This window comes from Ursus americanus, chromosome 17 (assembly GCF_024610735.1).
Source record: "Ursus americanus isolate L20-20 chromosome 17, mUrsAme1.1.p, whole genome shotgun sequence".
NCBI classification, from domain to species: Eukaryota; Metazoa; Chordata; class Mammalia; order Carnivora; family Ursidae; genus Ursus; species Ursus americanus.
This window is the reverse complement of record NC_142143.1, coordinates 5,137,343-5,259,238: the sequence shown is the minus strand read 5'-3', so window position 1 is coordinate 5,259,238 and position 121,896 is coordinate 5,137,343. Positions and strand designations below refer to the sequence as shown.

At 57.3% G+C, this 121,896-nt stretch overlaps 2 protein-coding genes and 1 long non-coding RNA gene across 8 annotated transcripts in view; all 3 read left to right on the top strand.

Moving 5' to 3' along the window:
- Nucleotides 1-289: 289 nt before the first annotated feature.
- Nucleotides 290-98,378, top strand: PARVB (parvin beta). 3 transcript variants are annotated; one of them, XM_045779623.2, is made up of 13 exons: nt 296-497; nt 46,764-46,853; nt 49,510-49,580; nt 65,057-65,159; nt 69,184-69,324; nt 70,637-70,752; nt 73,438-73,496; nt 76,341-76,360; nt 82,463-82,524; nt 85,031-85,099; nt 89,855-89,956; nt 93,965-94,037; nt 95,495-98,378. In XM_045779623.2, the coding sequence occupies exons 1-13, from the start codon at nt 383-385 to the stop codon at nt 95,569-95,571; spliced, it is 1,098 nt and encodes a 365-aa protein (XP_045635579.2). In that variant the 5' UTR covers nt 296-382; the 3' UTR covers nt 95,572-98,378. The 3 variants fall into 3 exon arrangements, with proteins under 3 accessions (XP_045635581.2, XP_045635579.2, XP_045635580.2); XM_045779624.2 differs by lacking the exon at nt 296-497 and adding an exon at nt 25,402-25,530; XM_045779625.2 differs by lacking the exons at nt 82,463-82,524; nt 85,031-85,099; nt 89,855-89,956; nt 93,965-94,037; nt 95,495-98,378 and adding an exon at nt 78,273-82,448 and having other exon boundaries at nt 290-497.
- Nucleotides 15,851-20,204, top strand: LOC123780638 (uncharacterized). 3 transcript variants are annotated; one of them, XR_015727075.1, is made up of 4 exons: nt 15,851-16,391; nt 16,682-16,795; nt 17,310-17,389; nt 18,090-20,204. It is a non-coding gene; the product is annotated as an uncharacterized LOC123780638 (long non-coding RNA). The 3 variants fall into 3 exon arrangements; XR_006776465.2 differs by having other exon boundaries at nt 16,682-17,389; nt 18,090-18,245; nt 18,884-20,204; XR_015727074.1 differs by having other exon boundaries at nt 16,682-17,389.
- Nucleotides 98,379-101,200: 2,822 nt separating the features above from the next.
- Nucleotides 101,201-121,896, top strand: part of PARVG (parvin gamma) — a 23,089-nt gene continuing 2,393 nt past the window's right edge. The window contains exons 1-11 of one of the 2 annotated variants that reach the window (XM_045779989.2): nt 101,201-101,399; nt 102,841-102,935; nt 105,194-105,258; nt 107,088-107,190; nt 108,216-108,356; nt 109,310-109,425; nt 111,174-111,229; nt 113,547-113,569; nt 116,145-116,203; nt 116,407-116,475; nt 118,474-118,575. In XM_045779989.2, coding sequence (XP_045635945.1) covers nt 102,857-102,935; nt 105,194-105,258; nt 107,088-107,190; nt 108,216-108,356; nt 109,310-109,425; nt 111,174-111,229; nt 113,547-113,569; nt 116,145-116,203; nt 116,407-116,475; nt 118,474-118,575 — 813 coding nt within the window. In that variant the 5' untranslated portion in view covers nt 101,201-101,399; nt 102,841-102,856. The remainder of the gene's footprint in view (nt 101,400-102,840; nt 102,936-105,193; nt 105,259-107,087; nt 107,191-108,215; nt 108,357-109,309; nt 109,426-111,173; nt 111,230-113,546; nt 113,570-116,144; nt 116,204-116,406; nt 116,476-118,473; nt 118,576-121,896) is intronic. The other variant, XM_045779988.2, reaches the window with a different exon arrangement.

Sequence of the window (121,896 nt, the reverse complement as noted above, 5' to 3'; positions counted from 1 at the left end):
CTATCTCTGTGGTTACTTGAAGCACCTCAGTCGCGCTCCCCACAGGAGCTTGGCACTATCACCGGAGCCCGCGGGCGCAGGGCTCAAACGTGTAGAAGGAAAGGTCGCCGTGAGCCCCGGGGGACGGACCCACGCGGTACTCGGGAGCCGAGCCCCTTCACTTCTCGGAGGGGAGCGGACGCGCGGCCCGGGGGTTGGAAGTGCCGAGGCAGAGCCGGGGACAGCGCGGACCTTGGCGGCGGGCGCTCCAGGGCCGGGGGCGGGCGCGGGGCGGGGGCGGGCGCTGGGGCCGCGCCCTGCGGGCCCCTCCCCGGGCGGGCGGCGGCGGCGACCCGGGCGGCTCCCACACGCGCTGCGCCCGCCGGTGTCCCCCGCGCGGCCCATGTCCTCCGCGCCGCTGCGCTCGCCCACCCTGCGGCCCCACAGGATGAAGAAGGACGAGTCGTTCCTGGGCAAGCTCGGCGGCACGCTGGCGAGGAAGAAGAAGGCCAAGGAGGGTGAGTGCGCCGGCCCCGGCCTGCAGCCGCGCAGGCGTCCCCGAGCCCCCGCCCGGCCACGCGTCCCCGCGCGCAGGCGTCCCCGCGCCCCGTTGGGATGGCTCCCCGCCCCGCGCCAGCTGCCCCCGCCGGGCCCGCGCGTGGCCGCCCCCTCCGGGCCCCGCGCGCGCGCGCGCCTCCGGGCTCTGCCGGGACCACGCGTCCCCCGCCGGGCCTCGCCAGGGTGGCTGCCCGGCCCGCGCGCTCCGGTCCCCCCCACCGACCCCGCCGGCCCGCGCGGGGCGCCGCCGTGACCTTCGGGAGCGCGCTTGACCCTCGCTCCTTCCTCCTCCGGAGACTTTTAAACACTGGCGGGGAGCCTGCGCGGGCCCGGCCGCCCCCCCCGCCCCCCGGGCGGGTTGCAGATGGCCGCTGGCGCGGGAGGCGGGCTTGGAGCGAGAGCCCGGGGCCCCGGCACGCGGAGAACGGCCCCGCGCCCACCTTGCTGGAGTCGCCGCTGCCTTAGCACCACTCCAGAGCAGCACCGCCTGCAGGCCGACTGCGTTTAGCCGGGTGCGGGCCCCTCCTTGCGCTGAGCGCTGGTCGCTTATGGCTGGGTCGGCACCGGCCAGGGGCCCAGTTGGTTTTCGGTGCGGGAACCCCTGCAGCGGACGTGGCCTTCACCCTGGAGCGGGGAGGAAGGCAAGGGGCGCAGCGTGTGCAGACCCCAGGCCGGGGAGGGGTGTGGGGGTGCGGCGGCCCAGGGCTACAGAGCTCCCCTCCCCCTTTTGTGCTTATGAAAATTATTCTTAAAAACTACCTGCCTCCTCTTACAGTTGAAAGTTTTATCAGAGTTGCAAGGCCGGAACTTCTGCCGGCCTGTGTGTGGTTTAAATACAAGGCCGCTGCCGCCCTCGGAGGACCGCATTCCTGAATTTTCCCTTTGTTAAGGCCGGGAGATCCTCCCCTGGGGCAGATTCCGGATGGGTCTGGGTGAGTTGTGCTGTGGAGGAGCGGAAGAGGCAGCCAAGATAAGAGGCAGGTGGGGGAGAAGGCCCTGCGGCCGGCCTCAGGCTGGTGTCTGGGAAAGCAAAGACGGAAACCCCAGGAGGCTGACGTATGCCGCAGAGTCTCCCTGTGTCTCCAGGTTGAGTGTACCCCAAGGATGCATACTGTCTGGGACGCTGGACTTCCACTAATCTCCCCCTGGGACCTGTGTACTCCTAGGGACGTGTGTGACACTTCGACCTCTCGGGGACGTCTGTACCCCCATGCATTCCCCTCAGGGACTTCTATGTAGCATCTCCCATCGGGGATGCTTTTACCGAATTACCTGATACAGTTCCATGTGGGTAGGGCCTTGTCACCCTTTAGTGGCTTCCAAATAGCCCCGAACAAATTGGCCCTTCCTCTCTCTCAAGCCTTACAATTTAAGGGCCCACGGGGGCTTGCATTTGCCTCTTACCAAGTCGTATCTCCTGAACGAGATGATAAAAGACAGTCACTCTTCTCTGTCATTCCTGCTGCCTCGGTGATGTGTGTCCTCACCTGTCATGACCTCGCCCTCGCCAAAAGTCATTTCAGGTCCTCTCTATGACTTGGAACAATCACAGGCATAAATGCCACTCCCCTCTCCCAGTTTGTTCGGCCTGGGGAGAAGGGCTAGCGCAGGCTCTTGCTTTCATGGAACGGGGCGTCGGTTGTGATGAGTAAACAGACCAGTAGTGCGAGAATACGGAGTGCTCCGAAGAAGGTGCGAGAGGGCAGGCGGGTAGAGGAGCGCTCAGAGCAGGTCCTGTTTGGGTTGAGATCAGAAGGAACCGGTGAAAGAAATGTGCCATGGAATAGCAAGGAAACGGAATGTTCTGGACTGTTTTGGCTTTGTATGGATGCCGTTTACGCCCTTGGAGTACAGAGAACACGTGCCTGTAGTCATGGGCTAATGGGCTGGTCCCAAAGTGAGATGCTTCTTGTCTTTGCTTCTAGGAACTCGGGTGTGTCTAGTTCATTGCGGGCCAGTCTGGTCCGATGTCAGTGCGCCAAGAATCCCAGTAGTCCAGAGCTTCCTGTGATGAACAGCGGGGACATGAAAACAGCAGAAGGAGCAAGATGCTTGCAGTAGTGCTGTTGTTGCTTTTGTGTGTGTGTTAGCTGACTGCCCTGCCTAGGTTCTCAAAGTTCAGGTGCCTGGCCTGTTTGGGGTTCCCCATATAAACAAAAGGCTGAAAACTGTTACTGGGCTCAGACACAGGAATGGGGGGGGGGCTGGGCTTAGTGGCATCCCAGTGGCTTCCCACTGGTCTTCTGGAAAGTGGGCAGCAGGGAGGCAGAGGCTGGATGATGAGGTCCTGGATAATTGAGAGTTGTCAGTCCTCCAGCAGACCTGTTGCCTTGGCAGCCTGCCTGCCTGATGTCTGTGCTGTTCGTGCAGTCTGTGAGCCAGGGCGGGTCCTGGGCCCCTGTGGGATGACACTCATTTGCCTGCCACGGAACCAGCAGGAAGAGGGAGGGGTGCTCAGAGATTGCTGGGCCTGTCAGCTGCAGTGGGGTTTCATTTTCCTTTTTATTAGAAAGTTGAGGGTGAGTTCAGGAGCCTGGGTGGTGGTGAGGCCCCTGTAAGGGAGGGTGTGAAGATTCGGGGAGCCTGCAGGTGCTGGACTCCGCCCCCCCACCCCCCAGATTGGCAGAACTCGTGGTTGTGACAAGGCACGGAGGAGGGACATGTTGGGGTGATTGTCATCTTCAGGCGAGATCGTTTTAGGAAATGTGTTGCCCTGGGGTTTGAAGGAACCGATGCAGGAAGTGCCCGTGGCTGAATTCGTGGCATGATTCAGGCTGATGGGCTCCTGGAGGGAACCACTTCGGGTCACATGGTGGCCCCCTTTAGAAAACAGAACTGTGACTAACTGTGGATATCGGAAAGGGTGGGAAGAAGGCTTGACAAGCCCCACGGTCCCGTAGAAGGCCCGGAGACTTTCAGGAGCAGCTTATTAAAAGCTGTTTGGATAGACTCCCCTTGCCAGGTCCCCCTCATGACCATGGATGGAAGTCCCCAGACGTCCAGTGGGCCCGGAGTTGGGGCTAGGGGGTACCCCAGGGGCTGCAGCTGCCCTGTGAAGTCCCTAGAGGGGTGAAGCCAGCACCAGGGCCAGGATGGCCCTGGATGGAAGAGGCCCCATGGAGGGGCCTCCTGGCTCCCTGTGCTGAGGACCTGCCCTCATCCCAGACACGGGTGACCAGAGCCCAGCCTGGAGGCTCTGTCCCTCCTTCTCTCTAAGGAAGGAAACATTTAGGAAGTTCCTCTTCTCTGACTGTTTTTTTTGTTTGTTTCTGTAAATGTCCTTTTTTTTGTTTTTTTTAAAGATTTATTTATTTGAGAGAGGGGGAGGTCACAAGCAGGGGGGAGCGCTAGAGGGAGAAACGGACTCCCCACTGAGCAAGGAGCCCCAACGTGGGACTTGATCCCAGGACCCCGGGATCATGACCTGAGCCTAAGGCAGATGCTTAACCAGCTGAGCCTCCCTGGCGCCCCTGTAACTGTCCTGTTTTCCAGCAGTCTTAGGTTCCCGTTCCCTGATGACTGACGGACCCGCAGCATCTTTTCTTGTGCGCATGTGCCATCTGTACATCCCCTTTGGGGAGGTGTCTGTTCAGATCTTGGGCTCGTTTTTAGTCCAAGTTGTTTGATTTCTTCGTGTTGGATTTTAAGAGCTCAGATGCAGATCCTTTCTCAGATGAGTCTTCTCTAGGTCCTTGCTCCCGGTCTGTGGCTCGTCCTCTGCTTCTCTCCCTGGTCCCTTCCAAGCATTGGGTGCAGAAGCATCGATCAATGAGCATGATATCGATGGAGCCTGCCCTCGGAATCTCAGTCTCACCGGATCACAAGGCGGCTGTGACCTTGAACCGAGGTTGGAAGTATTACGTTTCTTTTCTTCAATAACGCGCAGGAGAGAATATTCTCTACACCACTCCCGTTAACGCCGGTGATCACCTTGACTTTTACAGAGCGATGGGCTGTGTCAACGCTGCATAGACCCCCGCGCGGCCCACTTAAACACTGATCTATAATAACAGGACCGAATACAATAACACCGGGACGGAGATGCTCTGTCATTTAGTCCTGCGACGTAGAAACTCCTACCTAACTGCAAGGTCTATGCAGGGTAGAATTTCCCCTCATTTGGGGCGCCTGGGTGGCGCAGTCGTTGGGCGTCTGCCTTTGGCTCAGGGCGTGATCCCGGCGTTCCGGGATCGAGTCCCGCATCGGGCTCCTCCGCTGGGAGCCTGCTTCTTCCTCTCCCACTCCCCTGCTGTGTTCCCCCTCTCGCTGGCTGTCTCTCTGTCACATAAATAAATAAAATCTTTAAAAAAAAAAAAAAAAAGAATTTCCCCCTCATTTTACAGTTGAGAAAATACAACCTTCCCCAGTAGCCGCTTCACAGGTTTAAACCAGTGGTTCTCAGCTGGGGGTGATTCTGCCCCCAGGGGACATGGGTGGTGTCTGGGGTGGGGGGTGCTCCTGGCATCTAGTGGATGGGGGCCAGGGCTGTTGTAAACATCCCCTAACGCACACCCCGGTAAGAGTGCCGAGGTGGACAGCCGGGCTGTTTCCTTCCTGGGCTGTCTCGAGAACTCCAAGAGAAGGCCGAGGAGCCCCAAGGGGGGCGGAAGCTCCTCTGGGCCATCGGCCCCGTTGTGAAGCTCCCTGGCCTGGGGCTCAGCATCTGGGGCTCTCTGTTCAGTTCCTTGAGGGGGAGAATCCACATGGCCTACCTGGGCCCGGGCACCAGTCACAGCCTCCCGGTGAGCGGGGTCCTGAGGCGGGCAGAGTCCCAGAGTGGGCAGTCTAGGCGAGAGCTGCTGCCTAGAAGAAACGAATTTTTGGCTTTTCGTGAAAGCTCAGAGGAAATGCAGCCAGAACCCCCAAAAGGGGGAGGTGAAGGCTGCTCTTCCCTTCCTGGACAGCAGAGGGAGGGGGTGTCCCTGATACTGCGCTCAGCTGGCAGGCTGGGATCTGGTGGTCGGCAGGGAGGACCCCAGGCCCATCCTCAGAACTGGTGACCGTAACCTGTGGGGAACACACATCCTGGCCATGGTTCTGGGTTCCAGCTGGAGGAAGGGGTCCCCTGGTTGCGTGTAAAGGATGGCGGGGAATCAGCCAGAGGAGGGGGCGGAGTATGGGGCTTCCTACCAGGGGTGCTGGAGGAGACCCCCCGCTACCCCTTTTGGAGAAGTGCAGGCAGTTCATGGTGGCTGGGCTGTGGTGTGGCACGTGGCTTGTGGTCAGCCGCGATCGGTGTTACTTTAGGTCTGGAGGCCACGGTGGGTGGGAACGGGCAGCCATGAGGTGGTGGGTGGGTGGGCAGGCACGCAGGCACGGCCCAGGCGGGCTTCCCCCAGGCAGTGCAGTGGCTCGGGAAGCAGCTGGATTCCCAGGACATGCAGAGGATTCGTGCCCCTCCCTCTAAGGATGAAGACATTTTGCAGGAACGCGAATTAGCTGAGGCCTGCCTTCTCTGCCCTGGCCCCAGCTCCGGTTCCTTGCAGGGTGTAGACGGTGCAGGGCTGACCCACCTGGGTCAGTGGTAGTTTGCAGCTGGTTTGGGACATTTTGCAAACTGTGAAGTGACTTCTACGTGCTGTTTTATAGCAGATCTCAACAGCCGTCTGGTTTACCTTTAAAAAGAAAAACGGAATAGTGTCTTTCTTTGTAGCATACAGGAAAAGGATTTGTAATGAGTTTGGTCTCTGCCCAGGGACGTAGGGCTCTTGGAATTCTTTGCATTTCCGGCACTCCTGTGATCACTTTGGCGCTCTATAGGACCCTTAGAACATGGAACGCAGGTCATGTTTAAGGTCAGTTGGCCCCTTCATCTGTGAGAAGGGAAAAAGAGTGGCTGGCAAGCCCGTGGAGGGATGTAAGTAGGTGGGAACCAGGGCCACGTCCATGGTGGGTTCTAGAATGGTCTGTTGTAAGAGAAGCCCGTGTAGGTCCTGTTTGGATCCATTGGGCCTGTGAGGTTCTCTGCAGAACCTGCCGCAGAGGAGAAAATTAGGGAAGCAGTCCCTTTCCCGAGACCCAAATGCCTCTTCTTGGACCCACTTTTGTTTGTGGGGGGCAGGGCTTCTGTCCGTGGGGGTCAGCTCGTGGTGGGAGAGGAAATGTACTGTCTCTGTTCAGCTCCTGGATTGCAACTTATCCCTTGGGGGTGGGGGTGGAAGTCACTGGAATCCACTGTTCTGTTTTTCCTCTCTCTGGCTGAGAGGAAGTGGCCTAGAGGGGAGCTTGTGGTGTGGCTTTGTCAAGTTTCCTTTGACTATTATCCTGATGGCAATCTTCAAGTCCAGCCTTTCTCCTTGTTTGTTCCACTGACGTTGGGAGGGGGGAGGAGAGACGGGGGACATTTATAAGAGAAACGCACGTAGGCACATCAGCTGGTACCAAACTGGGCTTTTGTTCTTGGTGGCCCACTAAAATCCCTTGGAAATCTGAAATCTTTGCTTCCGTAAGAAAGGGAAACTGATTCCGGGCCCAGAGCAATGGCTTTTATGTTCCTTCCCTTTCTGTTCTGAGACGGCCTCTTTAGGATAGCTAACTGTGGTTCTCCTAGCCTCTTGGCTGTCCCTGCGCAGTCCCGGAAGAGTCAGGTCGCCCTGGCAACCCCACGCTCATTAGCCGAGCTCTGCTTTGAATTCCGGTCTCCACTCCCTGGGATGAATATTTATCGCACACCCCGAAGTTAGCTTACCGTCACGCTCCCTGTCCGGTCGTCAGAATAATTAAGGGATGTTTATAAGATGTAAGTGGGTAAGTGCTTGCCGTGAGCGGTTTTTAAGGGCTCCGCGTGATTGATTTCCCCCTGCCGCGCTTGGCAAAGGGCAGGTAACTTTACCTAGCGATTTTCTTGTTTTCACATAGGCGGTTCCATCACATAAAAGATGTATCCCAGGGAAGGATGTTTTCTCTTTGCATCAGCTGTACACGTTTCAGGTTTCAGATGCAAAGTCGCTTTACTTCCTAGTGAGTGTATTTGCTATTTATTACGGTACAGAGAGGCTGAAGGACAGATCAGTGAGCTTAGGAGTACGTTACAAACATACGTCGGCCCAGTGGTGTTAATTTGCTTCTCTGCACTAATTGCTGTGGGGATAAAGATAGCGTAACATGGAATGCACTCCATTCTAGAAGTTTCTGGCAGCTTTGGCATCCTGGAGATACTTCTTAGTGACACGTACTCAGATGAGAGGCTGCTTTCTGGTTCTAGTTAAGCATGGAACGAGCAGGAGATTCTGGCATCGTCTGTGGGGCTCACAGCACCTGGGAGTCACCGGATGGGCTCTGGGAAGCCGGGGGAATCCTTTATTTTTCTACCAGCTCCGAGAGTCAGGGCCGCGGGAACCCCTTTGAGGCTCCGTGCATCAAGCCCCGGGGCCTGTCTTCCTCATTCGTGAGGTGGGGAAGTGGAGAGGAGATAGAGCTCTGTGTTTCTTTTCTTTTTTTTTTTTTTTAAGATTTTATTTATTTATTCGACAGAGATAGAGACAGCCAGCGAGAGAGGGAACACAAGCAGGGGGAGTGGGAGAGGAAGGAGCAGGCTCATAGCAGAGGAGCCCGATGTGGGGCTCGATCCCATAACTCCGGGATCACGCCCTGAGCCGAAGGCAGACGCCTAACCGCTGTGCCACCCAGGCGCCCCGGAGCTCCGTGTTTCTGAGCTGGTTTGTCCTTGCTGTTCCCTACAAAGGCAGCGTGTTCCAAGGGGAGGCTGTGGGCGGGTGGCAGGGCCAGCTCGCGGCTCGTCGTCTCGCTGGTTGGGTCCTGCGGCTTCGTCCCCGAGCCTCTTTCCCGATGGGGCTCATGTGGAGCCCCGTGGCACTCGTGCTTAGGCGGTGTGAGGGTACTTGCACTGAAGGAGGTGAAGCCTTACCAGCAGTCGGGGGAGTGCTCAGTAAGTGTGTGTTGGTGATGATGGTGTTGGCAAGCAGGGCACTGACACGGACGCCAGAGCTGGTCGGTTAGTGGCAGAGCAGGGGTGGCAAGGCGGCTTCCCCTTGAGAGCAAACTCAGCTGGATTTGTAATGACTGCCTGCCCCTGTGTTAAGAAGGATTCTGAGGCTGTGTCTGGGCTCAGGGGGGAAGAATGCTGATTCCGACTGACGCCGTTCCAGCTGCTCTGCCGTTTCAATTGCTCTGGCTTCTTTCTTACTGTGTTCCAGGAAGCAGCTAGGTGGCTCTTGGTAACCGAGTCACATAAATCCTTTGAAAGTATGCATCTGAGGGATGCTGGGGGTCTCTTCTTCTGGCCCAGCGTGACCAGGAGGCACGGTGCCTGTGCAGGTGTGGTGTTGTGTTTGCTGAGCAGCGGTGGGTCTCAGATGCTGCGTCCCTGGGGAGGGAGGCCAGCTCAGCATCAGGAGGGAGTCTCGTCCGCCTCGGCCTCTGATGGTGCTTCCTCGGCAGCTTAGAGCCTTAGAACGGTTGGCAAACGCTAAGCAGTTTTATGCTTTCATGTGAGTAGTGGAACGTGAACTCATTTGAGCTTAGGCATTTTGAAAAACGACCGTTCTTAGTTTGGGTCTTTGAACCTTTACTGCTTAGGCAGCCAGAATCGGTCACGGATGTTGCCCCCCCCCCCCCCAAGGAAGGCCATCTTAATAGTTTAGGCCTGTTGTTTAAAAAAGTTCTGCATGTTCATACTTTCACGTGAAGACTTGTCATTCTTCCAGATCCAGGCTTTGCTCTGATAGTTATTAAGAAGTTACGGAGGGAGCAGACGGTCCCTAATCTTGGGGTGTGCTCAGAGCGTTCTTGAATCCAGGCCTCCGGAAGCAGCTTGCGGTTCAGTGGAACTGTGGTCGTCCTCTGCGTCCGCCGCTTCCCGGGTCACCGTTTTGTCTGCTTTGTATGGGGACAGAGCATCCTCGCAGCAGGCTGGGGAGAGAGGAGCGCCGTGCTGGTGCTGTTCGTAACTTGTGGGTGGTGCGGGTGAAATTGAAGGGGACTCTTTCCCACAGCTTCATGGACGTGTCCCCCCCTCTGTTTCTCTCGTTTTGAAAATTAATATTGTGTTTCGAGTGAGAACGAATCCATATGTGATAATGGATTGATGGAAGATCATCAGAGAAGAAGTGAGGGAAAAAACGGAAAGGAAAGAAAAGCCAGAAGGGAGTCTGCAGCAGCCACGCTCATGGCTCAGCCGAGCTGGCCCTCGTGACGTTTCAGGCACGGCGCCGCACGCCGCGGGCAGCACCTCCTCTCAGGCTCACACAAAGCAGGGAAGCGAGTGCTTTGTGCTTATTCCCGTTTTGCGGGTGAGCAGACGGGCACAAAAGTGAGGTCCCTTGCAGAGGTCACGCCGCCAGCTACGGAGATTAAAACCCCCGGCAGCCTGGCATGTGAGCGCGCAGCCTGGCGAACCGGAGAGGTGATTCACCTGTGAGTAACCGTCCCAGCTGGCTCGTGGTAAAGCCGCTGTCCTCGCTGGCACTGGAGATGCGCTCAGGCAGGGGGGCAGACAGGTGCTCCAGAGGAGACAAATGAGATGCTTTCTGTGCTGAATGGACTCGCTGGCATTTACAGAGAGAAGACAGACCCCCGGCGGCTGCAGTGCTGGTCCTCGCTGACTCTGTGTCACCTGCCCGGCCATTGGCCAGCCCCCCCCACCCCCAATCTTCCTTGGCTGGGGCCCTCACAAACGCTGTCCCTCTACCCCAGAGCCCTTCTGCCCTCGGCTTCAATGTTGATCCCAGCAGGTGGGGGGGGACCATCACATCCTGCACCTACCTGCTGGGGTTGTTGGCTCAGTGCCCAATGATAAGAAATGATCTTCGGCCACGAAAGGTGGTCTTTGTGTGTTTGCTGAGTAAGCAGGAAGCAGTCCATGTGGCCGTTAGGGTCGTGGATCTCGGGGCTCAACATTCAGGGTTTGAACCGATCCTGCTGCGCTCTGCGGCTCTGACCTTGGGGAAGTACTTCCCTGCCCTGTGCCTCGGTTTCCTCTTCCGTAAAGAGTACTTAACCCTAGGGTTATTGGGGAATTACGTGGGTTATTAAACGCAATGATGTAATTTAAACTGGGCCCAGTCAAGCCATGGAGTGAGAAAAAATATTCCGAGGATTCTGGTACCAGTTCTCCTCCGATCACCAGCTGTGGCTCTGACATCAGTCCCAATGGGGGGTTCTTCCGCCGGCTGGGTGGCCTATAATTCAGCTTCATTCTGACAGTGTCCACCGGGAGACAGTATCATTGGGCCCCACAGGTTAAGGGCCCAGCCCTGCAAGACTGCCCACCGCTCTTCAGATGCCCCTTGCAAGTCCGGGTCCTCACCTGTGCTGCCGACCGACGGTTACAGAGGTCAGAGGTTCCCACCACCTTGTGTCCATGAATTAATTTGCTAGCGCGCTCACAGAGCTCGGAGAAGCATTTCACTCGTCACCTCACCAGCTTGCGTGCAAGGATGCGCTCGGGAGCAGCCTCATAGCCTCACAGCGGAGATGCAGAGGGGGCGGTGTGGGCAGGGGGTAAGGGTCGGGGTAGGGGTGGGAGGGGTTGCAGAGTTCCAACTCTCTAATCCCAGGGTTGGTTCCCCATGGCAACCGGCCCTTTCCTAAGATGACTGTCTTTCTCATCGCTTAGGAAGTTGCCAGGGTTTTAGGAGCTCTGGGCCAGGAACTGGGATGAAAACCAAATATATACGTTTCTTAACTGTAACTCAAAATTCCCACCATTCCCAAAACACATATCTGATAAAGGACTGGCATCCACGAGACGCGAAGAGCTCCCACAGCTTGATGATAAGAAAAAAAAGACAAAACGCAATAAAAGAATAAGATAAAAGATCTGGACAGACGCTCCACCGAAGACGTGCGAGTGGCCAGTATGCATCTAGAAAAGCATCATTAGTCATCCGGGAAGTGAACCACAGATGAGAACCAGATCACTCCACAGCCACTGGAACAGCGGACAAGGTCACCCATGGCTGAGTGGGGATGGGGGCCGCGGGGGCGCTCACTCGTGCCGGGGCTCGTACGGTGGTGCAAACTTGGAAGTTGGTTTGGTCGTTTCTTGAGGAACTCCACATATGACGCCCTGTGACTCAGCGATTCCAGTCTGAGATACGGACTCAAGAAATGGAAGTCTGTGTCCGTGAGGCTCGTGCAAGATTGTTCACAGCAGCTTTGCTCAGAGCAGCTGAAACCTGGAAGCGCCTCGGGTGTCCGTCAGTAGGAGCGGGAGGAATGGCCGGGGGCTGGACAATAAGAAGGGACGAGGTACAGCGCGCGCGATCCCAGCCACACAGCCTCCCTCAAAACCGCTGTGCCTGGGGAAAGAAGCCAGACCCCGAAGGGTACACCCCGTGCGGTGCCATTTCTGTGACGTCCACCAGGGGATAAAACTAGGGGATGCTTGTCTCTGAGACGGCGATGGGGCCTGACCGGGGAGGGCCAGGAGGGAATTTTCTCCTTTATTACGAAAATGTCCTCCGTCTAGATGGGGGTTTGAGATACACGGGTGCGTGGATTTGTCAACCCTCACCGGATGTGCATTTAAGAGTGTGTGTTTCATTGTATGCGAATTTTAACTCAAAAGAACTATAAATAAAGACTAAACTCCAGTTAGTGATACATATGCTTAGGGGAAAGGTATCCCCGTCTGCAACTTACTTTGAAATGCATAAAAAATAAGATGGAGCGCTAGATCGATTAATGGCCCCCAAAGATGTCCACATCCGGCTTCCTGGAACCTGTGACTCCGTCATGTTCCACGGTCAAAGGGACTTTGTGTATGTGATTAAGGAATTTGAGATGCGGACATTATCCTAGAGTGTCCGGGGAGACACAGGTCCTTACAAGAGTGAGGTAGGGGAGTGAGTGGGAGGGAAAGGGATGTGTGGGTGGAGTGATGTGGGGCCAGAAGCCAAGGAGTGTGGGCACTTCTAGAAGCTGGAAGGCAAAGAAACAGATTCTCCTTATACCTTCCAGAAGGAACACAGGCCTGCCGACACCTCGATTCTAGCCAGTGAAACCCATTTTGGACTTCTGAGCCCCCTTCCTTATACTACATTTGTGTTGTTCTAAGGCACTAAGTTTGTAGTGACTTGAGGGCAGCAGTAGGAAGGGAATAGAGACAGATTGCGGTGCTGGATAGAGGGATGGATGGATACGTGATCAAACAGTTACAGGAAAGTGTCAGTGTAGACTCCGGGCCGTGGGTAGACAGATGCTCAGTGTCCAGTTCTTTACGTGTTTCTACGTGTTTGGAAATCTTTCTTCTTTTTTAAAGATTTTATGTATTTGAGAGAGAGCAAGCAAGAGCGAGAATGAGAGAGCATGAACAGGGGGGAGAGGAAGAAGCAGACTCCCCGCTGAGCACAGAGCCTGATGCAGGACTCAATCCCAGGACCCTGGGATCATGACCTGAGCCGAAGGCAGAAGCTTAACCAGCTGAGCCACCCAGGTGCCCCATTCGTTTGAAAGTCTTTTTTTTTTTTTTTTTTAAGATTTTATTTATTTACTTGACAGAGAGAGAGGCAGTGAGAGAGGGAGCACAAGCAGGGGGAGTGGGAGAGGGAGAAGCAGGCTTCCCGCTGAGCAGAGAGCCCGATGTGGGGCTCGATCCCAGGACCCTGAGATCATGACCTGAGCTGAAGGCAGACGCTTAACCAGCTGAGCCACCCTGGTGCCCCTGAAAATCTTAATAATACGATATTGGGGGAGTTGCCTGGGCCAGGCATGTGGGAAGCCCTCCGTGGGTGTTAGCTATGCGTATGACCCCTGCCGCCACTCCCAGCTCCCCACTTTGCCCATCACATACAGAAGACGTGCAGAAAAGACCAGGGGACCAGCTCGTGGTAAATGGGCAGAAATAACAAAATAGAAGAGACCATCATGATGTATTTGGATAGGTGCTTCCAATTCGAGAACATTTAAAGTGGACAAGACCTTCGGTGAAGGGCTGGGAGCCCAGGACCTGGAAGCTCGTCCCTTAAGTCACTTGTAATTTCTGCTGTCGTCTGATCACGTGCAGCCGTGGGACGGAAGACACGGTGCCCCAGGAGCTGTCATCTTCAGACATCGTGCTCTGCTGCTGCTTCTGAGAATGTCTGCACTTTGTTAGGGGAAGAGAGTGTTTTAGTTAAGTCTAACTAGAAAACATATTATTAGTATAATGAGATTTTAATGATTCGAGATTTCGTTGGAGCAGCACGCAGAATTTCAATCTTATTGTGTGCAGCTGGGCTTTGCTTTTATTTTATTTTTTGCTGGGGCCTCATTGCACGTTTCTACAATTATTATTTAGTTTTTCTTTCTTTCTTTTTTTTTTAAAGATTTTATTTATTTATGTGACAGAGAGACAGCCAGCGAGAGAGGGAACACAAGCAGGGGGAGTGGGAGAGGAAGAAGCAGGCTCCCAGCGGAGGACCCCGATGTGGGACTCGATCCCGAAACGCCGGGATCACGCCCTGAGCCGAAGGCAGACGCTCAACGACTGCGCTACCCAGGCGCCCCTAGTTTTTCTTTCTTAGAGTCTGGCTTTTAGGCTGCTCCTAATTTTCTTGCTTAGCAGATCCTTTGGAAAAAAAAAAAAAAAAGAATATGTCCTTTCGGTACACAATTAGTGGCTTATATCCAGGCCAAGGTACGAGTGTTGTCCCTGAAGGAGATGAATGTTTGTTTAAGGTTTCTGTTGACGCTGTGCTCACCATTCAGAATTGCCAGGAAGCAAGAACAACCCAGATGCCCTTCAGCAGATGAATGGATCCACACGATGTGGTGTACCCATACGATGGAATACTACATGGCAGCAGAAGGGAATGCTGTATCGATACAGACCACAACATGATCAGCCTTGAAAATAGGACGCTCAGTGAAGGGGGGAAGTCAGACACGAAGGCCACGTGTGGTGTGAATCCAGTTAGGAAATGTACAGAATGGGCAAATCCACAGAGAGAAAGTGGTAGATTAGTGCTTTGCAACGGCTTGGGGGGACGGGGAATGTCTGCTAATGGGGTACGGGGTTTGTCTCTGGGGTGATGAGGGTGTTTCTACATCGATTGTGGTGAAGGCAGCACAGCTGGTGGATGTCCTAAAACTCATTGAATCACACACTTGACAAGGGAGGGTTGCATGGCATGCGAATTCTTTGTCCGTGGAGCAGTTAGGAAAAATAGTGCTCGGCTGGGAGCGGAGTCTGAGCTCGTCAGTTTCTCTCGGACCTTATGTCAGTGTCTGTGCATATTTCCAAGGTGGTGTCCTTAACCTGGAGGAGGATGGGTGATTTGGGACAGATGTGGGCTGGTGGAGTCTTCCTCCTCATCGTCCTGTCCCCGGTCCCTGCCCTGGTGGCACCTGTCCCCAATCAGGGGCTGGGGTTTGCTCAGATGGTCTCATCCTGTCACCAGTACGACACTTTGGGGCAGGTATGATGCTGTCCTCATCGGGAAAGGGAGAATGGGGACCCCCCAGCAGTGGCGTGCACAGTCTTGCCTGACCTTGTGTGCTTAGAAGGGAGACTTGGACGAGGTTCTTACGGGACCAAACACATGGTCAGGAAGCTCTGAGCTGAGACAGTGTCCGTTAAACTTTTAATTTGACTTTGACCCGTGGCAAGAAATGCATTTTACCCAGAAACACCGATTCAGACCTACATTTATTCATATCCATGAAATCATAGCTTATGGTAAGTGAAACACATTGACCTTTTCTGTTCGATTCCGTTTCATTTCATTAGAGAAATGTGCTGGTCACACTCAGCTGATTTTACGACCCTCTGGGTCCGGATGATGGTTTCAGTATGTGGCCTGAGAGGTACAAGGAGGGAATGAGTCAGTGAGTGTTAAGGGGCCCAAGCAGTCTGGGGACTCTCACTGTTGGGCCGGTGTTGGATGCTCCAGCCTGACGTCTCAAACTCTCATTTGTTCCTTGTCGTTCATTATCCTTCAGCTTCTCAGGCAGTCGCTCATCCTTGCGTTTGAGGCTTTTTGCCTCCTTGCTTGGATTTAGCCCTGGGTAGTTTATCCCTTTGGATGCTGTTGTACGTGGAAGTTGTCCGTGCGCCTGGAATTCACCGAGCGCACAGCCCGGCTGCCCTGGTCCTGGCTGGCAGAGCCCCTGTCGGTTCTTGTGAAGGTGCCCTGCTGGCCGCTCACTTTCAACCAGACGGGAGGTCGCACCCCTGCCGATGGGGGCGGGGAGGGGGCTGGTGGCAGCGAGGGATGAGCTCCTGGCCCCGCAGGTGGACGAAGCCAGCCGGCTCTCAAGTGTCTCGATTGTCACCTGGCGAGCCCGATAGAGGCCAGGGCCGGGCGCCCAGCGTGGTGCAGTTGGCAATCATTACGCCGCAGAGCAGGCTGTCCTGGTGACAGGTTATCTCCTTACGCAGCACCCCCAGATCCACCTGATTAAGAGAGCTGCAGAGGGGTGCTCCCTGCTCTTGTGGTGTCCGCCCGAGTGGTGAGTTAGCTCCAGAAGGCGCTGCAGAATCCTGGGTGAGATCACGGCGCGGGGGAGGGGGGGGGTTCTCACCAGTTCCTGGTGAGCGGCGCCGAGGCTGAGGTGGGAGTCTGTTGACCGGAGCCTTAGGGCCCTTATCAGTGAGGTGGGATCTCGGATGGTTCTGAGGATTAGGCTGGTTCTGAGGATTAGGCCGGGCCTTGCACGGACAGGCTGAGCACAGAGCCCAGCGGGAGGGAGGCCCAGGGCCCGGTGGCTTATCTTCCTCCTCAGCTGCGAGCGCTTCCTGGCAGCCACACTGCCCTCCCTCCGTGCTGCATGCTGTGGGCGCCGTTGTGACCCATTTCACAGATGAGGAACCTCAAGGACGGAGAGGAGAGTGCTCTGCCCCGGGGCCCAATGGCGTGGATGCAGACAGCTGGGAGCCACGTGGAGCCTTGTACTCTGCCTTGTCACCCTGGGTGGGTCACTGTCACCCTCAGTCTCGGTTTCCTTTTCTGTCAAATGGGCATGAGGACGCCCGCCCTGCCTTCTTGAAAGACTCGTTGGGAGGTTTCACTCCAGGCAACACCTTGGCCTAGCCTCCTGTGTCAAGGTGTGTTCATTTTGAAAGAGGGGGTCTGGCAGAGTAGATGCAGCTGTCCAGCTGATGGGGGGAAGCAGAGCTGTTAATTTGGGGGAGGGGCATTCAGTGTTGGGGGCCGCAGTTGGGGGCAGGGTGTGGCCCTGCTCATGGACACCTGTCTCCCAGCGGGCACTCGGGTCCCTTTCGACCCCAGAGGTGCAGGTGAGCGGCCATGGCCAAAACCCCACAAACAACGACAACCGAGAAGAAGGCCACGGCCGGGCCTTGCATGTGAGTGAGGTGAGATTCAACAGCTTCCTCTTGACTTCTGTGTGGAGGGAGGGTCTCGGCTCCGAGCCAGCGAGGTCAGGCTTGTGTGGGTGGCCAGTGACACATCCAGCTTGTAGGATCTCACGCAGCAAGGTTCGGCTTAGGCAAATAAGCCTAGAAGAGACGGAGGAGTGGCCTCAGAGCACCGGACCCAGGGATTGGGCCCCGCTGTGACCCTGCCCTGCAGGTGTGGCTCACTGGCTTCCGGCATGACGGGTGGGGGGTGGAGAGCCTCGCCACCCCCCCACCCCCAGGTCTCTTGTCGCATGGCCGCCTCCCAGAAAACCCGGGAGACTTTGGTGAGCGCGGTGGGCGTTGCCGTCACATGGATGACCCCGTCCGCGAGCGGGAGAGGCAGTCAGCCACGGGGGGAGCTATTCCTCTTCCCTCCCTGCTCACTCCAGGCTCCAGGAGAGAAGCATAGGTCCGTCCCTCGGGGTTAGCTCCGGTCTGATTAAATTTGGTGTTGTCCCACACCTTGTAGCCGCGCATATACAAGTACCCGCCAAGCGAGATGCGAGCAAGGGACACACGCGGCGCAGATGGCATCTGAGCTCCGTTAGAGTAAGTAGTAAAGGGCCAGCAGTAAAGGGCCCTCGGAGGCAGTGTCCCCACTGCTGCGGAGGCCCCACGGATGGGTTTTATTTTCGTCTGTGTTGGAGTGATCCGATTCTAAGCACGACTTGGGAGCCCATTGTGGTGAGGAGCTTTCGAGGCTGCAGGAGCCCTGGAGACTCGGGCCGTAAATCCAGCTCGAATTCGTACCTCATTCCTGAAAGGCGGGGCCCTCGCTCTGCCCCGGCCGTGGGCTCAGCTACCCGCAGCGTGGAGCGAGTGGACTTTGGTGTGTGGGCCGCGCGGGCCTCTGCCTCTGGCCTCTGCTGGTCTCCAGCGGGGATGGGCTCCCACGCCCACTGTGAACGAGCCTGCAGCCTGCCTCGGGACTGTGGGCGGGCAGGGCCTGGGGTGCCTGTGCTGGGCTCACCCACACCCCTGCCTCCACGGCTCAGTCACCACCAGCAGGGTCTGCACACTGCTACTGCCAAGGGCCGGCTGGGAGGTCTTCTAGCCCCAGTGGCAACTACTGAATTCTGCTCGCAGAGCCATGGAAGAGTACGTGGCTGGGCGGGGCTGTGTTCCAATAAAGCTTTATTTACAAAAGCAGACCAGAGGCCAGATTGGGCCCCCAGGGGTTTTACGGTCCCGCGATCTGTGGTATAGATTAGACAGTCCTTTCTGTCTTCTGAAACTGTTCCTGGGACAGGATTCCCAACAGCCCCATCCCCTGCCGGCTCCCGAGCCCCATCTGTGCTGACGAACAGCCAGGAAAGGAGAAGCACAGATCTTCCATGACGCTTCAGCCAGGAGCCGTGAATGTCTTCCTGCCAGTTAGCGGAAAGGGTCTCATTTGAGGTGCCAGGTAATCTAAGACGTGTGCTTTGTGGCTACGCGTTCCCTGCTGCAAAATACATATAATTCTTACGAAGTGAGAGGGAGGGCCCGGAAGAGCTCTTACATCAGGCGGGCTTGCTTATAGGCACTGGGGGGATTAATAACAAATAATCTTCAGCGGAGAATGTTCCGCTGGCTAGGCTGCCGCCATATATATAGCCTGTGACTCTATCCCTGGGCGTTGGGCCATTAAGGAAGCTCTGGAGGCCCAGCCTTGACGGGAGCCAGGTGAGTGGTTCCGTGTCTCAAGGAGCGAGTCTCAGACTCAGCCGCAGTGGGAAAAGGGAGAGAAGCAACTGCCCACATTCCCTCTTGGTGGAGGGAGCACTTTTTGTAGTTGGCGTGCCAGGGGGCACTTTGCTTGTGCCCCGAATGAAGGAGCCGTGAGAGGAGATTGAGCGGAGGTCTCTGTGATGGGTTGAGCTGTATCCCCCCTCCAAACCCCTAGATGTATTCAAGTCCTAACACCCAGCACCTGGGAATGTGACCTCATTTGGAAATAGGGTCTTTACAGATGTGATTTAGATGTCGGTTAGGATGAGGTCCCGGAGTGGGGTGGGCCCCTAATCCAATGTGATTGGAGAAGGGAGACGTGGTCACACGCAGGGAGAAGGCAACGTGACCGCGGCAGCCACAGCCAAGAGCCGCCAGGGACTGATGGCCACCACCAGAGTCCAGGGACAGAAGAAGCACGACCGTCCCCTGGAGGCGTCAGAGGGAGCACGGCCTTGCCACCTTGCTCTCAGACTTGTGGCCTCCAGCCTGCGAGGGGACGAATGTCTGTGTGCAGCCCCTCAGTTTGTGGTCATTTGTTATAGCGGCTGGTACCACGGGCACCATCAGAGTCTTCCTCTGGCCTTGGACCTGCTGGCAGGCTCGGTGGTTCTCCAGCCACTGAGGCCGTGAATGACGTTGGAAGGTCGCCCGTGGACGCGGAATTAGAGGCGTTCACCGGAAGCGCTCCGTGACGGGTCCGCCCTCCGCGAGGCGTGCGGGGCAGAGCCAGGACCCAGGAGAGGCCGAAGGACTTCAGATGCGCTTCCCTTCACCTGGTACTGAGAGTGCTGTAAACATTCGTGTCCGGCCCTCAGCCCTGTCCTCAATCCCCCGCCCCTTGGAAATGTGAAAAACGTGTTTTATGAATTCTGTTAACCATTGAGAAGTTGGGAATCGGTTCTTGCGAGGGTCCAAAGAGTAGATACCTCAGACTTGGCGAGCCAGCCGTCTCTGTAGAAACCATCAACGCCGCCGTAGCCTGAAAGCAGCTGTAGACAGTAGACACAGAAACACACAGGTGTGGCCATGTGCCAGTAAAACCTTTTACAAGAGTAGGTGTTGGGCCAGATTTGGCCCATGACTGTACTTCGCCAGTCCTGGTGTAAACCAGCAGTTACCAGACCCCACATCTGTCTGACATGTTCTGCTTTCTAGAATGTTCTCTGAGCGATGGCCATTTAGAGTGTTCTGTTATTCCTACCTTCCACGATGCTCACCTGAAGGGAGGATTAGAGCCTATTACCGGCAGTGCGGATAAGCAAGCCGAGATTTCTGTCCACGAGAGACGGCGGTGTTGGCTTGGTGCCCAGGAAGTATGCAGCACGTCTGTCTTTTTACCTAGCTCCCTCCTTCTCAGGAACACGGTCCTTAAAATATATATGGTGACATGGCAGCGTGATTCACAATAGCCCAGAGGTGGAAGTAATCTCTGTGTTAGTCAACGGATGAGGGGATAAACGAAATGTGGGCCATCTGTACGTGGCACAAGATTCAGCCTGAACAAGGAGGGGGATGCTGACACCGGCTACGACACGGCCGAACCTCGAGGGCATTGTGCCAAGTGAACCAAGTCCCAGAATGACAAATACTGTAGGATTCCGCTTATATGGGGTCCCTAAAGCAATCAGATTCATGGAGACAGAAAGCAGAGTGCTGGGCGCCAGGGGCTGGGGGAGGGGGAAGGGGAAGTTGTGTCATGGGGACGGGGTCTCAGTTTGGGAAGACGAAGTTGTGGAGGTGCGTGGTGGTGGTGATGGTTGTAGAGAGTGTGAAGGTACTTGAAATGGTTTTTTGTTATGTATATTTTACCAGAGTTTAAAAAATAAAGGAAAAAACCCTGGGAAACACACTACACATACAAAAGAGCGTACGTATGTACAGTTTAAAGAATAATTTAGAAAGTACCCATAGCCCTAGCGCCCTGCTTAGGTAACGTTGCCTGTACCACCCCCGCCCGACTCCGCCCCCAGCAGAGGTGACCCACCCCCACGCTGAGCACGTGCTTCTCACTTGTTTGCCTTCCCGGTCCTGTAACCACACACGCGCACACTCCTGGGTGTTTGGTTGTGCCTGACTTTGAACGCTACGTGCCTGGAGCCCCACTGTGCGCATCCCTGTGACTCGGGGTCGCCCAGCCGCACACACAGCTCAGCTCTGTGGTGTAACCGCGCTGCCCCCCTCTGCACCACCACGTTGGACCCCGTATCAGCGGCCCTGTGACTTCGGAACTGAGGCGCACCTGGGCTGAGTTTTGACTTAGACGCAGGAGAGCAGGTGGCGAAGGGTATGGATGGCCGGGCTCCCACTTGTGCCCGTGGCGCCCCCTCCCCTACCTTTGGAATCCCGTTGGGTGACTTACCCTACCTCTCTGCGCCCTGGTTTTCCCATCCGGTGATGGACGGTACTATCTATTTAAGACGCCCAGAAACAGCGGCTGGGACGTGCTCAGAAAGGCAGCTGGCTGGGAAGCCGCAGTGGGGTCCTTGTTGGGTAGGCCCTGCTGATGATCGTTTCTCTGGCAAAAATGCTCGGTATGTAAGTTTATCGTTCCATTTGTGGGAAAATTAAACACATTTAAGAGTAAATTAAATTAGGGGATTAGTGATCATTAGCTGCGTGAATGCTTTTTTGAGAAATGCAATGTACCAGGCAGGATCTGGTACACGGTGGCATGCTCGCTAAGTATGTGTGTGAACGAAGGATAATTTGATGAGCCAATCAAGTCATATATAATGGGATTATTTGGTTCTAAAACTAATGAGGTGACTGAGAGCAGGAACAGCTGCTAAAAATAATCCCGTGCTTCTAGAAAACCGAAAGACGAGAGAAGAGGCTTGTGCTGGATTGCAGCCAGGAGCCAGGCCCGGAGAGCTGGCACGCTGTGTCCCGGGAGCCGTCCAAGCGCCCATTTGGGACCATGGTTTCAAAGCTGGCATTTATCAGCACTCTGAGCAGACCTGTCTCGGGTGCGGCTGCCTCAGACAAGCTCGGGAAACCAGCGGATAGAAACTGGAATGCTCACTTTGTAGCTTACAGCGTGAAGTGCGCTGGGATCCCAAGTCTCCGGCCTCGGCACCTGGTCCCCAGGGCGTGGCGGATGGGGGAATGAGTCGTTCATTACCTTTTCCTAGTTTCTGGTGGTCCTCAGCTTATCGACACATCACTCCAGCCTCTGCCTCTGTCACCGTATGGTCACCTTCCCTCCTCTGTGTCTCATTTCCAAATTTCCCTCTCCCTGGAAGCACACCAGTTGAGCCCACCCTGACCCTGTATGACTTCCTCTTAACTTGGTAACACCTGCAAAGGCCCTCTCTCCAAGTAAGATCCCATGCACAAGTTCCGGGTGGATGTGAATTCTGGGGTTCGCAGGATCCGGCACTTAGTAAGTGCCTAAAACTCGTCAGTAATTATTACTTTTATGATTATTCTCATAGATGAGGGAGTGATGGGGATAAATTGTAAACACGTAGTTAATCGTACTTGGTCTTGGGGCTGTATACTCTGGTTCATCGTGAAGTCTGCTCTTGGTTTTGAAGGGAGAAGGCTTGGTCTTTCTCTTTTCACTTGAAAAAGACTGTGGAGCGTGTGTCTGCCCAGCGCCCACAGCTTCCAAATGGATAAGCTCTTTAGATTAACTTCTGCTTTATAATCGCATTCTGTTTTTTGACGCATAAGATAAACAGCAAATTTTCCAGTTATTCGCTCCTTTTTTTTTTTTTAAAGATTTTATTTATTAATTTGACAGAGAGAAACAGCCAGTGAGAGAGGGAACACAAGCAGGGGGAGTGGGAGAGGAAGAAGCAGGCTCATAGCGGAGGAGCCTGATGCGGGGCTCGATCCCGAAACGCGGGGATCACGCCCTGAGCCGAAAGCAGACGCTTAACGACTGCGCCACCCAGGCGCCCCATCCAGATATTCGCTCCTTTAAAATGAACACTGCTCCCTGTCAGCCTTGGGGAGTTGAATGGGCTGGTACAGTGTCCCTTTCTTGTTCTTTTTTTTTTTTTTTTTAAAGATTTTGTTCCTTTCTTGTTCTTAAGGGAGAAGGGCGGCCACGAAATGTGGGCGTTGAGTGTAAATTCGGAATGTCGTGTGCTGGGTGTCGAGGATATTGGCTGAAAAAACGGTGTCCTACAGCTCCGCCTTTCCCAGTCTCCCCTGCCTTGTTTGACAGGTACAGAGGTGTGTCATTAAACAGGTACAAAGACTGCTGTCATTGGATTTTAAATAGCTCTTGTCATTCGCATCGTGGTGTATTTGCCTAACATAGCGGAGGGATGGATGCGACTGTCCCAGGCGGCATTCTCCCCCGCCCTCCTCTGCAGTGCTTTCTCTCCTTGTCATCGGAGGAAACCTTTTTGCTTATGTTCTGAGAAGGTGGGAAGGATTCAGAAACAAAGGGTGGCTTCTTGCATGAGAATTTCATGACTGATCGTCATGGGGCATCTTCTGCTCCAGTATCTGAGGGGTGAGGAATCACTTCCAAGAGGAAACTTCCAGAAGTTGAGCAGGAGAATCTGAGGCTGAGCTGGAAGCGAGAGAAATCGACGGTGAGAAAGGTGGTCAAAGCCGGGTGCTTCGGGGCCCGTGTCCCCATGTTCCGGGTGTGCGGGCGTGAGGACACCGGACTTCGTGCGTCCTGCTGGGATGGAACGGGGACGGTGTCATCTGTGATGTGGCCGCATTAGGCATTGGGGGCCATACAGAAGTCGGGATGCCGCTGGCTCCCTGGACCATGGGCCCCGAAGATCAAGTCTGGTGTCACTCAGGAAGAGAAGTGGTGGAGGAGAGGGAGGTGCTGGGCTCTGTTCCTTCCTTCTGGAATACTGTGGGTTCCCGTTAGACACGGTTCTCATGTTCTCCCCAGCAGCCACCAGTCTGTTCTCTGCATCTATGAGCTGGTTTTTGTTTTTTGTTTCTTTAAAAATCTACCTATATCGATATATATCCGTATATATGATTCTTTCAGAGGAGACCATGGGGTTCCTGATTCTCTTACAGTTTTTCAAGTGGACAATTGGTTTCCTTTTAAAAGCTAGGTGGCATCTTCCATGACTGACCCTCTGGTTTCTGTCCCCCGGGGAGCTGAGCACCAGCTTTGGGCATCTGCTTGGCTGACTTGGTGACGCCGAGGTGCTGAGAAGACCCCCTACTCCCCGCGCAGGCTCTGTGTGCCGGCCGAAGGCCCCTCTCCCTGGAGCACCGGCGGGCCCCCACGGGCTGGTAGCCGCTCCGTTCGCGGGCTGGCGAGGGCCTCCCTGCCTCCGCTCTGCTCTAGCCGGAGGGGCACCCCAGTGCCCTCTGGGGCCCTGGCGGCGGGCTCCGTGTTACTTTAGGTTTGCCAGGCTTGTCATAACAAAGTACCGTAGACTGTGGCTGAAGCAATAGTCACTTACGTGCTCACAGTCCTGGAAGTCCAAGGTCAAGGTGCCAGCGGGCTTGGTTTCTCTCCCTGGCTTGCCAGTGGTGTCTTCCCTCTGCACGTCCCCGGCTTCTGTCTCTGTGTGTCCACACTTGCTCTTCTTATAAGGCCACCAGTCAGGTTGGATCAGGGTCCACCCCTATGACCCCATTTTTCCTTAATCTTCTTTTTAAAGGCTCTGTCTCCAAATCCGGTTACATTCTGAGGTCCTGTGGCTGAAGACTCTGACATTTGAGTTCTGGGGGTGGGGGGGGGGTGCAGTGTAGCCCATAGTCACCCAAACACGAGAACCAGCAGAGCAAGATCAGCCTGGGGCCTTCATTGGCCTTGGGTGTCTCCGACTTGCGTCACCAGCTCCTTGGCCTCACCTCTGCATGACCCCTGGTTTGTCGAGTGGGTGTGGAGTGTGGGGTGAGGCAGGGGTGCCTGGGGAGACTGGGATCCCGATGCCCGTGACTGCTCGAGGCCCCAGAGCACCCCTCTGGAACCCCGCCCGCGGGAGAGCCAGCTCCGGGCCCCGTGTCTGTTGGGCTCACACGCTCCCGCCTAAGCAAACCTGGGCACTGGCGGAACCATCAGGCGACACCTGCGAGAAGAATGTGTCTCCCTGGGAGTTGGGGCTTGCTAGTAATTACCACAAATAAGAGCTCCCGTGTGTCCCGGGGCCGGGTGCCGCAGGACCCCGTTTATCTCCGTGGCTGCCCCAGGAGCTCGGTACGGTTGGCAACCCCATCTTAGAGATGTGGAAATGCAGACATGTGGCCTGTCCAGGTCACCCAGCTGGTGGGTGCCTGGGCCCGGCTTTTGAAACCGGCTGGTGCGTCCAGTGGCCAAAGCGGGGAGCAGGTCTAGTTCCCCTTTCCAGGATCTTCCTGGGCACTTCCGCCCTGGGAAGTGAGCACCGCCGACAGCAAATCTGTCAGCCTCCGCTCTTCGTGGCCTCGGCTCTGGCTTAGGCTTTCTGTTTCTGGTGTCTGATTTCTGTTGTCGTGGAAACGGGGTGACAAGTGTTCCTTGTTAGCGCGGGGGTGCTCCTGACGGAGTTGGCAACCGGAAGGCAGCCTGGGGCGCCGCGGGACTGCCCTGGCACCCTGCCCCAGAGCCCGGCCTCCAGCCCCAGGCCCAGATCGAAGGCTTATCGGAGGCCAGCGTCTGCTGGGCCGTATCCCCCACCCCTCCGCCCTGAGCCACATAACGGTGACTCGGGTCCCGCCTCAGGAATGGATACTCCCTTCCTTCCTTCTCTGCGCTGTGGGTCGGTTTTCCTGGAGCAGTTTGCTGGCCCACGAGGCGGTTGGCAGTGAGGATAGAAATAGTGTTTCGTGGTTAGCAGAGTTCTATCATTTGAAAGCAGCCCTGTCCTCTGGGCGGCCCGATCCCTCGTGGCCTTCCTCAGAGTGCCCAAAAGAGGCCTTTCCCACAAATTGCAAGTCATGGGGTCCCCGCATCCATATATGAACGCGATGTGTGTGCTCTGGGTGCCCGCTGCGTGCCCGCCGGCCGGGCACTCGTCTGCGTTTCTCACGTGTCCTCCAGCCGCACCACCTCCCGGCCAGTGAGTGCCCCCCGTTTTCTGACCATTTTCAGCAGGAGTCAAACCCGGGGCCGGCCCTAATTCCTCGTCTGCTTTATGAGGGAGGGTTGTTTAGACCAGAATGGGCCCTGGGCTGGCCGTTTGATTTACCGGGAAGGGGACAAGGACGTTGGCGTGAGGACGGTGGGGTAAGAGGGTCCTTGGGAATCCCCCCTCGGCCCTGATGGACGGGCACCTGCTATGTGCACCGCAGCGTGTCGAGATGCTCCCGTCGCCCGCGGGGTCGTGTGGGTCTTTGGGCCTAGAAGAAGAATGGCGTTTGGAACATTTTCAGGGACAAGTTACAATGATGCTGCTTTTAGGGGCTACCTGATAGGATGGATTTCTTTTTAATGACCTTTGGTTCTGTCTTTCCCCTTTAACTGGCTGTTCTTGGCCAGGATCTGGCTCGTGTTGTCACCACTGGATAAGCGATTCATTCTGTCTTTCCTGTGGGAGCAGCGGACGGTGGAAGGCGTTTGTGCTGCACAGGCAGGGGTGCCCTGGCATAGTTGCCCTGATGCTCTGTCTTCCTTCCTGGGAAGGAGATTGTGGGACAGGTGATGTGCCCCGTGCGATCCTCATGAAACTTCATAGTTGAGGAAGCTGAAGTCCAGAGAGGCTAAGTAAGCTGCCCAAGGTCGCACAGCAGTCGGGACCTGCAGTCGGGGGTTTAGTTGGAGCTCTTCAGGTCGGCTTGAAGGCCATCTCCCTGGGGCCTGCTGGGGACAGTGAGATGGTGGCTATTTGGAAGCCCCTGTGCCTCTGACACCGAGAAAGCTCCCAAGAACGCTCCTTCCCCACCTGGGGGAGTAAAAAAACACATTTTCCCTGGGCTCTGCCTGGTTTAAAAAAAAAAAAAAAGGTGGGGCACCTGGGTGGCTCAGTCGTTAAGCATCTGCCTTCAGCTCAGGGCGTGATTCTGGCGTCCTGGGATCGAAACCCGCATCGGGCTCCCTGCTCCACTGGGAGCCTGCTTCTTCCTCTCCCACGCCCCCTGCTTGTGTTCCCTCTCTTGCTGGCTGTCTTTTTCTCTGTCAAATAAATTAAAAAGAAAAAAAGGGACACTGGAACTCGGGTCCTCAGGGGACCGAGATAGGAGCCTTCCCTCAAGGAGGTCACAGGCTGATTTTTGTTTGTGTCTTGATCGTTCACATTGTTTTGAGCGGGCTTTTTGTAGGGGTGTGGGGACCTTTCTGGAGGAGAAACCAGCAGTTGAAGGAAGAGCTTAAGGAGACCCAATGCAGGGAGGCTCTCTGCTCGCTCTGGGGCAGCTCTTCAGAGACAGAAGGGTTTACCATAGGCGCAGAAAGCAGCTGAACCAGGCCACTGGCTCTTCCTGTGCAGAGGTGGGGTGAGGAGGGGTGCAGGAATGGATGGCTGTTGGAAGGGCTTGGCGGCTGGTGGAGGGGCAGACCCTGCTGCCCTCCCCTCAGGCTCCTGGGTAGCTACATTCACTGCCCATCCCCCAGGGGAGTCTTGAGGCACAGGAGCACGGTCAAGGCTCTGAGAAGTTCTGCAGAAAAAAATCCTCTGTTCACTTCTGCTTCACCCACTGCTTCCACTGCTCCCTTGACCCGGGCTGAGTTCCTACCAGACCTAGGGACGCCTAGGGTAGGTCAGTGGAGCCCGCTTGGGGACCGGAAATGATGGGGACAGCCAAACACGCATCTTGCTCATCTGTGCCTCGCCGTTCGCGGGTCGTCTCAGGTTCTGCTGGATGTCCGCGAGCTAGTTTCACAGCAGTCCTGATTGGGCTTTCTGCCTGGAAAGTACAGCTGCCGATGGAGGTGGAGGTCTGTGAAACTCTCGGTTAGGAAAGGGTCCCCAGGCACCCGAAGCTTGGAGACCGACCTGAGCGTGCCCTCCACTGTGGCTCCAGGACTACCTGCTCGCACACCGCCCACCCCCAGCCCGCTCTGCTTGGCACCCAGAGGCCTTCTCTGGAATAGCACTGGTCATCAGTGTGTTTATCACCTCCTTGGCTTGAGGTCTGCTGCGCAGGAGGGCGGGGGCAGGGCAGCTGTGATGGGGCTCACCATAGCGGGTACACATTTATTCTGGATGCTCGGCTAGTGGGACGGTAGGATACAAGTCCTAGCTCCATCTCTGACTGGCCATTCCTTTATTTTCCTCATCGGTAAAATGGGGGTAAGGAGCGGCGCCCTCTCCCTGCTCTTAGGACCCTGTATAGCCATTCCCGGGAACCCAGAAGTCGCCGCTCCTTCGGTCCCTGCCTGGTGTCGCCTTGTGTCCTGGCTCCCTCTGCCTCCTCCCTACCCTCTTACCTACCTACGGGGATCCAGGACTGTAAGAACTTTCCAGGATTTCTTAAATGCCCGTGACTCCCCTTGCCTGTTATTTGGCGGAGAGTGCTTTGTCGCTGCGGAGACTTGGTTCCAGGGTGAAGGTCAGCACTAGGCTGCCTCTCCTTGGGGCAGGGCGCCTGCTTGCAGAGCCTCTGTCTGCTGGTCTGCAGGGGCAGCCCCGTCCCGGCAGCGAGGAGCCTGCGTGAGCTCGTGCAGGAGCGTGCGGGGTGGGCAGGCTCTCCAGAGGCAGACTTCCTTCCTCCCATGGCGCCAGGCCCCGTCGTCTCTGCCCCCACCCTGCAGGCCGTAGCAGGGATTTCAAGTTGGGGGTGGAATGGGGCGCGAGAAGGGAACTTGAGAATGAAGAGGTGGCAGTTTGTGGACCGTCTCCTTCCCGGCTTTATTAGCCATCCTCCTGCTACAGGCCGACCCCAAGCAAAAGGACACACTTACCCCAACCTGCTGGGAATGTGACGACAGAGGCTGCCACTGTCTCCTTTCTCCTTGTAGGCCGGGCTCCTTCAAGACTTGGTTCCAAGGTTACCTCCTCCAGGAAGCCTGCCTGGACTGCTACTTGTTCCCTCTCAGGTCCCTAGCGTTTTCACACAGCTCCATTATTTGTCTCCTGGATGCTGAGCCCCTCGGGGCAGGACCTGGCCGCCTGGTGCCAGGCCTGGTGTTGGTGGATGTCCGCTAATGGTTGCGGGGAGGGGGGTGGATGAGCAGAAGTAAACTGAACCAGATCTTCTCACAGCTCTGCTATGAATGTGCATAAAAAACCAGACTTCTATGAAGTGGAGGAAATACAAACTAAAAGTGAATTAGTATAGGCACGCCTACTCGCCCCAGCCCCTGACTATTAACCTCTCAGCCGCCTTCTACAAACAAAGGGACCCCGGGGAGGAACTGTGTGTGTCCCTCAGTGTTCTCTTCAAACACACAAGTTCCCGTGCAGCTGGGGACGCAGGACGCGCCTTTGAATTGGGGTCTGCTGAATGGAAGTGCTCACTGACTGTGGAAGGCCCGGCAAGGCCTGGCAGGGAGCACCCCTCGGGGGGGGGGGGGCGGACAGCAACAGAATGTGAGGACTTCGGGGCAGGAAGGAAGCGGGGTGCTGTGACAGTCACCCAAGGGACCTGGGGGCGGGCATCTGGAAGCACGAGGAGGGGCTGGTCATCTAAAGCTTCTGCAGACAGAACACACCCCACGGTTTTGAAGCCTTCCGGTCCTGTTGCCCACACCGTGGACTGGGTGAGCAAGGTGGACAGAAGACGTCTCGGGACTGTGACCCTGGGCTGGGCTGGTCCAGCTGTCCCTGCCTAGCCCCCCCCCCCCCACCAGAGTGCAGAGTGTGGACCCTGTGGAAGCCCTGGTTTCTTTGGGGAGGGAGGGGCCCCGTTGCCAGGGCAACCAGAGGTGGGGAGGTGGGAGGCCAGGCCTTCCGCAAATGGCTGAGCTTGTTGCCACGCCAGAGGGCAAGCACCACACGAGGACCCCCTCCAGCACCTCACCCCCCCTTGGAAGGAAGGGGCTATGGGATGGGAGGGGAGCAGTAGGCATGACCCCCTGCTGCCTTCCCCATGCCCCTGCTCTGGCTGCCTGGCCGGGGCTGGTGAGGGTGTGTGGACTTCAGCGTCTGGCCAAGAGCGGGGCATGCAGCGTGGTCATGAAGATGGATGGACGGGGCTGCGGGGCTTGCTCCTGGCCTTGGGCCCCCACCTCATGTCCACATGCATTTCTCATGCAGCAAAGAGACAGAAGAGTCTGGGCTGTCTCTTTGTGCCAACGACACCACCCTGTGTGTTCCCTGGAGGCTGGAGGTGGGGCCTGGTTGGGAACAGGCCTGAGCCCTTCTCCCGAAGGTCTAGAGGCAGGGACCCCGGCTCACACTCACGCTTGGTTCCACTCTGTTGTTATTTTAATGCTGGACTGCTCGTGTCCAAGTTGAACAGATGCTCTCTAAGCCCAGAGTCCTGTGTCCCCTCGGTGCCCTGGGTATGGTTTGCAAAGCATAGGACAGCTGGATGGGGTCCATGACAGCCCTGTGAGGGGGGAGTGCACAAGGCCCTGGCCCCCATGGGGTTCTGACCTGAGTGAGGGTACCAGAGTGCCTATGGAAGCTGCCCGACTGTGCAGAAATGTCGGGAACCCTCACTGGCCAGCTTCTGGGCAGCTCAAGCAGGGTTTCTGCCCCGGGCACTGTTCACATTTTGCGCTGGAGGCGTCTCTGGGGCGGGGCCGGCCTGGGCTGTGCGGGCTGATGCCCTTAGCACCTGCGGTGTTCGGGCGTGACGGCCTTAACTCTCCAGACACCTCCACGCCCCTGGAGGACAGAATTGTCCCTGGAGACGGGTGGGGCCTGGTAGGATGCAAAGGACAGGCTCCTGGGGCCCAGGGCCGTGCACAGGTGTGCACGGATGTGTTTTGAAGGACACCAGGCTATCTCCCCATTCGACTAGCTCTATGCAGGAGTGGTGAGCGCGTCCCCTGCCTGCCAGAGGCCTGGTGACACGCGCGTTTGGCCCTGTGTGCGCACGTCTGTAAATCCCTGCGGCCCGCTGTGAGGTCCGCTGAGCGGCCTCCCCCACCTTCAGGTGAGGACACAGGGAGAGAGAGCTGGGTGCGAGTGTGACGATGATGTCACACGCACGGTGCTGAGTGCGACACAGAGGATGATGCTTCTGGCTCTGGCTTGGGGCTGACTTAACGGGGCACCGCGGACGGCGCGGCTGGGCGGACCTTCCTGCTTTCACGGTCTGGAGACCGCAAGGCCCAAGTCAAGGTGTCAGCCGTGTTGCGCTCCGTCTGGGGCTCTAGGGGAGGATCGACCTTGCCTTTTCCAGGTTGTGGTGGCTTCGGGTGCTCCTGGGCTTGGGGCTGCCTCACTCCGGGCTCCGCCTCTGTCTGCATGTGGCCGTATTCCCTCTGTGCCTCCTTGTCTCCGTCTCCTCTTCTTTTAAGGACGCCAGGCAGTAGGGCAGCCTCGTCTCAACTTAAAAACATCTGCACAGGGTGTCTGGGGGGCTCAGTCGGTGAAGCGTCTGCCTTCAGCTCAGGTCATGATCCCAGGGTCCTGGGATCCCCCACTGGGCTCCCTGCTCAGTGGAGAGCCTGTTTCTCCCTCTCCCTCTGCCACTCCCCCTGCTTGTGCTCTCTCTCTCTCTAATAAATAAATAAAATCTTTAAAAAAACAAAAACAAAAAAACATCTGTAGAGGCCCCTTATCCAAATAAGGCCGCATTCCCAGGCATGGGGGGGGGGTTAGGATTACAACATGTCTTTTCAACCCATAACATGATGAGTTCTTCCAAATCTTCCAGATCTGCCTGCCTCCCGAGTTCCAGCCCAGCCCGAGGGGAGGGTGCAGTGGGCTGGCGGGGAGCTCCCCCTGAGGGAGGCGTGTGGGGCTCTGGGAAGGGAGGCATCCGAGGGACACCTGGGAGGCAGGAACCTGCCCGGGTGTTTAGGGAGCTGCATGGCTTCCCTGCTTTTTTGTTCTGATAGGAAGCTGGTCTGCACGTGGCTTTAAACGTTAGAGCTACTGTCTGCATTTGAACTTCACAACTAGGAAAGTTCAAGGAGTCTAGAAAAAACATACGAGCATGGTAGTCGGGCTTGGTGATGTAAGTGCAAACACGCAGCTTCCTGAACGCCAGGGCGTTTTACAGACTGCGTGGTGGGAGCCGTGGAGTGGAGTCCCGGGCCCCCGTCCTGCCCCGTACCCTACAAGCCTTGTGTGCGTCCTTAATTCGGAGAAGCTGTGTTGAATGTGCCTGGCACAGGGCTGGGAGGAGTTACCTTGCCCAAGGGCACAGCCAGGTGGGTAGGCCGACTCCTCCCCACCATCCCCCTGCCTGGGCCCCGCCCGAGTCCTCAGGTTGGGGCCCCTGTGGGCGAAACCGCAGGGGGGTATCGGTTTCTTCATCAGCGCTAACATGATCCTGCTACTGGATGTATCCTGAGCCCGGTGAGCACTCTGACATCTGGGCTGGTGTTTACTGCGTATAGCCACTTGAACTATGACCTCGAGAGAGAATGGGTTCAGAGTGGCTGGGGCTGCTGCCCGGGATCCTGGGGGTCTGAGACCTGGAGCAGCAGGGGTGGGGCTGAGAAGATGCCTACGGCAGGTGCTCCAGGAGGAGAGCAGACGAGCAGGTTCAGGCCTGGAGAGGTGGTGGGGCACAGCTGTGGCCGGAAAGGTCAGGGGCTTAGCACATCCCCGGCTGCACCCCTCGAGCTCGTTCGGTAGCCAGGCGCGGAAGGAAGGGGGAGCGCGGTGGTCCCGTCGGCTGCTGTGCTGGCCCCTGGGGGAGGGGTCACCTCAGCTCTCGTGGACACCAGCCTGTGCTGCTCCTTCCGCATAAAGGTAATAATGCGATACATGTTAGTGGATTTGCCATCAAGGAGCCAACCTTCTCAGGCCTCATCGTCACACGCGCGTGACCTGCAGCGCTCGGGGACAGTTGTGTTTTTATCCACAGCGACGGTGGGACTCATCCTATGTGCTCGTTTGTGTTTGTTCTGCCTGCGTGACCGAGGCCGTGGCTGTTTCCATAATGGCTGCGTCATTGGAGCTCAGCCTGGGGTCCGGCGCAGAGTAGGTGCTCAGTAAAACGGGTGCAGTCAAAGAATGTTCTGGGCCTTTTGAAATGACGTGGAGGAGCTGGGGCTGTCTTGAGGCTGTTTTCTGTGGCTGCTGTAGTGAATGACCAGAAGTCTAGTGGCTTAAAGCAACACAGACTTGCAGTTCTTGGGGTCTGAAGTCCTACGATCCAGGTGTTGGCAAGGTTGTGCTCCTGGAGGCCCCAGGTGAGAATCCGTTTTCTCGACTTCTCAGCTGCTTGAGGTGTCTGCGTTCCTCGGTGTGGGGCCCACCCTGCATCTGCAAAGCCAACAGTGCGGTGTCTTCGCATCTCTTGCTGCTTCCGCTGTCTCATTGCTCACAGCTCCTCCTGTGTCCTTTTTAGAAGGACACTTGCAACTTCTTAGGGCCCACCTGGATAGCCAGGATCACTCCGTGTCTCAAGATCCTTAATGTAATCATATCCGTTAAGTCCCTTTTGCCTTGCAGAGCCACTGGTTGCAGGGATCAGGATGGAGACATCTTTGGGAGAAGGGGGGTGTTACTTAGCAGGGCACAGAGTCCCTAAAAGAAAACAGCTCCTACGAGTTCCGAAGAGGAACACCAGAAGTTCTGGAAGGTTAGGGTCCTGAATTCACCATTAATCTCCCGTGTGTCATTGAGTGCCTCCTCTTGGACTGGCCCCTTATGTCTGCCCTTCCAGGCCACTATGGAGGCCACTATGGACACGCATCCAGCAACAGGTGCATGCATATGCCTTGAACGTGACTGTGCTTGAAAGGAAAGCAATGGGATGGGGCCCAATGGGACTGTGTGGGGTGCAGTGGGGAACCTCGCTTCATCTGGCTGGCTGCGAGGAAATCTCCACTGGCCTCTGGCTCCTAGCTGCTCCTTTGGGACTTTCCCTCCAAAGTCTGGTCTCTGGGAACCCCAGCGGGTTGCCAAGATCCCTCTCCTTTGTTGCCTGGAGCGTGGAATCCAATCAGTGAGGGTGGGGTTGTGCTTGCCCAGGCGGGCCACCCGAAATGCTGCGTTGGCTCCTGGAGTGTCTCAGGTGAGGACACAGCCGCCAGCACCAGGGCTGCCCCCTTTGGAAGGTGCCCATCTGCCCAGCAGGCCAGATTCTCTAGTTTGGATGGAACCTTTGCAGAATGTGTCTGGTCTTGCTTCTGCTGGTGGAGATGGGCCACTAGAGGGCGCCATCCTGCCGGCTGTTTTCTCAGCCTCTTCTCTGGTCCTCCCCCCACCCCATCAGGTCTCTGGTGGCAGGTGCGCATAGAATTGCTTTTTTTTCTTTCTTTCTTTTTTTTTTTTTTTAACGACGTAATGATTTAATCTTCTTATTTTCTCAGCAGAGCACGCTTTGGACTTCCCTGAATATGATGAGACATTACCGATCAGATTAATTAATATGAGTTGGAAGCAGAGGGACCCGTAGAACTTGCTTTCCCAGGCTTACTTCTGAATTGCCATTTCTGTTTTCTCTTTATTAAGCACATTTCTCTCCCGGTGCGTTAGGCTCATTGGGTTCGCCTGCTCCTGGAAATGATCAGCAGATTTCGTAACCTGCCCCGTGCCTTTCGGCTCCAGGGGGCCGTGGCTGAAAAGCACAAAGGGGAGACATCGATGGGCATTTTTGATAATTCTGGGTTTCTTTGGGGGTGATGTCAGCCCTCTGCCCCCCCCTTCTGCTTATTTTAGACTCTCCCTTTTTATTAACTCATGACAGATTTTCATGACCAGTGATTGAAATTGCTTCCACGTCCTCACCAGAACCCAGCACAGTTGATTGGTGGAAATGTGATAAATGCACCTCCCCCAAATCAAGGGAACAGAGCACACACATCATGTCCAGATCAGCACGTGTGCAGCCAGGATGCAGGATTGCCAGGCATTTGTGCTAAGCGGGGGACTGAGAAAGCAGGAGGCAGAACTGGATGGCCCTTTTGGGGGCCTGGGGAGGCTGGCCTCAGGGACGTGGGTCCAGCTGTTCTTCAGATAACATATGCCAAAGAGCGTCCATTAAGTGATGGTGGCCCTCGAGCTCCTCGGGAAGTCGGGGCTCTTGCGTATCCCTAGAGAAGCTCATTTGCCTGGGGGAACCCACTCCACCATCCTTTCTTTGCTCCTGGCACGGGGCTGCATTTTGATTTCACTGTGAGCCACTCCTGCGGGCTCGGTGGCTTCCTTCTCCTGGTTGCTGGTCACCGTGCACGGTGGCTGGCCTCAGCTGCCTGCTGGCACTTTGGACTTTTCAGAATTGGCATGGGGGGGGGGGAGTCACACGTGTTGCTGGCACCGTCCAGCTGCCTTCCTGATGTTTTATGTAGAGTTGAGGTTCTGTCATCATTCAGCCTCATTAGTGTCTGTTTCAAATGCTCAGCCCCCATACAAAGATGTTTGTGGTGATGCCCGAGCAGTACCTGAAGGATCTTTGAGATTAGATCATGCCTGGTTTGCAGTGACATGGATGTTTCAATGTCTGGGTTTTTTGAGAATCGGTGACGAGGGGGTATGTGGCCCCTCGTCATCTGAGCAGTTAGCTAATGGGGCTGTTGCACCCCTCGATACTTACACATACCTGAGGCTTTCGAGGTCTGGTTTGGCTCAGTTCCGCCAGGTGGGCACGTCCTCTCTGTGCTGGGCCCACCTCTGGGGGCACAGGGGTGACGGGTTGGCCTCTGCCTCCGGGAGTCTATAATCTGGCAGTGACACATTCACATGCCCCCTAGGTCGTAACCCGGAGCGCAGGGGCTCGCGGTGAGTTCATGGCCAGACCTTGCAGTCTTTTTTTTTTTTTTTTTTACCCCTCTAGATTTTAGTTATTTACTTGAGAGAGAGCACAGAGGGAGAGGGAGAAGCAGACTCCCCGCTGAACAGGGAGCCCGATGCAGGACTCGATCCCAGCACCCTGGGATCATGACCTGAGCCAAAGGCAAACGCTTTACCGACTGAGCCACCCAGCTGCCCCTGGGCCTCGCAGCCTTGCAAGTGCCTGGTGCACTGGGTGAGCTTGTCAGGCGGGTGACTCCCTGACACCCAGTGCAGGTACTGATGGGGGGATGGGAAGGGGAGACCCAACACTTACTGCTTGACTGCTTCTTGTTAAATTAGTTGTCACGACAACCTTAGGATCGTGCCTCGTTATTATCCCCTGCAGTGGAAAGACAGTAAAAGATAGAAGGAGACGAAGCCCGTGCCCGAGGTCATTGTGTGACGGACCTCCAGAGCCTGTGTGTTCTCTTATTCCGCCTGTACCGGCACCTGCCCTGGGCTTGGGGGGGCTTTGGATGAGGGACCCTTTGTAGGGTCGGTGTGCGATGCCATGGGGAGGGATTTGGGCTTTGTGTGGGGAGGCAGTGGAAGGTGGGCATGGTCTGTGGGCAGAGGAATGACCTGATGGGCTGTGTTCTGGGGACGAAGTCTTGAGACAGTGTGGGAGGTGGACTGGAAGGGAGGGACTGGGAGCCGAGACCCTTAGAGACCAGAGCAGACGCCCGGCCTTGCACGGCTCCAGCCGCCGTCTCCGGCCCCCGAGGATTCTACCTGCTGCATCTGGTAGGTGACTCAAATAAGCTGACCCACTTGCTCTCCGCCTGAGCCGCCGTTGTCCCTTGTCCCTACAGGATCAGTCATTCTTTATGAGCAAGAGGCCCGCGCCCCTCCCGTGTCCTGGTTTCTGCTCGCCAGGTGGTTTATATGGTAAACCTGACATTTCACGTTCACCTGGAAGTCTTTCTTCCTATTCTCCTTCCCGCAGACAATTCATTTTGCTGTGGTCCTCGCCTTTTTTCTGATCACCCGGGGCAAAGGGGAAGAAAAGGCCTGATCTGGGCCGGGGAATTGTCTGTTTGACATCAGCTTCTGAGCTCCAGCCTTTTTTGTATTTATACTTAAGTAACTTTTGGTATCCAGAAGACCTGCTTTCCCGGAGACGGGTGGATGGCTTTGTTCTCGCTGGCCTCTCTCCTGGATGCCTGCGGCAGGTGGCTGGTCGCGGCACACGCCCCAGCCGACGAGCTTTGTTGCTCCAGAGGCAGCTTGTCCCGCTAAGTCCCTAACTGCAGAGCAGAGCCCTTCCTCTGAGCCCTCTCCCTCCGTGCGGCCACATCCCAGTAATTGGGTCCTTGGTGACCCACGACTGCCAGGCTAATGTAAGCCTTAATGGAAACTCTCCTTTTCCACCCAATTAAGTGGCTGGAGGTGGAATGTTTTGCAAGAACATTCTGTTCCCCGTTCTCCTGACTTTGTGTCTCTTATCTAAATTCCCTGTTCAGCTCCTTTTCGTCTACGTAAACACGTACTCTTCGGTCCCACAAATGTTTATTGCGTCCTGATGACACGTCAGGTTTTGTGCAGGCTGTGAGGCTGTGGTCCTGAGCAGCGCCCGGCCCCCATGCACTCCTGGGTGGGGGCGGGGAGGCAGGCCCTCCCCACAGCTACACTGACGGGGTAAAGGATTGTCGTTGTCATGGGCAAGGGGAGCCGTAGGAAGCCGGAGGAGGAGCCCTCACTCTGTCTGGGGCCTGAGTGCAGAGAGACTGCTCTCCTGTCTAATCTGGGGGTGGGGTGGAGTTAGCCCTATAGAAAGGGCATCTCTGGTGGTGGGGACAGTTGGGGCAGCGATGTGGGACATGAGCAGTTTTGGGAAGGCCTCATTACAAAGGGGAGTGCAGAAGGCGGAAGCTGCAGCTTGATGAGGGGTGGGGACTGTTCATCAAGTGTTTGGGGGGGGTCGTGTTTTACTGTGGAGCTGGCGGGAGCCGTCTTGTGGATTACACCAGGGACGTGGTTAGCTTTGCGTGTCGGAAGGACGGCTGCATCAGAGAGAACGCCGTTTGCCAATGACAGAAAACTCAGTGGATTAAGAACAAAATGGAATTCATTGGTGACTTTTGACAGAAGGGGCCACCAGTGGCTGGCCTCAGGTAAGGCTTGATCCAGCACACAAACGGTGTGGCTAAACTGTTCTCTGCGGTCTGTCGATCCAGTGCCTTCATTTCCAGGTTCTGTTCGGTGGTAGGATGATAGTGAGCTTCCACCTGCGTCTTTGCTGGATCAAGGTCACTGGGGAAAAGTGCCTGTCTCATTCTGCGTTCCCAGTGCAATCTTCTTGTAGCTCTGAGCAGGCCAAGCCCATTCCTGGCGTGTTACCTGTGTTTCGGGGAGTATAGCGTGCCCGTTGGCTCCACACTGGGGCTGGGAGCAGGTCCCCACCTGGATTGTAACTCCTGAGAATGGGGGGTACATGCTGGTTCCCTCCAAGGGAAGGCTGGGTTCTGGTTTGACCAGAAGAAGGTGACGGGGTGCTGGGGAGGAGAAACAGCTGAGTTCAGGACGGTCACCTGCAGAAGGGAAGAGGCCACGGCAGGGCCCATGGGAGGCCGAGTGGCCGTCCTGGTGGCAGGTTCCTCCCCTCTGCCCGCGGCTGCCCCAGGGACAGGATACAAGATGCTGCATCTGAGGAGGGTCCTGCCCAGCATCTTGCCTCCTCCCTCTGTGTTCTTTGCATATGGACGTGTTTGCGGGCCTTTCATCTTCAGCCTCTGGCTCCAGAATCAGGCTGTCGTTTGCAGTGGCTTCGCGTGGTCAGGGCTGTGCTGCGAGGTTCCCTCTCTCAATTTCTCTCCCCCTCCAGATTGCTTGCCGTGTCCCCTGAGACTGGCAGTGTTGCCTGGAGAATCCCAAGCCCTCCCCCCCGGCCCCCCGATTTCTGCTACTGAACCCATTTTCCTAGGGTGTGGGAACCAGCCTTTTGGAAAAGAGGGTCTTGGGAGAAGCCAGGGTGGTAAGTGAACTCATTCATTATTGCTGCGGAGACAGGCAGCCCCGCCTTCGGCTCAAGATCGAGAACAGGGAGTCAGAGAAGGAATGAAGTTCTGGGTTCTCCCCATGGGCAGGAAATGGCCTGTGCTTCCCTCTGATCCCACCGGAAGCGGGAAGATGATGTGATTTGGAGAACTGCAGGCCTTGCGTGGGTCAGATCCATCCCTAAGTGGCCAGGCCAGCTTGGACGTGGCACGTTGTGTTAGACCTCGTCTGTGGGGGGAGCTTCGCATGACAGCACTTACGAGGTGTGCCCAGTAAATGTCCTTCCTTCCTGGGGAGGGAAGCACCCGTGCCAGGTGCTGGCCAGGTGGAGAGTTGTTGAAACGTGGCCCCTGTATCCATCTCTGAAAGGAGCACGAAAGTCCCTCGCCGGTGTGGATTTCAGGAGCTGGTGGGGTTTGATAATGTCTTCTAAGTTAGGTCTGGCCCGGCATCAGCAACATCGCCTTGGGGCTGGTTATTGGCACCGAGTCTTGGACGCTGCCTCGACCTGAGGGGTCAGAATCTGCCTGTTAGCGCAGGCGATCCTATGCATTGAAGTTTGGAAGCCTGCCTGAGTGCTCAGGAGGGGCCTGGTTAGCAGAGGGCTCCGGCGGACGGTGGGAGGGGACATGACTGGTGTCCGGGTGGTGACTGGGGTATCCACGGTGTTGTCTCAGGGTCGGTCCTGTCTCATCCTGCAGGGTTCCCAGAGGATGTGACCCCTCAGCTTCCCTCCCACACCTTTCCCAGGCCGACCCAGGCAACCACACCCTTCCCTGGTGTCCCCTAAGCCAGAGGCCATGGAATGACCCATTCAGTAAAATCAGAGGAGTCGCAAATGGGTTTCGGATGGTGCTGAGGACGGGGGATTCCAAGGTTCTGAGCTGTGTGGATGCCTCGCATCCAGCAGAAGGCCTTTCCCGGAGCCTGGAGGGGATGACAGAATTGCCTGGGGGAGAGCCGTTCCTTCACCCCCAAACTCACCGCTTCTCTCTTGCCCGCACATGAAGGCATGGGCGTGTGGCCCTCTGTGACGTCCCCGGGGTCCGCAGCAGACACAGCTCTCTTCATGCAGGCCGTCCTGCGGGGAAGCCCCAGGGCTGCGTCCTACGGCGGATGGAGCCCCCCCACATGTGGGCCTGGACGCTCTGCGGCCTCGAGAGGCCCCGGCAGGCCTCCTTCCCTGTAGGATTGGCTGTCTCGGGCTTCGGGCCGAGCCCGCGGGGTTCGGGGCACAGGCTCCTACCAGAGTGTCTGTTTGTTGTCCTTCTTTTGACTTCATTTCACAATAATGTAGGAACACGGTTGTGGCCCAGCCTTCCCGTCTCCTCGTCCCTCCGCCCTCGTCCCTTCCAGAAGTGACACCGCTCTTGTCATTTTGGAGTGGAGCCTTTCCTTTTCTCCACGAATGTAGACGCGTACACCTAGAAATACATAGTTCGGAGTTTCTGATTGTGCTATTTGCATAAATACCTTGCTTTCTTGTTTTGAAAGCGCCACGATATGTATTGCACTGTGGGGCTCGTACGTTTACTCCTTCAGAGCCTCCTCGGTGCCAGGCGCTGGGCCAGGCTGTGGGGCGGAAGGGCCAGGCACGACCTTCCCCTCCGTCTGCTGCCGGCACCGCCCTCTCGGCGGCCTGAGAGCAGGCCCCGTCGGTCTCGTTCTCCTGTCCCCTTAGTGCCCGGCGGAGGGCCGACACGGAGGTGGCCTTCGACCGGCGTCCGTGGGATCCGCAGCCTGCCGACCCCGAGGCTCGCTGCTGCTTCAGTGGGACAGACCTTCAGCTGCGAGCGCCGCGTGGGGGTCAGAAACACCTGCCGACCTCCTTTGGATTTCGCTTTATTGAAATGCTCACACATTTATTTTAGCCTCGAAACTTACTTCGTCTCGAGAAATGGGATGGAACCTCGAGCCCCAGCAGAGCAAACCCCATAAAGGAGATGTCAGGCTGAGCCGTCCTTACGGCGTGGGCCACAGTCACGGGACTTTCTTATTCCTGTGGTGTTGTCTGTGCGCTTCCGACACTCCTCAGCTGAGAAATTACCGTGAGTTAAACTCACGTAAATACAGCGAGCTCGTTACAATGGGCCGGCATCCTCGTGACGGGGCCAGATTCCGTGCCGCAGTGAAAACAAACCGGATCTGCCACTTTAAAGGTCAAGAGGCTCTCTCTGGCACGTTTTCCCTCGCCGATCGGTCGCTGAGAGTCATTTCCCTCTTGTCCCACATCCCGGTTGGGAAGGGCGGCTGCTCTCCTCGGGGCGGGGGCCGTCAGCTCCCACAGCCTTTGACCCCAGGCCAGATGCTGCCGTCCATCCGCTAGAATCCTGAGACTCGTGGAGATTGAACCTGGACATCATAACCTCCTGGGAAAGACCGGGCCTCACACTTCAAGGCCTTTGCAAGCGTGGTAGCTCCAGAAAGAACTGCCGACCCTGCGTGGTGATCCTAGCTCGCAGTGAACGCCAGTGTCTGCGGAGGTCAGAAAGAGTGGCGCCCCCCCCCCCCCCCCGCCAGCAGTCTGCTCTGCGTGACATCTTCCTTGGGCCTGATTTTAATGGAGCTGTGAGATCTTCACGAGCGGAACAGTGGGACTCACACACGGCTGATGGATTTCATTATTCTGATCAACTCTGACTTCGGCAGAGAAATGACCCCTCTGAGTGCGGACGGAAGCCCTCACTGTGGGGCAGAGGCCGGGAAAGCCTCACGGTTGGATCCTCCTAGGCACCGAGAGGTTTCTGTCCCCCTGCCTGCCCTAGCCCAGCCCGTGGGGGGGACTCGGTGCCTCTACCCTCCCTTTGCTTTCCTGGCAACTCCGAGGACCGCTCCGTTCCCTTGAGGACCTGCCCGACCTGGGAGTGGAAGTGTCTTGACCGGGACCCGTAAGCGTCCAGAGCCGAGGCAGCTTTCCTGGCGTTTTCTGGTTCCCCCTGTAGACGTGGATCAGGGGACGCACTGTTTTGTGGGGGTTTTCTCTTTGGTCTGGTTCCCGTGGCGCTGCTGAAAATTCTCCTCCTGATCTTTTGTTCTGCACAAAAACCAGGAAGCGTAGACATGGCGTCAAAAGTCCCCACAGGTGGCAAAACATCACGGCTGTGTTGAAATGTCAGAAAATGGAATTGTCACCACTTAAGCACCCGAGGCCGCGGCCCACCCCTCGGCAGGCCTTTGTATCCGCCACGAAGCCCTGCGGGTGAGCCCCCCATAGGCTCCCTGCACCCCGTCTTTGCAGGGGGTGCGTCGTGATCCCCCGTCCTGCCCCGGCGCCTCTTGTGGAGCGAGAGGCCGAGAAGCCTTGTGTGTTCAGACCCCCGCGTCCCTGACGGTGACCTTGCTCCGTGAGCCAGACGCTTTCAGGGCGTGCGTGCCCAGGAATGTCAAAGGGAAAAAAAAAGGTGCCTAAAAGCCTGTGTTTTTGGAAAGAGCTTGGGTCTAAATAAATAAATGAAAGCCATACAAAGGAAAAGATTAAAAAAAAATCAAAGATGGAACCTTTGCATTTGGCCTGGAGTGTAAATGGCAGGCTCTTTATGAGATGCTGTCAAGTGTTGAGGTTATAGTTTCCAGTTCTTTCTTCCTTTTTATGTGCTTGTAATTCCAGGCAGGAGAGGTGTTTTTTTGTTTTTTGTTTTTTTTTTTAAGCCTTGCCCAGTCCTTGGGTGGGGTGAGGGAAAAGGAACGGGCTTTGGAAACAGCCTGTATACATCGATCCAACAGATGCTAAAGCTAGCATTTATTGAGTGCTTACTGCATGCCAGCACCTCATTGAGTCTTGTAATCTCTCGCCGAGGGGTGCCCCCATTTCACAGATGATAGCTGAGGCACGGAGCAAATAAGTAGCCTGCCCAGGATCAGCTCGTCGGTGGTCGAGCCGGGATCTGAAACCAGCAGACTGGCTCCAGGGTTCGAAGGCTTCCGTTGCACTGCTCCTCAAATGTGAAGACCTACAGTGTGCAGGAGCTGAGTTAGTGCTGGTGGGGGTGGGCAGACGGTCCAGGAAAGAGGAAGTCGGACAGTTGTGTGACGTGAGCTAGGCAGAGAGGAGCCCAGTGTGGGAAGGGAGCACCCAGGAGGGCTTCCTGGAGGAGGTTGCCAATAAGCTGAGGCTTGAAGGTGCGTAGGACTTAGCTGGGCATAGTGAGGTGCAAGACCATGTAGAACCGGCTTCAGTCCTGACTCTGGGGCTCACTGTGGGGTGTACATCAGGTGCCTTCTCACGTAACAGGTGCCTGCCCAGCCCAGGACCCAGCCGCTCCCTCACTTGTTAGGAGATACGATGAAGGGATGTCATGAAAGGTGCCTGGCACATAGGAGGTACTCCGGAAACATGAGCGGCCCTCTGTCTGCTTCCCACAGATGGCTAGGAATGTGGGTTGTGCATACACTGCAACCTGAGGTTGCAATCCGATGGCCCCTGGTTGGCGCACAGAATTGGAACAATTTGCTTACATTTATAAATTGGGAGATTCCACACTAAACCCTTAATTTGAGCTTTTTTGAAAGCTCATAAGACTGGTGACTGCTGTCTGCATGTCCCGGTCTGCCCCCTGCCCCTGGCCAAGTGAGGGGTAGCCGTCCCCAGAGGGACACTTGTGCTATCGAACCCCCCCCCCCCCCGCCTTGGCACTGTCTTCTGACCTGGGCTCCGTCCTTCCTCTCAACCTCCTGGCTTTTCCCCAGCCCCGTGTCCCCTGTGCAGCCCACGGCCACGCAGCGGCACCCCTGGGAGATGGACTTGGGTGCAGTGGGAACCTTTGCTATCGATTTCCTCATGGCTGGCTGGCTGGTTTTATGTGGACAAGGGCATTCGTCTCAAAACCATGGTGCGCACTCAGGGAATCAGTGAGTCTTCAGCCTCGTGGCATCGAGCCCCTGTCTGTTGGAACGCCCACACCCGTTGTGCACACCAGACGCTGGCTCTCCCAGGCCAGCAGATCTTTCTCCGTGACTCAAGGCAGCCGGCGTTTTGCATTTTTGAAGTGTTCGGCTTTCTGGCAAACGGACCAGTACTTTAAAAACCAGAACATTCCAGGGATTAACAGAAGGCCACTAAACTGGCAGAGTGGGGTCCTTGGGGAGAAGCCATGGTTCAAGAGGAGCCCCTCCTTCCAAGTGTCAGACTGACCCTCGGAAGATATAGACAGAAAGGTCCTCAGCGATGGGGCTGTGTCCCCTGGGGAACCCAGGCTGTGAGAGAGTCCTGAAGAGGCGTCTGTCTCGAACCCTCCCGTGGCTCAGCATTGATGGGGCTGCTTGGTGGACTTCCAGAGTCCAGGCTCTGATTTGTCACCCGTATGCTTTGCACAGATTCCCAAAGTCCCCGCTCCAGATTCTTGCTGTCTTTCAAAGCTGTACTCAATTGCTTCCTCCTCCAGGAAGCCTTCCCTGGTTCTTCCTGGGATGCGGGAGAGCCACGCCTTCCCCTTCGTCACTCTTTCCTCCCTTTGTCCCTCTCTTGGAGCCTGTTTCTCACCTCCGTTCCTCCCCTTCACAGAGCTTGTGCTCTGACCCAGGAGCTGAGCATTCATGGTCTCACTCCTCAGAACTCCCTGTGAGGCAGATACTGCTGTTACCCCACGTTACAGATGGGGGCACTGAGGCGAAGGGACCCCTCCGGGCCACGGGCCTGCGTGTAGTCAAGTGGGATTCACTCCCCCCCAGCTCTGACCCGGGCTCGTAACCATCGCGTCTGTCCTTGTTTCCCTCAGAGCTTTGCACACAACAGGCTGCTTGGAATGTGCTGTTGAACCAGAGCCTGGGCGGTTCTGTGAGAGCAGTTCTCGTTTATAAGGTCGAGAAATCGCGGGTCCTGTTTAGTGTTATCTTTGATGTTCAAGGGCGGAGTGGAAATTTCTCTGTTTCCATGTGACCCAATTTCTGTGCTTTGAAAATGCTGTTTCGTTTCTCCCCGTGTCTTTGAGATCAGGCAGCAGGGCCCCCTGGAAGCATTTCCGCGTGTCCACCCCTCCGCCCTCCTCCCGGTCGCTCTGGCGCACGGCCTGTGTCCTGCTGAGCGGATGACCCGTTACAGGTGCATTTCATGGCTCACCTGCATGGCTCACCTGTGCCCTGAAGCCCCCTGTGCCTCCCTCCGCCTTTTCTTCTTTCCTGGGCTGTGAACATAACCACATCCCCGACCACCTGGACCTGAAGGGGACCCCCCCCCGGCCTCTCTGTCCTTCCGTGATGTCACCTGGGAAATGGAACTTAGGCGTTCAGGGTCTCCGCATACACCCGCTGACCGATTCAGGAGTACGCGCTTCGTGTGTACATGACTTGCGTGCAAGATCCCCTTTTCCACTTCCCTTTCTCTGCCTTTGGAAGCTTTCTGCTGGCTAAGGTGCTCCTCGTAACTCATCACATAGTAAAAGCGATTGCTGAAATGCCGTCGCTGCTTTCGGAGCTGGCCGGGCCCCGGGGGCGTCTGTGGAGTATTGCTGGGGGCAGGGCGGGGGTGTCTCACAGACCCCCCTGTGCGTCATCCCACTCGAAGGTGCTGAGCGTCTGCATGCGTCTCGCATGAAGTTAAGCTAGGGGTTTGCGGATAAAAAGACGGCCGTGTGTGCGGTCTGTTCCTAGGATGCGCCCTGGGGAGGGGGGTGTGGGATTAGGGGGTGTGCGTGCGCGGGGCCGACCATGGGACGGCTTCCAACATCCAGACCGGGATGTTGCTGGCAGAGGGTCTGCTTTTTCTTTCCTTCCCTTCCCCTTTCCCTTTCCCTTCCTCTCCCTCTCCCTCCCTCTCTCCCTCCCTCCCTTCCTTCTTTTTTTTTCCTTTATTGGTAAAACATACATATCATAAAATGTATCATTTTAACCCTTCGTGAGCGTGCGCTTCCGTGGCACGAAGCCCGTTCTCGGTGTGGTGCAGTCACCGCCACCATCTCTTGAAGCTTTTTGTCGTCCTCACTGAAACTCCGTCTGTGTCAAACACAAACTCCCCTTCTCCTGCCATTCGACTTTCTGTCTGAGGATTTGCTGACTCTGGGTCCCTCACTGTGTTCGTCCTGCTGTGACTGTTCCACGCGGCGTGCTACCCTCGAGGTCCATCTGTGTGGTAGCAGGTGTTAGAGTGGCCTTCCCTTCCACGGGTGAGGGGTGTCCTGTTGGAGGAGCAGATCGCATCTCGCTCAGTCACTCTCCCGTCAGTGGGCTCTTGGGGTGCTGCCACCTCTGGTGAATCGTGCTGCTCGGGGACATGGGGATGTGAGAGTTTACTTTGTAAAAAGCCTCGTCTCAGGGCCTCCCCTGTGTGAGACGCGGGCGTCCTCGTGCGGGGCGGAGGGCCGGCCATCCGCAGAGCCCACTGTGTGCCTGGCTCTGGGCTGGAGACCTCACCTTCATCATTTCGTCCTCCCAGGGGCCCCAAGGGGTGAGTGGGACTTGTCTGGGGTCGCACCACTAGCAGAGTTGGGGGCACTGCCCCAGCCTGCCTGCTCTGAAGCCATCAGGCTCTGTCCCCTTGGTTACTCCTCACATGCCCGGGATAGGCGGTGTGACCGGAAGAGAAGGCCCGGGCACGTGGGTGACACCGACGGGGAGGCCAGTCCATGGCATGTAGTTGGGGACTGTGGCCCAGAGCTCTCAACCAGGGCTGTCAAAAGCAGCAGGTGCCCAGGCCCCACCCATTGAGTCAGGTCTTGGGACTGGAGGCTGGAGTCCCTGGAGTAGCTGGGCGCCAGAGGAAACAGTGTGGCAGGGCGAGGGTGTTGGTCCCCGGGGGTCCTGGTGGTGCCCCCGGTAGATGTGATTCGAGGCACATTCCTGGGGGGCGAAGGATCCTTTCTGCCACTGGCATTCATGCTATGCCTCTGATCCTGTAGCTCTCTGAACCCTGTGATTATCGAGTGCTCCCCCAACACACACACACACACACACACACACACACACACACACACACACACGCAGGGGCTGGTGCTGTCCACACCGCAGGTCATGGTGCCTCCAGCTTGAAGCCTCGGGTTGGGTTTGTTAGATCTGTTGCATGCTCTAGTGCCCCAGGGCTGGCCATTACCTGCTATCAGTCTTCCCTTAAACCTGCCCGTCAACAAAAACATCGCTCTAAATTCAGGACTTGCCTGTGTGCGTGTTGGGAGCGGCCTCCACCCCCGGATCCCATGGCTGAGGACACAGCTCTCCAGGGAGCAGGGGAGAGCCCCCCATTTCAGGCCCTGTCGCTGCGACTCCAGCATTGTCCACCTCAGCAGCCTTGGGCGGATCTGGAAGCATCTAGAAGCTTCCGTGTCTTAGTCATGTATTCCAAAGAGCAGCGAAAACAGCCTGGCAGGGCTTGGCGGGTATCGGGAACTACTTGGCACGAGAGGCAAGCACTGCAGAACGTATTCTCGGTTTGGAGCATTTTTGCTCGGACTCTTTCTGGGCGACAGGCCATTTAGGAATGTTTGTTAAATGCTTAAAAAGCAGGAGTTGATTCCTGTGTTTCCGCTGCTGACATGCGAGGCCACGGTACTCCATTGACATTGACCCTTGTTTTCCTTTCTCGACAGTGAGTGACCTGCAGGAAGAAGGCAGACATGCCATCAACTCGCCGATGTCCCCCGCCTCGGCGGATATCCACCCCGAAGACACCCTGCTAGGTACCGTGGGCTCTGCCAACCCCCTGTCGTGACGCCGCTGAGCTCCTGCGGTTGGTGAGGCCGAGAAGGCGCACCAGAGGGATGGCCAGGTGGCATCCGAGAGTCTGGGCTCTTAGCTCAAGGTCACGTTCAGAAAAGTCGGTAGGAAAGAAAGCCCAGTCTTCCTTTGTAAGCTTCTGCCGGTCTGATTTCACACGCCAGGTGTATTAGTAGTTACGTACAATGAGGCCAACGGATCGAGAGTTGAGCACCATTGGAAAGACAGCTTGTTACTAGCACAGTTCCCGAGGTGGGGGCACCCCGGGGTTGGGCAGGAGGCAGGAGTGAGGGGAAGGCGTGGCCTTTCTTTTCTCGTGGGAAGGACTGGGTGGGGCAGGGTAGGCAGGTGTGGACCGGCTGGTTAGGATAATCTCGTGGGGCTCTAGGCGCTCTCCTGAGTGGTCTGTGTCAGGCCCTGGGGGGATGAGGGCAGGGGCTTGTGGGCTGGGAGTGTGAGAGCCCGTAAAACAGGTGGCGGCTGGGGGCGGGCTCTGGGTTGTTTGGTTTGTGCATCAGAGGCCGTCACAGGGGAGTTGTTGGCTGTCTTGGGAACTGGCCAGCCCTGGGAGGGGCAGTGTCTCCAGGTCCCCAGGCTCTGAGGTGTCAAAGCATTCGAAAATACAGAAAGTAAGAAGCATAGTTAATACACCCTAATCTCTGCACAAGCCAGAACTGTCCCGAGGCCGTGGGCTTGCTGGGTAGGACCCACCAAGTGGTGGAGGCCCCTGCACCCACCTCCTTGGGACCACATCACAGCCAGCACTGATGAGGTGACAGTCTGGACACATTTTTCTTAAAGCATGTTTTGGGATCTGAACAGTCTGAAAGGCGGTTGTGGAACATTCCGCTTATTTCCAAACCCTGGTTCAAAGGGAAGTCCTGGTTGGTTCCTCCGTTGTGGTTTCCACGACCAGGCCAGGCCAGCAGGAGCTTGCGGAGAAATGCAAACACAGGTTCAGCTTGCTGGACCTGAAGCCAAGTGCTGGATGAGGGCCCTGGGATCCTGCTGGGGTCCACTGTGACCCCTCTCTCCTCTTGGAAGAGCTCGACTCTTCATTTTTGCTGTTGCTGGTCGCTTTCAGTCCGGCAGAAGTGCCTGCTCCTGGGTGACCCTCTCTAAGGGGAACCTGGGGACTTGTTCATGCGTCTGGAAATTAGCTGGGCACAGAACAGGATACTGTACTTTGGCCTGTGGATATCTGGCACTGAGTCATTCTTCACCGTGGGGGCTGTCCTGTATCTTGTGGGTTTGAGCTTCCTCAGCCTCTACCCACGAGATGCCACCAGCTGGGACAACCAAAAATGTCTCCAGACATTGCTACATGCCCCCTGGGGTGGGGGAGGGACACGGTTGCTCCTGTTGAGAGCCCTGACTTAGACTAACGGAAGGGCTAGAAGTCTTATCCTAAACACATGGCAGGCTGTTGTTTTGTTGATAATGCCTCAAACTTGCCTTTCCCTGGGCCCTAACCCTTCTCGTTTTGCCATCTATATAAATAGCCATTCTTGGGCAAAGGGAGTTGGTGTCCTTGTTTTTTCCATAAGGTTCCGCTTGTCCCTGAAGTTCATGTGACTTTGATAAGGACTGACCTGGTCAGCACCTGGAATTGAGATCTGAAAGGTGAAAGGGATGTGGAGTAGAGGAAGTGCGTATCAGACAGGGAGCAGCATGTGCCAAGGTCCTGTGGCAGGCAGTGGTGAGGCTTGTTGAGGAGCAAGGGAAGGCTAAAAGGGCTGGAGAGTGGAGAGTGCCCGTGGATGGTGCTGGCCTTGGTCCCAGGAGCACTGGGATGCTGCTGGGGGCCTTAGCAGGGACATCCCAAGAGACCCGTGTGTGGTCTCCTGTGTGTTACCTGGAGTGTCCCTTTTGAGCATCAGATCTGCGTGACTCCGAAAATAGTTTTCCACTTTCTCAGGTTTTAAAATTTGCTGTTATGAAGTCAGTCCGCTCAAAGCCATTCTGTTCCCACTGGCATGGACAGGGGCCCAAGCTCCGTGGGAGTCTGCCTGGGCCCCAGGAGCCTGGTCATTGCCACCTGTGTGTCCTGCGGGCCCACCCCCTGCTCAGGTCCCGAGGCCTCCCCCTCCGCATCCCCTTATGCGGTCAGCGGTACCTCCACACTGTCTTCTGTGCGGGTAGTGGTCGGTTTTGTTCTGGATGGTGTCAGGCCGCCAGGGGGGCTTTCCTGCACGTAGCCCCTCTTCCTCCCTATCACGCCAGCCCCTCTGCAGCGGCTCCTGGGCCCCACCGTCCGTAGATTGAGGCCTGAACGTGGAGGAAAAATGGCTAACAAATAGAACGGGGATGAACACATTTTATCGTGAAACATCATCACCCCCTCTTTTTTGCTATTTTTTCCTATTTTTTGGTCCGTACTATCTTACGTAGCAGGGAGCTTTCTCAGTGTATGTATTTATTAACAGTGGCTGCTGGGACCTTTTCCCACGGGTCCGATTCAGCCCATGTGTGTGCGGTCCTCACAGTGTGTGAGCCACTGAGAAAATGACTGGCTTCTCTGCTCTCGGTCCCTCTCCCCTACTGGGGGCAAGGGGAGCCGGCCGTCCCCGCAGCCCTGCCACGCCCACTTGTGCTGACCGCGACTCTCTTCCCCGGCAGAGGAGAACGAGGAGCGCACGATGATTGACCCCACCTCCAAGGATGACCCCAAATTCAAGGAGCTGGTCAAGGTAAGGAACCCCTAGGTCAGCGCCTGCCTTCTGGGCTGCGGTGGGCAGACGGCTGGGCTGGGTGGGGGGGCGGAGGGTGAGGGGCCGAGCCCCAGAGCTGGTCCCTGGGGTCAGGGAAGCTGCGACGGGAGGGCAGCTTCTGTCTCCTTAGCCTGGTTTCTGAGACCCGGCTCAGAGTGACGCTTTATCTGTGGCGTCTGTGCGTGTCTGAGTGCGATCGCCGTGTTGATTGTTCTGATCTAAACCACGGTGGGGCTTCAAAAGTTAATCCCCCTGGTGGACGAGCAAAAGCTCAGGCGCTGGCCACATCCTCGGCCCCTGAGACCCAGCTCCGCACCAGAGCAGGCGGCTGTGGAACACCTTTCCCTTCTGCAGCCTGAGGCGGAACAGGTAGCCCCCGGGCTCTGAGGACGCTGTCTGTGACAGTCCATGCCACAGACATAGGCTATTAGAAGCGCTCTTCCGAACATTTCTCCATCTTAGCCAGCGCCGTCGGACCCGAGGCGTCGCAGAACCGCTTCTCACGGGGGCTGATGCAGGATCAGGAAAGCCTTTGCCAAACTGTATCCTGGTAAAAATTGACCTTGGAAAGGCCCTTGTTAGGGCCCACCCCAAAAATGTTGATTCTTTTTTTTTTTTTTTTTTTTAAGATTTTATTTATTTATTTGAGAGAGAAAGAGACAGCCAGTGAGTGAGGGAACACAAGCAGGGGGAGTGGGAGAGGAAGAAGCAGGCTCCCAGCAGAAGAGCCTGATGTGGGGCTCGATCCCAGGACCCTGGGATCCCGCCCTGAGCTGAAGGCAGATGTTTATAAACGACTGAGCCACCCACGCGCCCCAAAAATGTTGATTCTTAACAACTGAAGTTACATGGTTTATTTTATTAAGAATTTTTTTCCCCTCGAATGTTTACTCTGCTACTCTGAACACAAGATTGTTGGTGAGGAAAGTGACCGTCTTGTTGTTACGGGGGAACGTTTCAGTAATAGGAAGGGTTTGCACTGTGTCTGTCGGGCTTCTCCAGAGAAACAACTAATAGAACGGGTCCATCTATCTGTCTACACCTAGGAGAGTTATCGTGACAGATCGGCTCGCGTGATTGGAGCCCCCCATCTGTCCACAGCCGCACACCCAGCAGAGCGGGAGCTGTGGTTCCGAGGCGGGCGAGCCAGGAGGGCCGGGGCCGGGGGTGGAGGAGGGTGAATCCCGCCTTCCTCCACATGTTTGTGCTGTTCGGGCCCTCAGTCGATGGCGTGAGGCCCGTCCGTGCTGTCCACGTCGGGAGAGGCTCCTCTGCTTTGCTCAGTCTGCCGGTTAAATTCTATTCCCTTCTGGAAACATGCTCGCAGACCCAGCCAGAAGGAATGTGGGATCCGGTGTCCAGGCCTTCTGTGCCCAGTCCAGCTGACACTTAGGATTAACCGCCACAGACACCTTTCGGCTTTGTAACTTCTTCGGCGTTTGAGCAAAGCTGGAGAGCTCACAAGCATTGCCTTCCTGAAACACCCTCAGGGGAGCTGGTGCTGTCCTCACGTTACACGAGGACAGAGGGGAGAGGCACTGCGCCCCCCCACCCCGTCAGATTACACCTGTTAGTGACGTGTGCAGGTCTGAATGGGTCTAGGCATCCAGCACGTTGTTCACGGAGGCCGGGTTGAACATTGGGTGCCATGCCGGGCCCTGGACGTAGTGAGGTACACAGATCGCCTTCCTCCTGTATGGGGGCTGCTTCATGCTCCTCTCGGATTCACCTGCCCCCCCCCCCCCCCCCGCCCGGCCTCTGTTGTGCTGCTGTGACTCCCGAGCCTGCAGGCTGTTTCGGCCCCGCAGGGTGAGGGCTGGTCCACTGCATGTCCTTCATCAGCCCACGTGGAGGGGACCGCAGCGTCTCGCATCTGGGGCCAGCCCCATGGGACCCGTGTGGGCTCGGCCACTCCAGCTCTTCTGGATTCTGGATTCGGCTGAAGGGCCAGACTACAGAGTACGGGGTGTGCTGATTAGAGGGGCTGGCAGCACGGGCAGGTCCGCGCCCCATCAGACAGAGTAGGACGGAGGACCAGAAGGCACAGGAGAATGAAAGCCTCTCCCTTACTTCCTCCCCCAGGTGGTGGGAGGGCCGTGGCTGCACAGGCGGGGGGCTGCATGGCTGAGCATTGTCGGGTTTTCTCCCAAAGCTGTGGTCAGCTCAGGGGTTCACCTGCCTCACCTCCCTTCCCGCTCACTCTGGCTAGCCCGGGGTTGCCCCCCACCCCAGCAAGGGAGCAGCAGTGAGCTTGGCCCTGGGCTCCCTTTCTGGGGAACCCAGGGGTGGTGGGCTGAGACATGACCCCTCAAGGTGTCCATGTGACTATTACCTCCTTAGGTGGCAAAAGGGAGTCTGCGGATGTAACGCAGGGGTCTTGGTTTGGGAGATGATCCTGGGTCACCCCAGGTGGGCCTAGGGCCGGCACAAGGGTCCTTAGAGGAGGGGGGCAGGGGAGATTGGCCCGCACGTGAAGATGCAGCATGATGACAGAAGCGGGTGCTATGTCATGGGCTTGGAAGGTGCAGGAAGGGCCCAGGTGCCAAGGGTGCGGGCGTCGTCTGGAAGCTGGAAGAGGTGAGGAAATGGATTTTCCTCTAGAGCCTCAGAAGGAGCCAGGCCTCCCGACACCGTGACCGTCGGCCGATGCAGTTAGTGTCGGACTTCTGACCTCCAGGGCTGTACGACAATACTCTGGTGCTGTGTGGGCCACCAAATCTGGGGTCGTCTGTTAGAGCAGCCGTAGGAAACGAAGACACCAGGCCAGGTCACCTGCCTTCCCCTGCTGGCTCCGCTGAGCACCTGGGCCGCACCGGGCGGGCCTTGCGACTTTGCCGGGTTCCTGGAAGGGCCAGCTGTGAGACACCGAGCCGTCTGCTCCTCTGGCCGTCCCGCCAGCCTAGAGTACCTGTGCCAGGAGACGGGCAGTTTCTGGAAGGTTCTGCCTGCTCAGGATGCAGGCAGCATCTCGAGGCAGGCTGGCAGCCTATTTTTCACTTTTTCCAGCCTTTTCCAAAGTAAGCGTGAACACAGCAAGTGGGCCGGCCGTGCCGGGTTGGCTGGCTGGGGATTGTTAGTCGCTGTGACGGCTGCGTGGAGGGGTGGGTGGGAAACATTAGTTCTCACCAATCAGCCTATTTCAACAGAGACATGGGCGGGTGGTGGCATGGGGGACGCCAGGGCTGAGCTTCGGCTGCCCTTCGGTTCGCTCATGTTCGCCACGCGTGTGGGGTGCTGGCTGTGGGGCCTGGGCGTACCCCTGAGTCAGGGTCTGCTGCCGTCAGCACCAGCTTCTCCTCGCTGGGGGAATAGTGGTCCCAAGGCCGCAGCGGCGTGTGTGCAGAGTTAGGGGGGAGCTGGGAGGGTCAGCCCACCATCCTCTCCTGGGGCTGGAGGCCAGCACCACGGCCTGTCCCTGGGGGTGGGGTGTGAGGGAGGAAAGCCCAGCCTGTGTCACTTCTTGCCTCCCCTTTTGGCTTGCTGCTGAGTCCACCCAGATGTGAGGTGAGGGAGGCTGGCCCCCTAAGCCCACCCTCACTTCTGACACTAATTACAAGTTTGGGGTCCCCAAGACGACCTGTAGGTGTGACACTAGGAAGACTCCCAGAACTCACCGAATGATACTTGCTGTTAGGGTTCATCACGGTGAAAGGATACAGGTGAAAGTCAGCCAGGGGAGGAGGCACCTAGGGCAGGCCCGGGAGGGCACCGAACGTGGCATTTCCAGGTGTCTCCTGGTGGCATCGTGGACCGCGTCACTCACTGGCAATGATATGACAGTATTCTCTGAGCAGCGCTAGCCAGGGAAGGTCCCCGAGCCTCATGGTCCAGAGTGCCATCCCGTAGGCATGACTCATTGCCCTGGGGACTAGCCTGTCTCCGGCGATGAGTGTGGCCCAAAGCCTTCACCCTAAGCCACGTTGGTCCTTTTTGGCCAGCCCAAGGCCCCCATGTAAACCCTGTGGCAGGACGCTCCAGGGACTAGAGACCACCACCCAGAGGCCAAGGCCCAGGCCAGCCTGTGCTCCGGGCAAGGTTAGAGTCTGCACCTGGCCTGTGAACTTGCCGCCCCCAGCACGGAGAACTCTTCTCCACCTGTCTGTGTTCTCCCGATGTTCCGTCCTCGGAGACACGGTCTCCAGCCCACGCCCGCCCTGCCCCTGTACTCCGCATCCCCCCTCCTTGCCTTGGCTGGTTTTCTCACCCCGGCTTTCCCTGGCCTGGAACGGTACACTTCCTTGTCTCCTCCCTCTTGAACGGAAGCCTGTGCAGTGAGTGTCAGATTTTGCTCCCTGCCGAATCCCCAGTGCCCGGAGGTGTGCCCGCACACAGCGGTGCAGATCCCCACTGGCAAGGTGAGTGGTGAGGGTGTGAGGTGGTGTGTCAGAACCACCTGTAAGGGGCGTGTGGCTGAGGGACTAGGCGGGACTTTTTGCCACACCCCAGACCTACAGAGTCTGAATCTTGGGAAAGGGGCTCTGGGAGTATGGGGCGAGGGTCAGGGGTCCTTGTGAATTGGATGCTGACACAGGTGGTCCCAGGAGCCCCCCTTGGGAACCGGAGGTGGATGGCCAGTCTTGGTGATTCCAACAGAACACCTCCATGCACTCGACCTGCGTGGTTCTTAACTGCTTTTCACACCCCTTTCTACCGTGGACGTTCCTTGTCCACGCTGCTCGTTGATTACGTCCGAGGAGGCCTGCTAGTGGTCCTTTGCAGGGATTCTGCTCAGAAAGGGCGTTTTCGGTGGGGAGCGTGGACCACACACAGGCCTGAGCAGCTCAGGGGTGAGGTCGGCCGACACCCCGACCCTCTGGGCACCCGCGGGACAGCTCTGAGGCAGCACGGTCAGTCCCCTTGTTTTCTTGCTCTGTTCTCTGTCCTCTGCTCTTTTTTACCTCTTGTCTTGGCCCCTGTCCTGTCTCCCTCTGTAGACTTAGCCCCGCTGACCCCGCTACGGCAGGACTGTCACTGTTTCAAATATTGTGAGCTGCCCTCTGCTTCCTCTAAAACAGAGCGCTGGCTCCGGCTAAGCCAGGCATGAAGAATGAGGTGGTTCATTCAGAAATTCTCTTTGAGCGTCTCTTCGCATACTGGGGCGTTAGGGGGGGATGGCGCAAGGTGCGCCTGGCATCCGGCTTCCTTGATTCCAACCTGGGCCCAGACAAAAGTGGGAGCACAGTGGCGGCGTGCGGGGCGCAGCGGATCCGGCGAGTTATCCCGCCTTACCGCTGTCTGGCAGGCGCGGTGGCAGGTGCAGGGGGCAGGGGAGGGGCAGGCCTGCCGTGGGAACTGGGAAGTGGGCACGAGCGTCCCGCGGGTTCAAGAGCCTGAAAGACTTCCTGCCACGTCCTCTCGCTGGTGTTTGTGCCGCAGGCGTTTTCTCTAGCATCCTCCGGAAGCTCCCTGTACTACTGGGCGAACAGCTCGTGCGGCCTGGGCAGATTGCAGTTTATAGATGAGGCACTTTATGTTGTTAATGATTCCTCGAAAGACAGCGTGGCGCTTGTCATGCTTTCCAGAATGAAGAGCCGGAGAAAGGCCTGCGCGCTCGGAAGCACACGGGTCCAAGGCGAGCTGACCGTGTTGTTACCCGGGGTACCCTGTTCTCCCCATGAGCAGATTTCACATCTCATTTCCCAGTTTATTGGACAAGACTCTTCCTGGCTGTGAAGCTCTGTTTGCTTCCTCCCTGTGTCCCCATGAAGAAAATCAGCTGCAGAAAAATGATCCTCTGGGCGGAAGGCGGTGCTGTTAACGCCCGAGCCGCGTGGAGACGCCCCTGTGATGTGTCCCGCCAGCCGGCCCCCCGCCTGTGCAGTCAAGCCCGCGTCAGTGGATTGAGCAGCGACGAGCCTGTTTGGAAGTGATTAAAACATAGCTGTCATAGCTTTGGGGAAGACAGCCCACAGGTCCTGATTATCATTCAGAAGGAACGAGAGGAAAAGTAATTGTTTATTCTGCTTAAGGCAAGCCTGTAAAACATACGTGCCAAGGGCATCATTAATGTGTGTCCTAGACATTTGCTTGCAGGATTTGGGGTTTGCAAATGAGCACGTCCGAGAAATAATGATTGGTGCTATCTTGGAAAAGTCTTGCGTGAAACAGGATTAAGACAGGCGAGCGGGGTGGGGGTGGGGGGATAGAATGGCGGTGTGTTGTGGTGTCCAGGAGGACAGTGCATGTCCGTGGGGGCGGCGGTGAAATTGGGTGCCGGGTAGCTTTGGCTTCCCAGAGCTGACCCCCGTGGCCTGTTGTGGGGAGTGGGAGCTTCAACCCTTTCTGTCCTGTTTTATAATCGTTCAGGTCAGTGATTGGATGGGATATTTAAGTTTTTGTTTCTTCGTGGCAGAAGTGGTGTCTCGTGTGTTCACCGGCAGGACCGAGCTCCGGGCGAGGCGTGCCCAAGAGACTGGCCCAGGTCTGTAGGCAATGCTGTAGGTGGTTCGAGCACCTTCTGTGGGTCTGTCTGTTGCAAGCGTAGCCACTGGCGATATGTCACTGAGCCAAACAAAGGCCCAACCCTTGTGGAGCAGACAGGCCAGCTGGGGAGACAGATTTGGTGAATGAATGTATGGTCAGGTGGCCATGAGTGCTTTGAAGGAGGCTCAAACAAGAAGCAGGGTGGCTTCCTCTCCCTCTGTTCTGGGTATGCTGGTCAGGGAGGTGGCATTTGAACCAAGAGCTGCTTGTTGGTACCTAGGGCAAGAATGTCACCGGAGAGGCAAGAGCAAGTGCAAAGGTCCTGTGGTATGCATGGACTTGGTGTGTTTAAAGACCAGCAAGGAGGGCAGTGTGGCAGGAGCCTCATGAACAAGGACAGTGGTCAGAGATAAGATCAGAAGTGGCAGGGTGTTAGACTCCCGGTAGGGTGGGAACCAGCTCTTTCTAGTAGCCGAGGGAGGAGGAGATGGGCCGGGCTCCTCTGTCCTCCTGTGTATACCCTTCCTGCATGTGGCCTTCCCAGCATGCAGCTGTGACGCCTTCACGGCCCCATGTGGAGCAGAGCTGAGGTCATGTTTGTATCTCCCATGCCTGGGGTGGTGTCTGGCCTATACTAGGTGCTGCTGGTTATGCTGAGTAAATCAGAGAAGAGCTTTCCATACGCAGAGAGCACCAGGGATGGTCACCCTAACATCTGTGTAGATCACTGTAGCCGCTTAGAACTGCCAACGAGGCCATCGCACGAATCCTCAGGACGGCCCTGCAGAAGTAGGGGTGAACGTCTGCAGTCCAGAGATGAATCGAGTAAGTGCTTTACGGAGATGTGATTCACATACCATCCAGTTCAGGGGTGACGAGGCCCCTCCTGGAGTCATGCGGCCATCGCCTCAACCAATTTAAGAACATTTTCAGTTACTCCTGAGTGAAACCCCACACCCATCAACAGGCAGTCCCTGTTCCTTCCCCGTCCCCGCGCTGGCAGCCACTCCGTCTCTGCAGAATTATCCTATCTCTATAGACTTGCCGATTTCTGGGTATTTCGTATAAGGAGAATCATACCATATATGGCCTTTCGTGACTGGTTTCTTTCACTTGGCGTAGTGTTCGGATGTTTCATCCACGTCGTAGCAGGTGTTAGTACTTTATTCCTTTTCATGGCTGAATAATATTCCACTGTGTGGATAGACTACTCTGTGTTTACTCATTCATCTGTCAATGGACCGTGGGCTGTGTCTGCCTTTTGGCTGTTTTGAATAGTGGATATTTTGAACATCCATGTACGAGGTTTTGCGTGGACACGTGTTTTCGGTATTGTCTTTCGGTGCATACCTGGGAGTGGAATTGCTGGGTCAGATGAGAAATCTGTGTTTAACCTTTGAGAAACTGCCAGACTGTGCTGCAAGTGGCTGTAATATTTTATATGCTTTCAGTGACGTGGGAGAAGTTCCAGTTTCTCCACATCCTTGCCAACACTTTTTATTGTATGTCTTTTTAATTCCAGTACCGTCGTTGGTATGAAATGGTATCTCACCATGGTTTTGACTTGCGTTTGCCTAATTGTGGTGATATTGACCATCGTTTCATGCATTGGGCACGTGGGTGCTTCTTTGGAGAAATGTCTCCCCAGATCTTTTGCCCATTTAAAAACTGGCTGTCTCTTTGTTGTTGAGTTTTAAGAGTACTTAACACATTCTAGGTACAAACCCTTTCTCAGAGGATTTTGCAGAACCGTTTCCCATTCTGTGGGTTATCTTTTTACTTTCTTGTAGATCTCTCTCTCTCTCTCTCTTTTTTTTTTTTTAAGATTTTATTCATTTATTTGAGAGAGCACAAGCGGTGGGGGGAGTAGAGGGAGAGGGAGGAGCAGTCTCCCCGCTGAGCAGGGAGCCTGACGTGGACGTGGGACTCTATCCCAGCACCCTGGGATCATGACCCTAGCCGAAGGCAGACACTTAACTGACTGAGCCACGCAGGCGCCCCTTTGCTGGCATCTTTGGAAGGACAAAAGTCTTTAGTGTTAAGTCCCGTTTATCTGTTGTTTCTTTTGTGGTTCATGCTTTTGGTGTCGTAGCTTAGAAATCATTACTTAATCCAAGTTCATGAAGGTTGACTCTGCTTTTTAAGACTTTTATATAGTATTCATTTTTACATTGAGGTCTTTGATCCATTTCGAGTTGATTTTTGCGTGCGGTGTCCTCTTTCGCACGTGGACACCCAGTTGTCCCAGCCCCGTTTGCTGAATCGAATTAGCGTCTTTACTGCTCTCGGTGGACTGCAGTGGGACGGCGATCGGCGGCTTCTCAATTGCATCCTCTGGTCTCTGTGTCTGTCCTTACGCCAGCACCCTGCGTGTTTATTACCGTAGGCTTTTGGTTGGTTTGAAATCAGAAGGTGTGAGTTCTCCACATTTTTCTTCTTCTTCGAGATTGTTTTGGCTGTCGGGGAGCCCTTGGATTGCCACATGCGTGTTAGGTGCTGCTTGTCAATTTCTGCAGAGAAGCCATCTGGATAGCGATTTTTTTAAAGGGTATTTATTATTCCTTTTTCTAACTACCACAGCCGCACAGACCGCTGAAAACCTGGAAGACAAAAATCAGACAGAAGGCAGTGGTCATTTTCTTTTATTTGTGTCCCTTCAGGCCTTGTCTTCTGTGTATGTAGCTTTCCCTGCACAAAATTGGGGATCGTTCCAGAGCTAGTAAACGTCTAGGGGGCACTTTTGGATTAGTGCCTCAGCAGAAACGTCTGGAACTGGAGTTGCTGGGTCACGCAGCAAACACAGGGGTAGGCGTTGGTTTGTCTTCTTTTTAACGAAGCACTCTGAGGGCCAGAGAGGTTAAGTGACTGGCTTCAGGTCACACAGCCAAAACTCGGGGTGGGCGGGGTGCTGGGCCTCACGCGTGGGCCCCGGGCACGGGCCGCACACCGGGTTTTGTAGGTGGTGGTAGTGGTGCTTGTTTAGGAGGCTGAGGCTTGGAAGTTGTGACGGCGAATGCCCTTCGTATTAGTGTTCTGTTGGTGGGTAACCAGGTATCAGTTCAGCTGCTTAAAGCAGCATCTGGCTATTAGGGACAGTTCTGCAGGTCAGCGGTGTGGCTGGGTTCTCTGCTCCGGGTGACACCTGGCTGAGTTCTTTTCTGGAGGCCCCGGGAAGCCTCAGCTCTCTGCCCCTAGAGGCCTCCCCTCCCCAGGTGGCTCTCCCCTGGGCTTCCCCTTTGCGGCCTGGAGGCTCTGACCTCTAGATCCAGATTCAAAGGGCTCATGTGCTTCGGGCAGGCCACCTGGATAATCTTTCTTGAGGTCGGCTGGGTCCTCTAACAGCCTCGTCATGGGGTACAAGACATCATCTTCATAGTCCCAGGGGTGATGGGGGCCTGTACACAGCAGGCTGGGATCTTAGGGGACATTTTAAAATTCTGCCTACAAAATCGTTTTAAAGCTAGTAGCCAAAAATTATAGACAACATGAGGAATGTTACGAGTCGTCACTTACCTGGTATTTATGACTCCTTTAGGGCTCGGGGCTTTGCTGGGTGCTGTGGGGGAGGCTGAAGGAGCAGTGCCATCCCTGGCCTGAGGGAGCACTCAGTCCGCCTGGCGGGGGGCGGGGGGTGGCAAGGACCAGCCCCTCGTGGCTGCTGCGAGGTGCGGGCTGGCCGACCGGGGCGGGTGAGGGGGTGCAGGACAGGGGAGGCCGGCAGCAGGGCAGGCTGGGAGGACTGTGGGAAGCTGGTGAGGAATCAGGCTGGCCAGAGAGGGGAACCAGGTGGGGGAGGGCACTGAAGACCAAAAATAGGGGCTAGGGTTGCTGAGCCTTCTGTCCCCACATTCATTTTTTATCTCTTGAGTTTAAATGACACATTTTGCAAAAAATACACACCAGTAAAATCTCATCAAGCAGCCAGAACAGGCTCCCATGGGGCGGGGGGGGCGTCGACACGGGGGCTCAGTTCCGTGGCTGTGGCTGTGGGAATGGACTCAGGGTCTAGGCGCTGGGGGCAGCCTTAAGCACAGTAGGGGGCATTCCAGGTCTCTTGGTCTCCGGGGAGAAGCAAGCATCCCCATCCTCTGTCCCGAGAAAGTGTGGTATGTGGAATTGTGCCCTGGACCATCAGCAGCGCAGGGAGAGGTGCTTCTCTGTGACCCCAGCCCGGATGGAGGCGGTGTGGGCTGTAGCTTGGCTCCCGGGGGCCACCCGGCCCTCCTGCCCTGCCCGCTGCAGGTTCGCCTTCTGAACGCCCCCACCGTCCCTGAGACGTCAGGGGCACAGCTTTGCGCCTCCACGGCCTGGCTTTTGCCATTCCCCCACTCGTGCTGCTGATTCATCTCTGCCCACCTCCCAGCTGGAGCGTCGACTCCCGGAGGTTGCGGACACCTTTGCCCCCACCGCCTGGCATGAGGCAGGTGCTTAGTAATAGCGGGTGAGTGGAATACTGTCACTTGGTGCCTAAAATCACTGTAAACTTGCTGATAAAGGGACCATGGTAGAGCTTTGTGGGATTCAGGGATCGAGGAGGAGGGCATTCCTGCCGGGAGCCAGGTTGCTGGTGGCCGGGGCAGGGGGGGCGGGTACGGGGGTGGGGAACAAAGGGATGGGGCAGGTCTTCCTGTGATCCCTGCCTCCTCCCCTGCCGCTGTGTAACCGGGGCCCTGGGAGGGTGGGTGTTGGGGTCCGGATGGCTCAGTGTGTCTCTGCCTCCCCCCATGGATGTCGGGGCAGGAGGGGGCAGATGTCCTCCCAGCTCCAGATGCTCCCAGCTGCTTCTAGACCTTTCTCTCCCTCCTTGGACTGTCCACTGTCACCCCCTATTTATTCTCCCCTTCCTCACTGGTGCCTCCAGCCCATGGCACGGGTCTTCCACTTGACCTTCTCACGCCATTCTCACACCATTCCCGGGACTTCAGCACCCTGGAGACGCCCCATGCGCCCGCCCAACCGCTCCCTGCCTCCCTCCATCTCCTGGTCCTCCCCCGTGCTTCGCCTGCGCATTCCCAGGGTCATCTCTCACCCTTGTTCCTGCCCCACCCATGCCCTCCATCGTGTCCGGATGTCGGGGTGCATCCCCGTCCCACTAGCGCCCACAGTCACGCTCCTCATCCACCCACCGCCTGAGCGGGTTCGCGGCTGCTGCTATTGAAGCCAGGCGGGCGTCCGGGGCTGGGTCTTCCTCTCCCTCCCCTCGTCCTCCTGCCCCAGCTCCCCGACCCGGCAGCTCCCTGGCTGTTCTCCATGGCCGGGGGCTCATCCCCATCTTCCTTCCTGCCTCTGCTCAGATGCCACCTCCTCCAGGAAGCCCCCCGACCTCCTAATCCCCGACAGCCACTGTACCCTCTCTATCCCCAAACCCTGCCTTGTTTTTTTCAATAGACTTTATTTTCTAAACAGTTTTAAATTTATAGAAAAATAGCAAAAGAGAGTACAGAGAGTTCCCGTATACCCACCCTGATTTCCTCTATTATTATTATTTTTTTAAGATTTTATATATTTATTTGACAGAGAGAGACAGCGAGAGAGGGAACACAAGCAGGGGGGAGCGGGAGAGGGAGAAGCAGGCGTCCTGCCAAGCAGGGAGCCCGATGCAGGGCTCGATCCCAGGACCCTGGGATCGTTACCTGAGCCGAAGGCAGACGCTTAACGACTGAGCCATGCAGGCGCCCCTATTATTAATATTCTGTATCAGCACGGTACATTTGTTTAGTATTAACACATTGCTATTAACTAAAGTCCACTTGTTACTCAGATTTCCTTAGTTTTTCCCCTGTCCTTTTTCTGGTCCAGGATCCCACATGACAGTTCATCATCATGTGTCCTTAGTCCCTCTGGGTTCTGGCAGTTTCTTAGACTTTCCCTGTTCATGATGACCTTGCCCATTTTTTTTTTTAAAGATTTTATTTATTTATTTGACAGAGAGAGACAACAGCGAGAGAGGGAACACAAGCAGGGGGAGTGGGAGAGGGAGAAGCAGGCTTCCCGCTGAGCAGGGAGCCCGACATGGGGCTCAACGGGGCTCGTTGGCGGGGCTCGATCCCAGGACCCTAGGACCATGACCTGAGCTGAAGGCAGATGCTTAACGACTGAGCCACCCAGGGCCCCGACCTTGCCCATTTTGATGAGTATTGATCAGGAATTTTGGAGAATGCCCCTCCATGGGAATTTGATGTTTTCCTTGGATTCGAGTGGGGTAGTGGGTTTTAGGAGGTTACCAGAGAGGTAAAGTGCCCTACTCATCCCATCACACCAGGTCAGGGCACCTGCCATCAACATGAGCGATCAGTGTTGGCATTGACCCTCATTGCCTGGTTGGATGTCTCTGTCAGGCTTCTCCACTGTACCTGCCTTATTTTCCCTGTAACGTTGATCACAGTCTGAAAGTGTGTATATTTGTGTATCTTTTCATGTCGGATTAGAATGTGAGAACAGTGGCCCCATCCGTGTCGTTTATTCCCAGAGCCTGGCACATAGTGGGTGCTCAGTAAATCGATTAATCAACTTGGTGGCTGCTTCTGTAGTGCCAGCAGCAGGCAGTGAGCCCCGTGCTGGGGACGGAGCCACAGTTCCACCCGCAGAGAGCTTCCGGTCCAGTGGGGGAGATCATTACATAAATGTGAGTAGGGTCAGGGAAACAGTGCTGGGGTGCGGTGAGAGGGTGATGGGGCACGTGGCCTGGGTGGGACAGGGCGGTCAGAGAGTGATAGGAAAGTTTGAGACCTGAAGGACGAGTGAGAGCCGGCCAGGCGATGGGGGAGGGAGATGTGTTCAGGTTGGAAGGAATGGCACATGCCAAGGTCCTGAGGCAGAGAGGGGCTTGGGCTTTTTAAGAACACCAGCAAAGAGGCAGGATGCTCAGTTGGAAGTGGCTTTAGTTCAGGGAGGTGGTTTAGTCAAGGACGGTGGAGCGTAGACCAGTTACGAGGTGGGCAGAAGTGGGGTGAGGGGTGAAGTCCAGGTTCTTGACATTGGTGGATGGTGTTCTGTTTCTTTTCTAGAAAAGGAGCAGGTCTGGGGGGAGATGAGTTCTTTCAGAGATGCTTTTAGGAACCCCTGAGCAGCAGGATGGTGGAGGTGGGGCTGCATGTTTAGGGGTTTCTGATTCGGGGACAGCGTCGGAAGTTGTGGGAAGGCATGAACTGGCCTTGGAATAGAGTGGAGAGCGAGAAGAAGAGTTGTCCAGGGTGAGGCCTCAGAGACATAACCCTGTAGAGGTCAAGGAGGGCCCCCAAGGGAACTGGAAGGGAGGTCAGAGAGGAGGACACAAGCCTGGCGAGCACAGTGTCTGGGGAGGAAAGTGCTGGAAGGCGGGAGGGGAGGCAGCTCAGCTGATGGCAGGGGAATGAGCTCCTGCTGCCAGAGCCCAGGCCAGGCTCTCAACCCAGTCAGCTGGCCCTGGGGAGGGAGAGGGAGGAAGAGGAAGGGTAAGGGGGGGCGGTGTAGGAGAGCTGAACCGGCTCCGTCTTGCGGACTTTTCAGGATGGCTTTGTCGAAACCAGAATGCCACAGAGCTGCTCACCTCTTCCTTTCTTTCTCTGACCTGCCTTTAATTTATGTTCACTTCTGTTCTTCTTGGGATTGTGTGTCTGATCTAATATTTTTGAGTTAGTGGGAAAACAGAAGGTCCTTCACAGAAATTTGCCTTGTGGCCAATTTCGCAGGTTACATCTGTTTCGAAGGATGACAGGGAACACTGTATTCTGGACTTGTGCCCTTTCGTTCCTCTTTGAGAGGGGCAATAAACTCCCATTTCCCGGAGGTCATTGAGACCAATTAGGTAGTTTTATTAGTTTTGCCTGCACAGGAAAGTCCTGCTCTATTTTTGATCGAGTCTGTTCAGGCGCCCATTTTATTTCGTGGCTGAAGCGGGATTGGCCTAGTGGGTTCCCGTTCCCATAGATCTTTTCACAGCTGAAGCCGACTTCTTTTATAATATGTCGCTGGTGAGGAGAATGGGAGCTTTGTCGAGAAAAGTCTCCAGCGGAAGGCTGGCCCTAGAGAAGTGAGCGTGTGTCCACGTGAGAACTGGGACGCCCACGTTCCCAGCAGCATGACTCACCAGAGCCACAAAAAGTGGCGACAACGCAGATGTCTATCAGCTGTGACGAGCGGACCCGTGAGACGGGATAGAGCCACGCACTGGGATGTCATCCGGCCACAGGAAGGAATTCTGATGCGGGCTTTGAAGACATCGTGCCCCGTGAGAGAAGCCAGACACAGAAGATATGTATTCTATGAAATATAATGGATATGAAATTTATAGGAAATCCCATGGACATGAAATTGCGTTTATGGAAGTATCCAGAGTGGGCTAATCCGCAGACCAAGAGCAGAGTTGAGTGTGGAAGGAACTGGGGGAGGAGGGGTCGAGGGCCTGCTACTCGCTATGGGTTTCTTGGGGGGCAATGAAGTTGTTCTCGGTTGATAGTGGTGATGGGTGCATGATTCTGTGAAAACTAAAAACCCCTGAACTGCACACTTTAAAAGGGTGAATTGTATAGGATGTGAATTCTATCTCAGTAAGGCTCTTGAAAAGAAGGGGAGCAGAGGAGCTCAGAGCTGTCAGTGTGGGCCATCTGGGACCGCCTCCTCTCCACGGCTTTAGGCTCAGGGCGACGGGGACTGCTCTGGTGCGGATCCTAGGGGAGGGGAGGGTGGACGTTGTATGGGCCACCTGTCCTGCCTCAGGCCGCGCTGGGCCATGCTGCTGATACGACTCATGTAACCCCCTCCTCCAAGCCACAGTGAGCAAGTGTCCTCATTTCCTTTTCCTGAGAATGTCCCCGTACACTCTCCAGGAAGATGCCCAGGATCACCGTGGTGGCTTGCCCTCCCCGTCTGTCCTCCCGGGAAGTCCCACGGGAACTCCGGCAGCCCAGGCCACGTCATTCCCTTCTGTTTGCCCTGCCACTGTGCCGGGATGTGTCTCGGTGTCCGGCAGCACTTGGTTCCTGGGCTTGTTCTGGCCGTTGCCCTGGTCTTCCTGGCATGGCGAGCGAGGCTGTAATGCTCCTTGTCCCCAGGTTCTCATTGACTGGATCAACGATGTCCTGGTGGAGGAGAGAATCATCGTGAAGCAGCTGGAGGAGGACCTTTACGACGGCCAGGTGCTGCAGAAGCTCTTGGGTGAGTCCACAGGCATTGCCAGCAAAGGGCTGCTCGATGTCTGCAAGGTGGCATGGGCTGCATGTCCTCAGGGTAGCCTTGGCGTCGCAGCCCTGAGCCCACGCTCCAGGTGGCGGCTCCTGGGCTATAATGCGCCGTGCCCAGCTTCCAGAACTTTCCCCGTGGGGACAGGGAGATGGGACCAGCCCTCCTGCAGGGGCGGTGGGGAGGGAAAGGCTTCATGTCACTCGCCCTGAAAGACACATGACTGATGATGGCCCACGTGTCATGCCCTTACTCAGTTTGTCCTCCAAAAGTACATTTGGAAGGAAAAAGTTGTGTTTGTCTTGGTTGTTCCTCTGTTGGACGAAGATTCACCTTGCGGCCCCTGTGGATCCAGGCTCTGAGGATGCAGTGGTAACGGGGGTGGGGGTGGTCCCCTCGCCCACCTGTCCCCCTTTATTCTGGCAGAGGGAAGATAGAGAAATGTTATGGGACACAAACAGATGTTTTAAGAGAGTGGCACATGCTAGGAGGGAAGCCGGAGGGTCATGGGGTGGCAAAGGGTCTGGGCCATGGGGGCGGCCCCTCTGCGGAGGGGACATCTGAGAAGACGTCTGCACCGCCAGCCTCAGAAGAACATTCCGGGCCAAGACTCTGATGTGAGGAAGAGTCTGTCGTGTTTAAAGACCAGTGGGAGGAGGCTGCAGGAGGTGGGGGAGAGGGGTCGTGGGGGGCTGGACGGGGCTCGGAAGACGGACGAGGCCAGACCACGTCCAGCCCTGGTAGACAAAGACTTACTCCCAGTGACAGGGAGCCGCCAGAGCTTTTGAGCAGGGCTGTGACATGATCTGAGCTAAGCGTTTTAAAAAGCCACCTGGGCTTTTGGGAGAAGGGAGGGGTTGGGAGTAAGAGCTGAGATCAGTCAGGAGGCTGTTCGGGCAGCCAGGGCATCAGATGAAGCGGTAGGGGGGAGGTGCAGACCCGGGGAGAGATCTCGGAGGTTGGAGCTGCCAGAGGCATCAAGGCTGACATGACAGCCAGGTCTGTGGCCTGAGCAGCTGGGGAACCAGGAGCCCCTTGGGGGAGGAGTGGGGAGGTGGGGGTGGGGAATGAGGAGGTGGGTGTTGTGGCAGCCGGGGCCCGTTCTAACCTGGGTCGGTGGCCGGGTGAGGGTGGAGAGCTCGGCAGCACACGGGTGACGTTTAGCGCCGTGGTAGCTGGGGCCTCCAGGAGATGGTGGTCCGGATTCATTAGTTGGCCGAAGGCCGAATGGCCAAGAATTTCTAAGTATTTGGCTGAGCCAAGGATCCCCATCTTGGAAAGACTCCCGCGGTACAAGAACAAATGTGAAACGTTACCGGGATTAGTAATCATTATCACGAGCTTGTTATTAAAAGTAGCGGTCAGGTGGCACCCTGTTGTACACCTGACACTAATACAACACCGTATGTGAATTATGTGTGGGTAAAAGAAGTGTCGGTCAGAATTCTGATGTTTTAGATCGTAGTGTGTTGGTGTGGTCATTCCTGCGTGACCTCAGAGTCGTGACACCGGACATTCGTGATGGGGGCTCCAGCTATCCTCCTTGTCTGAGGGGAAGACCCAGCTCCCCTTCGGCTCTTGGACTCAGAGTTGGCTGTGGGCGATGCTGCTGTCTTACTGAAACGGCCCCTCGAGCAGGTGCTTGGCTCCCTGCCGGAGGGAGGTACTCCCTAGCGTTTGCAGAAGCCAACTTAAGAGTGTTGAGCTCCCTTAAAATTTTTTCCTTCCGAGGCTTTTGCACGCCCCTGTGGCTTCATTCACCCAACTGCTTGAAAAAAATCGTGTCCTAACCCTGAGTTCTAGCGGGGACAGCCTTGGTACACTGTCACCGAAGCTCGGGACAGGCTCTGAATTTGCCTGCGAATGATGTTGGCGCCTCCTGGGCCTCGAGTGATGGGGGCATCTTTAGAGCAGGTGTCAGGTAAGAATTCTTGCCCCTCGAGGCACGTCCTTTTGGTCCCCTCTTCAGCTGGCCCCAGCAAGCGCCACACCCGCTCTGAAGCTGCTTGACTGTCCGTCGTGCCGCGTCGGCTGTGTTACCCACGGAGTGTCGCGGGAGGGGACTCCGACGCGGGCAGTCTCTGTGTCTTGGAGCAGCTGCCTTGCATCCCGTGTGAATATCTTACTTGAATACTTTAAGGCGATTCTAAACTCTCTCGTTTGTCAAGTGGGTTGACACACTCCTCTGTTGGAGGAGAAGAACCATGCAAGAGAATATTCGGTTCTTAACGGAAAATCAGCACGTCTCGCCTGGGGGTTGATGACTCGCTGCTGATGTTGCTACGGTGATGCAGCAGTGACCCGTGTGAACTCGTGCTCCGCCGGCCCAGGGTTAGCGGAGTGACACCCATGTGGACTAGACGTTTGGCTCGTCGTTGTCTCCGGAGGCAGAAGCCTAAGCCAAAAGGAGGTTGTGGCTGAGTGCCAAGGCCAGAGCTGACTTCTGTGCGTCTAGAGAGAGGAGAGGTCTGCAGCCGGGGCGCTGGGTCGTCAGGAAGCGGTCAGGACGAGGAGGGGCCAGCGAAGGAGTCCGCAGGGGCTGCAGGGTCGCCTGGTGGAGGGGCGGCAGAGGCGTGCCGGGCTCCCTGTCTCCCAGCGGGCGAGGCTCTCGGGCCAGCCAGCTCTGTAACCCTCCTTCCTTCCCCAGGATCCTCTGCTCTGCCCGGTTACACCTGGGGGACCTGCTGTGTATTTTTCGGGTGTTCATATGGAACAGCTGTGGCTTATCCAACTAGGACCTATCAGATGCAGAGGGACCTCAGAATGTATAAACAGCACCCGCTTCCAGCCCCTGCAGGATGCGTTTGGTTGAGCTGCTTTGTTTTGCCTCTAGCACTCACGGCTGCCAGCCCGATGTTATGGAGGTGAGGCTGCCTCCCCACTGGGGAGCCTCTTGTCTGTGCCGCATCCTGGCCCCAGGACGGTGCCTCGCGCACAGAAAGTGCTCATTGAGCTATTTTGTGAGCTAACGAGGGAAAGAGGGAAGGAAGGAAAGGAAGGCACATCCCAGGCCCCACAGGCATTGCTCTATAATGATATTATCCTGGAGGGAATATCAGAACGGCTTGCTCTTGTTCTAATCGAGGGAAGGGAGGACACAGGGAGCAAATGTGGGGTTAGCGGGCCTCCAGACAGAATGCCGTACATAAAGCTTTGCTGGGGACCGCTTGCAAAGCAGGAACCCCACTGTGACCAGCCTGGACTCCACTGCTTGTGTGCTGTTGCTCCCGTCGGTGTCATGGCCAGCAGCCAGGTCCTGGCTCGAGGCCAGTTGGGCTCTGTGCCGGGCACCGCCGTCCCTGTCCCGGGGAACAGGTCACTGTGTTCTGCGATGCTGCAGCTCTTGCTTTGCCGAGGAGAGACATCCCATCAGGAGACACCTGGGTCTTAGAGCCCTTTCTCTAAGCCCCCTTAGCAGGTGCGGGGCCCCCTTGGCCGGGGGAGTGGGTGGAGCTTCCGCCGAGGCCAGGCTCGGGGTCAGTCGCTGGGTCTCCAGCAGGTGTAGGTGGTTCTTGTCGGGGTCCTCCAGGTTGCTTCCGGCTCTCTCTCGGGGATAAAGTCGTTCGTGGCTGTGTCTGGGAACATCTCACTATCCTTAGGGCGGTGTCCTGCTGTTAGAGAAACAGGAGGACCCACCACACTGCTCCTCCGCTCCGGCCCCCTCCCTGTGGGTCCCCTCCCTGCCTCCCAGTTGCACCTTGAGTCATTTTTCCCATGTCATGTGCCTAGAACGTTCCCAGGTGGGACACCTCCAGTTCTGCCCTCGAACTCCACACCTCCTTTCTGCTCTGGAGTACTTTTCGAAGGAACACGAAGGACTAGAAAGCTCGGGGCTCCATGGCTCCCTGTCCTTGACAGCACCCCGCTGCTCCGTGATGATCTGCTCGACTCGGGTCAGGCGGGGGAGTGGCCCCCCCTTGCGGCCGGGTCACCAGGCGGCCCCGAGACCCTCTGGTGTTTGCTGACGCCCTGCATCTCGCTCTTGTCCTTCTCGTTGCAGAAAAACTGGCGGGCTGCAAGCTGAATGTGGCTGAGGTGACGCAGTCTGAGATCGGGCAGAAGCAGAAGCTGCAGACGGTGCTGGAAGCCGTGCACGGCCTGCTGCGGCCCCACGGCTGGGCGCTCCAGTGGACCGTTGACTGTGAGTAGTCTCGGGGGACACCGAGCCTGTCCCCTCAGCTGGCCATGCTGTCATGCATCGTGTTCTCTGGGCTTGCATGTTCAAACCCTGTTCCCGCTCCTGCTCTGCGGAAGGCAGCCAGGACAGGCCAAAGCCAGCGTCCCCACTCTCAGGAGCCAGCTCCGAGCTGAGAGACGAAGTCACGCCTGTCATTGCCTTTTTTCCCCATGCCTCAGAGAGGAGAGAAGTTGTTTCTGGGAGGGTGGGTCAGGGGAGGCTCCCAGAGGAAGGAGGGGAGAGAGAGAGAAGCTCTATGGGGTTCTTGGAAGGGACCCAACCCAGATACCCATGGCACCAAGAGCAAATGAGCTGTTTTACCCGTGACCCGCGGAGCAGGTCCTTGGGAAGAGGTCCATGCTGGCCTCTGGGGTGAAGCGCAGAGCGTGCTGGCCTGACGAACACGTGACATCGCGGTAGTCCCAGCCAAGACATGAAGCGGGAAAGGTGAAGAACTGAAGTGAGAGAAGCCAGAAAGTTCTTTGTCGGGCCTGCCCCCCCCCATCCTCAGTGCAGGGCAGGCAGGGTCTGGCTGGGAAGCTCTCCCCACTGCCAGGGGCCCCTGGGCTTTGGTGGGACGAGCCCTAGGCTGCGGTGACCAGATCGGTGCCTCATTTCTTGGCATCGAGACCTGTCACAGACCCAAGCCTGTCTCAAGGGTCGTGGGTGCCGTGGGTGACGAATGGGGTGTTCGGACGCCATAAGTCCTACGCGGGAATGAGTATGGCCCACTGTCTGAGGACTGGAGAAGAGTTACAGCGCTGGGGACGGCAGCCAGGGACCGAGGCGGGGTGGGAGGTCATGACTTCTCCCCAGAGCACCATCCGCCCCTGCTTGCCTCCCTTGTGCAGGCGGTGGGGAGGGCGGAGGCGCTTGTAAGCGCCAGAGATAATAGCGCACATTATTGTGACGGCTAAGTGGCCACGATGACCCATTTTCCACGAAATTCTCCCTTCGCTGTGCTAATTTCACTCTCCTGCCCACTCCCTCTGCTTATCACACCACCCAGCTGACCCTTTTAAAAATGCCGTGCTTTTGAAAGTGGTTGCACGTGTCACCTGCAAGCCAACAGGAAGGAAAAGAATGAGAAAAGAGAAGTAAATTCACACGGGGCGCTCATCATCTTCATTTTTCCGTGGCCTGTGCTTTTTTTTCCCCCGTGGTTTTTCTCTGCGGTCTCCTTTGGATGTAGCGTCTTTATTGCCTTTGGGACCTGGGCTCGGGGTTCGTGCAGAACCCCGATCTAAAGCAGCTCCCTCTTCCCTCCCCCGACAAGCAATTCACGGGAAGAACCTGGTGGCCATCCTCCATCTCCTCGTGTCCCTGGCCATGCACTTCCGGGCCCCGATCCGCCTCCCCGAGCACGTGTCCGTCCAGGTGGTGGTCGTGCGGGTGAGTATCCGGTGGTGGGCTTGCCCGCGATGCCGCGGGAGGGGTGTGGGGACGCGTTCCTCCCATGGATTCCATCCCTGCTTTTTTTTTTTTTTTTCTTTTTTTTTCCCCTCTTGACAAAATGTGTGTCTCGCCCTGGCTTGGAGACAAACGACTGGAGCCGGAGCAATGGCACTGGTTTGGAGAGAGGTAGATTCAAAGCCATGAGCATATTGAGGTTTAATTTTCCAGATTTTTTTTTTAAAGAACATTCATTTCTCTCCAAAGCCAAGTAGTTGGAATTCAGTTCTCTTGAATGAGCTGATTACTCACCGGGGAGGGCTGAGAGCAGCGGCATGAAATAGATACCCCAGTTAGAGGTCCCCTGCATCTGCTCCCCATTACAGCCGTCGTTCCCCACGGTCTCTCTCTGAGGGTCGTTTCTCTTTCTTCCCTTGGGGAAATGTAACCGGGAGCCGGGGTCCTTCTGCCAGGGGCAGAGCAGGCTTTCCTGCCCAGCCCCCTGCATTTAAGGGGACAGGCCCGGCCCCGGCTCTGTGTCTGCGGTCTTGTCCAGTAAATGCGTACAAAGCACCTACTGTGTGCTTGGCACTGCGCACTGGCTATCGGGACACCAAATGGGGAAAACACTCGGGCTGCGAAAGCACCGCTGTCCTGCCAGACCGATGAGGTTTCTCTCGGAACCTGGATGTCTGCGTGTTCATAGACTTGTGATGTCCAACTCCACGCTTTCCCTTATCGGCCCCGTGCTCTCTGAGGGCTGCAGAGCTCTGGCTGGTCCTGGTTTTCCGAAGCCGACTGACCCCTCCATTACCCCGGGAGCTTGGCCCTGACCCGGCGGCTGGGAATGCCCCTTTCTGGCATCAGACGACAGTTACCCACGGCCGTGTGGCCCTGCTTGCTTCCTAAGGGGGGATGTTGGTGGTCAGTGGTGGTGATGGGGTCGGGGACCATTCCTGCTGCCCTGGCCCTGGATGCTCGCTGGAGGCGGCCGGCTGGGAAAGGCTTCCCAAGGACATGTGGGCTTGTGGTTCCCAAACCCGTGTCCGTCAGACTCGGGGCCCCGTGAGTGCCATACAGCTCAGTAATCAAGGCATTTCCTTTCAGGCCCGCGCTTTGGTCCAAGAAAATCTTTGGGGTTTTCAGAAAGTTTTACTGACTCGGGCAAGCACTTGCTGGCGCCTCCTGCCTGACCAGGGTTATGGAAGGATTCTTTGGGCTACACCCAAAGGGGTATGAATCAGGGAGAGAAGGTCCCGGGAACTGGCTGGCCTCTGGCCTCAGAAGCCCACCTCCCGGACCCCAGGGCCTGTCCCTCCACGTCTGGTTAGCCGGTTGGAGACGGGAGATGCAAAGAATATGGGGGTCTGTGGACGGAAAGGATGAGGACAGGGGCCTCATTTACCGCCTGGCAGCATGGCCTCGGGTGATCACTTGATGCAGTGATTTCCCCAGAAAACCGAGATTATGCTATAAAACTCTGAAATACTCAGCTTCAGTGTCCAGGACCTCACCCTGGGCTTGGCATCTAGTAGGTGCCTAATACATGCACGGGTGTGTGAGTGAGTCAGTGAGTGAAGTGTCTCTGCCTCCCGCGGTGGGCTCTCCTGGGGATCATTGACGCCGCCGATGGCGCTCTGCTCCAGGCTGGTTGCTCTGCGTGTACAAGAACCAGCCACGAGAATTCCCCGGAGGCCAAGTTCAGGAAGGGTTGGGGAGCTCAGATTTCGAGAGGTGTCCACGGTGGGTGGCCCGGCGGGAAGTGAGTTCCCCGTTTGTCAAGGGGTTCCACGTAGGGGCTTGCAGTGGTTGGATTAGCTGGCTGCCAAGCGCCACCCTGAGGTCCAGGGACGTCCAGGCTGCCCCCCATCCCCAACCCCCCCACCCCACCACCACTGCTGCCTCTTCACACCTCTGGGGCTTCCGGAGAAGTCCGTCACGCACGGTGTTCCGTCCTAGCGCTATTGTAGCAAAATGCCACAGCCTGGTGTTTAAAGTAACATTGTTCCCTCACCGTTAGGGAGCGGAAGTCCTACGCGAGAAGTTGGCAGGGCCACACTCCTTCTGAAGCCCCCAGGGGAGAACCCTTCCTTCCCCCTTCCAGCTGGTGGCTGCAGGCTGTCCTCCGCATTCCTGGCCTTGTAGACTCGTCTGCCCAGGCTCTGCCCCTGTTGTCACTCGGCCTCTTCCTTCTGTGCCGGTGTGGTGTCTCTGGCTCTGTTTTCTCTTACAAGGACTCTAGTCATGTTGGATTTAGGGCCTACCCTAGTCCCTTACGGCCTCATCTTAACTAGCTGTGTCTGCAGACACCCTGTTTCCAAACAAGGTCACGTTCTGAGGTTCGGAACGGACATGACTTCAGGGGGTGGGGGCCCAGCTGCACGGATAGGGGATCCCTGGGGAGTTAGGGTGTTTCTCCTGAGGACCCCCACCCCCCCAGCTGCTGGCTCTCAGAGTAACGTGGAGAGCCTGGAAGGGGGGCAGTTTCCAGCCACCAAAAGGGTCACCCCCTGTGGTCACCTGCAGTCCGCCCCCGCGGGCGTGGCTTGGAAGCTGCCCCTAACGTGGTCTGGCCCTGGGGCTGTCTGCACGCAGCGTGGCCACCCTGCCATTAATGTCCTTCCCTCCATCCCCTCTGGCTGCCCACGTGTTTGTGTATTTATTTGTCCATTTTGGGGTTTGCAGAAGCGGGAAGGCCTGCTGCATTCCAGCCACGTCACGGAGGAGCTGACCACAACAACGGAGTAAGTGGACCTGCTCTCCTGCCCCCAGGCCCTGCCCCGGCCGGGGACCCGCACGGACGCGGGGCCCCGTATCCACCCGACGTCCCTCAACCCAAGGATGAGATTTTCACACGAGCGCTGTCCTCGCTTTACAAACTGCAGGCACTTCCTTCAGAGATTTTTTTTTCCCCTTGGGAGGAAGGGCAAGGTAGCAGTTTGGTTTAGTATTTAAATGAGAAATTCTCCCGAATAGAAAAATACACAAACTACGTGCCGTACCGGAGTTAGAACTTCCGGAGGCTGCCCAAAATCTTTTCTGGAACAGCACCGAGAATGATAAGTAAAAATAGAACTGATCCCATTCAGAATCTCCGACAAGGAAGAAAAGCGTAAGGAGAATTGAAAACATTGAGCTTTTGTGGGCTAGGTTCGCCCGCGTCTTCAAGGTTTTCCGCTGAGGACAGAGTTCTTCTGTGAAGCCTTTGGACTTTTATTCCTTATTTTAGAAGGTGAACGTCCAGACCGTTGGGTGGGGGGAGGAGGTGTTCAGAACGGTTAGAGCCCCCGTCCCGGCTCATTCGTCGTCCATGCCGCAGCTCCGTCGGAGAGGGAGCCGCACTTCGGAACTAGAACTTCTGTCCGAGACAGTGCCGAGCCGTCACGCGTCTCTTAGAGAAAGCCCGAGGGCTACTTCTAAGAAGTCTAAAAGGCTTCAGATCTATTGAACATAGCAAATCAAATGGTCTATTTTGCGTGTAGCTTTTAGGAGCCCCCACGACACCCTGTTACGGATCTTTAAAATTCTCTGCATTTGCGCCTCTCCCCCAAACCTGGTTCAGTTGAAACAGAACACTGAAGATTGATCGTCTCGGCGAACCCTCCCGCTCCCTTCATGGAGTGATTAATTACCGTGTCACCGGTTCCCGTCCGGTCTTTCACAAATCCAGGCTGACACGGGAGACCAGTCCTGGCGTGGGAGCCGCCGGGTAAATTGGGGAGCCTGCCGCATGTGGCCTGATAGGCAGCACGTCTGTTCCAAGCCCATGGGGGTGGGGATGGGGGCAAGGGACAAGGGACCCGTAGTGGCCCTTGGGCAGCCAGCCTGGCCTGTTTGGGAGGAGGAGGAGGGGAATGAGCAGTGGGGTGGTGTCTTAGTTATCCATAATTATCTGACAAACCACCGCAAAACCAAGGGTCTTACAGTGACAGTCCCTTTATCTGTTGACAGTGCCATGGGTCAGACCCGGCTGGGCTCAGCGGGGCAGGTGTCAGCTCGTCTGCTGGTTGGTGCTGGCTGGTGGCAGGCCTCTGTCCCTCCACCTGTGCCTCGTCCTTAGGGAGCTGGGCTTCCTCCCAGGGTGCCCTCAGGGTTCTGCGCCCCCCCCCCCGCACGCGGTGTCCTCACATTCTGTGGGTCAGAGCAAGTCACAAGGTCATCCTGGGTCGGAGAGGGGGAGACGCGCTGCCTGCCGTTGGGAGAGGCAGCCAGGCCCGTTGCAGCGGGGCGGGTGTGCAGCCCGGGGGGAGTGCGGCCATCTCTGCAGTCTCCCACAGGGTTTGGTGACCTGAGGGGGTGCAGCTGGGGGAGTTGGGAGCTCTGGAGTTGCAGCTAGCAGGTGGGCGAACGGCCCCGACAATTCACAGCACAAGGGCCCACTGTGTGCCGGGCACTGTGCTGGCACCGAGAGGCTGAGGGACTTGGGATAAGGGCTGACAGTCTACTGGCAACAAAGGCCGTGTCTGTAGAAATGTGAATTCCAGCCCGGGCAGCTTGTAGGAAGGACTGTGCGGCCCCAAATTCAGGGTGGGGAGAGATCTCCAGTCCTGCTTGGTCTTCCTGCCTCCGGGCTTGCCCTCCGCAATCCCTTCCCCTCTGTGTGGCCATAGGGGATAGACGAGCATCTAAATCGTCCGATGGCTGCAAAAACCACAAAGTGCTACCCCACCCACCCCCTGCCCTTCCCGCTGTATCTGTCCTTGGCGCTCTGGCAGCCCACCCTCCCGCAGCCTCAGAGATCCTCCCTACCTTCTGTCCAGCCTCAGCCTCTTTCCCATTTCTCTTTCTAGAGGCCGCTCTGAGGTCCCCTCCTCCGGGAAGCCCTCCTTTTTGCCAAACACGAGTGGCTGGCTTCCTTTTAGTTCCCGTAGCATCTCCTGTATGTGACACTTTGGGTTCATATGAGCTGTGTTGAAATGTGGGCTTATGGGCAGGGCCACGGGGTTTATGGGTACGGGGTGTTTATTTCTGTATTTCCACGGCTTGCACATAGTAGCTGCTCAAAAGATGGAGCCTAAGGAGACTTGAGTCTAGAGGGATTTGGGGTGATAGAAAGACCTCCTTGCCTCTCAGGAAGCTCATACTGGGGAGCACATGTGTACTGGTGTCCTTGCCGTCCTCAAGGAGGGGTTAGCCTCTGTGCCTTGTGGTTTCAGCCTCCGCCCCTAGAATCAGGGCCCAGCCTGTGATTCTTCGGGATCCTTGAGTTTCGTGATTCCCTGAACGTGCAGCGTGCCTGCTTACAAAAGCTGACCATTCAGTGGCTCCAGAAGACCCTTTGTCTGCTGAACTGTTCTCCCTATTAACCGCTCCCATGATTTAATTCCCCCCCCAAATGGCTTTAAAGGGGTGGTTTAACTGATGGTGGCCGCTTGCTGCTGGCCTTGTGCAGACATTTAGAAAGCCACATGCGCACCTGTCCTTTGTAATTAGAGGGACAGAGAATCTGTTAAAACAGGATTTACATTTTTACAAAAAGCCCTTCAACAGGGCAATTTGGGGCTCCAGCTTTGGGGTTCCCTCCATCGTGACCTCACTGTGTTCTGAGCCACCTGCTGACGGCTCTCTCTCTCTCTTCTCGTTTGCAGGATGATGATGGGTCGCTTTGGTAAGTACCCATGGGGGTGGGGAGCCCGAGGTCACGGGCACTTTGGGGCTGTGACAGGAAGCTCCGGCATGCGTGGTGATCACACAGGCAGCAGGGCCCGGGGGACCCTGTGGGGTCCCCTGTAGCTCTCCCTGGGGTCTCTCCGCTTCTCCGAGCTGCCACAGGCAGGGGGATAAGAAGAGCGGGGGGGGGGGAGGGGGACGGGGTGGTTATTCCTGTTAGTTTCCAGTGACTGTCCCCAAAGAGCTCTTCCCGACCCTGTGCCAAGCAGCATGACCCCATCTTCATCTCAGCAAGGGGTGGTAGATCACAGGACAGCTTGGGACTACATTTAAGCCCTCAGGGTAGGAGGCCCCTGGCTCTGCCAACACCAGAGGCCTTATGAGTGAAGCTCATTGCTTTGGGGGATATTTCAAAACAGAAAGCCCTTGACCCCCAAATACCACGTTCTGCAGTGAGCACAGCTGTGAGCAGGAGAAGTGGAAGCCAAGTAGTAGTTTTCCGGTGTGCCCTTCGAGCCTGGCCAGCCAGAGCTGGTCCTGCAGCTGCGGGGGCCTCTGGGAGAGGGGTGCCACCCTGGAGTCAGCCACGGGCCTGGCCACGGGGCTCCGTCCCCTCACAGGTATCAAAGGGACCCATGGTACGCCGCTGCTGGTGTGTGAAGAGGGGACGTGGCTCTCGGTGATGTCCTCCAACTTCCTGAAGTAGGCCTAAAGCCACGCTGGGGAAGTTCACGGGCTTTTTCAGTCCTTTTTACACGTCTTTGTTATTTTTAAAGAAAGGGAGAGAAAAGGGAGCCCTCCTGTGTCCAGTTGCCGAGGGTGTGGTGCGGCAGTGGGGAGTGTGGGCCACGGGGCCAGCGTGGGCTCCCAGAGAGGACAGGCGTCAGGCCCTGTGTCCGAGTGGGGCCGTCAGAGCATCATCAAGTGTCTTTGATTTTCTGTGCCACGTCCTGTCCCTGTTTCACACGGGCCTAGCTCAAGGTTTGGGGGACCTGGGGAGCGTCCGTGCTGCTGGGCTGTGTGCTGCATCGAGGGGGCAGGAGCTGGGCCAAGAAGCCCCCGCGAACAGTGGTTAGGGTCTGGGGTCCAGGGTGGTGACTTGCTGGGAAAGAGCCAGGTGTCACAGTATGAAAAATGGACTCAGCCACTGTGCCGGCGAGCACGGGAGACGTTTGAGCCTTCGGGGCCATGGAACCGCGAGACGTCCATGGAGTTACTACTTTACAGGCTCGCCCTGCTTATGAAACGCGAGCAGGCTATTAGTGGGTGACAGGCAGTGAGTTCCGCCCCCAGCTCCAGCTTCTGCTGGTGCAAGCGCCGAGATCCCCTGGGTACCCAGCCTGGCAGCCTCTGTCGCAGCTCGACCTCCACCACCTCTCCTCCTGTGGGACCCTCCGGGACCCCTGTAGTCCCCGCCCACCCCCAGTCCTGGTCCCCGGCTTGCCCCTTGAGTTGGGGGTCAGGCTTCCTAAGGTACCCCTTTACCTCTCACTCTCCTCCTTACCCCCACCTTGGCTTAAGCTCAAGCCACAGCCCTTGAGGGGGCCTCCGAGCCCTTCAGACCGCCCCTTCGCATGCCCCACCTCGTCTCTGGCCTCCTCACTCCCCCTGCATGTCCACCGCCTGTGGCCCCGTTCATCCGAGAGCACCCCAGGGTGCCCCCTCCAGCTCTTGCACTGCGGTGCCCTCTGCTCGGAATGCTTTCCCTCTGGATTCCCCCATGGCTCACGCCTCAGCTCCTCCTCAGGAGGCCCTCCCTGACTGCCCTGCCCCACGTCCTGGCAGACTCAAGGTGCCAGGACAGCCTGGAGACCCTTGGCCCCTCCTTCTGTCCCTTCACCCATGGCTTCTTGAACTGTAAGCATCCTGTGGGCTGGAGTGTGTCTCCCTCAGCATGCCTCCCCCCGCAGCCGCCAGCCCAAGGCCGCAGACATTCCAGGAGCTTCCAGAATACCAGGTAGACCCTCCTTGGCTAACGTCTGCCCACTGGGTTTCGCAGGGGGTCCCGTTCTGTGCTCATTTCTCACCGGAGCGCTCTGAGCTCGGGAGGGAGGGGTCACCCTGCCCCCCAGAGCCCCCCCTTCCCTGAGTCATCACTGTCCTAGCTGAGGTGGGCTGGGAGGCCCATCTCCCCAGAGGAGCTGGGAGCTGCTGCCTGGTCTCCATGGCAACGGGCTTGCTGGCTGCCTCTCCTCCGCAGGCGGCCCCTCCCCCGCCCTGGGCTTCGGGACAGGAGAGAAGCGGGGAGAAGCTCTCCTCTTCCACCCCCCATCTCCTCCTCGGGTCTCCCCCTTTCTGCCAACAGAGCTTGTTCCCCCACTGTGGCCTGACTGTGCCAGCTGTGCCACCTCCAGCCACCACCCTCGGGTGCTCCTCACCCTGCGGGACCCAGCCGCCCTGAGCCTCCTTCACGGGCCACGCGGTCTGCCACCCTCCCTGGCTCTCTGGTGCTTCTCTGTGTGCTTTCTGTTCCGTCTGTCTGGAACGCCCTTCCTCTCCTCTTGTCCCCGCAAACCCTGGCTCAACAGAAGGCTCCTGTGTGACGCCTCCCTCGGCCCCTGGCGCTGTGTCCGTGGGCCCCGGACTTGTGTGTGCCTCCAGGGACCAGGCCGCTGACGTGAACGAGGGAAGTAGCTAGAACATCACGTGGTCTTCTGCCCCTCGGCCTCTGCGCGGGGCGGCGGTGGGGCAGACTGGGGCGCCCGCACCCCCACTTCCACGGGGTGCCGGGAGCGGGCTCAGCGTTGGCACAGCTTCCAGCTCCTGCAGACAAGCAGGAATCCCGATTTATATTTTAAAATGTTACTCAGACAGGGGCGCCTGGGTGGCACAGCGGTTGATCGTCTGCCTTCGGCTCAGGGCGTGATCCCGGCGTTACGGGATCGAGTCCCACATCAGGCTCTTCCGCTGTGAGCCTGCTTCTTCCTCTCCCACTCCCCCTGCTTGTGTTCCCTCTCTCGCTGGCTGTCTCTCTCTGTCGAATAAATAAATAAAATCTTTAAAAAAAAAAAATGTTACTCAGACAAAACAACTTTATTTGGGCTAAAGTTTGCATCCACGAGGGTTGTGCCTGGGCAGACACGGGACCATCCTGGCTGATTCGGCCCCTTTCTCTGTCCTCTCTGGCTTGTTGTGGCTACCTGTCGTTGTTGTGCTACCTCAGTTTACCCATCTGCCTCCACCCAGCCTGTGTCCCTCCCTGTTTGTCCCTGTGCCTGTCCCCAGAGCCTCCAGTAGGGAGGGCCGGGGTCAGAGAGGGCATCGAATGAACAGAGCCCGAGCCCCAGCGACACGCCTGCCAGGCAGTGGGCTTGTCCCCCGACGCGCCGTGTGCTTCATTCCAACCCCAGCCGTGAGCTGGGGACTATTTTTACTCCCACTTTACGGAGGAGGAAACAGGGTGAGGGAAGGAAGCAAGTGGCCTGAAGTCCCGGGACTTTGAAGGCGGGCGACTGGGACCTGTTTTCCATTCCCGAGGCCGGGCTTGCCCAGCCACGCGGGGCGGCGCTGCTCCCCTGCCCCGGCTGCAGGTGAGGGCGGCACGAGGGCCTCCACACCCTCCCGTGGCTCCCCGGCACGCCTTCGCTCTGTGAGCCCAGCGGTGGCCCAGCTAAATATACCCGGCTGACGTCAAGCTCTCTTCTGCTCCCAGGGCTTTTCTCAAGCTGATTTAAAGTTTGTATTTTGCTTTGTAAAGATTTAGCTTTTATCCCCCCGCCCTTAGCAGGCTGTCGTATTGAGTATAATCTGACTTAAACGATTATAAAAATAATTTACAGCTGCTTTGGTGGAAAAGCTGGAGGAGGGGCACTCTGCAGGGCCGGGCCTTTTGGTTGCTGTTGGCTTTTAGGTGAAGGAAGCTGGGTGGTCCTCCCCCCTGAACACATGCACCCCCCTTGCATGTGTGTATGCCTGCTGAACACACATATGCACACATGCCACTTGCATGCGTGCGTGCATACACACCATACACGCACACCCCCACGCATGCGTGCATACACGCCATGCACACCATACACACACACGCATACCCCCATGCCTGCGTGCGTACACACCATACACACACACGCACGCATACCCCCATGCATGTGTGCTTGCACGCTATACGTACCATGCACGCACATGTGCACACACATGCCCCATGCATGGGTGTGCATATACACACCACGCATGCTTGCACACACGCACATAGCCCTTCCACCTCTCCCTTCCTCTTTGCCTCCCACCTTCCCTCTCCCCACCCCCAAGGCCAAGGAGGACGCTACCTGGGCTGGGGCTCTGAGTTGCCTTCCCACGCCCTAGACCTTGGACACTAAGCACCTTCCTTTTGGGGCCAGGCTGGGGGGAAGGGCTGGGACGCTTCTCCAGGAGACCTGGTTCTCTGCTTACTTGGGTATCAGCCTGTCTTCCTTCTGATTTCTCATTCCCTCTCCCCCTCCATGGGCCAGGCCAGGAAGTTCTGAAGCAGGCCCGGGTCAGCTCTGGTTCTGGGTCCCCGACCTCTCCAGAGAGACAGTGGAGGCTTCCTACCCCCACCCCACCCCATTTGGGTGGGCTCCCAGCCCCCAGAACTCCATGCTGGGATCTGCCCGCAAGCCCCTGCTAGTAATAGTGGGCCTCTTTGCTGGCTGAAGTCCTCCGAGCATATGTTGCCCTGGGCACCTTGGGGGAACAGCTGGCTCCTGGAAGATTGAAGTGGGGGCCCCGGGGCCTTCCAGGTGTCCTCCTCCCTTTCCCTCTCTACCCCACCAGTGACTCCCCACAGCCCTGCGTCCACTCCGAAGCCTCAGTCTTCCTCTATGCCCACCCCATCCCCCGCGGCAACAACAGGCCAGAACCAGGCACCTGGGTCACGGCCCACCCAGCTCCTTCTTATCCACCGAGAGCCACGTTGACTGGCCTCCAGTGGCCTCACATTGGAGAGGGAAGGGATTGCTTCTGTGTTGATTTGGAGCACATGGCTGGGCCTTTGAGTAGTGGAGCAGGTTGGGGCTCACCTGGAAGGAGGAGGGTGGGTGGGACATGACGGAACAGGCCTCCTCAGGCCCTGCAGGTGCTCCTACAGAGGGTGACACCCCCAGAACGATTGCTGGAGAGAGATTCTGGAGCAGGGTCTCCTGGTTTGTTGATTTGTTCTGAGGCAGTGGAGGGAACAAGTGAGACAGTGGTTTCAGCCAGCAAGGAGCTGAGAGTCCAGCAAATAATATCCAGTAGACACATGATAATAAGATGTACTCTCAAGTAGTAATTAAGGGCTATGAGGAGTATACTAGGGTCAGAGGACAGGTAGCAGGCATGGCGCACTCTTTCTAGACGTGGGTGGTCATGGAAGGCCCTTCAGAGGAGGTGAGATCTGAGAGCACCCTGAAAGAAGTGTGGCTGGTGAACAGCAGGTGCAAAGGCCCTGTGGTGGGCCTGTGATGGAGGAGAAGCCGGGAAGCCGGTTGGTGGAGTGAAGTTAGGACGGGTGCGTGTGTTGGGGGGGGGTGACTGTGCCCGCTGGATCCTATGAGCCCCGGGGGAGGGAATCACTCATCTAGGAGTGATGAGAAGCTGTTGGAGAGTTTTGGTCGGGGCAGGGATGGGGAGGGGCAAGAAATGATCCGATCTACAGTGTTGCTGCTAGGAGAAGGGATCGGAGGGCTGGGAGTGGAGGAGGGAGGCCAGCTAAAGTAGGAGGCTGCAGCCGCCACCCAGTGAAGGCCGTGGGGCTGGTGTGGGGCTGGCAGGCGTGCCGGTCGGGAGACATGCTCAGGGGCACCAGTGAGATTTACTGGTACGCAAGGAGTGTGGGCAAGGAGAGAGGCGGGCCAAGGGATGCCTTAAGTCGAGGATGTCATGGGGGCGGATATTTGCGTGCCCCCCATGAATTTCATGTTACAAGATAGAAACAGAGAGTGGGAGGACGTAGAAACATCTTTTCCTTGATTCTGCTCCTGGACCGCACCTGCCCTTCGGTTCTGGCGGGAATGAAGAGGATTCTAAGTGGGCGGGGAGAGTAGGGGCGGGACATCCCGGGAGGCCAGGAACTGCCTGGTCCCCAGGACGGCCGGGGATGTTTCCATAAACCCTGCCTGTGCTTCTCCACTTGGCCACGCAGAGCGGGATGCCTTCGACACCCTGTTCGACCACGCCCCGGACAAGCTCAGCGTGGTGAAGAAGGTAAGCTCCAGGCTGGGCCGCTTCCCGCTGTCTCTCCGCAGCACGCGCTCCGTGCCGGGAAGAAGGTGGGAACATGTTTGAAATCTCTGAAATGTTTGCCACATGGATTGAAGTGTAATTATAGTCAAAAACGTAACTACAGTGCATAAAATTAGCACCTTTTAACTCAACATCTCTGCTCCCTGGGTATCTTCCTGCCCACCCGCTCGCTTCTGTGGAGCGAATTACCAGCCAGCGCCCGCGTGGGGCTTCATTCCGACTCAAGGCTTTTTCTCAATGTGGAAATGTTTCTAAGTGTGTCAGCATGCTGGCTCTTGCAGGGCTCATTACCACGAGGCTGTATTCACAACCTGCCCGGGACACAGGCAGGCCTTTGCCGGCTAAGCTGCTCCATGCATGTGTTTGGCCCATTTCTCTCCACACAGGAGCGCAAAGGACAGGCCCTTCCTCAGCCCAGGCAGCCTGCACACGTGTAGGTCACCGGTGGAAAAAAAAAAAAAAACCGTGCGAACTGAGGCTGCGGAGTCGGGGGCTGGGGAATGATGAGCTTCCAGGGGGATCTGCCAGGAGGGCTTGTTCTCACCCAGAAGGAATTGAGACTCAGCTCTCTGCCTGTGGAGTTATCGGAGCGCCTGCAGACGTCTCACTTGGGGAGGCAGTGGGAGGATGGATGCCCTTTCCACTTCCCTGTAAAATCCGAGGAGCAGTCGTTTCTGCCCATGACCTAGGGGAGAGAGCTCTTTGTCTAGCACAGTTGCCCAGGTTTCTTAAATGCAGGACTTCTCAGGACCTTTAATATGCTGACATACGTTTGGAATTCTCCAAGAGGGGACTTGGTAGGAAGCATTTTCCACATTTGTTGATGGCAAGATCTGTGTGTTTATCTTGTGATTGAATGTATTAAATTCCCATGGAACCCACTTTTGGAAAATGCTGGTCCAGCCTGGGACAATGAGATTATTAGTTCGTGGAAGCACTTTACAAAAGGCTGGCAGAACCATCCTTGTGGTCCTTACGGGGTGGAGCCTTCTTAGCATCCTTAGGTCGTGAGTGACACACCTTAGGGCCTCCGAACAGTGCCCCCAACCCCTGCCCTTGGCACATGTGCCTCCCAGGATCCCTGACAGAACCCATTCAGTGGATGCACAAGAAGATTCAAATCTGGCCCCCCCACCTGTCAGCTGTATGACCTGAGGCAGATTATAACCCCTACCTCAGTTTCCCCATCTGTCAGGACCAAGGCAGGACCCACCTCTCAGGGGCGCTATGAGAGTAATATGTCATCATGTCAGTGCAAAGGCCCTGCGCACAGCGCACTGGGTAGCTTGGAGTGTGGCGTGACATGAGGTCTATCTTTCAGTAGATACGATGTTAGTTTGTTGTTTGAAAAGACGTATTTTGGGACCTGGGGACAAACAAGACAAAATCCTTTTATCTGCCCGACAGCTTCCTGCTTCCAGCCCAGCTCTTCCGCATCCCATATTGAGAGTTGCAGTGTTGGTGGCTCCTTGTACCCCAGAATAAAAGGGGGACCCCGTGCACCTCTCCCGGGTCACCCCCTCCTACTCTCTTCCATCCCGTCCACATCTAGCCGCACCCTGAAGATCCCAAAGCGTTGGCGCGTGTGCATAGGGCCTGGGTGCCTGCTCTGCCCGCCCCTCCACTCCCACCCGGCCTGCCCCCCGAACCCACTCAGATGCTCCCTCCCTCGGCACCCTGCGGGGGGCACATGCCCGTCCTTGTGCCCGGCAGACCTCCGTGGCACGTCGCGTGGGCCCTAGTCCTTGATTTCTCTGTCGCCCCCACCAGGTACATATATGGAAAACTGTGCCACCGGCTCTCCAGGTGGGACCCGGTGTTGCCGTCTTCGTGTCCCCGGTGTCCAGCAGAGTGCCTGGCACGTAGCAGCTGCTCAGTAAATTTGAGTAGCGTGAATAAGGAGGGGCCATCGTGTCCAGGGGTGGGGTGGGTGCGGCTGGTGTTGTGTCCCGTTGAAGCTGGGTTTGCTGGCTGAGAAAAGTTGCAGGTGACAAGTTTTAAACTTCTGCTAGAGGGGAGAAGCCGGTGGCCCTGCTTCCCTGGGATCAAGCTTACCAAAGCTTATGGAAGCGGATGAGTGTGGCCCCTGAGGTCGCCCTTCTGTCATTCCGGGTTACGTCTGCGACACAGCAAAACACACAGGCATCTCCTCCCGATGGTTTTATCCTTCTTGAGGGAGCTGCTTGTTCCCCCGCAGGACCGTTAAACACGTACGTGTGTGGGGACAAGCACGTGTGCGCCCGGGTTGGCGGACAGAGACGTGCGTTTTCTTCTCCAGCGGCGAGAGTAGTTGTAGGCATTAAAACCAGGGGTCGCGGTGAGAACCTGAGCCTTTTATCTGAGCAAATAGAGGGGAGGATGGACGCGTCCCACAGAGCCGGTGATGGCAAATGTCAGATCCGTCCCGTTGGACGGGGGCAGGCGAGCGGACTCTCCCACTCACGCTCCCGTGTCTTTGCTTTCACAGTCTCTCATCACGTTTGTGAACAAGCATCTCAACAAGCTGAACTTGGAGGTGACGGAACTGGAGACCCAGGTGAGCGCGTGCTGGGGCTCTCCGGTCCCGGGCGGGCTGCGCCGTCTTGTCCGTCTGGCAAAGAATGGCCACCCTGCAGTCGGAACAGCGAAGCCCAGCCGCTCTGGCCTCCTCTCGGGCCCTCTGTCTTAATTTTCTGTGGCTGCTGGAACCAAGGGCCACAGACATTTCCATCCTCGCGGTCCTGGAGGCTGGCATCCCAGACCCGTGTGGGCAGGGCTGCTTCCTTCCGGGGCTCTGAGGGGGTCTCCGTGCCAGGCCTCTCCCCCAGCTCTGGGGGCTTGCTGGCGGTTCTTGGCTTCCGTTGGGTTGGAGACGCCTCGCCGGGATCCCTGCCCTCATGGTCACGTGACGCTCCCCCCGTGTGTGCATCTGTGTCCACATTTCCCCTTTTAGTAAGGACACTGGTTGTGCTGGATTAGGGCCCATCCTGGTGACCTCATCTGACTCCGTTACTTCAGTAATGACTGCTTCCAAATAAGGCCACATTCACAGGTTCTGTGGGTTAGGACTCCAACACGTCTTTTTAGGGGGACACGGCTCAACCCATAAGACCCTCTGAGGCGTCACACCTCCCCCACCAAAGGGCCTTGGCATGTGCAATTCTTTCAGTCTAGAACGTTCCGCCCCTCCCCCCCCTTCTGTTCTCCATCGCCATGCTTACTGCGCAAGTGCTCCCTGAATACCTGTCCAGTGAGTGTGCACAAAGTATTTCTTCTGCGGGAAGCGTATGAAGTGTACTCCCCCACCCCACTCAAAGCTCACGCTGCATAGTAAAAATATGTTTCAAGCGCTCAGCAGGCATCAAAGCACAAAACATAATTTTCCCGGGATTAGCCGGGTGCTCGAATTCGGAGTCGTTAGTTCTTGGTGCAGATTCCTCTAACCCCCAGCTGATCCTTCCTAAACCCCTGGGTGATTGCCTCCGTTCCTGTCTCTTTGCCTTTTCTCATTTGCTTTTCTAATTAAAAAAGTGATTCAGGTTCATTGTAGAAGGTCCGAAAATGCCGACAAGCAAAACAAAAATCCTTCCTAATCCCAACACCCAGAGATAACTGTGCTGAGGGTTTTGTTCCGGACCTTTCCTCCACCTGGCTGGCTAGTCACGGACCTCACGGGCCTGTCCTGGAAAGCTGGATGGACTGTTTTTAATGAGTGTATTTATTTGTGCGTTTGTCGCAGTCTGTGAACACTGCACACTTAGCCTCTGGTTACTTGCCGTTATATCAACATTCCAGAAGAGTCCTACACGGAAAGTAGCAGTCCTCCTTTCTCCCTCCCCACGTCTCTCCCCTTCATCCTCTTCAGACCTGCCTGACTGCAGTTAATGGCTGGGTGTGGGTTCTGTCTGGGTGTTTTATACGCACAAGCGTATTTTGTTAATGACAGTCCGTCATCCTGTGCAGCTCCTCCGTAATGTGTTCGTTGTCATCGTTTTGTCGGGAGTCTGTGTGCGTGATTCAATCTCACTCTTTTTCCGTCGCCCTGTCTGTCTGTCTGTCGGTACTGGTCACCTCTGAGGACTGCCTTCTGTTCCGTCCTAAGGCCGTGCTGCGTGAAGCACGCTGTCGTGACGGGCAGCGCGGGGCTGTCTGCACACGGCTGCCGCTGCTGCTGGGGCCTTTGTCTGCTTCGTCAGGACACACTCCTGGGAGCAGGGGTCGTCGGAGCAAAGGCAGCGATGCTTTGAGGGCCCAGGAAGGTTTGCCCGCTGAACACCCTGGGCCCTGCCAGCCGCTGCCGACTCTCACTTCCCGAATGGCCCGCGCCAGCAACAGTCGCCGGACGCCCCGGACCGAGACTCGACACCTCGATTTGCATTGATCTGGGTGTACCCAGTGTCTCCTTTTTCTCTATCTGCACACTTAAAGTAGTATCTTAAAAAGTGTTTTCAATCACTGGTCCAGCAGAAAAGAGGTATTTTTGGAAATAATGTTCATCATCAGGGAGACCTGGGCTCAAAGCCCTGCTCGGGTGTGTGTGTGTGTGTGTGTGTGCGCACGCAGGTGTGCGTGTGTGCATGCATATCTTTTTCCCTCCTTTTTAAAACCACTCTGTATTCTGGGCAGCTTCCTAGCTGTGTGATGCCGAGCCAGCTACTCAGCTTCTCTGAGCTGCTCTCATGGTGAGCGGGCAGCAGACACGGGGAGGCTTAATGGAGGTCGTGCCTTTCCAAGCTGGGTGTTGATGAAGACGGTGCCGTGGGACTTGTGGGGCGTCCGCGGGAGTCTGAACGAGGGCACAGCCCCGCCTCAGGACGAATGTGTGCGTTTGCTGATAAGCCGCCGTGCTCTGCCTGGCGCTCGCTCTCCTGGGCGCCCCTCTCGCTCCCGGGCGTTCCCTGCAGCCACCGTGTCTCCCACCACCCCGTGCGCGAGAGGGCCGGTGCTGGGTTCGAGGAGGCCGTGGAAGGCAGCAGAGGCTCTCTGCCCGTCTCGGCTCCCTACACCTCCCAGGCAGGTGATGATGGGGCAGGATCTTCATTCCCGGACGGCCTGAAAGTGAGTCCGTGTTGTCAAGAGAGCCGGTTTCTTTGGGCCTGCTGCTGGCTGGTGTCAGCGGGGGAGTCTGCCAGCACGGTCTGCTAGACAGCTGTCCAGGGCAGGCCCGGGAGGGAGGGTGTCCCTCTGCCTTGTGCTTTGTTTCTTTGCTCCCCTTCCCCTTTCAGCATGGCGATACTGGACATGTGTGATTTGGACTTTTCATCATTTTTTTTTTTTTTTAATGATTTTATTAGTTTGACAGAGAGCACACACAGGGGGAACAGGAGAGGGAGAAGCAGGCTCCCTGCTGAGCAGGGAACCCGATGTGGGGCTCGATCCCAGGACTGTGGGATCATGACCTGAGCCAAAGGCAGACGCTTAACCAGCTGAGCCACCCAGGTGCCCTGGACCTTTCGTCTTTAAATTGGAGGCCTTGGGGCCTGCCTGGGACAGTGGAGGGAGCTGCCGTTTTTAGTAAAGTCCTCCTTCGGCTCATTTTACCCACTGCAAGTTGCTGGTCTCGGGGAGCTGAAGGGCTCCTGGGTGCCCAGCCCCTGTTTTCCGGCATGGTGGTCTTCTAGACCAGGGGACCACACCTGCCAAAAGAGCTTCCCTTTATGATGGAGGAGTTCTGTCGGCACACGTCTGCTACAGGAGCCGCTGGCCATGTGTGGCTCTTGAGGCCCTGAAATGTGGCTGGTGCGACTGAGGAATGGAATTTTGTATTTTTGTTAATTTAAACATTTTTTTCAATTTAAGAGGTTTGGAACTTGGTTACGTAATAGCGTGAATGTACTTAAGACTGAACTATATGCTTAAAAATGATTAACATAGTGCATTTTATGTATGTTTTATCGCGACTAAAAAAAAGTCCGCATAAGCCGGACACAACAGATTAAATCTTGTATCGTTTCACTTACATGAGGTCCCTTGAGGAGGCAGATTCGCAGAGTCAGAGAGCAAAGTGGTGGGCGCCAGGGGCTGGGGGAGGGGGAGGAGGGGGAGTTCCTGTGTAGTGGGCAGGGAGTTTCAGTTTTGCAAAATGACATGAGTTCTAGAGTGGACGGTTGGATGGATGGATGGATGGATGGATGGATGGATGGTTACAGCATAAATGGACTTCATGCCAGTGACCCGGATGCTTAACAATGGTTAAAATAATAGATTTCGTGTTACATATATTTTACCGCAGTGAAAACGGATAAACCAGCAACATTCAAACAAAAGAAAATGTCTAATTTCACTAAGCTCATGCAGCCAGTCTCGGTCGTGTTGGACGATGCAGTTTCAGACATCTGGAGACTGGGGTCCTCACAAGGTCGGGCCGTGCAGCGGACCCCAGCAAGTCACAGCCCCTCAGAGATGCCATCTCGGTCCTCTGTGGGGATGGCTGAGGCCCGCCCTCTGGGTGCCTCCTGTACCTTGGTTCTCTTGTCCCCTCGGGCGATTTGTCTTACCTTCACCGGTGGCCATTGCTTTATCTGTAAAAGGTGTAATTGCTTCCTGGCTTATTGGGAGTGGGGGAGGCTGTCCGCCAAAGAGTGGGGTCTTTTGTTCTAGATTCCCGGTCCCCCTCCTGTGGATGGGAGGTGCTGCTGGGCCAGGTGGCAGGGAGAGGGGTCTGGATTGAGGGCTGCAGCCTGCAGGCCTTTCCCTGACCCAGAGCCGCCCGGTGTTCGGGGCCCAGCTGGGATGGACACTGGAGGCTCATCTAGCTGGACACGCAGAGGTTCACGGTCACCGGGGCTCAAGCAGGGGAAAGTCTCGTCTGGCACCGTGAGCACAGCTAGAAGAACGTGCTCAGGCAGCTGACAACGTGAGCAGGTGGAATGGGGCAGCAGAGCCTAAACCAAGCATAGGGCGCCCTGCAGGTCATTCGTGGACGGATCATTCCAGCAGCCGACACAGACATAGTGGTCACTGTATCTGGGTATTCCCTGTCTGCCTTCTCACTGGGTCCTCATGCCAACCCTGAGAGATGGGAGCCAGTGTTACCCCGAGGTCAACAGTGGGGGGGACAGGCCTTGTGGCCGGGCTGCCTGCTTCCAGAGCCGTGGCCCTCTCCACGTGGATGCACTCCAGCCCCAAACATATGCGTGGCCACATCCAGTCCCGGGCGAGATGCTCTGCACCCGGGGCCTTCACCTAAGTGCAGGTTCTTGCCCGAACGAGGCATGGATTTCTTTCAAACGTTTTCCTTCTTTGGGTCGGATGCAGAACATTCGCCCCCTCCCTGTACGGCCCAGAAACATCACCCCGTGTTTCTCTGTAGTTTGCAGACGGCGTCTACCTGGTTCTGCTCACGGGCCTCCTGGAGGACTACTTCGTCCCCCTGCACAACTTCTACCTGACCCCAGACAGCTTCGACCAGAAGGTAGGTGTGGGGTCCCCGTCCTCAGAGCGGCCCCGGACGTGCTCGCTAAAGCGCACAGCCCACACCAGCCCCCGATGGCTCTTTTTGGAGTCTAGCTGGAGTCTTCAAAAAAATAAAGCTGCCCCCAAAATGGTACCGCAATGAGACATAACCCAGCCCTCAGTCATAGAAGTAAACCCATCCACGGTGCCAGGCACGCCCGAGTGCCGTGTGTCGTGTTCTCTTCGGGCTCCTTCCCATGGGATGGTACCGTTTTTAATCATGGTGGCCGTATGTCCGTAGAGTTGCACATCCTTCCCCTGTTGTTGCCACGCATATGTCACCTCTGGGTTTTCCAGCTGCTTCCGATTCCCCCAAGTGCTGTTCTCGGTGGTCGCCCAAAGTCCCATGGTTCTGATACCACTCTCCCTGTTTCCCCACTCTTGGACAATTAACTTGTTTCTGGGTTTTTTTCCCCGTTAAAATAATAGGGCATCTTCTCAAGTATATCTGTCTATCAATCTATCGATCGATCGATCTATCTACGTATGTATCTATCTCCATTCCTGTGGATTGTTTCTAGGGAAATTCCCCACATAGGATTGTTGGGCTCAGAGGGCCCAGCCTGTGGATTCAGGTTGCTGAGCCCCCCGTGTGTCCGTCTGTGCCTGGGGGTTTTGCCTGCTGCTCACGGCTCCCCGGAGTTCAGCCTCTCCAGGCAAGAGTTCGCGCATTGCCTTTGGAAACTTGGCTTCTGCACTGTCCATATTGCTTTGGACTCACGGGCATCTGTCATTGGATTTTCCCAAAGTGCTAGACCCGTGAGTCAGAGAGGCAGACAATGCGAGCAGGTGGCAGCAGCCAGGGAAACATCCGACAATGGGGCCAGTGTTTATCAATCTGCATGCTTCTGGCACCTTGCAGGCACTTTGCTCGTGGCCAAATGTTGTTCCTGCCTCGCCTGCTGAGATGGAATCAGAACAGATTAGAGAGGGCCTGGCACGGTCGAGCCGTGGTGAGTGGAGAGAGCGCGAGCCAGAGGGGAGCGAGCAGAACTCCATCAGGAAACAAGGGTGCCTGTGCTGTCGTTCTGGAAACGAGAACACAGATAGTGTGGGGAAGAGGCTCGTGTGTTTCCAGGCCCGACAGGGCTGGTTGCAGAAGCATTGTTTGGGAGAGAGATTTCCTTTGTTCAAATTAATAATAACACCAGCAGGAACGGTGAATCGAGCCAAGCAGCCGGAACTGGGTTTCTTTCCAAGATGAGACTGTGCACATGCCGGGCAGGGGGGCCTTCTCTCCGGCCCCGGCCTTGTTCCCTTTGCAGCAGGGGTGAAAGTTTTTGTGGCTCGTCGCCCTGGCCTGGGAGGCGTGAGAGGCCCGAATGACCGTTCGCCTTCGCCTCTGCCCAGAGCCGTGAAGGGAAGGCTTCTCGGGGCAGCATCCATCCAGCATGCTGGGAGCCCGTTCGCACGCGCGAAGGGGAGTCTCTGCGGGCAGCTGGAGCTCTCCTTAGGGAGGATGCTGGAATTCCGGTGCATTCCTGTCCGGCTTCCTGGATTCTCCCACTGCCCCTCCTAGGGAGTGGTGGTCATCATGGCAGCCACTGGAAAGTTCTTTGTGAGCTCGTCATATTTATCAGCTCGACCGGCTCACGGGCAGTGGTGTCTCCCTGCTGCATAGACCTGAACTCGCTCCAGGCTGGGCCCCGCAGCCGAGCTCTCGGGCCGCGGTGGCTGCCGGGGACCACCCAGTAGGTATCTCCGGGGGCCCGGGCTCCGTGGGGCGCATTGGCTCCGCTGCCAGGGATCTAGAGCGGCTCTGCGTTTTCTGGGGAAGGGCAGTGAGGTTCGGTGATTAAGATCGGGACGTATCGGGGGCTGCTTTCCCCAAGCGGAGCGATGAGCTGTGTTTAAAACAATTGCGCTGGCTTTTAAACAATGAGACCAGACCCCTAGGTTCCTACACACAGACGCACCACACTCTTCGAGCTTTCTGAGACATGGGCACAACCCGTGGCTCTTTGTTGTATAATCTCACTCTGTGGGAGCCTCTTTGCTGAGTACCTTGTGCCCATCGATCATCCTTCTGGAAGATTCCACAGCATCCCTCTCTCTGGAGTGTGGAGTGTGTCCTGGAGACTCAGAGGTGGTTCTTACCGGCAAATAGAAGAAAGGGCTTCGCGTTCTCGAGGTGCTTTCCCTTCTGTCTTCTCATCTAATTCCCTCCCTGGGGACGAGGAAACAGGATCTCAGAGGGGCCTAGAGACAGCCTAAGCTCCCACAGTCAGCAGGGCAGAGCTGGAAGAGCCCACTCCTATTCTAGAACCATCTATCCTTCTGTCACCTGGCCAGGTTTTCTAAAGTCCCTTGAATTGCAGAGGGAAAGGATTTGAGGGGTCCTGGCTGTGTGGCTGGCTCCCAGGGGCGTCATGGGGCTTTGGGGCACGGCGTATCGCCTGGTCCCCTTGGGTCTGGGGATCTGTTTGCCACTCTGCCTGCCCTGTCCCGGGGGCCTGGACTCAGGGGCAGCTTCTCTGCAGGCACGAGGGTAGGTAGAGGTGAGGGCGCGGCTGGGGCGAGAGCAGGGTGGTGGTGACTTCCTGTCTGGCGGTTTCCTCATACTGAGAAGGAAGCAGAAGGAAGGTCTTGCACTGCGCAGAAGTGGGTCTGGTCAGGAGCTGTTCTCTGTGTGGGGCAGGCGTTGGGGTTTCAGGAGCCCGACCTGCTTAGCACTGAGCACTTTCGAGGAGCCATCGCTCCCTGTCCTAACTTGTCTCTGCCCTGGGGCTTCCCCTGAAAAGCAGCCTCAGCTCACCCCACGGCCCTTCAGGCCGGGCCGGCTCCATGCCCCTGGATGTCTGATGCCCTGCCTGGGGTTCCCATTTGGCCTTTGCCCGAGGGCCTCAGGAATGGCCCAGGGTCCTCTGGGCCCCCTGCGTCTGGTCATGTGCAGCCCCGCCCAGCCCTGGGTGTGAAGGGCCCGTCCCCACACGGGGCCCCTCCAAGCACCACCTGCCCCGTGCTGGTGCTGCCGAGGGTCCTGGAGGCTGCTGCACGGTCCCTGAGCTGCTAGAGGTTTTTGACCAGCAGCGAATGATTTTGTCAAACGTCATTTTCCTGGTTAATTATTAAACTATAAGTAAAAGGATCATGTTTCTGGTTCATTTACACTGAAATCATGAAGATATTACTGTTGAAAGAATATGTGATTACTGAGAGCCCCGGGGTCCTCTCCAGCTCTGACTCTATGATTTATTTTCTATTCTGGTGCCCCTCCGCCCCGATCCTACCCCCAACAACCTCTGCTCCCAGCAGCTGTCTGGCTGTGATTTGATCACCCGGCGTCTCTGTGATTTAGGTGGATAAATGCAGCAGAGAAGGTGTTATTTTAACCGTCTTTAGAAGTTGCTGGGGGAATACAAGCTTCCAGCATCCTCGTGGGCTGAGTGGTACCTTTCATTTCAGGGAGAAGCCACGTGGGGGGTGGGGGTGGGGTGTCCACCTTCCTGTGACATCCAGCAAGTCGGGGCCAGGACCAGGGCCCTGCTGACTGCCACCTGCAGCCCCCATTGGCTGGCTTCCATTCCGGCAGGGTCCCCGGTGCCTGGACCGCCGCTGCCGCTGAGCGCGTTGTCCTGCCTGCGGCGATGCGCGCGCAGCTCTGTGAGGCCCTCCCAGCACACGGTGCGCGGCCACTCTGTGCCGGGGCCAGTGCATGGTGCCGGGTGCCTCTGGGAGGTGACTTGTCCTTCTGAGCCTTGGTTTCCTCATCTGTAAAAGGGACGGAGTCACGGTCACTTCTCAGCGTGTGGCCTGTGGCAGAGCAGATACTCGGGGACCCCGGAGCCCTTGAGGGCAGGCTTTGTGCCTTCACCCCTGCATCTCTGAGCTGCCCCCCCATCGCCGGTGAGGGGAGTCAGGCCCATCTAGTGAGCATCTTCACCCAGCGCCCCCGCCCACCCCGTGCCCTGCGTCGGGCCGCTTGGGTCCTGGGGATGTACAGGTTCCCCTCTTGCTTCCTCGGCAGGTTCACAACGTGGCGTTTGCCTTTGAGCTGATGCTGGACGGAGGGCTCAAGACACCCAAGGCTCGCCCTGAAGGTAATGCCCCGCCCCAGCCCTGCCAACCGCAGCTCCCGGGCCCCCTGTGCCCTTAGCTCCCGGGACCAGGAAGACTGTGCTGGCGGGACCACCGATGCTGGTCTTTGGTAACCGCTTGGCCTGGAGGACACGTGACCTTTGCCCACGAGCCTCGGGGTCTGTGCGCCCCTGCAGATGAGATGCTGTTTCATGCCCTGCGAGGAGATCGAAGGCTTGCCGCAGCTGGATGGGCGTTTGGTGGCTGACCCTGCAGGGATGAAGCACGGTCGTGCCGTGTGTGGGTCTGAGCCGCAGCAGGGAGGCACGGGGAGCCGGCGGTGGGACCACCAGGGCAGGGGTCCTGGGGAGCCAGGAGCAGGCCTGGCTTAGCCCCCTGCAGCCCCTTCCTCAGACCTGCCCTTCCACAGAGGGCATCGGACCTGCTGGCTGCCTCCCGGTTCGGTGGCTCCTGACCTCCTCCCACTGCAGCGTTGGCCGGCCGGGGGCGGGGGGGTTGCTGGGGCCGAAGCCTCGGGCCTGGGGAGACTCTGGGAGCCCCGGGTGCATATGGGAGCCGTCAAGTTTATTGTGAGGGTACACTGGGCAGCAAGCCGTTTCTCCTTGGTGAATCTTCGTCTCCTTTGCAAAGGGAAGGCAGGAAAGAGGGTGGTGCCGGCTCTCCACACTTCCCCCCTGCTCTGACGAGCTGAGGCTGGAGACACTCTGGGACTCGGTATAAGGGCAGTTGTTGGTTCACGGCAGCTGCTCAGCCAGCCTTCCCCTGGGAGAGATGCTATTTCTCGCTCTGGGGTTGAGTGCTGCAGGGGGAAAGCAAGACCACCATCATTCTGTGGCCCAAGAAGGGCCTTTGGCATCATCTGGTCCAATGGGCCAGTTTTACAGGCAAACAGACCGAGGCCTAGAGTGGGGAGGTCACTTGTCTAAGGTCATAGAGCAAGTGAGGAGAAGACCCAGGTGTCCATCTCACCAAAGAAGGCAGCCTGGACTTCCTGGGCTGTCGGGTCCCCTGAGGGTCCTGCCGAGGGCCGTGCCACGTAGCCCTTTGCTTGACCTTAAGGAGGCAGGAGGGAGCAGCAGCTCCCACCCCTGCCCTGCCCCAGAAGGCCCGCTGTCCATCCTGGCACAGGTTGGCCCATGGGTGTTGGACCCCAGCAGATGTCCTTGGCTGTTGGAGACCCCACACCCATAGAGGCCACTGGTCCCCAGACTTGCCCGACAGGACAATTGCCGTCCTGCCATCCCAGGTGCTTGCGGAGAGGGCTGGTGGCCCGGGGCCTCCCGCGGCAGCCCGCGTCTCAGGATGGCGCTGCCTGGGGCGTCCTGGATGGGGTGGCTGTCGGTCTTGAAGCTGAAGCACGCTGCCGCGGACATGACAGGCGCCCCGTGCCCCCCCACGGGCCGGCATCAGGGCTCAGGGACTCTTGCCCCGCCAACGGTGTCTCCGTTTCCTTCCGCAGATGTGGTGAACCTGGATCTCAAATCCACCCTGAGGGTTCTTTACAACCTGTTCACCAAGTACAAGGACCTGGAGTGACAGCAGCGGGCTGCAGAGGCTCTGCGGGGCAGGGAGGCCTGCCAACCTTGTTCCCTGCCCCCTCCCATCCCACCACCACCCCACCCGGCCGTTCCTGGTTATTGCTCTGAAGCTCCCTCGTGTAACCCGCAGTGGGCAGGGTCCTTTGAAAACCCCAGTGTTGGCGTGCCCCCCTCCCATGCTGTGATACTTGTCAGCCCTGATCCCACCCACATCCCTCAGCCTGGGGAGGGAGTGCCCCACAAGCCTTTCCATGGAGCAGGTAAGGGCCACGGCCACGGGCGAGCAGAAGAGCACCCACGGCTCTGCAGGAGACACAAGCCAGCTCGGCTGTGGTGGGGGAGTCTCCTTGGAAGCAAGGCCTTTTTAGTAAAAAGTATTTTGTAGTTTTAAAAACTTCCCTCTCAAGTCTCAGGAGCTCTTGATGGGACAGGAGGGCCCACCCCACGTTCTGCTTCTTGACCAGCCAGTGTTTCTCATTTACCCTTTGCACAAGCATCTGAGACCCAGGCGACCCTCGGTGGCCACTGTGCGGGAGGCAGGATTTGCTGGAGCAATTTCTGGTTTTTTTTTTGGTGATGACCAAGTGTGCTATGTCAGGAGCCTGATCTAAAGCATTGCTTGATACATCTCAGAGGCCCTGTGTGGGAATAGATGCATCTTCAAACTTTTAAAAAGCGGAGTCTCTCAGTTTGCAGGGGCCACCATGGCAAAGCGCCACAGGCGGGGCTCAGGCAACAGCACTGGATGGTCCCCCAGCTCCGGAGGCCAGAAGTCCAGCATCCGGGCAGGGCTGGCTCGTCCCGAGGCCCCTCTGCTGGCGTGCAGATGGCCGTCCGTTTGCCGTGTCCTCACGTGGTCCTCCCTCTATAGCTGTCTGTGTCCTAATCTCCGCTTACAAGGACCCCTGTCATGATGGATGAGGGCCACCCGTGTGACCTTGTAGCGTACTGACCTCTGTAAAGACCCCATCTCCAAATACGGTGACATTCTGGGTACTCAGGCTTAGAGCTTCAACATACGGATTCTGGGGTCACAGTTCAGGCCTTATTGGGGGGATATGAAGTCTTCACATCGCTCCTCCCCGGGGTGGCTTTCTGGAACCCTGCTGGCATCTCCCACTGGGCACCCCTGAAAGGAATGCTGTTCACCCCCTCCCCGCTCACCTTGGCTCAAGAGAGGAACGGGGGGGCCCCTCTGCTGGGGGGGCACCTGTCCTGTGTCACACAACCCCCCCGCATGGCAGCCTCCTCCCTGGGCTCTCAGCATCTGCTGCCCAAGCAGGACAGGCCTTTCTCGTCTCCGGTTGTCACCTGCCCGCTGTCAATCGGAGTGGTTGTGCCAGTCGTTAATATTACATGGAACCTCGGCGCCCACCACTCAGGAAGCCCTGTACTTGCTTGTCTCGGCTCTGCTGCGAGGCTGGTGCTACTTTCCGAGGAGCCGTTCCGATGGAGGGGGTTTCCCAGCAGGGGAGAGAAATAATTAAAACAGTATTACGGCATCTCCTGCGGGATGCAGCGACATTAAAGGGCCACTCTGGCATAAGAGCCAAGGCTGGAACGTTCTGTGCCGACTTCGTTACACGCGTGGCATCCCAGCCAGCTGCCAGAGCCTTGGAGGCCGGTCCTCCGGCTTTCGCAGGCGGGCCTGGCCAGGCTGTGCCCATCCCCGGGGGTCCCGGGGGCCGAAGGACGGGAGACCAGCATTTGAGAAGAGTGCAACCTCGGGGTTTTCGGTGCAGGTGGGCAGCTCCGGTGGGCTCCGTGCCTGGAAGGGGAGCAGTGGTCCTGGGGGACGGGGAGTGCCCTTCAAGCCGTCTGTGTTTCTGGTAAAGGGGGTCCAGAGATACGGGCCAACTGTGAGAGGCATGCTGGCCTCACGGAGCCGACTGTTCAGGCCACGGTTCCAAGGCAAGCAGGTGCTCTGTCGTCCAAACTGGCTTTTTTCAAGTGGGTTCCCTGTGCTGTACGCATTTCATTCCGCTGTCCTCTCTGAATCAGAGTTCAACGCGAGACCCTGGCGTTCACGTGGGGGGCACAGTCTTGAGGCGGATGGCGGGGTGAACTCTGGGGGTGGCCTCTCCTCCTGTGATCAGCCTCCTGGCTTAGCGACCATAGTTGTAAGCTTCAGGGTCTGCCATGCTGGGACGTCTTCTTGGGGTAACTTGTGCAATAGAAGCCACTTAATCTCAGAACGTTCTAGAACCCTTCCTCCTCAATTGACCCACCTTTTCAGTGAATTGTTTTTCTGTTGGGGGGGGACCCTCCACATGAACTAAGTGGAAGCAAGATCATTCGTGCCCGAGCAACACCGGCTCAGGGTCTGCGGGGCCCGAGCGAGGGCCCGGGCAGGGGCCGTGAGACGATCATCTCTTATCCTTCTCGGAGCGGCTGTTTGAGGCTCCCGCTGGCCACGGGGAGGCTGCAGCTTTGCTTCCCTGAGACAACCATAGGGTCTCATGCACGCAGAGCCCCGAGCCCCGTGGGCCCTAATGTCCTAACTGGATGGGACAAAGAACCGTGCTTTAAAGGAACTGAACGCTTTTTCTCACCCTCTTCTGCACGCCCGTGTTTCATTGTCTTTTTAACTGTTTTAAGCCATGACGCCTTTGGATGTCTGGGTATTGAATAAAAGACGCGAAAGCCCTGGCTGTGTTGCCAGCACCTCCCGCCTGGCTCCTCCGTGTGCCGTGGGCCCCGCTGTGAACCCGACCTCCCCGGAGTCCGAGCCTTGGGTGGGAAAGTGCTGTGTGGTGCCAGCGGTGTGCTGTTGTTATTTATTCCAATAAAGAGCTCGGGAGTGTGGGGCTGTGTGCTGCCTCTGTTTCTTTCTGTGCGTTAGTGGTCCTCGGTCGCGGCCACCCGGAGCTTGGGCCTGGAAGCTTCCAGACCGGCAGGTGGGTGGAGGAGCAGACACGCAGCCCGGTGTGGGGGACGGGCCCCGCGTGGGTTGGGCCGAGGCGTTCCTGGGTGGGAGCCACGGGGGGAAAAGAGGGGACAGAGTCACAGCCACAGATGAGTCCTAGCGATGAGCCGAGCTGGGTAAGTTGGCCCGTCAGGCTGGTTCAAAGCGGCACGGACGGTGGCCGCGGGCTGGTGATGCTGGTGATGTTGGCTGGACAGCGCCGCTCCAGGGGGCTGGTGTGCTCCTTGCGCTGCAGGGCGAGGGGTCCTGGTGACCCTCGACGGTGGCCGTGCTGTAAACCTTCCCTGCAGAAGTCACGGGATGATTCAGGGGGCTCAAACTTTCCTCTATGCGGCATTGAAAGTGTCCCTATTCAAGTATCGCTGATCCGCAGAGGCCTTGGGGCTGTAAAAATACGAAGGGTCCCAAACTGCTGCTGGAAAGGACCCAGCTTCAGAGGGATGCCTGGTCCAAAGCTGCGTCGTTCCCGCGCAAGTACGGCCAGTTCATTATCCCGCACTTTCCACGGTGGAAATTTCCCTCGAGTTCCCCTCACCAGATCCATCATCCCTTGCTCGCTTAGGATCTGCCTTCCTCAACGGTACCACTTCCTCTGTTAGCCCAGGTCCAGTGGCCAATGCCTGGTGTCGCCGTAGTTGCTTGAACAGGAAGGAGTCTAATACTGGAAATGAGGCGACCCCAGAGCCTCGGGGAGGCTAGAGCCGCAGTCTGGGGACAGAGCCCCCATCACGGACTAGTCCGATGACCCCGCAGCACCCGCGGCCTCTGCGGGAGGCTAGTGACTGGCTGCTGGCTCCCGAGGCATCAACGTTGGGCCAGATGTTTCCCGATGACCCCGGAGACCCACTCCTTGGTGTCTGGTGCCCGGGCCTCACCGGGTGCCTGGGTGGGCTTTTTTGCCTCTGCCCTCCATGGGGATTCTGCTGGTGGGAGGCCCTGGCAGGAAGGAGGGTAGGGGGCGTGAGCGTGATCAGGGTGTTGTTGGCCCTCTGCTGGGCCACCGTGGGTCAGCGTGCCCCCCTCTACCACAGCCCCTGGCTGGCGGCCGGCTCAGAGCTCCTGCCATCTCTTGGGCTCCGGTGTCGTCCCTGGCTTCTGCCCCGTTGGGCTTCAGAGTGGCGACAGCACCCTCGTGTTGCCAGTCCCGGGGGGCAACACCGTCTCTTCTAGGTTCCCTGAACCCGGCCCCACCCGACGCTTTGTGAACCACTCTTCCGTTTTCCCATTTGGACGCGCCATCTCTTCGGGGACCTGGCAGCACAGTGACCCCAGGGCCACGCCGTGCCTGCCACACTCGCACAAGCCACGCCGGTGTGTGGGCACCGCTGCTGCCCACCCCACTGCGCCACAAACCCCGGGCTCCCACGGGGCCGTCGGGGTGGCGGAAACGGAATCCTGCCCCTCTGTCTTCCTCTGTAGGCGGGGATGACAGCAGAAGCTGCCCCCAGTAAAATCAAAGCCCTCAGGACCGTCTGCTTCGTCGTCAGTTACTCAATAAACATTAGCCGTAATAACCACTAATACTTTCTGTCATTTTTGTAAGTTCTCGTGAACAACGCCTCTTTCCTGCTCACACGCGCCCTTGTTGCTGCTTCCCACCTGCTCTGCCCCTTTTGTGGCAGAAACACGGTGCTTGGCTTCCCGGTCCCTCAGCAGGGTCGCTGCTGCCGTGAATACTGTTTCATCCTGGCTCAGAAAGATTCGAGTGCAGGACCCCAGCTTGGATCCGACCTGATCGCCGGCCATCCTGCCATCCTGGGGCCTCTGTCCTCAAACTCCGTAACACCTTTGCACGCACCGGTCCCTCCACCCGAACATTCTCACACATCTTTAGCTGGCAAACTCTTACTCATCCGTCAAGGCCCACTTCTCTGGAAGAACCTCGTCCCCTAGGCCACAGCAGCCGACAGCATTTGTGCATCGAGTCGGCTTGCTGTCAGGCGTTGTTCTAGACACTCGGACACAAAGACCTTCAGACCTGCCGTAAGGAATCCTGCCCACGACCTCTTTTAGGGAAGGCGGTTAGGGAAGGCTTCCTGAAGGCGCTGGCGTTTAAGCTGATGGTAAGGATGAGACCTTGGCCCCTTTCAAAGCTGGAGCAGGGGCTTCTAGGCAGAGGAAACTGTAAGGCATGTGGTGTGTTCGGGAAGCAGAAAGGCGGTCAGCGTCGCTGGGGTTTGGAGATGGGAATGATCTAGCTGGCAGGTCGGTCAGGACATACGCTGGGCCGTGCAGGCTAGATTTTACTTTAAGAGAGCTGGGATGCCATTGGTGGGTTTTGAGGGGTCTGGGACCTGAGCATCCCGGACAGGGGTTGGGGTATGGAGGCTGGCTGCGGGGCTTGAGCAAGGAGGCACCTGTTTGGTCCAGGCCAGACGAAGAGGGGAAGAGGGGCTGGCTGGCTGGGTGGGGGTGTGCAGGTGGAGGGACGGCCCGACGCAGGGCTCACAGTTCGCTGATCGTGGGGGTGTGGGGGTCTCTGGTCTCAGCGGCTGGCTGGCTGGTACTGTCACTCGGAGCTGGCGAGGCCGGGAGGGACTGGCTTGGGTTGCGTGGTGGGGAGAGGAGAGGGAGAGAAGGGAGACATTGCAGACCTGAGGTGCCTGCGAGGCATCTGAGGGCCAGGAGGTGTGGCTGGGTGGTGGGGGCTCCGGGGACAGAGCTTTCCGGTGGGGCTGTGGAGGCAGCAGTCCCTGCGGCCCAGCGAGGAGGAAGCTCCGGCAGACGCAGCCGAGCAGGCCGTGCGGAAGCCACAGGCCTGGAGGAAGTAAGCAGCGCGCGTGGCCGCGGCCTTGCCCCGGCTGCTCCAGCCCCCCACGGCTGGGAACGTGACTTTTATTTGGAAGCCAGTGATCACGAGCTACGAGGCCTTCATTTCCTGGTGTGGAGGAGGCAGCCGGGTGAGTCCTCCTGGCGTCTTAGCTCACGGAGCCCCCGGCTTGGGTCTTTCTGCCTCTAATGCTTGGGAGCCCGAGCTCACCGAGGGAGGGCTCCCAGGGGCTTGTGGAAACCGACCCCAGAGAACACAGCCTTTGCTGAGGCCGCACAGGGAGGGAGTCGGGCCAGGCGGAGCCCTGAGCCCCTGTGCCCCTCCAGCCACCCAGGCTTAGAAGCGGCCGTTCCTCCCTCCAGGGCCGGACAGGCAGACAGGCAGCATCCCATCGTTTGGCCAGGCGGGCAGCCTCCCTTTCCACCTGCCGTCTCCCCCAAGCTTCATCCAACGCGTGGGGAAGAGGGGCCACCCAGTTTCAGATGCAGGAACTGAGGCCCAGGGCGGGGAGGGGCTGCCTGGGGCAGCCGATAGCTTGAGGCTGTTCCAGCGCTCTGTCTACTCCATGGCCTTCGGTGAGCTCGGAGTCCGGCCCTGCCCTGTAAAGATCTTCAGGACCAGAAAGGGAGGGGATTTGTCCAAAGTCATACAAGGAGAATGAGGAGGAACCAGCCTGGAACCTGGGCTGCCTAACCCCCAGGCATGGTTCTTTTCTCTGGCCGCATCCTTCAAACTGAGTCCTGTCCAACAGGTGGCTTGGAGGCCTACCCAGGGGGTAGCGTTGGCCCCACGGCTATGTTCTCCCCCATCCTCGACTCAGGGCAGGATGGAGCCGCCAGCAGTGTCCAGCTCCCTGGGCTGGCTGCTAGGGTGATGGGGGGCTGCAGCCCCTGTGAATGCCCCCATCCTTGGGGGCCTCCCCGGGGGCTGGAGCTGGCCACCATTCTGATGCATGACACCCCAGTCCCAATGTCCGTTTGGGACCAGAAACGCTGGGGAAGATGCAGGGACCGAAGAAGGGGGCAAAGCTGCAGGCAGAGCGGGAGAGGAAGTGAGCGCCGGGAAACAGGAAGGAGGTCAGGGCCAGCTTCTGAATCTGCCCCATCGCGCGGGGTTTGAGCCCAGCCCCCTGCCCGTAACAAACATGCGAAGGGGGCTGCACACAGGCTGTAAATGCTGGCCCCTCCCATGCTGGCATGAGCAATGAGACCCCCAAACCACAGAGCGGCCAGGGTGATAAGCCCTGTTGTAGAAAGCCTCGTCTAGAACCGGGCCGGGCAGGGCCAGGCCGCCCTCTGAGAGCCAGGCCTGTGTGGAGCGTCAGAGGCGTCTGGGGGATGTTGGCATGGTCCGCTCGTTCAAAGGCTGGCGGTGCCCCGCTGTGCCCACCTGCCTCGGGCTCAGGGACCTGGAAGAATTGGCCCATGCCTACTTCTCATCAGGGGGACCTGTCCCCTTGTGTAGGCAGCCCCCGCCCTCTCTCCCTGTGCCTCGAAGCCGGGAAGCAATGACTCACAGAGCGAGCGTGGGGCTCCTGGGATGGTGATGCCTTCTATCCCCTGCACCCCCAGGGCCAGCGAGGGAGAAATGGAGTCAGAGTCCCTCTACAACCTGCTGCAGCTCCCTAAGGTGACGGGCCCGCCGGCGGAGGAGGACCTCCCACAAGGTGCCGTGTCCAAGTGGGGCGGGGGGGCCGGGCAGGGCAGAGGGGGTGAGGGTCTGTACGGCAGGAACCCAATAGGCGGGTCTGGGCACCGCCTTGCTTTCCAAGTTGTCATCTGAGCCCCCAGTTCTGTTCGGCCCCCACGAATGCCTTCTGCTCCGTCCTTGACAGCCCCCTGCCCCGCTTCCAGAAACTTCCGCAGGCATCCCCATACCTCTCATGACCACACATCTCGAGGTTACTGGTGACATTGAAGAGGAGATGCCAACTGCTACTATTTATTCAGGAGCGGCGTCTCATTTTTTTTGCTCTGAGGGTAGATGTCCCTGCCTCCTCGGCATACACGAGGAAACTGAGGCCCAGAGAGGAACGTAGCAGGGAGCAGGTGTCTCCATCACTGTGGTGGGGCTGGGATTCTGAACCCAAGGAGGGCGGCTCCGGCACTGAGGTTCCGTGCCCTCCACGCAGTGCTGACGCCTCGCGGGATGGGGGCTGGTCGATCTGGGGGTGGGCATAGGACTGGGCAAGTCCACAAGCCTGTTCTCCGAGCTCAGGGAGCTTGTGGCCGCTGCCCCTGAAACCTCCCTTCCAGGAGACAGTCGGAAAGGACAATGTGGGTGCCCCAGGCCGTCCTCACCCTGTTACAGAAAGAAGCAAAATAGGAAGCAACCCAAAGGTCCCGCTCAGCAGGGGCTTTAAGCGAACTCACTGGAATTTATGTCACCTTTCAAACATAAGTATGATGATGGAGAGAAAGGGTGAAATCATTGAAGTGAAAGAGCAGAATGCAGCTTGTTCTCGAGGCTGTGAAGACAGCCTTTGGAGATGCGCGGTGTGGCCGGGACCCCCGGGGCGGTGCCCCCAAGAGACCCCCGGGGCAGTGAGCGAGACCCCGGGGGCCGGGGCGGTGAGCGAGACCCCGGGGGGCCGGCTGGGTGGGAGGGGGAGCCGCGTCGGGAGGCTGACTTCCTTAGTTGTCTGGAGCTCTCTGTTTATAGAAGGTTTCAGGCTGGAAAGCGTCCTTAGCAAAACTGCTGTTAGTGGTAGGGCTTAGTTATTTGAAAAAATATTTATTTTTTGTTTTACAGTTGATTTAGACATACTGCAGTACTGGCAGGCGGAGCTGGAACGTGGGATGACTCAGCGGCAGGAAACCTGCTCCGGGAAGGGGCGGGGTGGGGGGTGTACCCCCAGAGCCATTCGCCCACCCGCTCCCCGAGCGTTGGTCCAGAGCCTGCCGGTGCCGAGCGGGTTAGATAGCCCTCCTACTTGTCAGGAGACACGGGGCTGGGTGGTACGTGAAGGTTCTCGGTACATCCAGGAAAGGTCCCCGGCTGAGTCATATGAAGACAGAGACATTGCATTTTGTGAACTTGGCCAAGGCAGTCCCCACGTGGTGACTCCGTTTCCCCCGTGTTCACTGACGCTAGATAATCTTGTAGTTCCCTCTCAGCCCTGACAAGTGTGGGTTCTGTGTCTAACGTCAGGAAGCTGCCGACCAGGGTCCTGGGGCTCGGAGAGTCGGCCGGGGTGGCCTCGGTGTCCTGCCCACGCCGGGGAGCCAGAGAGGCGCAGGGGGAATCCGCCTCGGCCCCTTGGTGCCCGGTCCTGGGCTTGTGTGAGCCCTGCGCCTTCTTAAGTCAGTGGGTAGAATTGCCAGATAAAACACAGGGGGCTGAGTTAAATTTGAATTTCAAACAAGAAATAGTTTTTCAGGCTAAGCGTGTCGCCAAAATATAAATATTGTTGTGCCTGAGGACGAGCTGGTGCTCATGAGGGAAGTGAGAGGGGAGGGTGTTTCAGGTGTGGCGGGAACAGAGTGGGCAAAGAAAGAGGCGTGGAGGACGAGGCGTGTCTGGGAAATCCAAGTCACTTTAGACATTCGATGCTCAGGGTGTGTGTGCGTGTGCCTGTGTGTGTATGTGCACCTGTGTGCGTGTGCCTGTGTGTGTATGTGCACGTGTGTGCGCCTGTGTATGTGCACGTGTGTGCCTGTGTGTGTATGTGCACGTGTGCATGTGTGCGCGTGTGCGTGTGCGCGTGTATCAACGACTGTGTATGTGCATGTGTGTGCATGTGCCTGTGTGTGTATGTGCACGTGTGTGCGTGTGCATGTGTGTGCGCATGTGTGTGTGAGTGAGAGAAGCAGCAGGACCAAATTCCCCTCGTGTCAAGGGGCTGCATACAGCTGAGCTGCAGGGAGAGAGCTGCCTGGCTCCCTGCAGGGTCCCCACACGTGTCACACTCACCTCTGCTTCCAGGAGAAAAGAAGAAATACCTGCCCCCCACTTCCCGGCAGGATCCCAAATTTGAAGAACTACAAAAGGTACAGCAACTCCCTGTGGTCTCTCCTGATGTCTCTGCAGGGGGTCTTTTCATCATCTTGGGGTGCGGACAGCAGGCCACCCCTCCCCTCTCTGACCTCAGGCTGGCGGGTGGTGACCCTGCAGGTCCCCAGCAGGCCTGTTGAATGACTACATGAAAGAACGTTTATTGAGCACCTACTGTGTACCTTTACATGGCTGATCACAACAAGTCTCACGACGGTTGAGACGGATCTGCTGTTTTGCATCCCATGGAGCGAACAGGGAGGCTCAGAGGGTTGACCTGACCTGTGGGGGACACAGGGCTGGCCAATGGCTGACCAGAGCTGGAGTTTGACCCAGGCCCCAAACCCCGTGCTCTTTCACCAGTCCGAGGCCATGGAGAGCTGGCAAAATGGGCAGGAACAGGCGTGGGTCACCTGGGTCACCCAGTCTCTCCTCGGCTCTGAGTCTGTGGCTGCTGGACCAGCTGAGCACAGGCAGGCTCAGGCTTCTGTTTTCCTCCGCCCTACTTCTCCAATCTCCACATGGCCTTTCTGTTGCCTCCTCCAGGGAGGCCTCCTGGCCTGCACCACCTTCCACCCCCAGATCATGGCCATTTCCCATCCCTTCCTTTCTGCCTCCTGTTCCCTCACTCCCTCCATCCCACCTTTCCCACCATCAGGCCCTGGGATACCGGGCAGAACCAGCTCGTTCTGACACGTCCGGTGCTGACACGTCTTGGTTTGGGCTCCTCCAAGAGCCGAATCCTGAGATAAGGGTTTGGGTGCGAGTAACGAGTCAGGAGGTAATGGCAGGAGACAAGGAAAGCAAGCGGAGAGGGGAGATGGGGAGGGAAGGGGCCACGGGGCAGGTGCCGCTGTGGGAGCTGAAGCCTACTGGGCCCTTCTGGGAGCAGGTGCGGGAGGCGGAGGCGCTTGGGGGGTTTACTCACCATCTCTGGAGTACCTGGCGCTGCTCCCTTAAAGGCACAGGGCTCCGCTTCCTGCCCTTGTGGCCTGTTGAGCCCCAGCAGGGTGGGGTGCCCGGACAGAGCTGCAGGGGGGACAGAGGGGTGCCCCACAGCCGCGAGTCTGGGGCATTGGGTGGGACACCCACAGCCCCTGTGCCGGTGCCCTGGGGCTGCCGCCACTAAGTGCCATAAACCACGTGACTTAAAACGAGGGGTTGATGCTCTCCCAGCCTGGAGGCCCGAAGTCTAAGCCAAGGTGTGGGCAGGGGGCTTCCTCCTGGAGGTTCTGAGGGGGAACCCATTCCCGGCCTTTCTCCCGCCATCAGATATCTCTGACACCCTTGGTGTCCCTCGGCGTGTAGACGCGCCTCCCCAGTGTGTGCCTTCCTCGCCACGGAGCCTCCTCCGTGTTCCCGATACTGTGTCCTCCCTCTCCTGAGCTCTCACCAGAAGTGCTGCTTCGTGTCCAGATTCCTACCAACAGCTCTTGGAGGCCATTTAGGCTTTTCCTGTCAAGGGCCTTCAAAGCTCTTCCCAATTATCCAGTCCCACAGCCACCTCCCCACGTCCAGGTACCTGTTACAGTAGCTTCCCGGCACCGACACCTTGCACAGGACAAATGACAGCCCCACTGTGCCCTGGTCCCTGGTGAAGACAGCCCCACAGTGCTCTGGTCCCTGGGAGCACAGAGCAGGCCCCTAACGCAGCCTGGGAGAGCAGGGAGGGCTTCCCAGAGGAGGCAACGTTTGACCTGGTCTTGAAGGATGGGTAGGAGTTGGCAGGTGGGAGGAGGGCAATCCGGGCCAAGGTCAGAACTGAGCCACATGGGGGACCAGGTGAGGAGTGGTTCGGGGTCAGCTGTCCCTCTGGGGTTTGCAGGTGCTGATGGAGTGGATCAATGCCAAACTCCTCCCCGAGCACATCGTGGTCCGCAGCCTGGAGGAGGACATATTCGATGGGCTCATCCTGCACCACCTTTTCCGTAAGTGGCGGCTCCCAGGGCTGCACGGGTCTGGGCCCCAGCCCCCCAGCCCGGCCCCTCCAGGCCCCCACGGGTGGGCTCCTCACTCAGCGTCACCCTCCTGCCCCCTGCTGAATGTCATGTATGGAGTGCCTGCTGTTTATAGGCTCCCGGGAGTTAACAGAAGAACCCGGGTCCCTGGCCTCGGGCTGCACCCAGCTGCTGGAGAACACAGGCCAGCAGTGAGACACCCCGGGCGGGTGGAGGTGGGCTGGACTCCTGCCCGGGGGGCCCTGTCTTAGTCTGGAAACACCTAGTGCTCCCCAGGATGCCTTCACTCAGCGCCGCCTCCCGGCCCCGGGCGGACCCCCCACTCTGCCCCCAATTCCCCCCCCCCTCCCCGCTGTTGAGATGTCAGGTTTGGTCTACACACCTGCCTGTCTGCACAAAGCTGTGAGGTCCCAGAGAGCAGGGGTGGGCCCGATTCCAGTCCTCAGCCGGCCTGGGGCCTGGCTCAGTACTGGTCGGTCGTGGAGCCCTTTGTAGCTGGCTACCGAATGATCCTACCAGCCCCTTCCCCAGCACCTGCCTGGGAGCAGATGCGGTTAATCCTCAGAAAAACCCTATCCTGTTAGTGTCCCCACTTTACAGATGAGGAAACCGAGAGGCCTAGTCACTTGTCCGAGGTTTCAGAGGGAAGAAGGCAGGGGAGTCAGGATCTGAGCCTCGGAGTCCAGGCCACACTGCCTGGCAGAAGGGAGACACACATCATTGTGCAGGAGGCTGAGGGAGGGGGTATGGGGTGGACAGGGTGAGGCAGGCCAGTGGAGGGCAGCTCAGAGGGCAGGGGCTTGCTCCGGTCACATAGCTTGTGGCGGGGGGTTCCCCCCCAGTGTCCTCCCCCGCCCACTGTCCCTCCCGCCCCCCACTGTCCTCTCCTCTTCCCCCACGGTCCCCCCCGTCCCTCCCCCTCCTCCCTCTTCTGCTTCCTTCCACTTCTCCCCCCACTCCTTCCTTGGCCCTCTCCCACTCTCTCCTGCCCTTAGAGATGCTGACTGGGCTCAGGCTGGAAGTGGAGGAGATGGCTCTGACGGCCCCGAGCCAGAGGCGCAAGCTCGAGGTGGTCCTGGAGGCCATCAACGGCAGCCTGCGGATGGAGGAGGGGCAGCTCAAGTGGAGCGTGGGAAGTAAGTGGGGCCTCGGCTGGGGCAGGGTCCTGGGAGGGCGGGGCGCCTGGGTCCCTTTGCACCGGTGACCTCTGTTCACCCAGCAGGTGTGCTCACCTGCCTCCGGTATGGGGACACCCGGGGGGCTTGGAAGAAGCACGGCCTCCTGTGCAAAGTCGTGCACCTGTTGGGAGCAAACAGCCCTACGCACTTCAGGCCGCGGCGGTGTGGCTGCCGCTGAGCAGTCCACTGAGCGGCATGAATGCGGTCAGCCAGGCAGCCCCTGTTTGAGTCCCAAGCACCATGAGCCCCCACCTATCTTGTCAGTTGGGTGATACCAGTCTCTTTTATTAATTGATATAAGTTATACCTGCAGGGCCGGCTTGTGAGAAACGAGCATGAGCAAAGCACCCAGACCCCCGCCCCAGCCCGTTAGCGGTTCAGTATGACGCTCCCGCCACGTGGAGCCCCGCATTCCTCCCATTTTCCAGATGAGAACACTGAGGCTGAAAGGGGTTCGGTACCTTCTCCAGGGCTAGGGGTGATGATGGAGGAGTTTTTGTTGGGTCTTATGCCACCGCCTTGACCACTTTGTTTAAAGACTCTCTTTCAAAGACTGATAAGCGTAGCGTTGGCCCTGAATTAAGTCACACTCATCTGAATCCAGCAGTTTCTCTGGCCGGGGCCCCACTGTAGGGCATTGAGTTGCTCATAACTGTCAACAGGGACTGTCTCTGTGTCTGAAGCCCCATCCACACTGTGGCTTGTGCCCGTGAGCTGCATTCGCAGAGTAGGGTGACGAGGGCAAAGGGTGACTGTTTTGGGTTCAGAATGAATGTCTCCGGACCTCTGGCTTCCAGAAGGCTGGACGCAGAGCTCCTTGGTCTTTAGAGGGTGGTTGTGACAAGGAGACCTCCATGGGGCCCCGGTTTGGGCAGCCCCTCGGCTCTGACCTGTGCCCCCTCCCCTCCCAGCCATCTTTAGCAAGGACCTACTGGCCACCTTGCATCTGCTCGTGGCCCTGGCCAAGCACTTCCAGCCTGACCTGCCCCTCCCGGCCAACGTCCAGGTGGAGGTGATCACCATGGAGGTACGAGGCTGGGCCCCGGGGGACCCCTGTATGTAGGCTGAGCATTTTGGGTCCACATCACCATACCCTGGATTGGGGAGTGCTGCATGGGAGGGGCTGACCCTCCCTCAAGACAGATCGCATCCCTCCAGGACAGCCGTGGGGGCAGGGCTGGAGCTGGGGGTGGGAGATGCCGAGAGTCCAGGGGGGCCATAAGGAGGTCTGCGGGCTGGCCAGTCCCACTTATCTCAGCAGATAGCATCTGCCAGGGGGTGTTAGGAAGGTCCTGCCTGTGGCAACCCACGTCACATAGGCTATAAGTGGTCATCTGTTCGTGGCCTTTTGGGAGCCTTACAGCCTTGGCCCATATCGCTGCAGTGTTGTCCCGTGTTCAGTACTGATGGCTGTGACCGTGCAAGGGAGCCTTCCTGGGTTTCTCCACCTGCAGGCCCCCTTACTCTAGCATACTCACAGCTGGTGCTGAGGTTCACGCTCCCGGAGCCCACGGCTTCTCCCTCAGCAGACTTGGAGCACCCCAAAAGGGGCCCTCATCTGCCCCTGCTCCCCATTACTCCCTCCCGCAAGCTCTGAGTACCTGGTGAGCAATGGGGCTTCCTGTCTAGGAGCTTACCTTTCACTCAGGTGAAATCATTCTTACTTTTTTCAAAACCATTGATTAAAATTCTCTACTAAGTAGTGTCATGACTTTGTTTATACTTCTTATATAAATCAGAGGTGATTGTATTCCTTCAGTCCTTTGCTTATTCATTCACTTATCCATCCATCCACCCATCTATCATTCACCATCCATCCATTCATCCATCCATCAGCCACCCATCCATCATCCATCCATTCATCCATCCATTCATGCATCCATCCATCCATCCATCCACCATCCATTCATCCACTCATCCATCCATTCATCCATTCACACATCCACTCATCCATCCATCCACTCATCCTTCCACCCATCCATCCATCCATCCATCCATCCATCATCCATCCATTCATCCATCCATCCATCCATCCATCCATCCACCATCCATTCATCCACTCATCCATCCATTCATCCATTCACACATCCACTCATCCATCCATCCACTCATCCTTCCACCCATCCATCCATCCATCCATCCATCCATCATCCATCCATTCATCCATCCATCAGCCACCCATCCATCCATCCATTCATCCATCCATTCACCCATCCATCCATCCACCCATCCATTCACACATCCATCCATCCATCCATCCATCCATCCATCCATCCATCCATCCACCATCCATTCATCCACTCATCCATCCATCCACTCATCCTTCCACCCATCCATTCATCCATCCATCCATCCATCCATCCATCCATCCATCCATCCATCCATCCGTTTACCCATCTGTCTATCTATCTATCATCTGTCCGTCTGTCCATCCATCCATCCATCTGTTCATCCTGGTCATCATTCATTCATTATTCAGATCAACTCATGTTTATTGACTCCCTGTGAGCCAGGCACTGGGTGAGACTCTGGGGATACCTAGGGAACAAGACAGGCATTGTTCTCATCCTTGTGGGGCTCAAGGCTCATGAGAAAGAAAGACAGCTGAGCCGGGCCACAGTGATGAGAGCTGTCCAGGAACCACCCTGAGGAGGGGACGAGGTAGAGTGAGCTGGTTCTTTGGGGCTGCTCTGGCCACTACAGTCTTTTAGTGGCTGACGTGGGTCTCTGAGTTTTCTGGGCTTACTCAATTTGTTCCCCTTTTTTCTCTTTTAGAGCACCAAAAGTGGTCTGAAGTCAGAGAAGTCAGTGGAACAGCTCACTGAATGCAGGTGAGGGAAGAACCAGGGCCCACAGCAGAGGCCAGCCTATGTTTCTCAGGGAATGGGCAGTGGGGCCTGGGGCCGGGGTCCGATCTACCTGACCTTTGTGGGAGGGGCCTCACATCTCCCTAGTTTCCTCTCAGCCCCCAGAGGGCCTTGCTGACCCCTCAGCCCTGCTGGGAGCCCTTCCATCTTGCCGGGCCTCACAGGGCACGGCCCTTTAGGGGCTGTTAGGCGTGCCCACCCCTGCCAGCTCATTTCGCCCTCTGCACAACCCAACAAAATGGGCGGAGTTGGGGCTAGAAAAGGGGCTGTGGCTCCCAGTCCTGAGGTCACACCACAGCCATTGTGGACCAGGAAGAATCCAGAACTGGGGTCAGAGGACCCCGAAGCCATGTTGGGTCCCCTGTGCCTGGTGCCCACGCGCTGGCCATGGGTGAGGGAGTCATCGGTGGCAGGGAGATGCTGCAGACGGGCACAGACGTTGTAACAGGATGACAGAACCCCGCTGGCCTCCCAGTGCCCGGACACAAGAGCACCAAACACGCCCTCATACTACCACCGTTTACTGAGCACCTCCTGCGTGCGGGGCGGGAGGCCCTGTCCTTGGGTGCCCATGTCAGCCTGCTGTTTACCTTCTGTCTGGGCGAGCAGGATGCCCGGCCAATGAGCTCTTCCCTCGGCCCTCCTGGAGGTAAAGGCTCTCCCAGGCAGCGCCGGCCAGGTCTGTCGGGCTTGGTCTGAGAGCGGGCCACTCGAAGGAAGTGGTAGGTTTCTTTTCTCACCTAACATTTGCTGAGGGCCCACTATGTGCAGGGTGAGCCCCTGTGACCCATTTGACCCTCACAGAGCCCAGCTAGGGGGTCAGTTCTCTAGCTCACAGGCTTGGCACGCAGCCCCACCTGGGCTTAGCCCCCCCCTTGGTGGTATATGAGCTGTGTGACCTTGGACAAGTCACCTCCCACCGTGTGGAGCCTCCAGTCTTCTGAAAAATGGAGACCCGTTCCTACCTCTTGGGCTGTTGTGAAGGTTATAGGTAACGTGTGCAAGGGGGCCGTCCCCCACCTGGACTCCCTTCGACCCTGGGGTCCCTCCAGTCTATGGCTCCTGTGGGGAGTGGGAGGCACTTAAACCAAAGGAGAGTTGATGACCGGTGTCCGCTGTGACCCAAGCATGTGTGCCGAGCAGGGCAAAGGTCAGGAGGAGGCAGACCTTTGCTGGCCCCTCAGGCCAGGGGGTCTGGTGCACACGCAGGCCCATTTAACTTTCCCCAGGGCAGCCCGGGAAGAAGCCGTGCTCCCTTCTGACTCAGTGAGGCTGAGGGACCTCCCAGTCACCCAGTTGCTCAGCGGCCCTGACCCGGCCCCTCCTCCGAAGCCGAAGCTTCAGGGTCTGGAGATGAGTCTGGGGAAGCTGAGTGGGAAGGTGTTGTCTGTTCATGATGCTACATTCCTCCCCGCGTGCGGTCCTACAATCACCCTTCTCTGCCCCTTTATGAACTCGGAACTCCGTGAGGGCTCACCTCTGGCTCCCAGCCGGTCGCAGGCGGCACGGGGCCGTCTCGCCCTCCGGCACCCTGGCTCGTGCTGATGAGCTCCGGGTCTCTGCTTCAGGCTGCCCGCTCCGCCCTGCACGGCCCAGTCCGCTGCTGAGGGCTGCGGTCACGGGGGCCACCTGGCTCTCCTGGGACCGCCTGGCCTGCTTCGGGCCCAGAACCTTGCTTCTAAGGGGTGGGGCTGGCATGGAAAATTTAACACAAAGTCAAAGGAAAACGATTCAAAACAAGAAACACAGAGTGAAAAAAGCCAGACCCGGAGGAGTATGTCCTGTGTGATTTCACCGCCCCGGACTCCCAGGACAGGCAAGACGCATGGTGGGAGGGGTCAGAGCAGTGGGACTCCTGGCTGGCGGGTCACGGGGCAGTGGGGGAGCACGGGGGGCTTTGAGGAAGGGTCTCTATCTTGTTGGGGTACTGATCCCACAGGGCATACGTAAAAATGCACCTGCGATAAACTTCCAGTCTGTGTGTCTGGTCGCACATGTAACGCCTCCCGCCCCAACTAAAATGACAACCACAGAAATGACAAAACCCAGACGTAACCGGGTGTGGAAACCTCCAGAGAAGGGGACGGGCCTCTTTCTGGCCGTTGGCGCTGCACAAGGCCCTCCCTGCCTGCTCACGAAGCCGCCAGGGAAGGAGCCCACCAGCCTCGTTGTCAACTCTGCCCGTGCCAAGTCTTGTCATGTGAAGAGACTATAGGTCTGAAGACAGTGATTTTTTTTTTAACCATTTCTTTGCCTTTCTCCCCCTACAATTTCCCTTTAGCACAGACAAGGACCAGCCTACGAGTGAGTACTATTGTCACTTTGAGGACATCTTTTCCTCTTGGGTGCGTGTTGAAACAGACGTGGTGATGAGGGGTGACTTGCTGGGCGTTCTCACGCCCTTTGCGCCCTGCTGTGTGTACCTCGAGCCTTCTTCTGGTCCGTTTGTCCCATCTGTCAGTCCGTCCATGGATCCAGCCATTTCCTCTCCTGATATTGCTCATGGGGGGGGGAGATTTATAATCCCCCCTGGCGGCCGGTGGAGCTGTTGTTACACACATGCGGGCTCCGGAGCCACACGGCCTGGGTTCGAACTCTGATACTTCCTCTCAGCGGCCGTGTGAACTTGGGCAAGTGTCCTAGCCTGTCTGAGCCTCAGCTTTCTCATCTGCCAAGTGGGATTAATAACGGCACCCACATCTTAGGCTGGTGATGGGGGTTGAAAGAATGTGCGAATGCGCTCAGCCCCGTGGGTGCCTCATCGTGGCTGGTCTGTGATGTGGCTGCTGCTTTCGTGACAGACCTCTTCACCCACCGACTGATTGGTCCAGCCATTCCTTCTTTCATTAATTCATTCTTTTTTTTTTTGAATTGTTTATTTTAGTTTTTTTTTTTTTTTTTGGTATTGATATGAACATGTGGATTTTTTTTTTTTTTTAGAGAGAGAGGGAGGAAGCAGAGGGAGAGGGACAGAGAGAATCTTAAGCAGACTCCACACCTAGTGCGGAACCCCGTGTGGGGCTTGATCTCATAACCCCGAGATCATGGCCTGAGCTGAAATCAGGAGTCGGATGCTTAATTGACGGAGCCACCCAGGCGCCCCAGGACTCGTGCATGTTTTATTTCTTCCATAGGTTTTAATAAGTGCAGTACTTTTTCTTTTTGATGTAGATGTTGTACCTTTTATAGCCAATGAGGATCCTTTTTTGGGAAGATTTTGTTTATTTGTCAGAGAGACAGAGACAGAGGGCACAAGCAGGGGGAGCGGCAGGCAGAGGGAGAAGCAGACTCCCCGCTGAGCAAGGAGCCCGATGCGGGACTCGATCCCAAGATCCTGGGATCATGAACTGAGCCAAAGGCAGATGCTTAACCGACTGAGCCACCCAGGCGCCCCTCATTCATTCACTCTGCAGTCGGTTGGCCTGGTCGGCTGTTCATCTAACCATCCCCCCACCCACCAGTCCATCTATCCCCCCACCCACCAGTCCGTCCATCATCCTTCCATCCCAACACGATTTTCCTCCCTAAGCCCTCCCCACTTACAACACATTGCTGTGTGGGCAGGGGGTTCCATGAGGGGCACCCCACCTGTAGAGGTGGAAATAATGACCTGTGAGGTTGAGAACAGGCTGAGGGAGGATGTGTGGGGGAAGGAAGGAGAGGGGAGGTAGAGGGAGGCTGGCTGGTGTGTGTGTGTGTGTGTGTGTGTGTGTGTGTGTGTGTGTAGGGTGGCATGGGGATGGGGGTTGTTAGGGAGCAGAGCTTGTCAGGGGGCAGCAGGAGGGTGGGTCACGTGGTGAGGGGCAGGGACACAGAGCAGGACCTCCTCACAACCCTTTCCAGCACATTCATGCTGTTCTGGCTCCTGTCAACGGAGCACACGTTTGCCTTTCATTTCCTGGCTCCTTCAGGACACGATTCCCGTGAGCATGGGTCCAGGGCTCTGGAACAGCCCACTGGTGTTTCCACCATGTTTGTGGGTGCATTCGAAAGGGCACGATGCTCTCTGGTGCATCTTTCACCTTTCGCTAATGAGGGAACCGAGGCACAGAGAGGTGAAGTGACTTGCTCAGGGTCACACAGCCGCCGAGTGGCAGAGTCTGAAAGTCATTTCTGCTAGCCAGCTTGGGCATTCGGTGCCCGAGGACCAGTCTCCCCCAGGGAGATGCGTGGGCTGCAAATATTAGGAAGGCAGCTTGTGGGAAAAGGGCATTCGTCTGAGGACTCGGGTCTCTGAGGCGGGACCAGGGCCTGAGCTGCGAGCTGCCAAGATGCTTCTTTTGTTCCTGAGCCTCGCAGGCATGACTCAGCCGCTGAGGGTGCTGGCCTTTTGCACGATGCAGGCTCGATGTCCTCATTCTGCCAATCCAGAAATGCTGGGGAGGAGACGTATGGGCCGAGTGTCCGTGTGGGGCTGGCCACCTGTGGCCACCCCGCGGACCTGTGGGCGGAGCAGGGGACTGGGAGGACGTAGGGCAGCTTCCCGGGGAACGGGGTTGCGGCCGGGCGGACACGAGAGGCATCCACTACAGAAAGGACGACCATTATTGAAGCCCTACTGTGTGCCCAGCCGTGCCAAGTATGTTATGTGGCCCCAAATTTCATCTTTGCAACGACCCCATCTAGTAGGTATTATCAGCCCTACTTTGCAGATGAGGACACCCAGGCACAGAGAGGGGAGGCGGTCCCCCTGGGCCACACAGCCAGGAGAGCAGTGACCCAGACAGACCCAAGCCCTGTTTTTTAAATTCAAGAATCCGGAGGTGGAACTTCAGCTCCCTCTGGACTGGGGACCCTGAGAAACTTGTATGGAAATACAGTCCCTGTTTGGCACGAAGATAACAGCATGTAATGAGATGTTTATTGGATCTGTCTGCAGAGGACGTCTTTGATGAATTATTTAAGCTCGCTCCGGAGAAAGTGAACACGGTGAAAGAGGTGAGAGAGATCAAAGCTCCCAGTCGCCCTCCCGCCTGTCTGCCCTGAGTCCTGGGGGGTGAAGGGGAAGGAACAAGGCCCTCGCTCCTCCCCTACTGGGCTTCGGACGCCACGCAGGGGGCTTTCTGCCCCTCCCCTCCCCCCGAGCGGGAAGGTGGCAAACCTGAGCCCTGGGCCTAAGGTCTTTGTCCTTCCTCGGGTAGGCCATTGTGAACTTTGTCAACCAGAGGCTGGACCGCCTGGGCCTGTCTGTGGAGAACCTGGACACCCAGGTAGGGACTCAGCTGTGGGGCCGCCAGGCAGGGAAGGGCCATGGGGTGCAGGTGGGGAAGAGGGTCCTGTGGGGCCCTGGGACCTGGGACCCACCCCCTTCTGGCCCAGGATGTGTCGCCTCTCGGAACCTTGGGGTCCTCCTCTCCAGTGAAGGGGGGCTGTTACTGGGAGGCAGCCTTGCCAACCAAGGACACCGTGGGGATCTCGCGGGACAGGGACTGTGCGTTCCCCTATGCGGTTGGAGCTCCCCACGTGTGACTGCATTTGCTCATGGTGTCACATGCGAGGCGCTGTCTTAGAGCCATGCCTCTTTGGGCCCCCCGGTTGCCCAGCCCACCGTGGCTGACTTACACTGAGTCCGTGGGGGCAGGGGCGGAATCTTACCAGTCAGCCTTCCGCAGGGGGCCACGGCCTTCCACGAGGATACCATGCACCTGTAGTGTTCCCTCAGCACAGAGGGGAACAGAGAAGCTGAGAGGCTAGTTGTCAGCCCAGGGCCTTCAGGGGCGATGGAGCCTGCTGGCCACTGGACTCCTCACCCGGCCGCATAGGCATTGGCATAGGAGCTGGGCCACCTGGTTTCCATCCATGCAGCGTGGTGGCCGTGGGGGAGGGAGGTGGAAGGCAGGTCTGGTCCCTGGTGGGCCAAAGGGCTTATGGCGATCTTAGCCAGAGCTGATGACTTCTCAGACACACCCTGACATTAGCCAGCGAGGAGCGGGGTGCCGGGTATCTGAGGCCAATAAAGCCCTCACTGTCCCCGCGGGCGGGGGGGGGGCAGATACTACCCCATTTTACAGATGAAGACACTAAGACACAGAGATGTCGATGAACTCATGCAAGGTCACCCAGTGACAGAGCAGAGGACCTGGAATTTGAGTCCGGGGTGCTGGGGCCACAGTTGGTGCACATCAGCACGTCCCATGGTGGCCCCAGGAGAAGCCCGTGTGTGATGCAGTTCGGTGACGTGGCGGGTTAGCCACGTTGTGGACCTGATGGGTACCGGATGGCCACTTGTGGCCCCTGGGCTTCAAGGACACCTCCTTCACATTATCTATGTGGCCTGGCGTTGGACTTCTCTGAACCTCAGTCTCCTCTTCTTTTAAAATGAGTTTAAGGAGACCAGCCTCATAGAATTGGGAGCGACGAATAAGATGAGGAGCCTCCGGTGTTTACATAGGACGCGGTACACCGCAGACATGCCATAAACGCTAAATTTGGGGTTTTATTACATTTTATGTGGGTACATGCAGGATGATCCTGGAGGTCCCCATTTTACCTGCTTCTCATCGTTCTCTCTCCCTTGGTGAAGGAATGGCGTTTGGAAAATAGTGATATGTGGGAGGACCGTATTTAGAGACGGTCGGATGAGGGGAGAAGTTGAGGTCCCTGGTATTTCGGGGGTACTACCGGGGAATATCAGCAGAAAAGATTTCAGGCCGATCTCATAACGTCGGAACAGACCTAATAGGAGGAAATTCTATTAAGGACTTGGAGTGGTGGCTTTCCCTCCAGTATCCAGTCTTGTGTTCCGTATCTTTGAAGAGATGGAGTAGGGTTGTACCGGCGTACGATACGCCGGTGGGCAGCGGCTTTATCTCTGAGCAGACCGGACAGGCAGAGATGCTAATGTGGAACCAGCAGAATGAGCCCCGTGTGCTGTTCACCTCTCCGCAGGAATAATTTTGCGCTCAACTCTGTTTTCTCCTGTGCAACAACGGTATATGGTTGAAAAAGCCATATTCGGCTATTACACAGATAACGTAGAAAGAGCTTATTTTATCGAGCGTGTGCTCTGTGCCAGGCAGCCAGCGACTGCTCCCAGCCTGCCGCCGATGTTTGCAACACACGGCAAGGTCGGGGAGGCCGTCCTCAAGTCTCACAAGGGCAGCTGACGCTCAGAGAGGTGTGAGCCTTCCGCGGCGCCGCATGGCCACAGGGGGGTGGGGGCAGAGCGGGAGCCCTGGGCTGTCTGCCTCCAATGCTCCCCTCCGCAGTTCGCAGATGGGGTCTTCTTACTTTTGCTGATTGGACAACTGGAAGGCTTCTTCCTGCACCTGAAGGAATTCTACATCACGCCCGCCTCTCCTGCAGAAATGGTAAGTTTCCCGGAGGTTTCCTTGCTGGTCTGCTCCTGAATGGACAGACTTCTGGAGCTGGCAATTCCGGTCTCCTTGTTCGCTTCCAAGTGAAGTGAAGAGTGGGGGGAGTTTGTTTGGTTGTCCATATATCTACCCATCCATATCTACCCAATTCATCTGCCCATTCACCTGCCTGCGCATCCATTCATCGGTCTATCTACTCATCTACCCATCCGTCCATCCGTCCATCCATCCATCCATCCATCCATCCATCCATCCATCCATCCATCCTTTCATCCATCCACCCTCACACCTATCAGCTGACTTGCCTATTTGCCCATCCACCCAGTTCATCCATCCATTCACTTGCCTGCCCATCCAACCATCACCCACTTATCTGTCCATCCATCCGTCCGTCCGTCCACCTGTCCAGCCCCCCTCTGCCCCTGCACCTGATCCTTCATTTCTTGAGATCCTGCTTGGAGTCAGGCTGTGTCATGTGGGCCATAAAGACAATCCCACACAGCTCCTGGTTTTGAGGGCCTCTCAGTCTATACCCGCTGTACTCTCCGTGATGTATGCTTCCCCAGGGCCACGGTGAAGTGTGTTGGTTCAGGATGCGTGGGTCAATTGGGGACCCGAAGGAGGGAGCGGTTGCTGTGATCTGAAGGAGTCAGGAAGGGCGTGGTGGAGGAGGTGACACGTGTTGTCGATCAGATCAGCATTTGGTTTGCTGAGGGAGGGCACCCGAGGGCAGGGAACAGCATCAGCCAAGGCTCAGGTGCGGACAGAAGCACGGAAATCTCAGGGTGGCGTCCACCTGCAGTCTGCGGCGCTGCAGGGGTGGGGCGGGGCACGGCAGGGGTCCAGCCTCGCAGGAGTCAGGAGTCCCCGGTGGCCCCTGCAGGCTGGCAGGCCGCTTGGGGGACTGCTGCACCAAGGCAGATGGGAGGGTGTGTGTCCTGACCCGGGGAAGCGGGGGAGAGGACGGCAGTGCTGGCGGCAGTGACTGGTGTGCCCGCGTCCCCACGCACAGCCTCCCTGGCCATCCCGCGGGGTGCCCCCGTGCTAGCTCCTCGCGCTCTCCCCCCTCGGGGCTCGTGCACAGACGTCCCCTGCCGGGAAGGCCCCTTCCACAAGCCACATCGACCTGCCAGTGAGGGCAGGGGACTCTCCCTGGTCTGCAGTTGAGGGCAGCCCCGTCCCCTGGCATCTCGCCCCAGGTCAGGGCACACATGCAGAGGAACGAGCAGCCCCGGTCTGGTCCCTGCTCACCACCAGCTCGTGGCCCGCACCTCGGGCTTCTCTGTCTTGCCCGTGGGCTCACAATCCCTGCCCTGCCCACTTCTCAGGCCACGCAGGTGGAGTCTGGAGGGTCACGGAGGGGAAGCATCGAGGGCGGGTGGTCCCTGGGGCCCCTGGCCTGCTCGGGACCGTCTAGGAGTCTTCGTGGGCCTCAGTCCTACCAGAGGGGATGCCAGAGGGGTGGCTGAGATGGGCTGGAGCACTGGGCAGGTGGCGGCCTGCCCAGGACCCCAGGTGGCCTGCTTAGCTCTGTCCACACCAGGGTCCCCGTGGCCCGTGCAGCCTCAACCCAGGGCGGGAGGTACCCCCTTTATTTTTCCACAGCAGTGGTTCCTTCTACAGAGCAGGACCACTAAGCAGGGCTGAGGGCCAGTTGCCAGGGCCAGCCTTGGGGCCATCTGGGAAAAGGAAAGATGTCTGTCCCCTTTCGCCTGCCTGTGTCCTTGGGGAGGGTGAAGGCCGAGGTCCTGGGGATGGATCAGACCTGTGGCCTGCCTGTGGGGTGTGAGGCTCTGTCCTGGCTTGGCCCCCACCCCAGCCCCCGCATCCAGGGGCCCTTCATCCACACCCTCCCCCACACATCCGCAGCCCTGTCTGTCCATGTCCTACTGACTCCTGGCCACAGCCTCACAGGCCTGGGCCTGCCGCTTCCCAGCAGGCAGGGGTGCTCTTGACCAGAAGATTGATTCAGGGCTCCGAGGCTCAAGAGCTTGGATCCGGGATATGGAGCAAAGAGGCTGGAGCCATGCAGTGTTTGTGTCTCCGGTGGTAGTAGCAGGGTCAACGGTCAATGCTCACTGGGCTCTTCTGAACTGTATCAGTCAGCTGTTGCCCGGAGATGCTGTGTAACAAACCACCTGGACAACAGGTGGCTTACTTAACACCCGTTATATCCACGGGTCTGCAGATGGGCTGGGTTTGGCCGGTCCAGGCGCGGCTGGGTTCAGCTGGGGTGGTGGAGCTTTGTGCCGCAGGGCTGCCAGCATCCTCCTGGGACCAGCAGCACACCCAGCATGGTCTTCCCGTGGGGCTGGCAGAGACACAGGCGACTAAGCGGAACACAGCTGGCATGACATCACTTCCCGCTCATCCTGTCGGCCCAGGAGGCCCTGTGGCCTCGGTGCCCAGGCTTGCCCTACCTCCAAAGCCGGGGCCGCCTCCCCATTTCCTTCCTAGGGAGTCAGGGTGAGCCCTGCGCAAGACAGAGGAGTGTGAGCCTCTCCCCACCCAGGGAGGGGGCTGGTGCGAAGCTGGGCCACTGGGAGGGCTCGGGAGGCTCAGAGCCCAGCCGAGGCGGTGGTGCTGGCCCTCCAGCCAGAAGGCAGAACACGTAGGTCGGGGAGAAGGCCAGAGGATGGAACAGCATGGGCCACATGCAGGCCGGGGAGCCTGGGGAAGAGGCTCAGAACGGGGACCCAGAACAGCACAGATGTCCCCTCTTTGTTACTTGGGTGTTGGGCTTCATCGGACTTCAAAGCCTCTGCCCAATATTCGGCATGCTTGCAAACTCCAGTTACAAGCCAGGGACAAGCTCTCTGACTCCCGATGTCCCTGGGCGCCGTGAGCCTGCTTTAGCCGCTGATTTTAAAACCAACTTCCCAATCTGCGCCACGTTACATACTGGGGGAGAGAAGCTGCCTCTTTGCTCAGACCCCAAGAATGAATTTTTGTAGCACGTTGTAGGCAATCTCAGCCACAGGAGCATAGTTGGATCAAAATGCCAAAGAGGTCATTAGCTGACGAGGGCGGGGCCGCACCATCTCCCCCCGGGGGGCACCCGAGGAATCATTATCTTGGCAGAGTGGCCCCTCGAAACTGAATGTCTCCTTATCAGACCTTCCTTGCCACTGGTGTTTATGCGAGACCATCATTCCTTCCGGGAAGACGAGCGAGGGACAGAGGGAGGGAGGCGACCGTCTGGGCTCTGCGGAAATCAAAACCCCAGCACCGGAATCGTGGGCTTCCTCCCACATTCAATTATTTCTCCCCGGGAGGATTCGAGCGCACCCTCCTGGATTGCAACCTTCCCTCAGC

Coding starts and splice junctions, on each gene's coding strand:
- PARVB (XM_045779623.2), top strand. CDS start 383: ATGTCCTCCGCGCCGCTGCGCTCGCCCACCCTGCGGCCCCACAGGATG. Junction 85,100..89,854: donor TGACGGAACTGGAGACCCAG/GTGAGCGCGTGC, acceptor GTTTCTCTGTAG/TTTGCAGACGGCGTCTACCT. Junction 89,957..93,964: donor CAGACAGCTTCGACCAGAAG/GTAGGTGTGGGG, acceptor CTTCCTCGGCAG/GTTCACAACGTGGCGTTTGC.